The sequence below is a fragment of the Oenanthe melanoleuca genome, chromosome 3 (assembly GCF_029582105.1).
Source record: "Oenanthe melanoleuca isolate GR-GAL-2019-014 chromosome 3, OMel1.0, whole genome shotgun sequence".
NCBI lineage: Eukaryota > Metazoa > Chordata > Aves > Passeriformes > Muscicapidae > Oenanthe > Oenanthe melanoleuca.
Genome location: NC_079336.1, coordinates 105,669,338 through 105,786,679, shown reverse-complemented (window position 1 = coordinate 105,786,679; position 117,342 = coordinate 105,669,338). Strand labels below are relative to the sequence as shown.

General features: G+C 44.6%; 5 protein-coding genes across 19 annotated transcripts; 2 read left to right on the top strand and 3 right to left on the bottom strand.

Annotated features, from left to right (window-relative positions):
- The first annotated feature begins 2,519 nt into the window (after nucleotides 1–2,519).
- GINS1 (GINS complex subunit 1) lies at nucleotides 2,520–4,750 on the top strand. The gene is made up of 7 exons (XM_056487541.1): nucleotides 2,520–2,643; nucleotides 2,721–2,785; nucleotides 2,867–2,962; nucleotides 3,233–3,323; nucleotides 3,506–3,622; nucleotides 4,000–4,074; nucleotides 4,317–4,750. The coding sequence occupies exons 1-7, from the start codon at nucleotides 2,569–2,571 to the stop codon at nucleotides 4,383–4,385; spliced, it is 588 nt and encodes a 195-aa protein (XP_056343516.1). The 5' UTR covers nucleotides 2,520–2,568; the 3' UTR covers nucleotides 4,386–4,750.
- LOC130251130 (ninein-like protein) lies at nucleotides 4,641–22,625 on the bottom strand. 3 transcript variants are annotated; one of them, XM_056487538.1, is made up of 15 exons: nucleotides 22,341–22,615; nucleotides 21,083–21,625; nucleotides 20,325–20,447; nucleotides 19,667–19,822; nucleotides 19,301–19,435; nucleotides 19,080–19,217; nucleotides 18,092–18,230; nucleotides 16,897–17,007; nucleotides 16,261–16,350; nucleotides 14,216–14,306; nucleotides 13,596–13,663; nucleotides 8,212–8,463; nucleotides 6,969–7,181; nucleotides 6,207–6,323; nucleotides 4,641–6,116 (listed from the first exon to the last, which is right to left on the bottom strand). In XM_056487538.1, exons 5-15 carry the CDS (start codon nucleotides 19,366–19,368, stop codon nucleotides 5,928–5,930), a joined length of 1,476 nt encoding a protein of 491 aa, XP_056343513.1. In that variant the 5' UTR covers nucleotides 19,369–19,435; nucleotides 19,667–19,822; nucleotides 20,325–20,447; nucleotides 21,083–21,625; nucleotides 22,341–22,615; the 3' UTR covers nucleotides 4,641–5,927. The 3 variants fall into 3 exon arrangements, with proteins under 3 accessions (XP_056343513.1, XP_056343514.1, XP_056343512.1); XM_056487539.1 differs by lacking the exon at nucleotides 21,083–21,625 and having other exon boundaries at nucleotides 22,341–22,625; XM_056487537.1 differs by lacking the exons at nucleotides 19,667–19,822; nucleotides 21,083–21,625 and having other exon boundaries at nucleotides 22,341–22,625.
- A 20-nt stretch (nucleotides 22,626–22,645) lies between these two features.
- On the top strand, nucleotides 22,646–29,167 carry EIF4A3 (eukaryotic translation initiation factor 4A3). The gene is made up of 12 exons (XM_056487540.1): nucleotides 22,646–22,894; nucleotides 23,062–23,134; nucleotides 23,895–23,961; nucleotides 24,797–24,859; nucleotides 25,294–25,426; nucleotides 26,111–26,191; nucleotides 26,474–26,615; nucleotides 27,350–27,488; nucleotides 27,948–28,063; nucleotides 28,562–28,669; nucleotides 28,756–28,883; nucleotides 28,968–29,167. The coding sequence occupies exons 1-12, from the start codon at nucleotides 22,729–22,731 to the stop codon at nucleotides 28,982–28,984; spliced, it is 1,233 nt and encodes a 410-aa protein (XP_056343515.1). The 5' UTR covers nucleotides 22,646–22,728; the 3' UTR covers nucleotides 28,985–29,167.
- A 3,555-nt stretch (nucleotides 29,168–32,722) lies between these two features.
- ATL2 (atlastin GTPase 2) lies at nucleotides 32,723–76,832 on the bottom strand. 12 transcript variants are annotated; one of them, XM_056487526.1, is made up of 14 exons: nucleotides 76,778–76,832; nucleotides 69,994–70,209; nucleotides 50,826–51,103; nucleotides 46,467–46,601; nucleotides 44,880–44,984; nucleotides 44,097–44,147; nucleotides 41,968–42,024; nucleotides 41,303–41,395; nucleotides 40,902–41,040; nucleotides 39,966–40,093; nucleotides 37,752–37,808; nucleotides 36,910–36,981; nucleotides 34,781–35,212; nucleotides 32,723–32,952 (listed from the first exon to the last, which is right to left on the bottom strand). In XM_056487526.1, exons 2-14 carry the CDS (start codon nucleotides 70,121–70,123, stop codon nucleotides 32,833–32,835), a joined length of 1,797 nt encoding a protein of 598 aa, XP_056343501.1. In that variant the 5' UTR covers nucleotides 70,124–70,209; nucleotides 76,778–76,832; the 3' UTR covers nucleotides 32,723–32,832. The 12 variants fall into 12 exon arrangements, with proteins under 12 accessions (XP_056343501.1, XP_056343506.1, XP_056343505.1 ...); XM_056487531.1 differs by having other exon boundaries at nucleotides 69,994–70,192; nucleotides 76,778–76,830; XM_056487530.1 differs by lacking the exon at nucleotides 76,778–76,832 and adding an exon at nucleotides 71,479–71,519 and having other exon boundaries at nucleotides 69,994–70,192.
- Nucleotides 76,833–87,875: 11,043 nt separating this feature from the next.
- HNRNPLL (heterogeneous nuclear ribonucleoprotein L like) lies at nucleotides 87,876–111,543 on the bottom strand. 2 transcript variants are annotated; one of them, XM_056487959.1, is made up of 13 exons: nucleotides 111,242–111,543; nucleotides 103,109–103,227; nucleotides 102,754–102,991; nucleotides 99,707–99,792; nucleotides 97,780–97,876; nucleotides 97,612–97,684; nucleotides 93,609–93,680; nucleotides 91,944–92,161; nucleotides 91,657–91,778; nucleotides 90,819–91,020; nucleotides 89,910–89,967; nucleotides 89,695–89,793; nucleotides 87,876–88,657 (listed from the first exon to the last, which is right to left on the bottom strand). In XM_056487959.1, exons 1-13 carry the CDS (start codon nucleotides 111,440–111,442, stop codon nucleotides 88,602–88,604), a joined length of 1,641 nt encoding a protein of 546 aa, XP_056343934.1. In that variant the 5' UTR covers nucleotides 111,443–111,543; the 3' UTR covers nucleotides 87,876–88,601. The 2 variants fall into 2 exon arrangements, with proteins under 2 accessions (XP_056343934.1, XP_056343935.1); XM_056487960.1 differs by lacking the exon at nucleotides 111,242–111,543 and adding an exon at nucleotides 103,882–103,952.
- Between the last annotated feature and the right edge of the window lie 5,799 nt (nucleotides 111,544–117,342).

The window sequence follows — 117,342 nt, the reverse complement described above, 5'->3', positions numbered from 1 at the left end:
AGGGGACACGGTGCTTTAGCAAGAGGATCCATCCCTGCAGGCATCCAGCTAAAACAGGGGGAAGTACAGCCTTTTACCATGGAGAAGCTGTCTAGATTAGTCTTTTAGAAATTACTAATTTTACCTTTTTTATCATAGAGGAAAAATCTTCTTTCCCTTTTTCATTTCTCCCTTTTGAAAGAACTTTTCAATACTAGGGAAGGCCTTCATTATCTTTTGTGATCCCCAGGTCTGCTGCGGTGGAAATAAATCCTCAGCAACGTCTGTTAGGCTCCACCACTTCAAAGAGATTTTTGGCTCAGATTTTTTTTCCCTTCTGAGCAGATTCACAGTTTCTTAAATGTCTTGGTCATAAAGGTCTGGAGGAATTAATTGGTGGAAAAAAAAGAAATAAAAGCCCTGTTCCAGTGAATGTGTTTCCACAAGAGATCCAGCTTTTGACTCCCCCAAGGTCAGGCACGTGTGCAAGTGTTTTTTTGGGAAGGCAGGTGGGAAAAGCAGTTTCCAAGCCATAGGGTGTGATGGGTGTGATGAGAGAACTGCTGTCCATGGGGCGTGGGTGGCACACTGCAGCCGTGGGGACCACAAAGGGAATCTTTGTCTGGGCTCTCTGAATCTGGGGCTGCGCCGCTGCTGCATCACAGGGAAACGCAGGCAAGCCAGGCAAGACAATGGTGAGAAGAATTGGGTTTCTGATCACTGTGCATTTTGTTAATTAGTGAATTCAAATAGTTTTATTTTTACCAAAAACAGATAATCTTTATTCCAGTAAAGACAACTGTTGACTTGAGATATATATAAATATATATATATATTATTTGAATGGTTTATATCCTGTTGCTCTAACTACATAAAATGGAAATATGTTGCAAGTTGTGTCATTTCAATATACAAAATAAATGACTTTTCCCTGCATGCTGCCTGGGTATGTTGTGATTTGAATTAAGATTTATATTTGAATTGCCTTATTCAAGAGGTTGTATGTTACCTAACTGGGGAATGACCTGGCACTGTTCATCACATTACATGTGTACTTGATGCTGTGTTATGTCAAATTCAGATGAGTCGTCTGTCATCTATGTATTTTGTGGGAGATCTTTTATCTTGTTAAACTGTGATATGTAAACCTTCATTGCCTGAAATAGTCACAGTTGTATAAATCAGTGTCTTCAGATGTTTTTCCTAATTTTAACACAATTCCTAACACAAAATATAGATGTTTGTAAATTCTTCATTCATTTGGTCTATTTTTATGTATGAGGCTTTTTTAATCTGGCAAAGCAGTAAGATAAGGCAGTTTCCCCGGAATTTTTCAATCAAGGCTCGGCTACATTTCCATCCCTCGGCAAGAGGCAACAACCAATTTGCAGCAGGGACAATTGGCATTCGGGATGTGTGTTGATTGCTGTTATTTCTCCTGGCTCGGATGGGCCATTATCACCGCAGAACGCGATGATGGATGGGGAGCCAGAAGTGACTGCTCCTGCAGCGACAGCGCTCTGGGGACCCCGGGCACTTCACAGCGCCTTCCTCGGGCCCCGCAGCTCTGCCGGGTCCAGGCTGGGGAGAGGGAAGGGTGGGGGTCCCTGCAGACAACCTGGCAGCAGCACTGCGGCCGGGAAACAGCTCGTTTTGGGGAGCAGACCCCCAGAAGCCCATCTCCAGCCGGCAGACGACTGGAGCATTTCTGGACATTTCTGCCCCCATGCCTAAAACCCCAAGTAAAAGAGTGGTTGGGATCATTAAAGCGCTCTTGCCAGAGTGGGACGCGGTCCCTGCTCGGCTGTGCGGGTGTCACACCATCCCGAGCACCAGCAGCAGGGATGTCTCGGCCACACAAAACAGGGATGTCAGCTGTGGGGTGAGAGCCCCACCGAGCTCTCCCCGCCCTTCAATCTGGACCGCAGCTGCACAGGAAACGCTGCTCCCTTTTTATGTCTAGTAGCCATAAGAAACACATGGCCCAGAGAAAAAAAAAATCCTGGAGAAGGACAAGCCTGTGATCCTGGGTTATTGAATCTCTATTCAGGGCTTCGAGTGATAAAAAGATTCCCATCCCATCCACAAATGTACCCATCTTTTAATTTTTTTTTTCTTTTTCTCCCTTTAGTTTCGGCATGCTTCGAGTTTGAAGGCTGTCAAAAGGGAAAAATGCATTGGGAAGGGCTGGGGGAGTGTGGGGAGGAGGCTGCGAGGGGCAGCGCGGTGCGGCACCCCGCACACTACCCAGAGGCCCGGGGGAAACAGGCTTGCTGGAGGCAAGCGTGCGGCAGAAGTTCTGATTCCGCCCCAGCCCCTGGGGGACTCTCAGCGCGGCCCCACGAGTGCCAGGGCGGCGGCCGCAGCCGCAGCGGGGTCACCGCGCCCGGCGCAACGCAGCGCGGCTCATGCCGGGGGCGGGGCCGTGTCTGAGCACCGCCCCCGCCTCCCATTGGCTGCGGCGGGCCGCGCCCCTGCCGCCATTGGCCGTGCGCGGGCCCCGCCCCTGCCGCCATTGGCTGTGCGCGGGCCCCGCCCCTGCCGCCATTGGCTGTGCGCGGGCGCGTTTCCCGCGCGCGGGCGGGCGCGATGGCGGCGGAGCGCGGCTTGGAGCTGGTGCGGGAGCTGCACCGCGCCGCCGGCGGGCACCTCCCGCCCTTCCGGGTGAGCGCCGGGAGCACCGGGAACAGCGGGATGCGCCCCGCCGCCGCCCGCTCCCGCTGACTGTCCCGCTGTTGCAGACGGAGGAGATGCGGCAGGCGCTGGAGGAGATGCGGGCGCTGTACGAGCGGAACCAGGCGGACGTGTGAGTTGGCGCCTGGCGCGGGCGGTGCTGCCCGGCCCGCAGCTCTCCTCCTACGCCTTTCTCCTTCCCCTCATCCCCCAGGTCCGAAGCGAAGTCGGGACGCACGGACCTGATTTTCCTCATCCGGTTCCGGCACTGCTGCCTGCTCCGGAACCAGCGCTGCCTCCTGGCTTACCTGTGAGTGCGGCGGGGGCTGCCGCCTCCCCTCGGCTCATCCCGCACAGCGTCCCCAGGCACAGGGTGCGGGGACTCTGGCCCGGGCGGGTGGCTTTTCCACCAGCTGCGGAGCTGGTTCTCCTTGTGTTCCTTACTGATATCACCACAAAGAGAAGGCTCTGCTTCCTCCTGCTCTTTAAAAGTTTAGATTACTGGCTATCACTGTTGCCTGGGGTGTTGCCAGCACTCACCTCAGCGGAGGTGGTGGGTTTGCCCCATTTCTTCCTCTAGGTATGACCGGTTGCTGCGGATCCGAGCGCTGAGGTGGGAGTATGGCAGCGTTCTGCCCAACACCATCCAGTTCCACATGTCATCTGAGGAAGTGAGTTAGCCTCGTCTCAGATTCTTCCCCTCTTCCCATATATCCTCCTGATGGATTATTTAGTACAGTCAAAATAGGATAGTCCTCCCCCCACTATAAACATGAGATTTAACATGTCTTTCTATAATTACTTACTTGTGTGCACTCATTGTCTGTGGGTACAACCCGCCTAATGCCCACAGGTGGAGTGGTTCAATCGGTACAAAAAGTCTCTGGCTACCTACATGAGGTCAGTAGGAGGAGAGGAGGGGCTGGACCTCACACAGGACATCAAACCTCCTAAAAGCCTGTACATTGAAGTAAGTACAAGATTTCTGGTTTCTATCTGTGAATAAACATTTTCCTGACTGTCTGTTTTTGAGCATTTCATCCCCATCCCAAGTCAGTTCATCATGCAAAACCTTTCAGAGTTCCAAAACTTCCACAGCTTTCTGTGTTTTACTCTGCCTGCCAGCATTTTACTCCTTCTAGTGAGGGCACAAATTATATTGAGAAATGGCATTTCTAGTCTGCAGGGAGTTTGTGGTGGGATGAGTTATCCAGTAAGAGGCTTTTGCACATTTTTGCAGAAACTTAACTAACTAGACACCATGTTCCCATGCTAAGGACTGTTAACTGGAGGGGGTGGTTGTTTTTTTTCTTTGGACTCTTACAGACCTGTGTTTCCACTTTGCAGGTGCGGTGTTTAAAAGACCATGGGGAATTTGAGATCGATGATGGCACTACCATCCTGCTGAAGAAGAACAGCCAGGTACCTGTGCCAGAAGTGTGCCTGTTCTCTTCCTTCCCTTTCACTCCCATGACATCCCCCTGCTGATGCTGGCCCTGCAGAACCTCCCAGTCCCTGCACACACAGCTCCTTGCACGTGCTGTCTGCGTGGTCCAGAGTGCAGCTCTGCCTGATCTGGATGTGCAGCACAACCAACAGAGCTGGTTGTGTTCAGCAACAAATCCAACAAATTCAAGGAGGGTTTTTTCTGTCTTTCTGTGCAGCACTTTTTACCCCGCTGGAAGTGCGAGCAGTTGATCAGACAAGGAGTCCTGGAGCACGTTCTGTCCTAAGTGTGCAGCACAGGAGGGACAGCTCTTGGTTGCTGGCCTGCCCACGATGGGGACTGAGCTCTGGTGTGCACAGGACTTCAGACACTTCAGTATTTCTGCACTCCTAACAGCCTTTGATGCCTTAAAACCACAGCTCTTCATGAGCAAAGGGTGCCTGCTGGTAATACATCAATCCTGGGGAGCCAGGATAGCGAGGGGAAGGGCATTACCCAAGCCCCACAGCTACAACCAGGGTTTCCAAATGCAATTCTGTTTGGAGTAGTTCTTTATTCCCACTGTGCATGTGGGAGTAAGACACCAACTGGCTGGGCTCTAGAAGCCACCAAAACTCCACAGTTTCAAAATAAAGAACTCCTTCAGCCTCAGTCTCTTGGGTTTTTAACAGTTAATGTGGTGCTCATTCAGCAGTCTGATCTGGCTCTCCAGCCAAACCCATCCAGACCCTGCAGTGTGATTTAAGTATCTCAGTGGAACTGCTCCTCCAAGTGTCAGATAAAGCTGCACAAGGTTCTTTCCAGGATTAGACCTGAAGCCTTGTCCCCATCAGAGACCCATAAATGTTGTTTCTTGAGGTGCTTTGTGAATGATCACTGCAGTCTGGGTCATGGCCCTGGGTTTTTCCCAGTGTGCTTGGTCTGTGCCTCTGTTCCTCTGTAGAATCTATTATCACAGAGCACTGGTCTGGCAGGGCCTACAGGGTATTTGGAGTAGAGGTGGGAAAGGGAGCAGAGGGTTTTAAGGATTCTGGTTAGCACAAAACCAGAACAAGGCTGAAGAGCTGCTTTCCCTGTCTGGTCTTCCTAATGGAGCTGCTCAGCTCTTGCACTGTGTCTGGGAAAACACTTGAAAAAACATTAGCCCTAGGTAAGACTAGAGGTTTGCTTAGCCCCCGTCTCAGACAGCAAACAGTTGGGGAAGAATGCAGGAACAGGATAAATCCCTGGGATATTACAGCACTGCTCTGTCCTGCTCACTGCAGAGGCAACAATCTGGTTGGTTTTGGATCCTAGGCTCAGGCTTTAGGAGGAGCTGTTGGGAATAAATGTTCAGGAGCAGCTGGGGAAAGTTACTGAAATACAGAGCAGACTGGGGATGGCAGGAGGTGCTGTAACATTACAAACATTTTAATGCCACAACTCAGATTTCCTGCTCAGAGTGAGCCAGGCATAGAGACCTGCAAGCCCTTCTGTCCTGGCTTTCCAACTGTGGCTCCAGTATCAACCTCTGCAGAGAGGGAGCACCTGCATAACCACCAAACACTGCCAAAGAAAACCCTGTGAGAGGGCTGCCCTGAGACAGACATGACATAACAGCACACTGCCACTGAGAAAGGCACAAGGCTGCTGCTTTCAGTTGGAAAATTCAGCTATCCACAGGACCAGTTTCCTCAAAGGACTCTAGGCTCCCCATTTGCTATTTTTTGCACAGGAAAATCCTGGCAAGACCAGAGAGGACAAAGCTGATTTCCCAACCCAGCCATACTTCCCATTCTGCACCTGACCAGCCCAGCCAGGACCAGGGGCTGCCACTGTAGATGCCCCATCACCCACTCAGAGATGCTGGTGTGATTTTTCCAATAAGCTGCTTCAGAGCTGAGGCTTGTTCCTCCAGCAGCTGGTTCTTCTCCTCCATGCTCTTCTGCCTCAGCTCAGCAGCCTGCAGGGCCATTGCAAACCTCCTGTTCTCTCCACGGAGCTCTTCAATCAATAGTTTGTTCCTGGAGAGTTGGGCCTAAAGCAGGGACAGGAGGCTTCAGGTTCAGCATCCCATGCAGGGGTACCACATGGGCAGGGACACAGCACCAGCCCCTCTGGCACTCACCTGGGCATCTCTGAGCTGAGCTGCCCTCTCTGCCAGCATAGCTTCAGCACTCCTCAGACTCTGTTCCAGCCCCTCTGCCTGCTCCACAGCTGCCTGCAGCAGCTGCTCGTGTTCCTCCTGCAGGGGGCAAGAAAGCTTATCCTGGGGTTGTCCCAGCACTCTCTTGGCCTCTGGCAACCCTGCACTGTACACTTCCCCAGGGCCCTGTTCATGGACCCTCCTTGAGGCAGAGCAGGGGGGGTTCATCAGAGCTGCAGGGTACAAAGAGCAGTGGGACAGATGTCTAGAACAGCACAACCTTCCCTAGGTCTGCACCCAACCAGTTTTAAGACAAGGCACAGATTTTCCAGCAATGTTTTCTATAAAAATAAGCCATTGGCCTCCCCTCTCCCAGCCATGTCCAGGAAAGCTCAGGGAGAGACAAAATCTCCTTGGATGCAGTCCTTGTGCCTGCTCATCATAATTCCTTAGGTTATAATTTGCCCTGTATTTGCCTAGAAGACAAACTCACAAAAACCCAACACCTGGTTGCTCAGTGCCCTAGAGATAAATCCACCTGTTGGAGTGCAGGGTGGTGACTGGAGGATTCATGAAAAATTAAAGTTGCAGCTGAATTTGAAGGTAAGGTTTCCACGTGGGTTCCTTATATCTAGCATCTTCCCCCAAACCTCTGGTGGCTTCAATCACAGCTGCCTTCCAGGCTGCTAGGCCAGCAGTGTTCCCTTCATAGTACCCTTGACTGAGCTGCAATTCCCTGCTCACCTGGGTCCTGAGCAGCTGCCTGCAGGTTTGCTCAGCCTGCCGCTGGAGGCTTTCCTGCAGCTGCCGAGTCTTGCACTGTTCCTCTCTCAAGGTGTTTTGCAGCTGCTCAAACTGCTTCTTTGGCACCATTTTGTTCAGCTGGGCCTTGGCCTGCTGCAGCTGCACAGAGTGCTGGGCCTGGGCCAGGCTCAGGCTTGCTTTGGCTTCCAAAAACTGTAACACAGAAAGGTTGAGAGCTGGTTACAGCTTTGAGCCAACAAGGGGGACAGGCCCAGGCTGTGTTTTGGGGGAGTGGAGAGGTTAGACAGCACCCTCAGCTCTCACCCCAGCATGGGCACAGCAGAGCTGCAGGACTTGGAGTGGTGCTCACTGGGCAGCCTGCAAACCAAGGGATTGAGAGCACTGAGAGCTGCAGGAAGAGAAACAGACCCTTCATTCAGAGATGCTCCCCTTGCTGAGTAGCAAGGAGCAGGAGTTGCTGGAGGGATTCTCTGGGAGGGTACCAAGAACTGCCATGAGGGCAAGAGACAGAGGGAGCTGCTCACCTGGGTTCTTAGATACATCCCAGGCTAGCTGTGAATTACTAAATGTCCTGTACTGATGTCTTCTGCTTCCTGTCACCAGCAAAGGGCAAACCTGGTACTGGGAAGCAGGTCTGGTCCAACTTTGCACTAGGGCTGCCTAGGAATGGCTGGCATGGGTAAGGTGTACTTTGGAAAGCCAGTCCCCAGGGTAGAGTGCAGGAGAGGGATATTAACACATTGGAAGGTTTCTCACATTGGCTTTCCTCTCTCTATCCTGGTGATCCACGTTACTCTTCTCTGACCACCTCATTTCCCATCCCTCAACAAGCCCTGGCTGGCTGCTGTCATCCCTTCCCAACCCTTATCTGATTCTACCACTCCTCCAGCTCCTCTGTCAGCTGAACCATGGGGAACCACAGCTCCAGGCAGCCCTGTGTGAGCCACCTCCACTCAGCCTCCATCCCCTCTGCCCAGCCAGCCTGCACAGGACAAGGACAGGGGGGATATCACATAGAAGCAAGCAAGGACCTCCCCCAGCTGCACCTGAACTGGCTTCAGCCATATCTGAGTAGGAGGGAGAATCCTTTGTCCCCCCCAAAAGAGGAAGAAGACAACTTTTTTCTGACTGGGGAGGGAGTCCAGCACAGCCTCAGGCAGCACTCAGATACCAGCATCACAGAGAGCACTCAGCAGCCTGCCACCCAATGAAGGACACCCACCTTCTCCTGCAAGCCCTGGAGCTGCTGTTGGAGCAGCTCCATCTCCATCCAACATGCTGCATGCCTCTGGTGGTGCTCCAGCCTTGCAGCAATCTCTGCTCCTCGCTGCCACTCAGCCTCCAGAAGCCTCTGGCTCTGCAGTTGAGCAGTGCCAGGGCCATCACTGTGACCAGCCTTGTGCTCAGGGGGTTCACAGCCCAGCTGGTGCATCTTGACATCTGGGTGAGAGAGCTCCTCCTTGCCCTTCTCACTCTGGAAAAGATTGAGAACAAAAAACAACAGATCATGCACAAAAGGCTTGGGGTGGGAACACAGGCAACAAAGACTGACTGAGCCAGGTGGGTTTGAGACTGGGGGTGAGATAAATCTCAGGGAGAAAGAGTGAAAGTGGTGAAAGTCATTAAAGGCTTCCCCCTTCTGTAAGACTTTCAGTGGCTTTTGTCACACAAGTTTTCACTGCTTTACAGGTTAAAAGATAAAGCTGGCTCTTCAAAGCAAGGCTGGGTTCAAATGTTTGTAACAAGCATTTTTGCTCTCTATGAACACAGGCAGTTTTCATCCTTCTAAATCCTTCAGCCAAGTACTTGGCAGTTGGGGTTAATGGCTTCTTACCAATGCTGTAAACTCTGCTATTTCAGACAGCTCCTCCACCTTCTCTCTACCTTACTCACTCCTGTTTTTGCTGCTGAAAGAGGGAAAGGATCAGCTTCAGATCAGAGAGCAGCAAAGCACAGCCCCCCAGAGGAGAGCTCTGTTTTGGGTAGTCCCACCTCTGGTTTTGGCCAGTAAAAAGAGGCAAAGCCAAGCCAAAACAGAAATGGCCTGAATTGATGCAGGAGTGAGTCAAGTGCCTCTGCCCCAGCAGGTAACAGCCCAGCCCAGGGCAGACAGCCTGAGGACATCCAAACTCCTGCAACACTCTCAGAGGCCTAAAAATCAAGGGATGAAGAACAATGAGAGGGACATCTTAGCAGATTGGGATCATCCACACCAGAAACCTGTCTGTCCCCAGATTTATGGCTCAGTGGGTGACCCCAGTACCTATCTAAAGCTTCCTAAGGAAGAAATCCATCCCATGTTAACTCTTCAACAAGCTGTTCTCTAGCAGCCAGCACAAGTCTGTGCAGGGTGACAGCAGAGTGAGAAAACCATGCACAATCTCTGTTTATTCTGGCATTCTGTGCTGCCTCCCTGATCTTTTCCAATTTGGTTTTCAATGATAGCAAGGACTAAAAAAAACTGAGAAGAAACCTTCCCATAACTTAGGCAAAACATGTGGGGACAATCAAGAGACAACAGTAGAGAAGGAGCAGGTCTTCAAGGGAAGGGAAATAAAGGGGAATAAGGACAAAGAGCATCAGACTGAATTTATGTGGCTTCCAGCTGGCTAAAATTATTTTCCTGTCCTGTGGATACAAAGTGACTTGACTCATCAAGACATACCAAGACTTTATTTCAGGGTAACAACCCCTCATCTGCAATAAAGCCACATCTGGAGAAATCAGCTTGTTTGTGAGGCCTCTGTGATTTTACAGTGCTGGACACAACAGCTCTGACCCCAAATCCAAGGTGGCCTCATTGTCCTTTCACTTCTATTGGTACTTCTGGTCTCCCATTCTCTTTCCACTCCAGGTATCCCCATTCTCCCATGAATACTGGCACTTGTGGGAATGAAGCTTAGTCCTGTGTTAGACAATCCTATCCAATGACTGCTACTAAACGCCAGAGCCATACAGGACCCAAATTCCTCAAGGGAAGGAGCAGGATAACAGACCATCCATCCTGGCAGGGAGGGCAGCATTGCAGTTTGTGGCAGTGGCTGTGCACACAGAGGAGCTGTGGGAGGAAGTTCTTCCTCTCTTCTTGAAGCACAAGGACCAGTTCATGTGGTGTTTGCTCACCTCAGTGCAGCTGCTATCCGAGTTTTACATTGGAATTCACATGCTGTGCATCCTGTGGCATCTCCAACATCCATGTACAAGGCAGAGGAGATGAGTGTGCAGCCACCCACAGCAGCACATCTCAGCTCCCTGACCATACTCCCACAGTCAGTAAAGACATAATATACCTTTTGCATTTGTCTGCATGTGCTCAGTAATATATATTAACTGGAAGTATCCACTTCATGTGAGCAGCAGAACAAGGCTACTGTTAGAACATGCAGAGAGAACACAGCTGCTGATACAGGGTTCAGCATCATCATGGTCTTAAGCAGCCTTGTGACTCACAAGGCATCTGCTTTTTCTTTGCAGAAGCATGTTAGTTCTTCAAACTACCTTTGCACTCAAGCCTGACACTCTTTTGAGCTCTGGATTCATTTCCCAACTACTGCATGACGTCTTTGAGCTGCATCAGCTCCAGTTTCAAGCTGTTCCTCCTCCTCTTCAGCTCTGTTTTGACAGCCTGAATGTCAGGTTTCCTCCTATGTTGTTACACCACTGTCTCCCAAAGCTTTTTTCCTTCTCTTCTTGCCCTGCAGGTCAGGTCTATGTCCTGAGATGTTTGCTGTCTGGAGACATTTAACTGTGTCCTCTCTACCTCCTTCCCAAGCACATCCCCTTGTCTATCAAGATTCCATTTCTCCCTGACAAATGCTTTCCACTTTGGCTCCAGCTTCTAGATTGAACAGACCATTTGTTTCAACAAACATCTGCACTGTCTGCACTTGTGTGTCCGTCATACAACTGTTCATTTCTTCTCTGTTCCTTCAGAAGTTGCAACAGAAGATTTTGGTCTGCCTGCTCATCTGACTCTTAGGGGATCAGTTTCTTTTCCCCTAGAGGACAGCTCTCCAGACATCTTGTCCCTTTCAACACCAGAGCCCTCAGCTTCACTGTCTCTGCATTACTCCCATTTCACCCTTTTGCCTTTTTAATCTTTTTATAACCAACAGCCAGCATTTCACATATCTTGGCATGTTCATCATTAACCTTTTCTTACAACTCGAGCTGCCTCTGCTTCCACAGAGACTTGGTCTTTTTTCTTCTGCTTCCACTACTGCCTTTCCTGAGTGCCCTACTCTTGAAGGCCTCATCTTGGAGCCTTTATTGTTGGGAAATCACCTCCTTTCACACCAACGTTGCTGCAATAAAGCCTTGCAGCTGCCCTCATGCTGGCATTCACTCCATGACAGCTCTTGGTTATGCTCAACCTCTGCATCTTTCCTAAAGATAAAAACCATTTTGCTGACCTGGGTTAGATATCACAGCTTGAAAAGCTCAGCCAGCCTCTGAATGTACATCTGCTGGAGATGCAATACAAAGGGTTTTTTATGTTGCAAAGTCAAGGCAATTTGTTAAACTTCACAGAAAGTTCCCACATCTTTTGCACTTCTCAATGGTTCACACCCATCATATCTTTTCCAGAAACTCTGACATTCACCAGAGATAAAGTAGCTTAAATGCCTTGTATTCCTGTTATTTCTGTTTGTTTCCCTGGTCTACCACAGACTTCAGCCAAATCATCTCCTTTCTCCCTCACCTACCCCATACCTCAGCCCTAAAACAGGGATAATGACCTCTGCTTGCACATTGCCAAGGGGAACTCTGTTCCTAAAGGGAGACACAGTCGGGCAGAGGCAGAGGAAGAGAGGACAAACAGTTTTTCAGTGACAACCTCATTCTTTCACAAGTCAGTTTCTTGTACCTATATGGAGAAATTTAAGACATTTTTCACTGATTTTAAGATAGAAAGATTTGCTAAAGGCAGATTTGCTAAAGGACCAAGATAGAGGTAATAAGAAAACACTTATGAAAGCTCTTTTATCTCTCACTATTTTAAGATAGTCTTCACTGGGCACTGCCTCTAATACAACCTTGTAGAACATGCAGGGAAATTAATAAAACACTCATGTAAGGGGAGTTTAGATGTCTCACTTCAAACTACTGCAGCTCTGCAATTCTGCCCAGATTTTCTTCAAATTAAAACAGCTCTCCAGCCCTGGGAAAAATCAGCCCTGAGCAGGAGATGTACCCCTAATCTCCTCCTTAACCCCAGAAAGAGAATAGTGCCAGACCTCAGGCTCAGTTTGTCCCTGTGCTATGTCTTTATTTCTTCTCTGTCCTGGTCCAGCTGCTGCCCTGGATGACAAATGTCTTCCATGTGCTGCTGTCCCACCCTGGCCTGCTCCATCTCAAGCCTCTCCTCCAGCTCCAGGCTCCATTCCCATTTTTGCTTTTTCAGGCTATTAATTACAGCCCAGTACTTTGAAACTGTTTCTTCAAGATCTCTTTTCTGGTCCTCCAACTTGCACATCTCAGCCTTGAAGCTTTCCTCACTGTCCTTCCTCTCCCTTGTAAAGTTTTTCCACATTAACTCTATTTCTTCCTCGTAATAGTTCATCTGTTGGAAGGAGATAGGATAGGGATATTAGCACCATGCTCCTGAGAGCTTTCCTCTCCTCCAATAGCTCAAATTCAGATTAACCTATTGGTCCCACTCAACAGGGGACTCTCTTTAGGCAGTTCTGGTCCCTGCTGAACTCAGGGCAGCAATCAGTCTCATGCAGCAGAAACCAGTGGGTCCCATTTCTTGCCAGCAAGCAGCACAGTCTTCCCCATGCTCCTGTTTGCAAGGAACCCCAGAGAAGAAAAGGGAGAGGCCAGGGCATCATCTGCTACTGCTCTTCATATTCTTCCTCCACTGCAGAGTGATTCCTTGTCAGGATGTGGTGGTGAGAAGCTGCTGCTCCCCACAACTCCCCTGTGAACACTGGAAACTCCAGGATTTGATGTGCACAAAGGCAGGACTATAAAGCAAGCAGAAGATCTGTAGGCAGCTTTTTGCTCCTTGAACTGTTCTGTTCCCTGTGTGGCAGATTAGGATTTTCTCTTGCAGGGCTGCAACACAAGACCCAGAAGGCATCACTGACCTCACAGTTCAGCAGCTGAAGGAGTAAATGTGGAAACTGATGCCTCTCCCATGAGCACTCCCAGCTGTCTGAAGAGGAGGCTGGGCTCACACTGTCTCCTCAGAGCAAGCAGGCTAGAAGTGTGCTGCAAGCCAAGGGTGACAGGGCTTTGATACAGCCCCTACCATCAGGAGAACCTGGCTGCTTCTCCTCTTGGTCCTGTCCCTGGTTTTACTGTGACAGCAACACTCAGTGATCTCTGGTTCCTCACAGGACCCACACAAACATGTCAAAGGTAACAGTGATTTCCAGAGAGCCTTTGCCAGCCAGTGAGGCAAAGGCTCCAAATCCTCCTACCAGCTAAGACAGGCTGGAGAAGCATGTGAAATAACCCCACAAGAGTGATGGGATACCACCCTGCTCCCCAGCCTGAACTTTCTCTCCAGCAACCCCACTGGGAGCAGATGTCTCATCAGTCACCCTGTAGCAGCTGTGCCTGCCAAGCAGTCAGGACATCTCCCCCCACCCCACTCACCTTGGTTTCCAGCTGAACCTTCAGGTCCTGCAGCTTCTCTTGGAGCTGCTCCACTGGGAGTGACATTTCTGTAAACACAGAAGTAGGAACAAGGAGGCTTGGAGACGGGTGTGATGGCAGAGAGAAGCCCTGTGAGAGTAGACCTACAAGACAAGCCTACAAGATCAGGATGGCTGCAGCTTCATCCAGTCTATACAACCCCAAAAGATGGACATTCCCCATCTATCTGGCAATGAATCCCAGGGCAGCATCACCCCCTCTTGGCCAGGAGCTTTTATCTAATGCTCAACTTGAATTTTCCAACCCACAGTTTGGGACTACTTCCTCTTTATTGCATTGTTTCCCCAACATCTTCAACACTGAAAATCTGCCATTTCACCCATAACTGCCTAGTTCACAAGTTCCATCACCAGCTCTCAAGCTGGAAAACCCTCCTCTCCTCCATCTCACTCCTTCCCACCACCCATGTTCTCCTTCTTCCCTCCTATGGCTGCCCAGTACCAGAACTGGCAGCAGTAGTTCAGGCACAAGAAGCCTCCCCACACTCCCATGCAAACTTAGATCCAGAGGGAACTTTGTCCTTGCTGAGAGGAGGGGCACTGAGCCCTCCTGCATGTTACCTGCTGCTGGCAGCCCTCCCTCAGCCCTGCTGTCCTGCAGCTGCAGCCTCTGCAGCTCCCTTCGCAGCGCTGCGTTCTGGTCGTACAGCACCTGAAACAAACACTGCTCAGGACACTGGGCAAAGCTTCTGCAGCACAAAGAGCCTCCCCCAGCCCCAGCACAGCCTTCCCAAACAAAGGCAGACATCAGAGAATTTGGAGGAGCCAAAGAAGAAACATAACCCCAGATTTCCAGGATCACCATCACTACACACTGTAAAGCACAAAGCATCTGCCCCTGAATGCAACAGCACAAAAAACCAGGGGGTGTGCAGACACCTCAGGGGGCTGGCCCTGCTGAGACCCTCCTGACCTAAATAACCACTGGCAGAATCACAACACAGAAGAAATATCACAGACTCAGCATGAGCCCAGAGGTTTGTGTTTACATCCTCAAGACTCTCTTGGGGGAACACGGGCTGGCCAACAACAGTACTCTATGCAGACAAGGCCACCAGCAGGATTCAGAGAGAGGCAAGGCCCAAAGGCCTCTGGGAGGGAACATCCCCAGGTTGCAGAAGGAATAAAACAAGGTAAGAAGGGGCTGATCCCATGGGAAGCACAGCATGAGGCAGGCCCTGCTGGTCTCCTGGTGCCAGAGGCCAGCACAGGAGTTTATCCCATCTCCATCAGCAAGGAGTCCCAGAGCTGAACACCAAGGAATGAGCCACCACACAGTGCAATGAGCCACTTCCATGGAAGTGTCCAGAGATGAGCAGCTGCTTGCTTCACTTCACATTCTCTATCCTGTACTGGAAGCAACAGCATACAAGGCATCCTGCCTTCTTCTGAACTGTCCACTTTAAACAGACATCCAATTACATCCCACATCCTGCCACCCAGAAAACTGATGTACTGAAAGAGACTATAAATTAGGGCACTTCCAATTAACAAATATTACTGAGCAGATGTAGACAAATGCAATTTGACAAATGCAAATCCGTTTGTTTAATCCCCATTCTAAACAGGAAAGGGGGGCTGAGAGCATTACATGAGGGATAAATTCAATTTATCCTTTAGGATAAACCCCAGTGTGTGCCTTCACAAGGGCAGGTAAAGCCTGAAGGTCAAACCTTTTCATCCATCAGTGTTCTCATGGACAACTCTGGGGCTGCTCAACTAGAGGAAAAATTGCAGCACCATGCATATTCAACCCTCTGGTGCCACCTGGAGCAATGCTGATAGTGCTTCAGAATGTTTGCCTTTAACTACAGCTGGGAGAAGGGCTGCCTGATGCATCCACAGAATGGTTTTGCTGAAAGTCTGCAATTCAGCCCTTGCTGAGGGCATGTGACTGTCACTGTCCCTGCTCAGGGGTGCTCCCCAGCCACACACAGCATCTGGGAACAAATGGGCAATGTGACAAGCACAGGAATCAAAGAGCAGAGCACCCAGCACAAGTTAAAAATGGGAGAAGGGAGACAGGTTGTGCTCATGCCCCAGAGAGCCCCAAGCTCTGGCAAGGAGCACAGCACCCTGCAGGAGATACAATACACACAGCACAAATTCTTGGACCACACACACACACACCAGATATCTTCACTGGCTTACCTTGACTCTCTAGCAGAGTTCAGCAGCAACAAGTTTTTTAGGGTTTTTTTAAAGTGAGGGGCAAGGAGAAAGAAGGGAAAAACAAAGAGATAGAAGACTTTAGCTGTTAATATGGTTTCCAAATTAGGATAACAGCTTCCTCCTTCTGCTCAAGAAGAAATCCAACAGAGCCCAGGGTGGTCTGTTCTTAACAACAGAGGTACATAGTTCCCTAACAAAATAGTCCATGGCTACAGGCAGGAAGGAATTTATGATCCACCCCTACCCTCTCCTGCCAAAATCCTAGCAAGGCAAACAACCCATGGAGGGCTTCAGGAGCGAGGAGACTCTGAGCAAGGTAAGAGGGATCCCTCTGCCTGTGATCAGGTCTGCCTCCTTCCACCCCCTCAGGCCAAAGTGACCCCCAGATGTGCTGCAGAGAGCAGCACTGTGACACAGCAGCTGCCCACACATACCTGGCACTGCCGCTCGTACTCCAGCACGATCTCGGCAAAGCGCTCGCTCTGCTTCAGGAACTCTGGGCTGTGGGGCTCCCCCTGCTCCAGCTGCACAAGGAAACACTTCTCATCAGGAAAATCATCTCCAAATGGACAGTCAAAAGCTCTACTGAATCACTGGGGTCATGGTGCTACACCCATATATTCAACAGAAGGCTCCCTAAGGGGCGCATCACCTGGGGATGGGGCAGAAAGAGGAGGAAAAATATTTTTCTCCACATGTGAGACACCAAACTAGAGGCAGGCTTTCCTGGCTAACAAGATCACAGACTCACTTCCTTCCCCAGATTCATTTTAGGAGGGGTAGATACTAAAACAAACCCTTTACTTCAATACTAATGAAAAATAAAACTTCTCTGGAAACCAAACTCTATAAAGTTTTCCCTTGAAGACTGCAGATCTGTAGAATTTTGTACAACTGGAAACTTTCCTCATTTTTTTTCCCCATTTTTTTTCCCCAGCTTCTAGGTTGTCACTAATGTGCAGGAGAGCTCACACAGGGAGAGACCGTAGCGACTGACACAAAATATGCAAGATCAATTTTTTGATGAATTTCTGAAAAGTTCTCATTTGACTGCAACAGAGAAATCTTACCTTATCCTTCACAATGTGGTTCAGTTCTTTTTGCAGCTCTAACACCATTTCCTCAGAGGCTGACAGTTTCTCAGCCATCTCTGTGACCTTGTTTTGTAGCTGTGTGTTCTCCTGCAGATAAAATGGAGATTTCCCTGATGCAGTGGGTCCTGACACGGCAGGATGGGTTTATTAGCCACAAGTCCTCAGCAGGGAGCAGGGAGTAAAACAAGTGGCATAGCAGCATGCCAAACACAGCACAGCTTCCAGGAAACCCTGGACATGGCCTGGTTTTGGCCAGAACAGGGGTGATTTTTGCAGGAACCAGGAGGGGATGTGGCTAAGGCCCAGATGTTATTCTGTACCACCCCAGTCATTGCTGGGGATAGAGGGAAGGCACTCTTTCACAATCCCCGGGAGAAAGACATGCCTTCCAGAGAAAATCCGGCTACTCTGCAATGAGCATTTTGCATGTAAATCACCCTCTCTCTTGTACACTTTTGTTGTTAATATTGCTGCTGTCACTGGTTGTTTCTTATCTCATTGCTGTTTCCAGTAATCTCAACCCATGATCTTTGCCTTTTGTGCCTCCATTCTCCTCTCCAGCCACTTGAAAAGAAGGGAGAGGGAGTGAGCAAACAGAAGTGGTTTGGAGAGTCCTGGCAGGAGAACTAAACTGGGGAGCACCATTCCTAAACCACAACAGGACAGCACATTGCTGATACCACAGGGGCTCATCTTTCCAAAGGACAGGAGTGGGTTTTGCACAATAAGAGCCAGACAGTGCCACAGGATCATCTCTACTTCTGTTCCCCAAAATTGTGGTTTCCCTCACAGCTAACAAAGGCAGCAAGTCCTGAGCTATCCCCATCTGTACTTCCACACTGAACAGAACTGGGGTAATCCCAGGCATGCAGACACCATCATCTCTGCTTTTGACATGGTCCCTGGCACAATTTTAGCTTTGGTCATTGTATTTCCAGGTGTCACCAAGGGCCAAACCACTGCCAACAGACAACACAGCAGTTTAGTAATGGCATGGCAGGGTAACAAGCTCTGTATTTAACACAACTGTGTGGATAGGGCTGATGATTCTTCAGCAAAAAATTTCTGCTCTTCCCAACAAGAGCAAAGTGAACCATCTATATTTGTCACCACCTCTGCTTTGCCACCTCTGAAAGAGTGAAGATGTTCCATCCAAGGCAGTTTTACTTACGTTCATCACATGGCTCAGTCTCCCTTGCAGGTTGGCCTCTTTGCCCTGGAGGAGCCGTGCATCAGCCTCCAGCTTTGCCTGGTGACTCACTGCTTGCTGCAAAAGCAGCTCTTTTGCCTCTATTTCTGCCTGAAAATCCCTAGGGGGAAAAAAGCAACATGGCTGGGGCAGACAGAGCATGTTCCTGGATAGCCACAAGGTACAGACACTCCCTCTCACCATGCACAAAGCAGGAGATAAGAGCTTGGTTGGAAGGATGCTGAGACCATAGGGGATGGAGAGGGGTCTTCCTACCATTGACATATTGGCAAAACAACTGGGATTTTCAAAAGGGACATCAGTGTGGGAAATGCAAGCACAAAGAGCTCTCAGGGCCTTGTGCTTACAGGCTCAGAGATAGAGATGGCTACAATGTTTGACCTAAGACCTTGGAGAATTAGAACAGTAAAAGTGAAACAGACATAAAACAAGAACATAAGTTTGTAGTTTAAGTAGAAATATGTTTTAAGCAAGCAGAGATATGGATTATGTAAGCAAAACAATATGTTAAGTAAGATACTAAAAGATTTTAAAGTTTAGCAATAGGACCTATAGAAATATAAAGTTAGTTAAAAGCTTAAGATATATCAATGTAGGTTTATGAAGTGTTATATGACTGGATGAAAAATGACACATTGCAGCAAAGCCACAAAAAGCAAAGGAATTAATGACTGGTGTAAAAAGATGCTAACAAGTTTCATAGAAGTATGTGATTGGCTAAAAAACTAACATAAGGCATTGTAACCAAGAATTAAGTGGCTTCTGATATTATGGCATTGGATGTAACACCTTTAATGTCTCATCACCCTTCTATGAGGCTGATACCATGAGGCAATAAACCATCTTTTAAAACGTGCCTCAGCTGCCCTGTCTCTCATAATTTTAACCTCCCAACACAGAGGGATATGTAAGCACATTTTCTCCACCCCACCCAAAGAGCCCCTCTTACCTGAGCTTGCTCTGGGTGTGCTCAAGAGCAATGTACTGCTCATCCAGCTCCCTGCCCAGCTGCAGGCAGTGTCTCTCTGCCTTCTCCAAACTGAGCCTTGCCTTGTCCCTCTCCCTGGCAATCTGCCTCACCTGGGTCCTGCAGACACAGCGAGCAGGGCGTGAAGACACCCCTCACTCAGCCCACAGAGGGGCTCTCCTCACAGGGAGCAGTGTCCTTACCAGAGGCACTGCAGTTTGTATCTGTAGGAGGTGCCAGCTGCATGCTGGAGGCCACTCCTGGGGACCATGGGTGTGTTGCCCAAAGCTGCAGGCAGTCCTGCCAGGCTCACCTGCTCCTCCGAGCTGCTGCTGCCTCTGCAAGAACAGCACAGACTGACATCACTTCCTCCCCTCTTCTAACACTTCCAACAGGATTTCTGCTGTTACAACATCACCCTCCAGTCTTTCAGGGATGCTCCCCCATCTCACAGATAAGCCCAGATCACATCCACCCCCTCATTCTGCCAGCCTTGGGGTGGCCAAACCCATTCCTGAAGCTGGCTGCAAGCACTTCTCCCACCCCAGGCAGCTGCTCACTTCACCCACCACCACCAATCCAGGGACCCTGAGGATCTCCTCTAAGTTCTTCCAGGGCTCAGGTGGCAATGACAAGTTGAGGCTTGGCAAAGCCAGTGCCTTTGCTGATGCTGGAGAAGCTTGGCCAGAAGGACAGGCTGCTTCCCTGGGTGTTCCCCTCCAATGCTGAGGAAAAAAACAGCAGGAATAAGTCAGTGGGGCCAAATTGGCAAAAGAAAATTGATGGTTTATGATACCAAAGGGAAACTTTAGAGACCAAATCAATACATTTGGAACATTTTAGAAACAACCCCAGGCTGCCAGGAGAGAGATGTCCTGAGCTGCCCTCATGGCAGCTGCAAGAGCAGGTTTGCAGGCACAGACCATTCAGTTTGGTCTCCCTGCTGACCCATCAACACCCAATATCCACTGAAAGACCAGCACTGAAAGTTATACTGCTTACAGGGTCTTGTGAAAACTCTCACATGGGGACTGCCAGCCAACATTTTGTTTGACCAAAGAGCAGAAACCAGAAAGCTGATACAGAACTCACAACATTTCCAAAAGCACCAATTTTGTACCAAGTTTGGAAGAAGCCTGTCTTGAGAGAGCTGTTACCTCAAAGCCGGAAGCCAAAAGAACCCAAAACAATTCTTTTTTCTTCTTCTTTTTTCTTTTTATTTTTTACCTCAAGATCTTGGATTGAGCTGTCCTGGCTGTCCGGGTAAGCAGAGATTGACTTCCACCTCAGCACATTAATGTGGTCTTACTTCAAAAGCAAATGCTTTGCCTGTTCTTGGAACTGAGAGCACTAAGGAGAAAGAAGTGTTTTACATCAAGCAAAGAAAACGTGTATGAAGCTTGTTCATGCACTAAAAAGAGGAAAATCTGTGTCACACATGAGGTGCAGAGACATCAGCACTTCTGAGGTGAATATTAGAATTGAGGTGATGTTTTTCCTCTGCTAGGATGTGCATCCCTCTCCCTCCCATAAAAAGACAAGGCTCAACAGTCCCCTGTTGTTCTGTATTACAATCCCACACCACCTAGGCAGGGATTGCTCCACTCAGGCAGCTCCCAAGGGAGCCTCTCAGTCTCCATGCAGTGACTACAGTACAGACCACATCTAAAAACTGTCTTGCAAGTGAAGAACACTCCCCAGCTCACCACGTTCAGATGCCTGACTGATGTCTGTGGAATCACTCACTTGTGAAAAGAAGCACCCTGGCCTGAATTGTTCTCAGTAAACCCTGCTCTTCAGCCTCCTTGGGGTTTTTTTTTTGGGGTTGGGTTTCTCTGGGGGGGTGGGGCACAGGGAAATGGAAACCTTTCTAAGTGTGTGATGTCTGAACTCGTGTCTGGACTCCCTACAGTATCGTTTTAAAACATCAAACACAAGCGAACTGTCCTGTGTAGGAGACTGGCAATGACTTAATTGCTCCTTACCCAAGGTTAGTGGAAACAACCACATAATGCAGCTGCAGATCAAGGCCATCAACCAGGATCCTTTTAACAAACCTCATCTCATGGAGCTTCCTGAGCTTTGGCTGCTCAAGAGACCCTGACATACCCTGGAAAACGGGGTTATGCATCCGCGGGGATGGGGACACTGCAGCAGCGGCCTGGCTCGGCTCGGCTCCGTTCGGCCACCTCGCCTCGGCTCGGCACCGCTCGGCACCGTTCGGCTGGGCTCGGCCCCTTTCGGCCCCGCTCGGCCCTGAGGCCCCGCGCATGCGCAAGCGGCGAGCACATCCCCGTCCAGCCCCCTAGATCAATTTCCCGGCGTGAATTGGGAAGAGCAGCGGCAGGAGGCGGAGGGAGCTTATCCTGCCTCTTTACTCTGCTCTTTCTGGAGTGCTCTGTCCAGGTCTGGGCTCCTCCCTCAGGACAAGAAAGACAAGGAGCTCCTGGAGAGGCTCCAGCGGAGGGCGGCAGAGATGATGATGGGACTGGCGCACCTCTCATGAGGAAAGGTTGATGGGGCTTGGCCTGGTTAGAATGGAGAGGAGAAGCCTGAGGGGATCTTATCAATGTGTTATAAATGAGAAACAAAGTCTCGATATTCAGCAAAATACAGACTGCTTCATTTTATATAGATTGCTTTATTTTATATAGACAGAGCAAGCAATGCGCCGGGGAAGACGTGAGGGGTCACCGCCCACTCCACGCTTCCTCCGAACCTGGTTTGCAGCTCCCTTTTTATAGTATAGTTTTCCTTGTAGTAATCAATAATTGTTATTGTTTTGTTGTAGTAATTCTGCAAGGTAAGCAGTGGTGGTCAAAGAAACTTCCAAACTTCCGTGAGACAGCTCTTCGGACAATTGTAACCATCTGGTCTTGGTAGATAAAAAACAGAAGTGGGAAGTCTGATCTTTAGCAGATCGTCTGTGATTGACCACATAAAGGCAGGAAATCTGATTGTGCAAAAAACTTCCAGGTTGCAATTGATTACACAAAGGCAGGAAATCTGATTCTGCAAAAAAACCTTTCAGACTATGGAAAACCCATTTTTTTTTCTGTTTTACAAACCGGTATACACAATATTCATAACAGGGGGATTTAAACAGAGTGGGTTTGATCACGTATTTCCCTTTATCTAGGTCCATATTATTTTCTTATTTTAAGTATTCTAGTTTATACAAACTTCAAAACTTCTCTGATTAACACGAATCATTTGCCAATTATCACAAATGCATACAAATACCTCAACGGCGGGTGTCGAGAGGATGGTGCCGGGCGCTTTCCAGTGGCGCCCAGCGACAGGACGAGGATCAGCGGCCATAAACTAAAACACGAAAGTTCCACCTCAGCGTGAGGAACAACTTGTTCGCGCTGAGCGTGGCAGGGCGCCGGACCCCCGGGCTGCGCAGGGAAGGGAGGTGGCGGATTCTCCCTCTCCGGAGACACCCCAGGCCCGGCCGGGCTGGGAAATCCCCTCACGCCCTTCCCAAGCCGCGGCCATCCCGTGGTGCCGCGCGCGCCCCGCCCCGCCCCGCCCCGCCCGCGCCGCTCCCGCCGCGGCCCCGCGCAGGCGCAGTGGCGGCGCGGTGCGCGCGCGGCGGGCGTTGTGCGGCTGCGGCGGCGGCGCGGCCATGGCGGGTTCCGCGGGGTCCGCGGGCGGCTCGGCGCGGAAGCGCCTCATGAAGGAGGAGGACATGACCAAGGTGGAGTTCGAGACGAGCGAGGAGGTGGACGTGACGCCCACCTTCGACACCATGGGCCTGCGGGAGGACCTGCTGCGCGGCATCTACGCCTACGGTGGGCGGCGGGGACGGAGGGGGACGGGGCGGGGGCAGGGGCGCGGGGCCGGGGGGCGAGCTGAGGGCACGCGGGGCTCGTGGGCCCGGCAGGGCCCGGATGTGGCCCCGCCGCGCCTGCGCCGTGCCGCCCGGGCCTGCCCTAACCGTGTCCCTTGGCCCCCGCAGGGTTCGAGAAGCCGTCGGCCATCCAGCAGCGAGCCATCAAGCAGATCATCAAGGGCAGGGACGTGATCGCCCAGTGAGTGCGGCCGGGGCGGGGGTGCCGGACACGCTCCCTGCCTTGGGGCTGGAAGCTGGGTCTGGCGGGGTGTGGGGGATGACCTGAGGTTGGTGGGACACTGGGACAGGCTGGCCAGAGCAGCTGCGAATGTGCCATCCCTGGCAGTGCTCAAGGCCAGGCTGGATGGGGCTCTGGGCGACCTGGTCTAGTGGAAGGTGTGCCTCCCCTTGGCAGGGGGGATGGAGCTGGATGTTGTTTGAGTTCCCTTTCAATACAGATATTCTGTGGTTTTATGATGTAACAGGCAAAACACTGGAATTGGCTAACTTGTGATCCTAACATTGGTTAACACCAGAGTTTATTAGGTTTAGTTACGGTAAACAATATTTCTTAGAGACAAAGAAGGATATCCATCCTTCCGAAAAAATCCTTTCTTCGTCACTAGTGCAAATTACTAGCCTTGCAAATTGCATTGGCTTACCTGTCATTTACTTGAAAAAAGGTATATATGTGGCAGATGGCAGAAAGTTAAAATGCTGGTCTGATAAAGAGTGAATATGCCACAGCTGGGGACCCTGGAGTGTTCTGTCCCTGATATTATTGCAGTTCTCAAAGCTGCTTGACAGCAGGTCACACTCTGATCATAACAAGCCTTTGTTGACACTGTTGAGTTCTTTGCAATGGAGGGGTGGGAGAGAGCAGAGGGGTGGAATGTGTTGAAATTGCCTGTGCTGTTTGTCCAGACATCCAGAGTATTCACCAAACATCTGTTTCTCAGGTCACAGTCGGGAACAGGGAAGACAGCAACATTCTCCATATCTGTTCTACAATGCCTGGATATCCAGGTAATTTCATAGCAAGCAGCACATGCTAAAAATAATTTTTACTAAATCTCTGGTCTTCATCACAAAAGTGTGTTCTTTAAGAGTGGATAAATGAAATCTTTTAATTATGTGCTGTGAATCTCAGACAGAATTCTGACCAAGAATTTCACCAGACTCTCTAACAGTTTAACTGTTAAAGCCAGTCTGGCAAAATAAGTTCAGATGGTGTATTGTAGTCATAAAGTTGTCTTTAACAGCTGACCTCTTTCACCTCTTAGGGCTAAGTTAATCTCTCAGCAAGCAGAATTGTCTTCAGACAGTCCTAATAAGCATCATCAGCCTGTCTGAACTACTGCCACACATTGCACAGAAACAAACCTAGATTTTGACTGACAGCTGCTTGCTTTTGTTCTGCTCAGGGGCATCGTGTCCATCCAGTAGTTTTGGGGTATAACTTGGATGTGTAGATGCAGTTGAATAAAAGGGTGGTTTTCAGTCGGCTGGGATTGTTACTCATCTGTCACTGGGGACATAAAAACAAAGATTGAATGTTCTAAGTGGAAAGAACAGCTTTTGCTTTATTTCTATAAAGTGCTTATAATACTTTTAGAGGTGACACTTCAAAACTTTGTCTTGGAATCCTTAAGGTGTTTATCTGAACCAAACACACAGAACTGAAGGGCTTGAAATTTGGTTCTGTTTTGAAAGAAATGTGCACATTTTTTTAGCACAAAATTCTGTGATAAATCCTTCAGCTGTGACATTTCACAGCTTCAGTTCTGTAACATCCATCATTTTTGCATGCTTGGCTCTGTGGCCTGTGATTAACTTCCATGTGATTCCGTGTTTTTACCAGGTTCGCGAGACCCAAGCCTTGATCCTGGCACCAACTCGGGAGCTGGCTGTGCAGATTCAGAAGGTAGAAGCATTTCAATGCCTGTCTGGGAAGCACTGGGCCAGTGCTCTGGTGTTCCTCTAGCAGAGCTCAAAGCACAACTTCCAGTTTTCTTTCCATTCTTGAGAGAAATAGTGAAGTATCTGATACAGGGCCGTTTGCTCCTCGGCGTTATTATATCCATTACTTTGGCAGTGTGAGGTTTTGCACAGCCCTTACTGAGTTTTTAAGGCCAGCACTTCTACAGCAGTTGTGATCCCTGAGGAACTGAGTTCCCAGTGTTTTAAGGCCTGCTGTTATGGAGGTTTCGGTAAAAGACATTAAAAAAACCCCTCTAAACTTCTTGTACTAGCATCTCTCTTAAAAAACCCACAGCATAGCTGCACAGACTTGCATTTCTTCACAAATGCAGGCTGAGGAGAGCTGGGGTGATTGATCCATTTCTTGTATCCACACAGGGGCTTCTGGCCCTGGGAGACTACATGAATGTGCAGTGCCACGCCTGCATCGGGGGCACCAACGTGGGTGAGGACATCCGCAAGCTGGATTATGGGCAGCACGTGGTGGCTGGCACTCCAGGCCGGGTGTTTGGTAAGAAATCCTGAAATCTATTGTAACACCGTTAGTATAACGTTAAGGTGAAGTGTAACAAGGTAACAACTTACTGCTGCTGTGCCTGGAAAAGACTGGACAGAAATCAGTGGTGATGGTTTTTTCATTTTCTCTGTTTATGTTTTGCGTTTCATTGTTGAGGTGACTCTTTATGTGGTGATTTGGAAAAAGGAGAAAGTATTACAGTCCCTGAATCTTCAAGGGGTAAGAGCCAGGCCTACATAAATGCCAAAATCAGGCCCACATTTTCTGTGTCCTGCTGGGTGCTGCATCTCTGTTAAATCAGGTGCGCTTGCAGCTGGTACCTTCTGCTTTCACTGCATGGAGAGTTTAACATTTACTGTTAATGGCAGTTACCACAGGGGTCGTGTTGGCCTTCAGGCTCACAACTTCTGGGTCTCTGAGAAACATACAGCCCTTACACAAGCTCCTGTCACTGGGAGAACATGAACTGCTCCCCACAAGTGGGGAAAAAAAACCCCAAAAATCAGCAGCTGCCAAACTGGGCTGACTCTCAAACAGGTTTTGTGGATTCTGTTGACATAAAGTTCATCTGGCATTTTTTATTTTTCACATCTGTCCCTGCTCCACCAAAATGCCCTGACAGTGGTGGGGCTCACTTGCCTTCAGAGCATTCTCATCTCACAGAGTGAAATCTTACAGATATGATTCGTCGCAGAAGTCTAAGAACTCGTGCCATCAAAATGCTGGTTTTGGATGAAGCAGATGAAATGCTTAATAAAGGTAAAAACATTTGTCTCCTTTTTACTTGCTCTTTCCTCGCTTCTTTGAGATTCCAAGGTGTCCCAGCTGGCAGGCTCACTTCTAGAAGTTAGTTTTTGAAAAGACAGTTATAGTTAGTTACAGGCTGTAATGGGTTAAGCTGCACAACATGCCTTGTCTGATGCTACTGATTCACACAATAATGTTCATCCCAGTACTGAATTCCAGATCAGACTGTGAAAGGGGAGGATATTTGGGAGAAGAATGTGCTAACTGTTCTGTGTGGCTTGATTTGCACTGCAGGCTTCAAGGAGCAGATTTATGATGTGTACAGGTACCTGCCTCCAGCCACACAGGTGGTTCTGATCAGCGCCACTTTGCCACATGAAATCTTGGAAATGACCAACAAATTCATGACAGACCCCATCCGCATCCTGGTGAAACGGTGAGTGAGTCTCCTTGGAGAGAACAGGGACTCTGAGTTGGTCCAGCCTTGGGCAGTTCACAGTACTAATGGGTTTAAATGTACAGAGAGCCTCTCATGTTCCTTCTCTCATGCCCGAGTGTCTGCAGATGTGCTCATGTCCCATTTTCCAGCAGGTGCTGACTTACCTCCCTGACTTTATCCTTGTCCAGTTCTGTGTGCTGCTGCTCAGCCTGGCTGTCCCCTCATTCTCCTCATGGAAATCTATCCTTCAGACTTACCCAATTCCTGGGCTCCCCCTGAGGATTTTTTTAGTCTTCCTGTTGCAATTTCCTATTACATAGCGGGCAAAAAAACCCTTTATGATTCTGGGTGTTCTTGGAGTCTGGTGCAATCACAGGTCCTTGTGCACTGGAATGTGGGAGGAGTCTCCCTCTTGCCTGAGCTCTTACACTGCCACATTTAGTACATTTGAGCTTCTTGAGACTTTTTTCAGTCTCTTGTCAAGAATCTGGAAGGTAAAAAAAATGATGAGAACAGAAATACTCTCCTTCGGAGCTGTCTGGCTGGAGCAGAGCAGTTCCAGTCCCTGCTGAACAGGTCACATACAGGGCCCTTCTTAAAGCTGAGTTTTCCCAGGACTTTCTAGAACAACTTGGACTCCATCTGGACCCAGGAACCCACAGCACATGGGGCAGAGGGGTGAAGCCCAGCCCTTCTAACTGCTGTTCATGTGCTTGTGGTGTTCTCTGCAGTGATGAGTTAACCCTCGAAGGAATCAAGCAGTTTTTTGTGGCTGTGGAGAGGGAAGAGTGGAAGTTTGACACCTTGTGTGATCTCTACGACACGCTGACCATCACCCAGGCTGTCATCTTTTGTAACACCAAGAGAAAGGTACAGGGGCCATCAGAGGGGTGTGGTGCTTCCTGAGGGTGGCTCAGACAGTGCTGGGTTAGTTAAGAGGTCTGGTTGCTCCCCCATTTGGAAATAGTTAGTAGGACCACAGGTTAAACCTTTGGGGTGTGCCTGGCTTAAAACAACAGGCAGACCTGATAGAGCTGACAGGAATTGCCTTTTTAGAGAAGTGTAAGAATGTGCTCAATCTAGTTGCTTATCATTCCTGGAGCAAAACCACACTTCCTAAATAAATGCTCTTAATTCCACTCCTTTCAGGGTTTGTGGAGCCCTCTATCATACAGCTGATGCTTTGTAAGGATTATTAACTTCCCTTAGTCTCAGAATGCATGTGGAAGTGTCTCTCAGTCCATACCAGCTCATCTCAGCAGACATTCTGCAGCTCAGCTGCTGTGTTTGGCTGTCTGAGCAAAGAGCTAACCCAGGCTGTGTTCACAGGTCGACTGGCTCACAGAGAAGATGAGGGAAGCCAACTTCACGGTTTCATCCATGCATGGGGACATGCCCCAAAAGGAGAGAGAGTCCATCATGAAAGAGTTCAGATCTGGCGCCAGGTAAATGCCCCAAATAGCATTGCTTACATCACTGCTGCCTCAGGGCAGGGGAACCCTTAACACCTCTCTCAGGGCTTTGCTCAGCTCAGATTATGGAAACTCCAATTTCCATCTGTCTCCTGTGGTGTTGAAGGGTTGAGAGATTGCCACTTTCCAAGGAGGGGTGCTCTGTAGCTCTGGGTGTAGAATTATAGTCTGTTCTGTTTTGCTGCAGACATGAGGAATTGCTGCATTTAAAATACATCAAGGAAAAAATGTTTGTGCTCCATCCTCAGTATTTTTAACACTTGGGAGCATTATTCCTTCTGAAAGATCCAACAAGCTGTGTTGGTCCTGTCTTGACTGAAGTTTGGTGATAGTGCAAGAGGGAGCTTTCTGTGCAGCAGCAGTGTGGATGCTGCTGGTGTGCTGTGGGATGGGGGGAGCATGGAATAGCAGGGGATGCTCTGGAGACTGGGAGTTCGCAGAAGAATCCTAACAGTGCCCTTCTCTTTGCAGCCGAGTTCTTATTTCCACAGACGTGTGGGCTCGAGGCCTGGATGTGCCTCAGGTGTCGCTTATCATTAACTACGACCTGCCCAACAACAGAGAACTGTACATCCACAGGTAGGCTTCCCCCAGGGCACAGGGCACAGGGCTGGGGGAGCTCTTCCCACAGCAGCTCCATCCCCTCTTCCCCCGTGCCTCCGCAGGATCGGCCGCTCGGGCAGGTACGGCCGGAAAGGTGTCGCCATCAACTTCGTGAAGAACGACGACATCCGCATCCTGCGGGACATCGAGCAGTACTACTCCACCCAGATCGACGAGATGCCCATGAACGGTGAGTGCTGCCACCAGCACTGCTGGCTGGGCTCTCCACACACTCACTTCATGCTTCTAATTCCTGCATTTTCTCTCCTTTCAGTTGCTGATCTTATCTGAAGGTCCGTGGTTAGCAGGAAGTTGTACCGTTTGGTACCCTCCATCATTCTGTTTTGGACCCACATTCTTTTTTCGTATTTTTGGTCATATGTTCTTGAGTTGATCTGCACTTGGGAACTTATGTAAATATTGTCTGTACTCCCACCCATGTTTTTCAATAAAAAAAGAGGAGGTTTTACCATACCATGTGCTTAATTGCTATATCCAGCATAATAACAGGCAGGGAGTTCTGAGATACTGCTGTACTTGGCTAGCATAATGATACAAAACATTGGACACTCCCCCATATCTGGGTTCATAAAATACAGGGTTTCCTGTTCTCTACCCTTTCCTTGTTGTTGTGCCACGCCACCTGATGTACTTTTAGTTTCCTTAACTTAACCTTTAAGGATCAGACATATACAGGAAAAATCTGTGGCCTGGCCCTAGCCTGCTGTAGGCAAATTGAGTCACGAGATAGCCAGAAATATCCTGCTGGTTATGTCTTCCACTGCTCCAGATGAGGATTTCCCATCCCAAGGAATCTGGACACACACTTCCCAAACAAGAAGGAGCAACTCTCCTGTCTTGTCACCTTCTCCACCTCTTTCTGCTGCTGTACCTCGTTAATCTTCCCAGTCACCTCTGCTCCTGTGTCTCTTTCTGTACTTTGCCAGCTGTAGGATCTTCCACGTAGCTTTCCTGCCCTTTGTGAGGCAGGACTTGGCCAGAGGTCAGTTACCATCTTCTGCTCTGTGCTTTTCCTGCTCCATTCGACTTTTTGCATGTTCAGGGGAAGCAAAGCCTGAATACACCACAGTTAGCACAGAATTGGATCAGCTCTCAGAACTCTTTTCCTGAGTAGCAGCAGAGCAGCCCAGGGTTGAGAAAGCAGCTGCACCTCCTTTAAAGCCCTGTGAAACTGCTCAGTTCCCTGAGGAACCCACTCTGTGCACCAACCTGATGTTCTTCACAATACACAGAAGTTGAGAAATACTAATCTTATTCTAGGAATACTAATTGAAGGGGCTGCCCATGGAGGTGAGGCCACTAGAGCTTCATGTCTCCACGTGCCACCAGCAGCAAGGCTGAGCCAGCATTCCCACTGGGCATGCACAGGGAGAGGGCTCACACCATCCACCCAGGTCCCAGCACCCTCACCCTGCCGGGCTCTTGGGGGCAGTGCACACACAGGCTGTGCCTCCCTCGGAACTGGGCAAGGAGGCTCAGCTCATCCAGTATCCAGCCTCGGCACCACCAGTCTGCTCCAGTAACCAGCAGAGGGACACAGCCCACCCCTGCACATCCCCACTGTGCCTGCCCTCAGCAGCTGGCCCTGAGACACCAGTCTGTCCTTGACTGGGCCCTGCAGAGCCTCTCTTGCCTCCACAGAGGGAGTCACATAAAAATGGATCCCCACACCCTCCAGGTCAGCTCAGACCTTGTCCCTCCAGTTGCCTCATGCAAAAACAGCTGTGTCCAGCCCAGACCCAGAACTGCTCCAACAGTGACTCCCAGGCCCCTTACCCTACTTGGTGGCTAAATCCAGCTTGCTGTTCAAGTGACACAACCTCACTCCAGGCTGCTGCTACTCCAGCCATGCAGCCCCTGTGCTCCCAGGTCCCATTCCAGTCCCTGGCACTTTGACCTCTGCCCACAGAATAGAGTCCCCCCTCTTCCAGAAAAGGGTGAGATAGGGTTAAGTCAACACGGCCAAACAAGGACACAAACCAGCAACCTACTGCCACGGGACCACCCCTTTTTAGCCCCTAAAACATCCCTTTCCCACACTTAATCAAGTCATCTTGACCCCTCCCACAAGTTCGAGGGGATTTTGCATTCATGCTGCAGCACAGCTTTCAGGAACTCTCCCTGCACCAAGCCTGAAGCAGAGTCCAGACAAAGCCTTGCAACTGCTTGTCCACATGCTTTAGTTCTGCTTTAGCCATCTCCACAAGGCACAGCCTCAGATCTGCTCGCACCTTCCTGGAGACCACGAGCAGCAAGGGCAGGCCCCACAAACCCCCGTGTGACTCATTTGATTAGTAAGAGATTAATCACCAAAGCATTGGCTTGTTTGAATAACAGTATTTAATCTGTACAGGTTGAGATATCATAAAATGCGACATTCTTACCTCCTCTTTAGCATCATTCCCCTGGAGCCGAGCCCTCACCTGCAGAGGGCAGGTAACCACCACTCCCCAGCACTTCTCTGCGGTGCAAAAGTCACAGTGCAATTGCTTTAGTCCTAGACAGATGATTTCCCTCACTCGAGAGAGGGGAGATGTTAAAGCTCAAATGTTGATGAAAATTGTTACCATTTAGGAATGCAAAAAAACCAGCTATTGCACACAGCTGTTAATTAACTACAGCAGTTAATTCTTTAGCTGCCTTTACACTCCACACAGTTGATACTGATTTAGCCAAGAATGAAAGTAAAGCCAGTAACAAGATTTCAGAGTGATACAATTGTCGGAGGGCAGAATCTGACAAGCAACTCCACAAGTTAAAAGCGTGCTTTAAGAACAGCAGGAGGTTTTCCTATACAGGGAAGGGGTATGAGCTGGACAGAGGTCACCTTCCAGAGACAAGCATGAGAGGAACATCGGCTTCAATAGAAAGCTATGAAGTACAATAGAACAAATCTGTTCATATAATTGTCAGGATAAGTATTTGACATAGTTTATGTAGTAGAATACAATACTTGAACATCTTTTAAAAATAAGCACAGATTTCATTTCATATATATACAACTGATTTTAATAATGTACTGAAAATAAATTACAGGAAATAACTTTAAAATGCAACAGAAGACAAGAGTTTCACAACAAACATTCCCATTGATTTTCCCAAGGGGGTGAGAGATTGCAGTGCTCAAGGCAAGTAAATATCACAAATATATCAAAAAACTTCAAATTGTTGATGCATTCACACATTTACATGAGCCACAAACATTCCTTTACAGGAACTGCACTTAGCTACCACAGAACCAGGTTTTGCCATAAACTACAAAACTTTGATACAAAATCGTATTTATATATTTATATTTCATATACATGCCCTATCTGTGATTTCTTAAAAAATAAAAACTAAACACACTGTACAGACAATCCTAACTCATTGCTTGGTAGCTGTAGGCAACATTTTTGGATGGAATTTCTTCCCCAGTAGAATTAATGGCAATATTATATACATGAAGGCTAAACTGCAGAAAAAGACAGCTCAGTTCCAATATGCACCTCCCTTGGGACCAGGTCTGCGAGTTCAAGGCAAGACACCCTCTGTGCTGAGCCACTGCCTCCCTGACACCCCAGTTCTGCGTGAGGAACCAGCACATGCATCTGTGTAACACTGGTAAAAGGCAAGAAAGCAAGAGACACGTTGTAATGGAGGGGCTGCTCTGACGGCTCCACCGGCTGAGCACAGAAACGCTCGCTGCAGCCGAGGGCGGTGCCGAGCTGGGGACAGCGGGGAGAGCACTCCTGGTGCGGGGCTGATCATGACACTTCCCTGAAGTCAGCTCCTGCAGGGGACGGGCTCCCCCTGCAAGCCGGAGCCTGCACGGACTCACAAGGCTGGGGAAGCTCCCCCTCCCTCCCCCGAACACGGGGCACCGGGACTGTGTAAAACTGAGCCCCTCCCTCCCACCCAGCGGGCTCCATGGCACCGGTTTGTCTGAAGCTGAGCACTGACAAACTTAACTCTTCCCCGGTGATGGCAGCAATCTGTGAAGCCAATCACACTAAACTACTTCTACAGTTGATTGTAAACTTTGGTTTATTTTTATTTATCTTTTATTATTATTGAGTTCTCATGGTACAGCAAGCATGTCTAGGATGAGAGGGCAGAGTTGAAGAGGAGACGAACTGTCAGTCTGTCTTTAGTCTGGCATGGTGAGCCACCTGCTCGGTCAGGCCTGCTTTGATAGAGTTTTTTACAGACTGCCTCATGTGATCCTCCATCAAATTATCACTCATGGGCTTCAACACCTGTGGAATGAGAAATGTGCAAAAGAAACAAGAAAATGAGGTAACCAAGGAAAATAAGATTTAAAATCATATAAAGAGATGAGACTTGAAATCATGAAAAAACTTAGAATGATGAAGTCTGACACAAAGTGGCATGAACTGAAAGAGAAATGAATTTTGCTGCTAGAATAATGAGGTTGAAGCAGTCACATGCTATGGACACAAGTGATACCCCTCCTACACAGCAGTATTTCACTGAATTCAAACCACTTTACAGTTCCTAGAAGATGGATGTGCAATTCCATACCCCATATGCAGCATCAGTCTGGTATGGTTACAGCATTTATGCAGACCGGCCCAGACGGTCCAGCTTATTGTCCTATATGTGTAAGTGTGAACACTTCAGATACAGAAAGAAAGTTAAAAATACTGGCTAGTTTTTCTTCTTGTTATTGTTGGATGAGAGTCGCTGTCGCGGCACTGATGTAAGAGCACGACGAACCGTTCGGCGTCTAAGGACTTCAAAGAGTTTGGAAAACACCTAAAACACGAATTCAGCTGTTAGGAAAAACGGCTCTCACAACACAGCAGAAACTCTATCAAGTTCAGAAAAAAAAAAAAAAAAAAACAAAACCTGATTGCCAGTAACTTCTCACCTTCCTGGGATTCCTCTGAAGCAAGGAGGGAAAAGAAAGGCAGAGATTCAGAAAAATCAACAGCAAGAATGAGCATTTAATCAGAGTGACTCAGACAGGACCTGCAGTGCTTTGCAAATTACTGGTGATGTGCAGCTCTAACAGCAACACTGCTGAGGTCTTTTGGAGACCAGTTTCCTCCAGCCCACAAATGGCAAGCTCCTGCCAGCATAAGTCAAGTTTTCCCCCTTCCAGGGAAGGCAGCAGCTCCAGCAATACTGGAGAGCCTCAATTTTAATCACTAATGAGTGGTGCTAATTCAAGATTTAGTTACCAATTTATTTACTGATGCTCATTTCCCTATTTTTAAAAATCCACTTTTTCTGCTCCACTGTAACTCAAAACCTGACTGGGACCCTCAGCAGGTTGCTCAGATAGGCCTAGTGTACCAGTGCTTAGGATGAGTCTTGAATACAGGAATTTTCCAGCTGTGGAAGCAAGCATCTGTGCAGAAAGCTCCAGTTAGTTATCTGCTCATGCCTCACAGGACACACTTTAATCCCAGATAAGGTCACTGCACCTTTTATTTCCAGTAACAACAGCAGGAAAGTGTTTCCCTTCTGCTGGCACTGGACAGAGCCAGCAAAAATGCTCCAAAACTACTGGTCAGGAATTCTCTACATTGGCCTTGCTGGCACAGCTGTGTCAAATGAGTTCAGGCAGAAAAATCTCTATGCAGAAAGTTTTCTCTTCCAGCTCTCTTGTCCTTACATCTTTTCTTTCAGGAATTTGTTGAGTATTCCTTGCAAACAGCAGTTGCACCCACTGAAGCTGTCACAGAGAGCACAAGTCTCCCTGATGAAGGAAACCTGATGTGCACCCTCTGGTAGCAGCTGCTGAAAGCCATCACCAGCCAGTTCTCTCCAAGGACTAATCAATTCCTTGCTCTGAATAAGGAAGGAGAGTTCTGAAGAGTCCCTCCACTCTTGACCATCAAAGCACTTACTAATTACCTTCTGCACCTTAAGTAGCACTTCTTTGGTAACATCCTAAGCTTATTTAACATTCCTTATGCGCAGCATCTGTTCCTGAAGAAAGCAGCCATACTACTGAGCAGATTTTCCCTTTGGCAGCACTAACATTCTCTATTAGCTCTAGACCAGCTTTTCGTGTGCTCAAGACAGCAAGATTTTGCAATAAAAACAGATACCAACCTGTTCCCATATAGCTTCAGCGATCTGATCAATGGCTGTTCCAACTTCTCTGAATTCCCCAGAGTACTTAACGTATGCCCAAGTACAAAACGATATAAGAGCCATCCCCAGCACGAGATTACACAGGGCAGCTATGGAGTTCATGCCAAGGAACCCAGTCAGTCCTGAGATTATGTACATGGCAAACATGACTGCAAATAGAGTGGCAGGGGTACGAGCAGCATAAAAGATGTTTTTGCCATCGTTGTGCTTCACAAAGTTTGCATAGATCTCGTCGATTTCCACTTCCAGTTGCTCCTGGTAGCGCCGGCAGAACTCCTCCCCTCCCATCTTCTTCACGGAGCGGAACTGCCGGATGGCGCTCTCTCGGAAATCCTGGTGCTTCTGCTCCAGGTCCGACGGGGCAATGTAAGGCTTATCTCCCCCACACACCTGTGGGAGCAAGCACACACCATGGAATCACATCCTGAGCCTCTGCTGCTGCTGCTGCCCTCCTCCCCCTGAGCTCCCTCAGCTCCTGAGCCCCAGGCCCACCCAGGGAAGCGGCCAAAGGTATTCTGGATCACGGCAGGGCAGGAGCCTCACCTGTCCAACCACACACACACCCACAGCACAGGACTGAACTCATACTTCCACTGTTCCCTTCAGCAAGGCCAGGAGGGCAGAACAGCCACATGCACATCCCTGCTTCTACCCAGACTGAAATCCTCCACATCCACCACAACTCCCTGGAAAATGCCTACCAGTCTCATCTTCAGAACAGTTTTTCCACACTGCCCAGAGCATGTTAAACACCAGGAGCTACTGTGGGATCAAGAGGCCCTCACACGAATAACTGTCACTGTTTTCTCATACTCTGACACTGGACCTGTTGTTCCTTACATTTCAGGTCATTAGGGGGACAGTATTTTGGTTATACACACTCAGCAAAACGAGGGCTTTGGTTCATGAGGACAACTCAGAAGCTGCAGCAAGAACTACCTTTACATAACTGAGTTTTAAATCCAAAGAGTTCCCACTCCTGTTCTTAAAAATAGAAGTTTCTGAGCTGTGTCAGATGAACATCATATGAGACATCTGGATAAAAAACTATTCCATAATTTGTGCATATCTCTACAGTGATAAAAAAAAATATACAGTACTGGAGAACATTACTATGGAAACAAAGTCTGTTTAAAAGAACATCTGTTTCTGTTTATTCCCTACTCCAAGTTAGAAACCTTACAGCTACAGTATCTCAACAACCACTGAAGATTCAAGTTTGGAAGGCAGAATTGGCACTTGTTATAAACAACACATTTACTATTTCAAGACATTTTCCAAAATGGAAATAGAGGAGTTCCCTTAAACCAGCAGAACATTCTCCAAACAGCCTGCTAACAAATGGAACTGGCCTGTCTGCCGCTAGCACTAGGTCTTTAATTTCAAAACAGAAAGCTACTTCAGCAATTAAGACCGCAATTAGCCTAATTAATGTAAAATGTTCTCACACCTACTGGTCTTTCTGGTTGTACAGTTTCACAATAAGCACAGTCCTGTTAAGCTTTATGAGACATGTAATGGTTTTCAGAATTTCCTATGATAAAACTTTGCATACTACTACATTAAAGTATGAAATCCACCCAGCATGCAGCTTAGAATCATAGAAGATCACTATCTTCCAGAGAAGAAGCAAGTGGGAAATTACATACACAGGTTTTTCAAAGTAATTCTTATATTCAAACTTCAAAAATTTTAATTACTCCAATCCCTGCATTTTACAGCTAATTAATGGCCACAATTCAGAAGTATGAGACTACAAAACTAGAATTCCATCACTGTGCAACCCTGACACAACAGATGTCTGCTCACCTGCTTGTGCATTTCATGTCACAGGATTCTGAGATGCCTGTCAAGAGCCATAGAGGGAACTAACAGGTGGGAATCCTGCAGACACACCCATTTTCATACATCCCCAGTATCTGACACCCAAGCTCAGAGCAGAGTGCAGAAAACACAAGTCCTGGCCCTGAGAGTACAGAAAACACACAAGTCCTGGCCCCACTGAAGTGCTCACACACAGAGGACAACATGGAAGCTGAAGGCCTGTATTTGCATGCAGGCGTTTAGGAAAGGTTGTGCCATCATACCTGCTCCATGCCTTTGCTGTACAAGTCTTTTGCTCCTGCCACAGCAGCAAGATTGTTCGCCTCAGCTGTCGCCTAGAAAACATGGAGCATCCTGTGTCATTCACAGCATTCCTGTGTTTTACACCATTAAAACATACCCTCAAAACCTCCAGAGCTCCTGTTGGCCAGGAAAAGGCCACACAAAAATAACTGAAGTTCAGCAAGATACATTAAAACATACTGCTGCCTTTCTCCAGCTTTCTAGCACAGCTGCAAACAAACCTCAGCTTGCTTGTACAGGCTTTTCATCATAAGCAATCTCTTCTGAATGCTCTGCTGTTAATAAGCACATGAGGGTCACTAAATTATCTTTTTGATCCTGGTACTAAATTACTTTACTACCTGAGAGGGAAGAAGGAAGCTGGTACTATTTCTGCATTATAGATGTACAGTTTTGGTGTCAATCATAATTGTCAAGTTTGTTAAGAGTTTAAGACTTATTTTCTACCTGTGTCCAGTCAGGAACAATTATTGTAGTTAAAGCTGCAAGGTGCCATTTTCTGATCTCAGAAGTTACAAACAGTAAGCTACACGAAACTCATGCTTAGAGGGCAAAGCAGCTAAAAAATCCAACCAACCAGACAGACCCCAGCTCCAGTTGGTTGATTTCTTTTCACTTGGTGGATGAAACTAAGGAAGAGTACCCAACCATCGCGGTTCCAGTGGCTTTCAAGGTACACAGATCCTTCAAGAACTACAGCTGTGTGGGGGAGCTTGAGGCCCATGGCAGTCATAATTCTTCAGTTACGAAGAATTTATAAAGTACATAATCTAATCAGATTATTTCAAAGAAAATAAAATACCTGCAGCATAGATTTCGGATGAGGTAGCTCCTCTCCTTGATAGATTTTAATGTAAGCCTAAATAGGAGGGAAAAAAAAGGTTTATTTTTCTAAGCATTTATGTTTAACGAGAATAAGAAATGAGGGATGATACAAAAATAGATCTCAGATTATTTCTTTGCAATAATGCTAAATATGAAATTATGTCATTTTCTTCAAAAAGGTTGGGCATTTTTTCCCCTTCACTTTGTTGTGCCTGAGACTGGGGCCCAGAAGGGCAGCAGAGAACCTTGAGGAGACATTACTGTCTCTAGAAGTGACAGGTTTGACAGCAAGTTTCTACTCCCTCAAATGCATAAGGTCTTTGCTAAACAGGGAATCTTCACCCATAACAAGAGTGGAGATGACTATCCCAGCCTTTCTGGCAATAGGTCTGCCCAAATTTACCCCAGTGCTGGGAGAACCAATACTTACATTTCCCCACATGCCTTGATCTACTGAAGTGTAGGAGGAAAAAAAACAGATCAAGGCCCTTAATGCAGACAGAGTTGGGCACACTAAACACTTCCAGAAGCTACACAGGCAGCCTATCCCACTGTGCCCCACCCGATTTATCCCCAGGTGTCCTTACTTTTCCCAGGGTTTCAGGGGGCTGGAAGAGAACACACACTTCATTTCTTGTCCAGCCCACAAGCTGGCCCATGGCACAGCTCCTAGGCACAGGCAGGTGGGGCACAGCAGGCAGCAGCAGCCATTCCAGTGCTTTGGACAAGCTGTGCAAGTTACACCAGCAAAGCCACTCTCAGCCCCTTGAGGAGGGTTTATCTTGACTCTCTTCACACCACTGCTGCCTTCCTCCCTGCCCTGTCTGCAAGCCTCAGGCCTGAGGGCTTTTTGCTCCCAGGGAGGAGAGAAAAAGGTTATCAGGGTCCCCACATACTCAATGCTCTAGGTTGTAGAACAACCTACAAAATCATATAGTTATACAGGACTCTGTTCCCTTGACACCCTCCTTGCTTCTGCAGCTATTTCCTCCAAGTAAAAGCCCTACAGTAATTCAGGGCTCACAATCTCAGCTTCAGATGCACAGTCCCAAGGGAGCAGCCCTCTTTAGTTACATAAGCTTGGCATTTCTGCAGCACCCCACAGCACTGCTCCCCGACTGGATACAAGATGTCAATCAGCCTTCCAGCAGAGGTTTTACACTTGGGTTTTTAGGACGCAGTCCTTTCTAAACTGCTGCTCTACCTGAGTGGGTCCTAATAGAGGAAAACTGGAGCAAAAAGCAGCGTGCAACCACAAAAACAGAGAGACTGAAGCTCTGAGCTCCTGTGCTGATTCTAGGCTTGTCAGAACAGCCATCACTTCTGCATCCCCTACCATGCCTTTCCTTTAAAAAGGTTATTTTGTTTTACAAGTGAAGTTAAATGAGCTCTGGTCTCAAATCACATCGTTTCTTAATTTCAGTCCAACTTTTCTAGCCCAAAAGTAGCAACGCAAAATTCCTGTCTTTAGGAGACAGTGGCACCATTCTTACCACGCCAACTGTCTAAGTCATTCCAATTGGAAAAAAAAAAAAAAACTACACACACCAGACCAATCCCTAGTGATGTAGAGATTATGTTATCACATTTCTGCTGGTGTCACCATGATACCAAAAAAGCTCAAGACTAACAGCTGTGAGTATCATACATAAATATTTCAGAGCATAGTGGTGCTACACATGCAAGTGTTTAGAAACCACCTTTCTTGCATGATAAAAATCCAGAGGGAAGTATCTGAAATTTTCATGGCATACCTAGCAGTTTAAGAGCTGGTTTTTTTTCTATCTGTAAAAGCTACATGAGACCTACTTTAATTAAAAATAACCAAAACAAAACAAACAAAAAAACAAACAAAACAAAAACCAAACAAAAACAAACAAACCCAACCCAACTGGGATTTCAAAGTAGGAAAAAAATTATCTAATAAAGCTTGAGCTATTTCAGCATATTCACAGAAAGGAAAATAAAAGCCACCAACCCACAAATTTTGCTAACAGTAGCTTGCAAAGAGCTGTACTGTTAGGAGCAGTGTGCCAATTCTGGAAAGTCAGAGTAATGAAATGAAAATAAAAGTGAGCTGATCAGTGAGTGTCAGCCTAGATATCATATCTTCTCTGGGAACAACATGGCCTAAAATTAGAATATTGTCTTTTAAGCTATTAACAGAAATAATTAGTATGAATTTGCTTACCTTGAAGTATTCTACAAGATCTCTACAGGTCACTTTGGATCCACTAATCTCTTTTTCTACCAAGTTTTCAGGGGCAAGCAGTAACGGTATCAAATTCCGCAGTTCATTCTTAAAATCCTCATCTATATCTAGTAAAATTCAATCAATTTCAGGAAATAAGTGGTTAGTTTCCAATCTTGTATCTCCTAAAGGAACACTGATAGCCCATGATCCCTCTAAATCCACAGTGTCACACCTCTGAATTGCCTTTTTAAGGTATTTAAAAGCTTACATACATAATAAGTAAGTTATGTAATAAGTCATAGTAAGTTCTACCTACTCTTACTCTACCAATATTAACTCCAGACTGGGAGAACAAGGTTCCACTGTGCTTTCAATATTTTAAGTGCATTTCCCCAGTTGTAGCAATGCACAATGACTCCAGAGGTGTGTGCTCCAGGCACAGCAGGGGCTGGCATCCCACCACTATAACTCATTTTTATAGCCTTTGCCATTCTGATGCATTCCCTCTGTTGGGGACACACATCCTATGACATTTATTTCAGATATTTCAGAGCTGACCTGTGGTTCAGCAAGTTCTTAGAGAAGAGCCTTTCCAGAAAGTAGTCTTTAATCTTGGGAATTCTGCCCTCTGGAGCCCTTAGTTATCTCTGGAATCTCTATTTAATGACCTTTAAGCATGTCTCAAGTTATCAGATTACAATGAACAGCTAGACACAAAGATATCCATTCCCTCTGCCTGCTTAATTCCTCTACTTTAAAACCACTAAAAAGAGCACACAATACACATTTCTAAATTCTGCAGCTTCACCTTTTAGCCTCATATTTTCCAGTCAGGCATTTCAATATCTAACCATTACAGTGCTTAACTTCCACCATATAAGAAAACAAACTCAGGGATTTGAATCAAGAAACACAAAATGAAAAGCTTCCTACCATTCAATCTCCCATCAAAATTTGGATTTGTTGCAACTTTAAGACCAGGGTGGGGCAACAGGAAACACCCAAGATTACTGAAACAGGAGTGAATATGCTTCCTTACATTCTGTAGCTCCTCATGTTGGTTTTGCTTTACCTGAAAGAAAAAAAATAATTTAAAAAAAGGCAGTAAGAAAACTGCTACCAGTTTTATAGCACTGCAGTCAAGATTAACCATCATCTTAAAAGTAGTAAGAGCACAAAAGTGTAACCTTTAACCTAATAATGTCAACTTTGCCTTTGAGTGGAAACACTACAAATGTATTTTATTAGCACAAGGAGCCAGCTCATGATGCATCATTGCCTTGACAGCAAAGTGTCACTTAGAAGACAGAATAGGACTACTGGAGATAACTTACCTGCAACCTTTTCTCTAGGAACTTTTTTCCTCCTTCCAAGCCATATGCATGTTCATAAGGATAACTCCAATCTCTAATTAAGAACATTAATGTCTGCAACAGGAAGAACAGCAATGAATGGTTTGCATTATTTCCAAGGTCAAACATTCTATCACATGTGTGATTATTTTAAGTATTTGGCTGCTCTAAAACAAAATATATTATAGATTACAAGCAAGAATAGTAAGTTTTTTTGTATATTTGGCTGCTTTAAATGAAGCAGCCTTGTAGTTCTGTGGTGCAAGTGCTTGTTTGTTTAAAAAACAACTAAACAAAAACCCTTCCTCCAAACAGGACCTTTTCTCAGAGTGATCTACCACCAGCAAAGACCAATCATATATCAGAGTAATAAATAAGAAGGCAGCACAAAATTTTTCTCCTTAACATCTGCACATCACTTGATTCCTTTTATGCCTTATAGATCAAGCCCAAAGCTATACTTGCCCCAAAATATGATCCTCTTCAGCATTTTTCCATTGGATTTTTGCCAAGCCATGCGACAGTAGTGAAGGAAAATTAGTCTTGCAAAGAACTAGTTACCTTCAGCCCAACTAATTAATCTTCAGAAATTATCCTGAGCTCATTTTCTACATATTCAACTGCTTAAATCTATTTAACACAGTTACCTGAAACGGCTTTTGGTAAATTTCTTCCATAGCTAGTCTTCCATATTCTGTAAACAACTAGAGAAAGAGCAGTGTAAGGGTGTGCCACATAGAAAACACATTTTTCTGCTGTGAAATATTCCATTATGTCACTAAAAAATAAAAGCATTCAATCTTGTATCTTACTATAGGTTGAAAATGGCAAACAAACCTCAAAAATGAGTATACCAACCCCCAGTAAGATTCAGGTAGGAGACATGATTCCTACAGGCTTCACAGTGCCATTCCTGAACTGTCAACACACAGCAGTTTTAAGTGGGTGGCTTATGGGCTATTCTCAGAGAAAAGCTGGCTGCATTTCTCACCAAGCTTCCAACACTTGCTTCCTAGGCTAAGGAGGTAAGCCTCTCTAACATTTGCCCCTTACTTCCCACAAAAGGTTTATTCCTGGAAATCCCAGGGAACTTGGTTCTAGCCAATATATCAGACATTTAAATACAAGCCAAGTTCAGCAGATCTCTGCTTCAGCCTGTGACCTTTACTAATAATTGTTCCTTCTCTCTGGTATAAAATAAAGGCAAGTATCAGCTGTCTTCCTCTCATTGCCTTCACCATCTTTAATACCAGCAGCAGCATTCCTTGTTGGCTGAGCAGGTCAAAGCACCCACAAGAACAGGAATTAGTGATTGTGCTGGCTGGTTCAGCAGAGGTCAATCTATGTCAGCCTCCTCACAGATATTGGAGGCACACCACATTGGAAGCATACCACAATTCTCCAGTACCAGGCAATCATTATTCTGCATTAAACTAATTCCTGGAGCATCTCAGGTAAATTACAGCTCAAAGGGCAGTTCTGGAGTGGATCACAAGAGCACCTGGGAACTGACAAGACTAATTTAATACAGCTTAGCTTCCAAGCCCTTGTCACCATGAGCAAAAGCAGCTGTGAAGTGGCCAAGCACCCACAAGTGGCACCAAGACCCACAAGAGTCTCGTTTCTTTGACCCCAACTCTTTACCTCATTCACTTCCCTGCTAAATGCAAAAGGCAGTCAGAGACTAACAATATTTCACAATTAGATAAATTCCTGTTAAAACAAAAAATTGGAATTTCCTTCCTTCAGACCATGATTCCCTGCTGCAGCTTTAAATGCATGGGTGTCCCTACCCAATGCTTGTAATTATCATCCTTCTCTTCCCTTCCTTCCCTCAAATCTCACCCTCCACTAGAACAGAAATACTGTTTTATTCAGATTACACCAAGGCTGCTTAAAGGACCAAAGTTTCAATGGAAGCCTGGTTTTCAAGTAATTACCTACAGATTTTTTGTTTTCAGTGCTTGGCTAGGTTTTTTAGAGGGTGGGGGGTGTTGGCTCAGTGATATGACCCTGTTAATTGAGAACAGGTTCATAAGACTACTTTAACTCAGTGCTCTTCCACTTCCAGCACTGGCAGCAAGTTGTAACACTGAAGACACACAGAACAGTTTTAAGCTGTGACAAGGTCAGAGCCTTGGCATTTGGTAATACAGAAGCTATTCTCTAAAGCTACAGGTTTTAAGTTAAGGAGATAAGGTTCTTGCACATGAAGACTCAGTGGCCTTTGACCATGATGTTCCATTAGAGGATAAAAACCCAGTGAAGACAACATTCTCCTGCTTTTATTTCTAAGCAGAAATAAAACTCTGCAGAAGTTTCTCAGCTGAAAAACCAGAGACGGCTTCTGGGCAGAAGACTCTTTCTGGCCTGACCCAAACTCCAACACTTCCTTACAAACTGGTTATGAAATAAAATCCATTTCCCTATTTTAAGAAAAAAGTAAAACATCGGAATTTCATCATTAAGTATTTCCATTTTCCTTTCTCATTTTTTCAGGAATTTCAGAACTTGCAATACAGAGAACAGACTTTAAAAGAATCAGCTAGATTAAAAGTCCATACTATTTTACCTCTACACTGACACAGTAGAAGCATCATGGAGTTGATGCAAACACAGTTCTTACAGACTGTACCAGTTTTAGTATCAGGTCAAATTCAGTGCTTTACATGAAGCAGCAAACAGCTTCCAAGTCAATTACATGAATAGTAACTTCTAAAACATTGTTAAGACTATCAGTTCAGAAGCAGTTTACCATAATTCATCATATTCCTACCTGCAAATGTTGAAGGTCATCTTCCTGAATATTCTGAGACAAGTTGTATACCTGCAAGAGACAGAGAACTACAGTGTTACATGAAACCATTGTCTTACATTCATACAGTCTCTTTCACACATTGAGCATTTTTGCTCCCTCCAAAAAGTCAGCAAGTAGAAAAGTGTCACAGAACACATCTCAAACAAAAGTCACCTCCTTATTCAAAAACGATCTGCCAGAGCCAACTCCACAGGTCAAGAATAGTGTTCTACATACTCCTGCTCCTTTTAGGTTGTAGCACGTCTGAAGAAAGTCACTTGTCACCCCTCAAAAACCTGCTTGCTTTTGGCACTTCTAAGGGACAAGCTTAGAAGTAGTTTTGAGTATAGCACAATTATGAGGAGTTTAATACTTTAATAGAAGCAGCAATTTTAAGTTCAGCTGATCACAGCATAATGTCACCCCAAACTGCATCTACAGCCTTAAAAAAGATTCTGTAACACATCTGTAAAGAAGCAGTTGCTACTTTGACATCTTGAGGGGGGAGGGGATTTCCCAGTTCTGTCAGCAATTAACTCAGCCTGGCCTTGCATAACCTTGATTCCACTGAGCAGTATGTGCTTCGTATGTGATTCCACTTGGGCAGTATGTACCACAACAAAAATAAGACAAAGTATGGAATTTGAAATCAGAGTTGGAGGAAGATATGCAGGTGAACTTTCCAAGTGTGGCTCAAGAGATGATCTCTGCATGTTCAGGATAGAGGGTTCTGCCATTATTTGCCAGCATGGATATTCTCACCTGGACAGAGCTCGTCATGGTGCTCAGGGCAAAAACTGTTGCACAGTCTTTGATAGTGGATTGGCTATCAAAGGCACCTTGGGTATCCATGAGTAGTACAGCAACCTGCAAAGTTGGAAAGAACAGCAGCAGTTAACCAGACCATGGACACTTTCTCACTCCAGACCACTGCAGTAAGTTCTGCTCCAAGCAGAGCAAGTCTCTGTCCCTCAGCCAGCTCCCTGCACAGGTGACTACACACACCCACAGCTGAGTAAGCAGCAGAGGGCCCCAGCACCAGCCTCAAGTCCCTGGCCTTGCCTGGCTACCTTCTCCCTCAGAAACCCTTGGCCCAGCAGGGGTGCCATGCAGAGTATCTAACAGCTCCCTTTCACTGCAAGAACGTCAGCCTTAGCTGTAGATCTAAGCATAATTCATTAGAGCTAAGAGTAAGATGGTTACTAATAAATAAACAAATAAAAATAATTATTTGCAACAGAAAACAAGATAACTGATACTGTCTGCTGGAATGACAAAGAAGTTCTATTAATGAAAAAAGTTTAATCAGTCCAAGTCCCATCTTTGGGATCTACTACACTTCCCTTCTCTTTCCTGCTGATAAGCAAGAACAAGTGAGTGATTTGTTCCCAAAGCATAAGCAGATTAGAACAAAATAACTGGGTTTTAGCCAGAGAAACGTTTGGTTAGCTGTGAAATTTGTTAAACACCATGAAGCCACTATTTTTAAAATCCATGTCACACAGATTGAGCATCAGGTGTTTCCTTTGCAAACGCAAAGGGTATGAAATTTAAATAACCTAAAATGATGGTTCAAAGCACATCATTGAAGATCACCACCACTATTGTGGAGTAAATATTTATTAATAACATTAACATTTTGTTTCAGCATAAACACCTCCAAGTAAACTTTGCAGTTAAACTGACTTAAGAGTTAAAAAAGAATCAAATCAGTGCTTTTTTTTCCCCCACTGTTAGACTTGGTACTTTTTCATAGACTGCCTGTTAAAATTATATGGATGACCAGCTTCCAGACACTGAAATACTTATAGCCATTTCTACTACATTTCACTAGAATACAGCTAGAAGCTAGAACATATTCTCACCCTTCAAAGAACAGTGTGTGTTACAGAGCTTTTCACCACAGCCTTTGTCTGTAGATGGTATTTATAGCCATTGGAGTTTTGTAGCATTCCCAGGATAACCCATCAGCCTGGATGGGGTAGACTTTGCCAAAACAAAGTACTCTCAGAATGAGACTACTGTTGAATTTTTCTGCTGGGTTGTAAGAATCCATCTCCATCCTTACACTGATATAGTTTCCAGATATGTTACACAGCGACTCAGTGCAAAGGAAAGCAACCAATGTTCAAACAGCCACCATGAACACCTTCCAGGATGGGGCATCCACAGCTGTTATATTTACAAAACAAACAAAAAAGCAAACCAACAAACAAAAAAAAAAAAAACAACAAAAAAAACAAAAAAACAAAACAAAAAAAAAAACCACCACACCATACAACCAAACCAAAAAGCCTACAACTCCTCCAAGGCAGATCTTGAGTAAATAAAGCTAAGTAAAGCACTCACCTTTGTTCCATTAGGTTTATCAATTACAAACACTTCACTCCAAATCTGAATGCCAGTGGTCTCCCGTTCACATCCACCTCTCCATGTAAATCCAGTCAATGGCTCATTGTTTCCACCTATCCAGCAAGGAGAAGTCTACAAAAGGAAAAACTTTTGTAAAACCAAGGAGGAGATTCCTATTCTTTTTTTAACATGCTATGTTTTAGCAGACTTCCATACTGTTATTACATTTTCCTCAGAGCCAGCTGACAACGCTACACAAAATATTAAAACACAATGCTATTCTGCTGTGTTTCAAGATATCCACAAAGCAACACCATGGCATTTCAGTGGCTGCATAACTTTTCAGTCACTGAAGAGATAATGTGCACAGTTTTTGAGTCTCAAGCACTCAGAGGTATTGAGAACAGCATAGTTTTGTCCACCAGTTCCACTGTCATAGCTGAGAAAATTCTTTGCCAGTTACAGAGAAAATATCAGGTAAAGAGTTTGATATATGTCAATCAGCCCACACATATTAAAGTTGAGAAGCTGTCAGAGGTGAGTACAGTTGGCAGCTAACATTCCTGGCTGGTGGAATTGTAATGAGGACTTCAAGGACAGGCAATGCAGAGCAGCAGCTCACCCACAAGAGTCCAGCCATTATATGAGCACATCCAACCCAGAAATGTAGTTCATGTACTGGCAAGTAAGGAGAATGAGCAGGCACCCCAAGTTTCACTTTGATGGGTTTTTCTATAGCCTCCTCATCAGTTAAAGCATTATCTGCCTGCCACTTCTTTTGTGTAGGATTTCAGTGTACATAAATTTTTCTTGCACTAGGCTAGAACTCAGCAAGGTGGCATAAGAGACATTTAATGAATTTGCCTTGAACTGCCCAGAGTAGATTACCAGCCAGGAAAAAGTCCTCTGAGAAGGTCAAAGTGGAGATTTCTCAATTCACTTCTGGGATCTACCTTGCTGACTCCACACTGGCAGTTTCCAGATAACAGCTCAAGACATTTCTTCACATTTCAGAACACAGCATGAGTACCCAGGGACTGTACAGAGTAAAATTGCTTGAAACAACTAAGTGAAACTGCTTATTCTAAAGGGAGATGGGAAAAAAACCTGCACACTTTCCTCATGCCTAGCAGTAAGCAGGCAATCCAGCAGTTCTGCACCAGCATTCTCTCAAATGCTAACAGTACACCACTCAACTCTGCTACTTGGATCAGACTAAGGTGAGATAAGCAGATAAAAATTAAGAAAATGAACACAGGTATGTAAGTAAAGACTTCTACAGGTCTTTACAGGTAAGTTGTTTGGGTTTTTTTTCCCCTTTCATTTGTTTATTTTCATAGGCACATATATCTCTACCAGAAACACTAGGCAAAACCTGAACAGCTTTTCCCTGTAGTTTTTTTATGCCAGAAAATGTTTATGCTTCCACAGACCACTCTAGAAATGAAAGCTCCAAGCTTGCTTTGTGCTGCAGCACACTCCAGGATACAGTTTGGCAATGCATACTGTACCATATTTCATACGTACATATCAATGGATCGCAGCTTTTTACTTTTCAAAAATCTGTTATTCAGTATGTTCCACTTCTCTTTTTACAAGAATACTTTATCCCATTTTGGTCCAGACATTACTCCTATTTGTAACAAATCAGACCAAAACTACACAAACAGTTTGACAAGTCCCTCAATGAGCAGCAGATATGACCTCATTTGATTTCACACATTTGATTCACATCACAGGAGACTTTGGTGTTTTAACAGGCAAAACCTTCAAGTGAAGTTGCATCATCTTATGGATGATGTACTTAAGCCTGCCTCTGGCTCATCTCTGCATCACTTTGAAACACTCCTACCTTGTTACCTACACCTTTCCTTAATTAAAGCTCAGTATTTTAAGTCTCCATCAAGTTGGCTTGAAAGATATTCAGGAGATGGAAGGAAGAAAAAAAGGCTCCTACCTGAAATCAAGCTAGAAGTTGCTCTACAATTTTATCTCAGTCACCTAAAAGGTAATTTTTCTAAATTTACTCCACACTAAGGAAAAGCCCAATGCAGCTTTATTTACCTAGTGCATTAATATACAGAACACCTTGAAGATTAATTCAAAATGAAGAGGAGACACTCCTGTAAAAAATAGACTTTCACATCTAAACAAACAGGCGCTGCTGCACTCAATTCTTATTAAAGCTTAAGACCACAGGATCCTTGCAGCAGCTTGCTGATCACACAACTGCTGCTGTTCATTTCCAAAGAGCAATCATAACACTAAGGAATCAGAGCTTGACATCAGATGTCCACCTCCCTGAAGGCAGTGATCAACCTCTGCCAAGCCAAAATCCTACCTGTGACTTCAGCTGGCACCTGTGTGATTTTTATAATGGCAACTTTCCACATGAACTCTGGCCCTCAGTATAAGACAAGAAAACTAGATTCTGAAGGTTTTTTTGGCAGGTTTTTCATTATGCATGTTAATGTCTACATAAAAGGACATCCCAAAATTACTTGACTGACATAAGAACTGAATGCAGTCACTTTATTAGTCTGTACAATATTTAGTTCACAAAAAATACAGACTTGCAATTGAACCTGACTAAAGATGGAAGGCTCAGACTAAGTACTATAAAACTATACCAAGATCTCTCCTCCTGTACTAAATTTGGATAAGCAGAGGGTATCATTTGACTTCATACAACTCAAGAGTGCTCCAAAAAGGAGGCGTAGCATTTATCCTTCATCACCCCCATTTCCCATCAATCAGTTTGCAGCAGTTCTGATGCTTGTCAAACTCCTTCCCTAAGCCAATTTACGTCACTGAGCTGGCAGAAAAACAACCCAGCAAAGTGCAGTGTCTTCTGATGCATCAGTGAGTTGGATCAGCTCAACGAAGGGTCTGCAAGTATTACATCTTCAGAATGGAAATACTTGGCCAGAAGCAGCACATGGAGAGCAAGACCTCTGCTCTGGTAAGAAACAGTTGTTAGAGTAGATGGCCAAGCTTGCTTTCCTCTTCAGCTTAAGAGAAACAAATGCTATTTTGAAGGATATTTGTAGAAAATTGAGAAAAGTGACTGCACAATGAGAAAACAGAGGCCTGATACACAAGGCTGAAACAGCATTTCAATTTGTTTTGCTATATGAACATTTGTTTTATTTCACAATCTGAAAACTAAGATTATTTGTCTAAAGCCCATCCCTTCTGTTTTCAAAAGGAACTTGCACTACTTCTACCCAGCCCAGCATCTTGCCTGTTGTACATAGGAGTTTGTGTTTTTCTTTGTTTGAAGGGATTGGTGGGGGTTTTACTGTTTGGTTAATTTTGAACACCATCCATATCAAATGAAACTTTTCCCCTCCCTAAATTAAAAGGGTCTCAAGAAATTAGGAGTACCAGCTTGCTACTCTGTATTCTTCCTATCCCATCCTCAGGGTCTTTCTTCCAGAGCTCTTGGTAAACGAGGGAGAGGAACTCAATAACAGGCACTACTGGGATAGAGAGAAGGAAGTCTTCATTTGCCATATTTCCTGTAACTCCAGGGTACATATTGAGTTTCCCTCAAGCCAATTTGCACAAATTAGCTACAAAGAACAGTGACCAAAAAAGGAATCAGTTCTGGGTTTCCAAGAACTTCAAAAAGCAACAAAACACTGACCTGTCAATATTCACAATGCAGACTAAAAGAAACACCCCACAGCCTGTGACAGGCATGTGTATGGCTCACAGAAGATCCTACTCCACCTTCTCCATATAAGACAAGAGTTCAAAGCATAGTAGTCACAAGACAATGCTAGCCAAAAGCTATAAACTAAAAGAAGAAATTAAATTTTGGATCAGGCATTAATCAATCAATAACTTAAAAGGATTTTAAGACTTCCTGGACTGCATTCAGAAATGCATTCCAAGCAGCACACAGGAAACTTTCTCCTTTTTGCCCTACATCATATTTAAGCAGATTTAGCCCTCCAACAGCTATCTGGTAAGACTTATTTTTGCAACAATGGGCAAGTGAGTGTTATAATATGATTTCATGAGATGAAGTCAAGGTTCCTCCAAGTCACCACCTGGAAAAGCCCTTTCCCAAAGCTCAACTAGAAGGCCATCACAGTACAAGGTCTTTTTGTGTCCACTTACACTCGAACACCAATAAATTCCCTTAATAACTGAAAGATAGGGTACATTGAAAAACTGTCACTTAAATACCCATCTTCACTGTGTAGAAGCAAAGTAGCTGACTTCCCCTCTCCCAATACATCAGAAAATTCTGACCTGCTATATTTAAGGTCAAGTTAACAAACACAAAGAGAAATTACTAAAATACCAAAGTACTTTTCTCCTGCAGGAAAAATCCAAATTACTCACCCTGTTATACATGTATCTAAGCATGAAGTCCAGCAGAAAAGATTTTCCTTTACGGAAAGCTCCTGCTACAGATACAACTACTATGTTAAGATCTTTAATATGTTCCTGAAGCAAGATTTTTTCCAATGCTGATTCATCTAATTCAAAGTTATGGTCATCTTCATGAGCAAGGACAATCTGTATGGGGCGTGGCTTATCCAGTTCCACCTCATCATCTGAGTCCGGCAGGGCGTCTGAGTCTGGCAGGGCATCATCCTCTTCCTCTTCATAAAGCTTACCTGCAAATTCACAGGTGAGAACACATCAGTAAGTCACAACTTAGGGCAAGAAACATTTATTTTTTATTGTGAAGCCTTGAGTTGGGCTTACATTTCCAGCAGCAAGGGTGATGTTCCTGGGAATGCAAAGACATCAACAGTAGCTCCCTGTCCATTTTCATCACCTTTGTGTCCAGCCTATATTTCAAATCTTTCCTTTTTTAGATATTCTTTACGTATTAAGGAATCACAAAAAATCCCTAACCCTGATTTTCAGCTTCAAAACCCCTTTTAAAGGTATATTAAGTAAAAAGGCCCTTATAAAAAAAAAAATAATAATAATAATAATTCCAAACAAGCTCCAGAGACAACCAAAAAAAGGGCATTTTTATATCACCACCTCGTCCTGTTGCAAGAGTGTCGGGGGAAATTAACGTTTTCTGTCAACAGGTGTGCCTGCCAACAAGTACAAGCAAGAACACAGATCTAGCATTGCAGCCCAGGATAACAAACACCAGATGAATAAACTCCCCTCTAATTTCAACACTGTTTCAAGTCTCAATACAGCAAGACTTCAGAACACCTATTCCTTGTTTGCAAGACAAATTACTGAACATGTAATTTGTAAACTTCTGGGATAAAAAAACAAAACCACTGGAGTAGTTTCTGGCTTCATATTCTTCGTACAATGCACTATTTAAGCAAGATTTGGTAACAGTAAGTATCAACTTTTTAAAAACATTTAAGAGACTATTTTATACATAATTTAAGAATTAATACCATTTCAGGATAACACAGTAGCTGAAAAAACTGTAACTCAGATTAAAGCTACTAATGAATGACAAGGTAACACACCCTTCAGACATACACTATACCACTACCAATATCCTCCTTTCCCAACTTCTAGAATTCAGGGGTTAATTGGATTAGAGGCCTAAAACAAAACCAAACTAACATATCAAAGGTGAAGTCTCCTCTCATTTTCAGGCACCACAACACTGAAGTTTGTCCCACAGCAGAAATCAACTCTACCATTCCCAATTCCACTTTTCCTGGCAAGCATCTGGAAAGCTTCTTTGTGCTTACAGAATTGCCTCCCAGTCCCAATTTACATTTTGCCATGCTCTGTTGGAAGCCCATGTGCACAAACCTGATCAAGGCACCTTCCTACCAGTTACTTATCTGGGATTATCACATATGATTTTCAGTACACTGTCCTTCTAGTCATGTTTCCATTTCCAAGACAAGGCAGCAGCCACCCCCACAGAGACATTTCCTGTGGAAGCATCCCACAACAAGTGCTCTCCTGCAGGATCTATCCATGAGGCACCATGGAACACAGTTTTATTCATTCGTGGCAGAGAACCTGCCAAGTCATTCCTGACAGACTTCACATGTGAGATATCATTCTCAGTTTCAAAAGACTTATGAACAGGGCTCCAGTTTTGTGGATGTAATGAGACACTGCAGTTAATACCACGAATTTGAAAAACTGTAACATGGTGACTCCAACATTTCTCCAGCAATCGTCTCCTTACCCAGCTCTGACAACACTTCATTTAATTGCAAAATGAGAGAGTGTATTTCCACTTCCAAGCATCAAATCTTGTGCTGTCCAAAAAGCCCAGTGGCATTAAATCCTGAAAAAAATTGGTTTGAATATATTAAGCTTGCACAGTATTTGGTTTGAACAGGAAATATACTTGAGTGCTTAAATCCTAAGCAGCTAGAACTAAACTCCAACATTATCCAAGTGGGTATGCAAAACAGTCCCCAGCATCACCCTAACTCAAAGCAATTAAGACAGCACACCAAAAAAATGAATATACTAGCAGGCCTGACAACTAGAAGGAGTAACTTTTAAAAGAAAATCTGTCAACAGGACACCAAACTATACAAACTACATTGACACTGACTGGTCACCACTTAAGAGGAAAGTCTCTCACCTTTGGCCTAAAGCTTTTGTCTTCCCAGATATGAAACAAGCCCTCTCCTCTTTTCTGAAAGTTTCTAAACATGCTTTGCCCAATATAGGCAGAATCCTTTGGAGGCCAGAAAACTTGGGAGGATAGCCAGCCTCTCCAGGTATGGAGAGACAAAGATTTTGACAGTCATAAAGAAAGCTTCCAGCATCACAGCCTAAAAACATAAAGGGAATATGCTATTGATAAAAGTATTGAAGTCAGACAGTTCCAAGAAGAGGTGCCTGTGTTTTAGCAAACACATCCACACAATGTTTCAACGCCTCTGCTTCAAGGCTGATAGCAAGTGTGACTTGGTTACTTGGAACAGCCTCCTATTGTTTTATTTAAACACACACTTTAGCCACAGTAAGGGATTGGGTCTATAAACTAGGGCAGTCTGAAAAACAGTTTGAAGCCAAACCTGCAGCTTCTCTTCATTCACTTGGAGTCTGACATTTACAATCCTGTCCTACCTGGAAGTCATCAAAACTTGTCAGACCTCAAAGACCTCAAGCTGTAGCAGCATCCTTGTAACAGAGCAGAGCACAGCCACACAAAACCTCCCCAGGCCAAGGAGATTTCCCAACAAACAAGTGGAATGGTCCTTTATCATTAGTTATTTATAAACAAGCAGATTCTCCCTATCACAAGGAGATAGTGCTACCAGGAGCTTACACACAATATACCCATTAAAAGCACACATCTTGTTAATAGCATTCTGCACCGCTGAAGCTCATTAGCTCAGGAGGAACAGGAGACAAGATTCATCCTAGACCCTACTCAACTCCCATCAGGTTTCACTTAACAGCAGAAATTGGAAGTCAAGTCCAGAACACCAAGTTGGGCTTGTTCCGTTGGTCTGTCGACTTTTTTTTTTCCTTTGACTAACCAGCCTAATAGATCAGAAAGTTCCCAGCCTGCCTAAAGAAAAGACCATCATGGCCATCAGTCAAGCACTTTAGAGGGTGGAGAGCTACAGTGCTGACAGCTGTGAAAGCAACTTGATCCATCCAGAAGAGCTGGTTTGATAACTCCACCCCTCCTTTCAAGATTCTGAACTAGTTAGCTATTACCAGGACAGATACTGCACAGGTCAAGCATGTTAACTATAGAACAAGTGCTACTGCTCGTCCCATCAACATAATCAGCATACGCCACTCTCTCAGGTGTCCTAGGCAGATGTCACACCCTTTTTGAACCTTTTCCTGCCTTCTGGCTGCTCACCCTGCCACTCTGGATAGTCACTGTTAGGCAGCACTCAGGAAGCCTTTCTAGAAGGCTTCAGTATCACAGGCAGAAAGGTCATATTACACTTCCAAGAATTATTTTCAGTGCAGCCTCTGGAAACTAAGGTCAGAACAAGAAGCACCCCCCTTCACAGTCCAGTTTTCTGCAAAAGCATTGCAGAAGTTCTTAAAGTAGCTCATAAAATAAACATGCTGACAACACTGTCAGGTCATCTCAGGCCAGAAGTTTATGCAATTCAGAACTCAAAGCCCTGTCCCTTGGCTGTCCCCCATTCCTCACCTGCCCCAGCACAGTCACAGTGTACTACTTAAAACTCAGAATTTAAGCTGATTTGTTCTAAATCCCCCAGACTGCTCTAGGTTATTGCAATAGTCCAGTCCCAGTAAATCAAGTATAAAAGAGATGAGTACTAACTGTAGAAGAGGTGGCATTCACAGAACAGCCACTTCTATACTGACGTTTTCCTAGCCAGCTGGACAGTACTTTGGACTTGCAAAGTTCATGGCAGCATCCCCTTTCAGGTCTCCATGACAATACATTTCAGTACTGCTACCAAGGCAAACAACAGACTTTTGTGGTTTGGGGGTTTTGTTTGTTGTTTTTTTATAGCATATTTTAACACTTTGCTAAGCCCAGTTCCATCCCAGTAATGGAGTTACCACCCCAATACAGTCACTCAAGGAATGTTGTTTCAGAGGAATGTTCCATGTTCTCCACACACAACAGAGAGGCAACACTCCCTCCTGCCACAGGATTAAAGGCTGGTGGATCCACCCAACTCGCTCAAGGGGTTGATCACTACACTGTTGGAAATTCCCATGTGCACAAAAGATCTGAACCTCAGGCTTTTAGTGCATACATAAGAGTTCTCATCTGTCAGACCATATGGCACTAGAGCTTGTAGCACAGCGCTGCAGGCCCAGAAAGTCACAGCTATATTTCTCTTTTTTCAAGATGCTCACCTGACCTTTAAGTTTCTGCAGTACTGAACTAACAGACTCCAGACAAAGGTCATATCTGCTGCTCTGTCTGGAGGTGATGGATGCAAAAAGATCATCAGCTGGACTTGCCCCTGAAGTCTGCCATCCATTCACACCTAACGCTGTAGCTGTGCACCAATCAGTCCCTACTGAATTTTGGCTTCCTCCAACCTGAATTATTCCATTAGAACCTGTGGGCTAATGCATGGTTCTGACTGACACAATCACTTCCTAACCCAGGTCAAACAGGCTGGGAAATACAAGAGAAGCACCACTGTGCAGCAAGACACAGAAGCAGACAGATTTGAATGGGAGCAAATATAGCCAAGGGAAGATACTACCACTCAGTTTCCCTATAAACTCCTCACTCCACTCAGTAACAACTACAGCAGGACTGCTATTTATTCTCACCAGCTAAGTACCCAGAACAAGCACCATTTGTTGAAATACTAAGCCAGATTTTGAGAACAGTAGCTTCTTGTGTATGCAGACAGTATTTCAACTGAACAAACCCCACTAAATAACCCATTTCTTAAAACATGACGTAAAATGAAAAGCTAATTCCTGCTTCCCATAAGTACACAGCCAGCAGCTGATGACCCACTTGTCCTGCAGTGTAAGAACACAGGAGTGAAAACAGACACCTGCATGCTATGAAAATAAGAGACAGCCTGCTTTAAATGCAAATTCTTCTCTTAAAGCACATTAATTAAGGTAACTGTATTTGTTCTTTCTGTTAAGTTTCAACCCAAATACAGCTTGAACTCTTTGAACACATAATCCACATCCTTTCATTAAAGGAAAAAAAAAAAAAAAAGCACATACTAATTGCTAAAGCCAGTTGATTTTAGATACAGTGCAGGTTTTTGATCAACAAGCAATTGAATCACAATTAGTAACTGCTTCTATGGACAGTGAGTTGAACACAATTGCCCACAAATGCAGCAGAACATTAAAATAAACTTAAATCCCAATTCCTTTTTAGTTTTAAGTCATTTTCATTAGTGAAGCTGTCCCTCATCAGTACTTCCATTTGCTCTATCACAAGGAGTTTAAAGAGTATAAAGCCGTAAATCTTCTAGCTGCTAGTCTTAATATTCTGTTTGCACAGAAACCTGCACTTTGCTAGAAGTCAAATTCAAAACTTCCAGCACTCTTAGACACTTCAGCTTTCAGCATCCATGAACTCTTTCCTGGTGCCCTACAGCACCACACATCTAGGTCCATACCAACAGCAGTTCAAGTCCCCTGTTCACATTTCAATACAGATGCTTGACAGGCTCCCCCACCATCACCTGAACAGTGAAAAGCAAACTGAAGTGAGCTACACCAAGCTCAAGCCATCCTGCTTGAAATTTTGTTCAACCTCCACACCCTGAGCGAGTTCACAGCTTGGATCAAAAGCTCAAAATAATTTATCATGAGGAAATTGCTGCACTGCATTTCAATGTAAGGCATTCTCTCAGTGCTTCAGGTAGGAATTTTCCTTGGAGAGAAAGAAGACAAACTGCTTAAACATTTTTTGTTTTGGTGTAGTGAACAAAGGAAAGCGTAGGCACGTGTGAAGTGAGTCCTAGAACACATCCTCTAGGAAAAAAAAAAAAAAAAAAAAAAAAAAATCGCTAGATTTAAGCTACAAAATTGTCCTTCCCTTTTTCCAGTAGTCCTACGCCATGCAATAAACTCAGACAAAACTATGGGGCTGCCAAAGACCTGAATGCATCACTGCTTTCTTATTGCTGACTAGTAAATAGTGCCAAGTAGCTCATTTTTAGGCCAGAAATAATTAAATGTTTCAAATATTTCAGCTATAAATAGGACTGATGAGCTAAGTTCCAAAGACTTGTTTGGACATCCAATAAGACCGATGGAAGAGTAGGGGCAGAGTACAGGGGGAAAGACACATTTAACTCTCTGTGTTCCTTCAGGGCAATGGGATGTTAAAGGGACACATCTAGAACTGTTACATAAACCAGAGATGAAGCAAGAAGCACTCAAGCTACAATTCTGTCAGGGAAGGGGAAAAAGAAGATATTCTGATGACCTAGATACCTCTGAAGCACCACAACTAATCAAACAATAGGCTTGACTACTCCTAAGTGCCTTAAATTGCTTCTGTGCTGAATGGTGTCAGCATGCATGCAGGAGCAGACAGCTCTCCCCTACACCAAATACTGATAAGCTGGCATTTTGTGTTCTCCATTTTCAGGAGGGAGAGGGAAACTTCATATAATGAAAATGTGTAGCAAAAAAAGTCAACCTTCAAATTCAGCTCTTCTCAACCAATACAAGTAAGAGAATGCCAATAAGTAGAGACTAAGACAGAAGCAGTACAAACCCAGTAAGTAAAAATATTATATAAAAGGACTGCTTTTCAAAAAGCACATCATGAACCCAGTAAAAAAGATGTTTCTCCATAGCTACAAGAAAAATCGTGCAGGGTAAGGATAGTGGCAAAGCATGCTTCTCATCCTTCTTCCCCTCTGCCCAAAAATCAGCTATTAATAGCACACTCACTGAAGGACCTAACAGGATCTCTACCCACAGTAAGATCCACCAGTACTTTTCCAGCCCCCTCAAAGAAAGCTGTATGAAAGCACAAAGGGCAGATTAAAGCACTAAAAGGCCTCTTGCTCACCTTTTCTTACCCATCATGCAAGCTCTTGAGGATGGGAATGGGAGTACTCCAGATCTGACAATGCCCTAGTTCACCATGAAGTCTGGAAATGGCAAGTGACAGCTCCTCAAGAACTGAAAGCTAACTGGATCCTTGCAGGCCATGCACATTTAAACCAGGCAGCCTTCTGCTTGTATTTCAGAGTGATTTTATTTTAAGGTTGTTGCTCACTCAAGAAGTCAGTATTTTCTAATTGGTTTAGGCCATAACTGTGTTTTATGTACCTTGTATGTATCCTCATGTAAACAGTCAGTAATTTAAATAATGAGCAGCTAACCTAAATTGGTATTTTGAGCAAGAATAGGGAGAAAATAATGAAGTGAGAGATGCCAACTGCAATTACCTCATGTTTGGTCTTTAGATTGCCAGTCAGAGGTGATTTAGTTACTGAGATGCATCTGCACCACGGCCACAGAGGAGCTCAGCAGAAAGCAAAGCAAGTGCTTCCTTTGGCTGCACAGGAAGGTGTGCCAAAGGCTCAGGTTCCCTACTCATTTCCAGGCTAAACAAGTCAGTCACGAACAGCAATGTAAGCAAACACAGTAAGGCAAAGAGGCTCAAACTTTTCTTTTTTGCTTTTAGCAAGCTTAAGGGCAGCAACTGTGTGGCCAGCAGGATAAGGGTGGTGACCAACCTCCTGTACTCAGCCCTGCTGAGGCCACACCTCAAGTACTGGGTTCAGCTTTCAGCCCCTCACTTTGAGGCAAGAAGGACCCTGAAGAGCTGGTGAAGGGTCTGCAGCACAACTCTTATCAGGAGCAGCTGAGGGAGCTGGGGAGTTTAACCTGGAGAAGAGGAGGCTCAGGGTGACCTTAGCACTCTACAACTACCTGAAAGGAGGCTGTAGTGAGGTGGGGGGTGGGTCTCTTCTCCCAGGTAACAAGTGACAAGATGAGAAGAAATGGCCTCAAATGGTGCCAGGGAAGGTTTAGGTTGGATGTTGGGAAACATTTCTTCATGGGAAGGGTGGTCAGGCACTGGAACAGGCTGGCCCAGGAAGTGGTGAAATCACCATATCTGGAAGTGTTCAAAAAACTAGTGGATGTGGCACTTGAGGACATGCTGTTAGTGGTGAACACGGCAGCACCAGGATAACAGCTGGACTCTGATCTTAGAGGTATTTTCCAACCTTAACAATTCAATGCAGCTTCCAACCAAAAGTGATATTTCAGCCCAACCTCAGTTCACACTCAGCTTCCCATCTCTTTCAGCTCCTACAGCTAACAGAGCCTTCCAGACAGCTTTTCCAGCACTGAACTCCAAAATTCTACATTTCATTTCAAAGAATAAAGGGCAGTACAGAGTGAATGTAGGTTTCTTTGAAAAACTGTCTCCTCTAGATCACAGTTTGCAAAACTGAGAGTAACTACCTGCAGACAAATCCATGGAGTATTTCAGTTTCTTTTCCTTCTCCTTTCTTAACTGTTCCTAACGTGGCAGGGTCACTGACACTCGCCAGATGAAAGGGAAGCATAACAGGGGAAACACAACATGCACCAACAATGTGAGTCAAAACAGGAAAAAAGTTCCACACAAGTCACAGTTAAAGAGAATTGAAACAACCCAAAAAAAAAAAAAAAAAATCACATTTTGCATATCTTCACTTTATTTCCACTGGAGGAAGAGATTTTTCTCCCACAGCTACAACACAAATAGTTTTTATCAGGGTCCCTGCTGCTAAGGAAACAGGCCTGGGCTGCCATATCCCTTTCCTGCAATTAACCCATAATAACTGATACAGTACCTAAGTCCATACACTTCAAAGCCCCACCCCTACTGCCACAACTCCTGAGTCTCTGCCAGGCATTATTGCTGCTGCTACACACAAATCCCTTGTTAAGGCAACAGCTCAAAGTACATTAATTCTGCCAACAGGACAGTGCCAGTGCCTGCCTCCTCCTCTCTCCCCGTTGTCTCTTCAAGCCTATTTCAATAGCACAGCTGAGTCTTAACCACCCACTCACTCACAGGAGCTCTCCCACTCTTCCCCATTTCCAGCACCATGCAGCACCCCACTGCCTTTCCTGGTAATTCTGCCATATATCCAACACTACTTAGAGTCAAGTCAGCTACAGGAGCCAAACCAGCAGAGAAAGCAATCCAACACAAGCAGTTTCCTACAAACAGTATCACCTCAAACAGGAATCCAAAGAGCTCTAGAACTGAAGACAGACAAACAGCAGTCTCCTGTGCAGGGCACAGTTCAGCTGAACAGTCCAGGGCTGCCGCCCTCTGTGCTGGCACTGCAGTCCCAGGTCCAGCACCAACTTATCTTGGACAAGAAGTGATGTGCTCTGCACTCTACAGCCCCTGAAACAGCCACACCAGCAGCGCTGAGGGGGAGGCACAAACTGCTTCACTGGGCACTGCTGCCAAAAGAAAAGTTCAGCTCTGTAACTACAACCCAGTTCAGCTGGAAATTTTCTCCAGATTCCCAAAACTCACAAGCACAGTTAAGAAGCATATTCCTGTAGGAACTGACTTGGTGATATGTGATAACACTGCAAAGATGGGTAGACAACTGGGCTGTAACTAGATCTGACTGTGTGTTGCCAAAGATTTTTCTCTATCTGAAAGTCCAGATTTAGGCTGGGGTAGCCAACACATTTGTTAACCTTCACTTAAGAACAAGGGTTCCTTCCCTTACAAATGGGGGTTCCCACAGGTTTCAGTCTGTCAGTATTACAGGCCAGAACGTGTGACTGGTGGGAAACCCTGAACTTGGCAGTCCTTCCTGCACTGGGAGAGTATTCCTTGAACACACCTACTGAACACACTGCACCTGCTAAGAGCTGGGCCTACTACAGAGCAGTAAATGTTGAATTCAGAATCACTAGTTAAGTTGTCCCAAGGACATTATAACTCACATTCCAGGAACTCAGTTCCATACAAGGACCTTCCTACGCTCAAAGGGCTCAAGGCTCACCCACTTACCTAAGGATTTTTAACATCATTCATGACTCTTGTTACCACAGAAAAATTAGCCACTGCTACAAAACAAGTCTCAACAACTGGAGCATTTTTGATTTTTAAATACATTTTCCTGGGACAGGAAATGCCATTGTCATGTGTACATTGATGGCTGCTGGCCAGTCAAGCCTAGAGGTATAAAACTGAAAGCAGTCAGCAATCTCAGGTGTAAGGCAAGCCACACTTACCATCCCAACAAGAACAAACACAGAGGGGCTGCTTACTACTTCTCTTTACATCTAATCTCAAACTTGTCTAAATACATCTGGACAGTCAAACTGCTTTTCTGCAGGATTACCATATGTTGAGACCACAATGGTTCAATATACATCTATCACTTGGGTGAAGAAGAAAGAAGGAAATACAACTCTACAAAGTCTGCACGTTTTAGCACTCCTGTCCAACCAGCAGTGTAGTCTCTGTAGATCATACTTAATGTCCTCATTTGGTGGATCCATGAAATCTTTCCTTACAGTATAGAGAGTAAACTCTGGGGAGAAAAGGCTAAGATTATAAGATGAACTAAAACAGAGAAAGATGGCAGTGTGCTCACAAAAGCCTCACCTACTCCTACTGCACCACAGAAATAAAGTCAACAAGAGATTAGACTTAAGAACAGCTCAGTTTGATATTTGATTAATGACACAGTGATATGTCTGCAACTCTAAGAATAATATTCAGTCTTTCACAAGCCAAATTCCAACCTCTTCAAAAGCAACAAATTGCATCTCAATAGTCTTCTCAAACAGGCAGGATTTCTCACAGCATCTGAAGGTTCTACAGGCATTTAAACACATTTGCTATCTAAATGCTTACAATAAATAGTGTGTTCATTTTTCTATCGAAAAAAAAAAAGTTTAAAAGCAGAAGTTGCATTTCTTAATGTTTGTACCAGAAGTATTTTATTTTGAAAGGTATTTTGTCTTTTAAATCTCAGCACATAACATGTAGGTCTTCAGCAGCTATTTCTATACTACTATTAGCATTGGAAAATACTCCAGTTCTATGTCCTAACCCACAAAATCATTACTTACTGCACTTTTCCAAACAATTTATTAGCAACAAGCCTGACATACCAGCAGTTAAGAAAGATTTCCTTTTAAGAATTTTGAACTGCATTCCCTTCTATCCTAATGACAAGCTTAAGACTTTACTCCCTGAAAGATACGTGTTAACTGCTGTGAGGGCAGCTTCAAGGCAACGTTTAAAATCTTAACAAACACTGTTCCTTAGTTCAGGATTACAAAGTATTTAAGAAACTTAACTCTCTTAAAAGCAAGATGACTTCTTGCTTTAAGAAAGTGATTTGATTATATCAAGAGCCTTAACTTCATTTTCTATAGCGGTCATTTTCACCATTATTTTATGTCTAAGCAATACATTAAAAGAGGCCATGCTTCTGTCTCCATGCCTGGGAGTTCACATACTTCAAGTGACTGTTCCTCCCCTGAAATCAGGGCTGCGATGATTCCCTTATTAGGCAAAGGATTGATGGATTGAACCTTTTATTTCCCAGAAGTTTACAGTTCCCAAAGTAGATCACACCACATGGACCAAGGCAAATAAACACTTACAAGTAAAAACCAGAAGATCCTTTCTTTCCTGCAGAAGCAGTTGAAGAGAAGGGAACAAGACAGCAAGTTTGCAGGTAATAGTATCACAGGATTTGGTTTAAAGAAACAGCTAAAATAACTGCACTTATTCTTCCACTCAGCAGTACCACCCTGCTGGAGGAGATAAGAGGTGACAACAACTTTTCCAAGTATGCACAACATAGAGAAAGCATCCCTAACATGTCAGTACAAGTAGATGACACATTCTCCAACAAGTTTCTGCAATTTTCAATCCAAGTTTAAAAAAAAAAAAAAAAACACCGTCTTATCATGGAGGAATTATCCAATACATTGCTCTAAAAGACATTCCAAATATTTTACTTAGACCAGTAAGAACTCGTAAATTCAACAAGCTTATCTCTGAGGTGACAGTGGGAAAATAAATTCATTATAATTTTACACTAACTACAGACTGGCACCTGATTCTGATGTCACTGAAAGAACGACTACGTAAGAGCAAATTAAGTTCTACTCTCAAATACTGATTCACTGGAAATTGCATTCTACACTCCATGTCTACAATCTACACATCATCTTATCAGCTCAAGTCTTCAACATTTTGGCTTCTATTCCAGTCCTTTAAGAGAAACCTGCCATGACCTGCAGTAGCAAACCCCATCTTGCCAAGTAAAAAATCACCAATATATAAGGCTGAAAATGCAATCATCATTTGCTCATCAACTGCATTGAAATAAAATCCTTCCCCAAAAGACACTTTATGCAATCTTAGATTTTTGCCAGTCCTCTCACCTATTCCTCCGTGACAGACAAGAGCAGGGCCACTCTTCAAACAAGCTGTTTTCTCATAAATCATTTCTGCAAAGGTCCAAATGGACTCCTCTTTCACCTTATACCTGATTTCCTATTAGTCCTGCTATAAGTTCATCAAGTGGGGATCAAACAGGAATTCCAGTATCCAGCTTACCTGCATTTACTCACGTAACTTCTTCTGGACTGACTTGAATGCTCAGTAGTGCCAAATCTTTGGTGGTAAACATTCTACTTAAAGTTTTTCCAACCATAAAGAGAAGCCAGCTACTAACCATAATAAAATTAGCATAGCTTTTTTTCTTTTTTTCCTCTTTAGTTAATTGAAAGAGATACTTATATAGCTTCAAAGATCTACTACAAAATGAGATATAAACCAGTCTTGTTACTTCAAGCACTAACATCCCTGCTGAGCAGCCAAAATCCTTGGTGACAGATTCCAGACAAACTGAATAGCTAACTTTAGGTGGATGCTTACACATCCTGTAGATAATTATGGCACGAGAACAGGGATGTGGGCTCCCTCCCAAATGCAAAGGGGGACAGTAAGTTCCCTGCTTTGCTGCAGAGCAAGAACTCCACTTAAACACCAGCTTGGGGAGTTGAGGGAAGGAACTTCAAAAGTTCTTCCAACTTTTATATTCAAAGTGTTTCAAAAAGCTTGGCAAGCACATGAAATCTTGTTTTCCTGGAAATGAACACTACACAGACTATATTATTTCAGAAATAAAAAGAAGCTAAAGGTCAGGCAAGTTAGTTACCAATGGTCTCAGAACACAAGTTCCTATTATGTATTCATTTGCTCCTAGAAATACCTTGATTATAATCCTTACCCTAAAAGACATCACTTATTTCTTATCAGTAATTTCTTTGCAGCTAACTGGAACAGCAGACATCAATGAGAGCCATGTTTCCACATGTATCTAAAATTTGCTCATTTGCTTGCTCTGGTCTTTCAGACACAAATCCCAATTCCAAAAATGTATTCACGTAAATCAACTCCCTCCACAGCACCATGACCTTAAAAATCAGCTACAGGATGAGATAATAATTCTTTGTATCAAGAACAACCTCCCAAAACCAAGGAAAGCCACTTCTCTCTTTCCTCCAGGACATCTCAGGAAGTTCAGGTTGCTGAAAATGTATAAAAAAAAAACAAACAAGAAACCTGGTCATATATCAGCAAGAGTAAAGTCTAAAGAACCCCCAAATATAAGTATTTCCGAAATTTTTCAGTTGTTGACCAATGGCAAATACATCACATCTGCCTATGCAGAAACTTAGAAAATATTTTTTATGCCTTGTTCACCTTAGATAGTTGAGGTTAAAGACAAAACCTAAAATATTAACAATTAGTGTAGTAAGTTTAAGAAGTAAATGCAGCCTTTAGGAAAAAAAGTTGAAAAAATGCACCCAGGCAGCTTGCAAATCACATTGTAGGCACAGTATGCAGCAACAGTAGAAAAAGAAATTAAGTAAATTAAACTTAGTCTAATTTTAAAGTTTAAAACTTCCATTCAAAGACTGCCATGAATATCAAAAAACATCCCAGGGATGGAGTCTGTTCATAATCACAAAACAAGAACAAAAGCAAATTCAAACCTAACTTATGTGACATTTGGGTGAAATTTGGCAGTTTTCCTTATGAACGCCCTTGAAACTCCCATGAACTGTGATAAGATGTACAACAGTCTATTAACAACAGGCACAAAGTTAAAAGTACTTTTATTACAGTGCTGAAGTGAAGCCTGCATTCATGCTGGCACTGGAGACCAAGACCTTGTTGGTTTGCTAGTGAACCACAGTGGACACAGAACTTACACCTGCATTTCCATCTGCCTATTTCATCTGTTTTGGAAGCTGGGACACCCAAAGCTGGGGACAATGTGATGCAGCCAGCAGGAGATAAGTGCTCTTCTATTACACTGCAGGAAAATCCCCAGCCCTTCTCCCCCCAACAGACCTGCTCCTGTCCAGGCTGGCCAGCATAAGGCAGTGTCCCTTTTATTATTAGGGCAGGAAGAGAAAATAATTCCTCAACTATCACAGCACCTCACTCCAGTCAGTTCTACTTTATTACTACCATCAGTAAGCAAATATTGATCACTGATATTTAACCAAACCACAGGGACTGCAGTTCACACAAGGTACCTAAGAAGTATTGGGACTCTTGTAAGACGTGGCTCAAGCATTCCTGTGCATCCAACACAAACAAGAGCTGCCCAGCCTCCTAACCAGGACAGACTGTCATGTTTAAAACAATGCTTTCACAACAATTCAAGTAAAACTGTTCTGTGCTAGAACGGTTTCTCTGCTAGGTTTTAAGCTGCAGGCAAGTGAATGTGAAAAGGAAAGAACACAGCCTTCCTCAACTTCACCCCCTGCTTTCAAAATAATTCCAGCTGAAAAAACAAAAAACTAGTGTTATTATTTGAGGAGGTGCTGTAACACGATTATTGATTTTAGGGTAAGCTAGGACCAGCTGTTAAGCAACACTCAGTAATAGTACAGGACGAGTTAAAGGCCGCTTGTGTTACACTGCTGCTCTTGTAACTATTCCAACCTACCCCTCTGCTTTATTTCACTGTACAGAAAGCCCTGCTGCAGGCACAGACAATCCACAGCTGAACACACAGACCCTATCACCATTTAGTTCCATGGCTAAAGTTCAGAAGCAACTAAGAGCGACTTGTGCATGTTTCCACTGCTAATGATAATTAAAGGCCATTTATTACAGGTGCTAGAACTTTTATGACCTTGAGAAAACTACGCAATAATTGAATGCTTTGAGATTATTAAGCAACACAGTGGTAAAAACACAGAAAACTGAAATCAAAGGAAACTGAGCAGTAATTGGAGAAAGAGAGACCAGTCCTTGAGCAGAAAAGCAGCATCATATAATCAATTCCAATCTCTAGGCTCTTCTAAATTATTCAAATTGCAATGCTGCCAAACACAAACTTTTCCTGATGCTCAGAAGCACTGCCTTTTCCTCCCTATAAATCAAGCCAGGTGAGTTGTCACTACATATCTCCCAGTTTATAGCACAGCTAGATTGCCCTATCTCTAGTTGGCTTGCAAATCAAGCAATTGAAACCAATCGTGGCACACGGCATCTGCTAGGTTTTGTTTAATTGTGCCCAGTCTAACCATTCCGCTTCCAAATTAAGTGAGAGTTACACAACAAAGATGTTAAAATTGTTCAGTGTTCCAGTGCAGTGCTAAAAACCTCACATGATCCAACTCAGCGCTCGAGTCAGTACAACCCTCACAAGCCCCAGGTGCCCCCTCGCCAAGCGCACGGCAGAGAGACTGCTACGAGCTCCCAGCTTTTAAGCCGTTCCCGAGGAATAACCGTACTTTAAGAAACATACTGCGCAGGCTCCAGCACACCCGAGGCTAAGCACCCAGCCAAAGCCATGTCCCATCCCCACCGGGGGATAGATTACAGCAGGAGCAGCGCTGACAGCGGAGCGCGCCCGCTCCATGTGAGGGACGGGCCGACCGCGACCTCCTTCCCCGGGCTGCTCCCTCCGCATGCGGACGCGGCCCCGGCAAACTCGGCGCCCTCCGGGCTACCTGGCTCCGCTCCCGGCGCGGTGCAACGCCGGCGCCCTGCGGCCCCCGGGCCCCTCCGGGCCGCAGCCCCCGCTCCTCACGGGGCTGAGCACACACGGCGAGGCCCGGCCGCACCGCACCGGGGAATAAGGTCACCGACAGCGGCCCCCGGGCCGCCCCCGCTCCAGGCACGAGCCGCCGACCGCGGCGGGGGAGGCCCCGGTCGCCGCGCGGGCGAAGCGGGGCGACCGCGCCGGGCAGCGCCCGCGGGCCGGGAGCGGGGGCCATTGCCGCGGCTTCCCCCGCCGCCCCTCGGGGGCGGGCGGCCGCCCACGCCATTTTGAGGAGGGGGGAGACACGGGGGCCTTTCCCGCGGCGCCTCCGCGCCGCCCAGCCCCGCGCTGCGGGCCGACCCCGCGGGCGCAGCCCCGCCGCCGCTCCCGGTGCCCCGCCGGGCCGCGTTACCTGCCGGGGCGGGCCGGTGGCGGGCCGGGCCCGCGCGCCGCGCCGCGTCCCTCGCCGCCATCTTGTCCGGGTTTAAAATTAACTCCCCGTGACGTCAGAGCTCCGCCGCGAGACCTTTATCTCCCGCCGGCGGCGCGCGGGGCGGGGCCTGGCGCGGGGAGGGGCGGGGCCGGAGACCCCGGGGAGCGCTGAGGGACGGACAGACAGAGAGACACACATAAACACACGCAGACAGGCACACGGGCCCCGCTGTCCGGCCCCGCACCCGGACTGAGGTGTGCGGCGAGTGCCTCCCTCACGGCACCCGCATCCCGCTGCACGGAGCGGCGGGGCACGGAGAGCAGCGGGGCGCAGGGTGAGGAGCCCTCAGGGCACACAGAACAGCTCCTCGTCCCTCGGGGGTCCCTCCCTCCCTCCCTCGGGCACAGCTCGCTGGTGTGGAGCACACAGCCGGACCGACAGCCCGGTGCTGGTGTCCGCCCTCACCCTCACCCTGGCTGGGCCCTGGGGACAGCGACCGGACCGCTCTGCATTCCAGCCCTAACTCCAGCTCCACACTCCTCGCTGCTGCTGCACTGGAGCTGGAAACACGCAGGAGGACAGCTCTCAGTCACAACAAGACACACGAGTTTGCAAGGAGCCAAACATTCCTGCTGTCTCTGGAGTTTGCAAGAGTCTTGTTCGTCTCAATCCGAACTGACCTTGCTTCATCCTTTTAAAAGGCCAGCTGTGAAAGTGAGCTGCCCTTACTGCGCAAAGTTTTTAAGTCTGAGGTTTCCTATTGCTAAAGGCTGTATAAACCTTCACAGGCAAATTGGTCAGTATGACCTTGTTACTTGTTAGAAGAACACAATGTCCAATAAATCATCATGAAGTGAGCAACAGGTTTGCAAAACCCCATTTGACCGTGGCAATGCCCTCTGTAGAAACTATTTTTCTCAGATTTTAGCTATGCTAACTTACTTAGTCCTGGAGAGGTAGCTTGTGAGCGACAGCAATCTTAGCAAACAGAGTTTGGTTCTGCCAAAACGAAGGTGGAGGGAAAGCTCAGAAAAGATTTTCAAAGTAAAAACCAACTATCACAGAAGCACCTAAAACTGCTTTCCAAACCTTGCTTTCCTTTGCTACCAAAGCAGCACATGAGGGGTTTCCTCGCACAGGGGTTCATGACACCTCCTACTGTGCTTACACTGGCAGCCCTTGTGTCAGAAAGTTTAATATCTACAACACATGAAAAACAAAATGTCTAAAAGATGCTGGAATCACAGCAAGTGAGAACTGCAGAAGGATACAATGATCAAACTATTATCATACATTCAATTCTAGTTATGACACTTGGATTAATGAAACATGCAGTTCTGTGAAAGAACTTTATTATTGTAGATTTACAGCAGCATAAATGGAAGCAGGATTCAACCCCTTTGTACAAAAGTGTTCATATGAATGATAGGAAAAAACCCAAAAATGTTGCCATTGGCCTTCTGCAGTTTAATATCCTCTATTTATTTGGTGGAAATGAGTGTGCCATTGCTTTTCCTTCTAACCTCATACCAAGTGAAGGAAAACCTTTCTTTCCATTGAAAGGAAGGCAGAGCACAGCTCTGTTCTCTGCAGAGGTATTTCAGAGATATTCTGGCAATCCAGCAGAGAGAAATAACTTGAAGTAAAACACATTGAAAGCTAGAAACACTGTTAGCTGGCAAATTTAAGCTTCAGTAGCTCAATAAGCAAACTAAAACAAAACAAAACACAAACAAAATGCAGCAATACTAAAAAAGTTTTCTAATTCTGCTGTTAGTAAACAGCCTTGTTCCTGGTCAAGTCTGGAACAGTTTACGCAGAGTTTGAAATAGTGCGTGTTCAGACAGATAGATTTCTGCTTCATGCAATAGGATTTGCTGCTGCTGTAATGTGAGAGCAGAAGTCTAGAACTTGGAGGTCAGAAAGCCCAGCCTTAATTCTGTCCCCTTATGTTTGCAGGAAGGAAGGAGACATTTTCTGAGCGGAGGATTTTGCTATGAACATGTCTTCTCTGGGTTGCAAAGGTCCCCATCTCCACTGCACTCCCAGCTACATTCCTCTGAGCCAGGCTCGGAAAGGAGTCAGGACTGAAACTGCTTAAGTTGGCTGTGGATTTGGCCTGGAAGGAGCTTGGGAACAACTGTGCCAACCAAAGGCAGGCTGTGGTGGGAAGGGATTGCTGGAACAGAAGAACCTGGCCCACGAGTGCCAGCTTGGCCAGGAGTCCCTTCAGCCACCAAAGTCACAGTTTTGTACTACAGGGATCATCTTCTCCTGGATTTGGCCATGCTGCTCCGAAAACTCTGCTGTCCCAAGCTTGTCCCACACCCACTTTGGGCCAGTCAACACCACCATTGTCACCCATGCAGTGGGACAAAGGCTGCTCAGCCACGCTGCCTGGAGAGTTGTCCCTTTCTGCAGCTGGAAGGGAAGCAGAGCCACCACACTGTCCCCTGGCCTTCAGGAATCACAGCATGGCAGGGGACTGGCCAGCTCCTGACCCATGCAGGCAGAGGCACCCATTGGACATTAGGAAAGGCTGAATCAGACTTTATGCCTTTCCGTATAAAGTGTTTCTCAATGCTCATCAGCTAACCTGTGCAATGCAGTTGGATGTGTTTCATCTGTGTGATAGCCAAACACCTACCTGAAGCACGCTGAGCACCACTCCTGGGCTGGGGAACAGAGCCACGTCCCACCTTGGAGGGCTGAGGGTCCTGGGATGAGCTGGAGACGTCTCCATTGGTGCTCCTGCTCTTGACAACCTCTCTCCTCATCTGCTTCAGGCTGTCGAGTCCAAACTAGTGACCAGGTGATTCCCGCTCCTCCTTCCAGACTGTGCAGTGCTGCGGGCAGTCAGGAGCTGTGAGATAAAGGTGGCTCTTCTGAAACCCACCCTGCCCACAGCAATAAGGCACCTCCAACCCTCTGGGACCGCCCAGGGCTTCCCCAGGAACAAAACTGGGGAGGCAAGGAGAGGTCAGCTCTGGAGTGGTGAACCGGCGCTAGCACAAGGAACAAACAGCCAGGGCAGGCAGTGGTCAGCTGCCCTCCCATCAAACGCCACCAAAGGAGCTGTGTCACTAAGGCAAATCTCAGATGTCCTAACAGACTCCCACTGGGAAATCCCTCTGGATCTCGGGCTCGTTCCCAGAGGTAAACGCGTACCCTCCCAGAGTCTGGAAATGCCCTACAACGCGTCCTGCTTTTCTCTGAAAAACACCCAAGCTGCCGCACCACAGCCCTACTACTCATGGATTAATCTGCTCAGAGCTTCCCACCTCTTCCAGCTGGAGCGCTCCTCCCTCTGCTCAGTGCCAGCAGGCGCTGGAGGATGTGCTGCTCCCTGAGCCCCTGCCCACTCTGCAGCTGGATCCTCCCGTTGACTCCCTCTTCCCAGCACCCACCCTGTGCCCTGCCCACATGCAGGAGCACGCTGCTCGCTCCTGCCCAGGCTGCCTGATGTTTGCCTCACCAAGATCTCAGCCCCATAAACAGGCAATTTTGGTTTCTTATGCTTTTTTTTTCCTGGTGCTAGCCAGATGTCCGAAGGCATCTCTCTCAGATTCATTTGTCACACAGGTGATCTAAAAGTTGCTGTGCGTCATTGGAGAATGCTCGACACAGCCCCGAGCCTGTAGCTACCTGTGCGTGTTTGCTTAACCTGGGGCTCACACAAAGCAAAACCAAGGTGAGACAGGCATGAATCCAAGCCTGGTTCTTCTGCAGAAAACTCCAAGAAAGCAGAGGCATTTGGGAGCAGAAAGCAAATTGGGAAGGAGGGGGAAAAAAACCATTTTACTTAATCTCCTAACCTGAAGCTGTCCCATATGCTCAGAGGAGATGCCTTCTTAGCTGTCTGCAGGACACGTGCTCGAGAAAGAGAGAAAGCAGCCCCTCCCATACCACTGATTTATAGCAAGCTGAGTGAGAAACATCTCATTATTCCTTATGTTTGACCCGGGAGCTGCTTCTCTGGGGAGGAAGGTGGAAATAGCATTGAATTTTAGCTGTGAGAGCAGCTCGGAACAAGTTGCTAGGCACCAGCTGCAAGAATTGCCTGCAGGTGCTCTTGCAGGAGAGGTTGGGCTGGTTGATTGTGCTCTCCCGGTGCAGCCAGACTGCCAAATACCTTTGAAACGGGCATAATCCGTTCTCAGCCTGAAGGAGCTGTTGCACAATCTTCCCAGGATTAAGGGTTTAAATCGAGGGACTGTGTCACAGCCGGGGAAAGGGCAGTGGGCAGGCTCGGGAGCCACGCTGGCCTGCGTGGCTCTCTGGGGTGGTGGGACGCAGCCTGCCCAGGGAGGTGACAGTCTTGCAGGGGCACATGAAAGCCATCACCCTTGTCCTGTCATCTACATCTGATCAGGGTAACTGAAGTCTTCAAAGGATTTAATGCTTAAGTGGTTTTCTTGTGCTCCTAGAAGCGAAGCTCCATAGCCAGTTGAAACTTTCATTGCAAGCGTTTGCTCAAGTGGAGTCCTATCATTTCAGCCTGTATAAACACAGTGAGATTTCCATCACACTTTTATGCAACAGCACAAGACAAGGCTGTTGTTGAAGTCTGGCTTAGATACTGGCTCCTGAGAGGGCTGCATGTATGTGCCAGTATGCCTGTAAACCCCAGGGCTGCCCCACTGCAGAGATGTCCCTCTACAGCCAGCACATTGCTTCCAGCCTCACCTGGAGGCCAGCTCTGCTTACCCACCTGCTGCCTGCTCTGCATCTCTAAAAATGAGAAGCACCTCTCAGGTTTGGATCTCCTTGGTGTCATTTCCCAATGACCTTTTAGGCCATCAAGGCCACCTCAGAGAAAGAGCTTTCCCACACCCCCACACCCCCCCCGACTCTATCTTCTAAACCTCTTGTCCTAGAAAAAGAATTGCTCCAGCTGTTACCATTGTGACAGCCATCAAATGTCTTGCAGAGGCAACCACACCAGCCCCTGAAGTCACACAGCCTCCTTCCAAGAGCTGTGTCTGTTTTTCTGGTACAAACAACAAGGCTCAAGGGAGAAGAAGTCCCCATATGGTCAGTGACTGTGCTTCAGACTGTATTACCAGTGCTTTGTCTGCATGGTGCAGAATACAAAAATCAGGCTACCAGGGACAATTTGAGATGGAAAGTACTCCACCATCACAGAGGCCTTAGTGGCAGTTCAGAGTCTCACCAGGAAAAATGCTGCATAGACATTTAATTCCTAATGTAATAAAACCAGACTGATTTAGCTTAGCATGCTGCAGGTATTTACCAGCAAACACTCCTATCAGCACTGGCTGTGGGTTTTAGAAGAGGATATTTGCCCTTGCAGCTTAACTGATCTCTCATATCACAAGCCAGCTCCTCCCACATGGGGCAAAGAATCACCATACGATCCTGATCTGAGGGAAGCAGTACAGCTTTACACCTGGGGAAGGTGTTTGGAATTGAGTCCTGTGCAGGCAAACCTGGCTCCTGGTTGCATGTGGGGTTAGTAATTATTGTCCTTGCATACCAAGGGTGCTATTTCCACAGCAGGGTTTATTTGCATCCTTTGCAGCTACATGACTGGCTTGCTGGGTGAGACTTACAGGTCCTCACGAGGAAGTAGGTGTTTTATTCCCAGGGTTTCACATGCTTGTTTTCCATGCAAGTCCAGACTGGCTGCATAGAGATGAGCTGTGCTTAAGAGAGTTCTGCTGAATTCCCACAGCAGAATCTGACCTGCAGCTCTCATGTTTTCGAGAAGGCAAATCCCTCTAGCACAGGGTCATGCACACATACCCTTGGATGAGGCTCTGTCAGGACAGGAGGGGTTTGGATGTAATTAAGCCACATAGGCACAGCTCACTGTACCCAGCTCAGGAGAAGTTTTGGACTAGCACAGGCTGCCTTGCCAAGAACCTGAGTACCTCCAAGACAGGGTAGCTGCAGCAGGAGCTGGCATAAGATCCAGTGATGGCAGCACCCAGGAAAGCCAGGTGAGGCGTGGACCTGAGCTTCCCACACCAGCACCAGGGGTTTACAAGAGGGTACCTGGGACAGCAGCAGCCTTCAGGGCTGGGATTACTCCTGTGCTCCCAATCAGGCCTGGGTGTAGGTTGTGATCCTTAAAACACCGATGAAACTGTCTGGATCTAGTCTCAGGTATTGAAGCAAAGTCTGGGTCTGAGTCAAGACATGAAGGGCACGACCAGTTCTGCGGTATGTGTTTGTAGGTTCAGTCTGGTCCCTGGGCCAGGCTAAGGACACAAAGTAGAATGTGCCATTTAATCTGCTGGATTAACTTGTGAATTTAATTAGATCTCATCTCTTCTCAATAAAATCTAGAACATGCTGTTGAAAAATTGTATTTAATCTTCCTCCAAGACATTTTGCATACATTTGAGCAAGGAACTTGTAGCGCAGGGCAATTGCAATGAAATGAGAAACAAAGTTTTAGCAAAACCCAGAGGGTGGGGCTGAGATCAGCATCCTGTCATCTTTGGATTTGTGAATGTGATTCAGAAGCTGGTTCTCCAGGAAGACTGTAAAATGGATTTAGGTGCTGTCCTGCATGATCACTCTGTGGCAGCTGTCTCTGCACCCAGTCAGCCACAAAAAGCACAGTATTGCACTGGCTGTGATCACATTTCGGTAGCTTGAAAAAAAAGGTTCCAGGGACTCATCGCAAGGAAAAACATAAAATTGTTTGGAAATATTAATCAGGAGGGTACCACCAGTTTTATTCTTCTCAAGTAATGCTAACTTGCAAGAAATAGAGAAATAATGAGAGAAGGAAAAGGGGACAGAAGCTTGGCTGTAGCAGAGGGCTGGAAACCAAAAGGCAAATTCATTTGAGATCCAGGGATTAAGATCCAATCATTTGACCTCAGATTAAAAAGTGGATGAACACAACAAAGAATAGCTTAAAACATTTGGGAAAGTGTAAAGGAAAATCAAGCAGGATTAAATAACAAAACAGCTGCATTAAGCCAGAATGCCTCCCTGATCACTGGCAGCAAATCCAAGTAAGGGATACCTCAAGCTTCCTCAGAGCCATCCAGTCATCCCCCAGCATTTCTATTTCACAGCCATCCTCTGAGTAAATGAAAAGGAACTCGCCCTGTCCCCCACCAGTTTGTTGCTTGTACTGAGCTGCTCTCCCTCACCCTCAGGGGAGCACAGCCACCTGCCAAAACCCCTTATTAGGAAGAAATTACCCAGCAGAAGTAGGCTAGCTAGCTGTAAATGCATGCTCGAGGACAGGAATCCCAGGACAGTGATGCTCAGGCTCTGAGTGCAGTGTGGCTGCTTCCCAGCTTTGCTTTGTGAGCTTCCCCCACCAGTGTGGTTCCTTTTCCTGGACTTGGCCTATATTTCCCAGGGAAAATCATCCAGCTCCCTTGAGTGACTGCTTGCTTGCACAGGTCATCAGTACCCATTCCCACATGTTCCCTGATGTCCTCCAAGTGTCCAGTTCAGCTATTTTCTTCTGCATCACCTTTGAAATTGTTAACACAGCGCTGTTAAATGGGTATCAGTCCCAGATGGGCAGCACAACCTGGCACTGTGGCACTGGCCCAACCCCTGTGTGCTTGGCTCATGGCAGGCCACAGCTCTGCCCCAGCCTGGGCTCCACTGCAGGTTTAGGAAATGCAGAGAGCATGGACTGGGGGCACAGAGCTGTGCTGGATGGGTGCTGGGTGTCCACCTTGCCCAGATTCAGTGGAGAACCAGTGTCCCTGTGGCAGGCACAGATCCCTTCTCACACACTTCAAGCCACAGCATCACACAGACAAACACCAGCCTTCCATCACTGTGGCCAAAGCCACCTCCCCACTGACAGCCTCCTACAAACAGGCTGTGTCCTTGTGAGTGCCTCTGTCACTGGAAAGCACCTTGCCATGAGGAACCCCAGCACTGGGAAGGGTCTGAGCATGGGACTGCCCAGAAGTGTGTTACTGCTTTTCCTTCTCCTTCTTGTCTGGTGGACAGTGATCCTGTTTTTCCAGCAGCCCCACTGCCAGCTGCAGTGGCCTGGCAGGCGCAGTGACCCCGAGTGATTATTTAACAGCGGATTGTATAACAGAGCAGGGCAGACATTACATTTCTGTCTCTGACCTCAGCCCTGGGATATCTCCCACCCATAAAACTCCCAGTCTAATCTTTCAGACCTCAGAGGAGCAGCCTTAGGCATGTGACACCATCCTTCAGAGAGGAGTGATCAGCGGGGACCAGGTAGCTCTGGGCAGGAATGGGCTGCCCAGCACACCTCAGTCCCACAGAAGGAAAAAGAGGAAAGAGCCCAATGCTCCACAAAGGCTCAGGTTGGTAGCCCACATCCTGCTGAAGTGCCCAAGATGACCCTGCAAAGTCCCTCTGCTCCCTGCTATCCGTCTAAATGAAGCATTGCACTCTCCTCCCCATTCAGAGTGAGCTGTTTGAGCAAGTTGAAGATGGATGAGCTGGCCATGAGCAAGGCAAGCCATCTCCATCAGGTTCCATGAGTCCCAGTCACACTGCCTCTGGAATCTAGGAGCAGCTGAACCCCTTGGACCTACTCCAGAAGGGGTGGACAGTGCCCAGGAGCCAGTGCTACTGGTGAATTGTCCAGAACTCAGGACATGCCAACCTTGTGCTGGCAATGTCCCTAAACTGTGTTGCTCTTCCATGACGCTAAGGAGACAGTTCAAAGCAGTGCCCTGAGCTGTCAGTGGTCAGGAGGATGCTGCAGTGTTGCAAGGAGATGGGCACAGACAGGCCTTGTTTATCAGTGCTGGGCACGTGCCAGGTGGCTCAGACCCATCTCATTCAGAAATCTATCAATATCAGCTTCTCCTGAAGCCTTATTCGAGCAGACTCAACAAGGAGCTTGTTTCTGATCTTGACTTCAGCATGTCCTGGCTCTAAGCATTCCATTTCAGCAGGACTTGGTGGGTGTGAACAGACCCTCCAGGATGAGCACGGATCTGCTGGAAGCTAGAGAGGACTAGCAGGGCCACCAGGCTGGTTGAGGTCAGGGAACATTGTCTACAGGGAGAGGTAGAGACAGCTGGCTTGGTTAGTGGGGAAGGAGAGGAAATGATTTAGCAGAAGTCTAAAGTGACTTGGCAGCTAGAAGGGAGGATGAAGCTGAAGTTTTTTCCAGGAGGTAAGTGAGCCTGGCTGGTTCAGGGTGTTAGGAAAAGCTCCTTCCCCAGAAGGGTGGTGCAGCCCTGGGACATGGAGCCAGAGTGGAGGGGTTTCCATCCTTTCAAATTTTCCAGCCTTAGCTGCTCTGGCCCAGATTTGGCAACAATCCTGCTGCAAAGGCTAGCTGAATCTGAGACTGTCACAGGCCCCTTCTTACCAGCTCTTCCTTTGAGAGGTAATTCTACACCAAACTCAGCCAAAATCAGTCTCTTGCCTTGAGCCATTTGTGCCAACTTCCATCAGACACTGCTCCTGTACAACTTAGCAAAATGTACCTGCTCAGGGGTGCAGCAGTCCAGAGAGGATTTCACAGCAGCCAGAACTTAGGAGCACACAGTTTACCAACAGCCACAGCAAAAATAAGTCCAAAGGGCAAGATCAGAAAATCCAATATTTAAAATCTGTGACTTATTCCATAGCTGGGTGGGGAGGCAGCTGCTGCAATGTGGGTCTAACCATTAACCAGGGGCTAGAGAGGTATGATGCTCTCCGAAAAACAGGGTGCTGTGCCTGAGGTCTGTGTGCCAACACTGGGAGAGGGTGTGCAGCAAGGCACAGGGATGCTCCTGCAGAGGCCACACTGAGTCTGGCCCCTCTGCACCCCTCAGCAGCAACCAACTGCAGAGCTCACATGAAACCATGTCTGACCAACTCCTTGGCAGGGAAGGAAAGAATAACAAGGCACATTAATGCATTTTTAATAGGTTACATAAACAGTTAAGTTCAAAGCTGCCTTACAAACAGGTGACACAAGATGCCAGTGCTTCTACTGAGAGGTAAGCCAGGTCTTTCATGCAGAAAACATTTTGGCTGTCTCAAAGGCAAATTGTCCTCCCCTTGGAGGAGACAAATCTCAGCTGGAAGTCAGCAGCTTCCATTTGCTGGGAGTATTTTGATTTTTCAAAGCTAGTCTATTTCATTTACAGGCAATGGGGAACTGGATGTGAGCAGGTTTGTGGATCTTTAGTCTCCTGTGCATGCCTGGTGCCTGCAGTGCTGCTGCTGGCAGGGGCAGCCCTGCCTGGCCCTCATCCCCCTGCAGTGATGCAAGAGGTGCCTTTGCACTTTGCCTTAGTAGGAAAGCAGAGCTGGCAGCAAACGCGCCCGGGAGGCAGCGCAGGAGGCTGGGGGTGAAGGACCACAGTTTGCTCACCATAAGGTAGTAGGGGTAACACCTCTGGGCAAAGGGTTTGCCCAAGGAGTGTGTCCGGGCCAAGTGCTCCCTTATCACACACTCACGGGGCTGTGTATGCCTGTCAGCTGGAGTTTCTACCCTGCTCAAAGGGCAGGGGCTCACAGTGGCTTTTGCCATCTGATCACACGAATCCAGCAGCGTTTTCATGCCCAGCCACGCTGTGTGCTCCCCATGTGTCCTGGCATAGAACAGGCTGAGATCCTGGGCCCCAGGTCTCTCCCAGGCTAGCAGGACAAGTACCATGGAGTTCACTGCCTGACACAGCTGTAGGAGTGGGAATGCCAGCAGCTGCCCAGCATTTTCAGTCTACTTCTGTCCTCAGCAAGGCACAGAGAGAAGCTTGGAACCTGGAGACAGAGGGCTGCCAAAAATGCCAGACCAAGGCTGGCTCTTCTTCTCCCCACAAACCCATGGCTGAGTTTAAACACCAAAGAGACTCTGACCTCTGGCTCCAGGCTAACCATGTGCCTCAGCCTGAAAGAAAGGAGCATAAATAAAAGGAAAACCCAAAAGTAGCAAATCCAGAAGGATCATGGCTTGTTCCATGGCACGAACAAACCCAGCTGAAGCCAAGAGGGGAGGGCAAAGGAACAGCTTTCCAACAGGCAATACTACGTAGCTGCTCTACGACTGTTGCAACATTCCTGTTCTGAAATTGCATCTAAAGCCAATTTTTTTTACATGTAATGAGGACAGAAAACAAAAAGAAGGTGGAAAATTCCCAAAATAACCTGCATGGTTAATGTGGTGTCAAAACAACTGTTTTGCTCTGGGTAGAAATGGACTGTCTCCAAGTTTGAAGCTGCCCCCACCCTTTCCAAGGAGTGAAGATAACACTAGAGAGTCCAGAGAACAGCCAGAGCTTGACAGCACATGGTTGGCAGGATCAAGACTTTGCCCAGCTCCTGCTTTGGCCCAAGGGAGCCTCCACCAGTGTTAAGGCTTCTCCTTCACCTGTATCTTCCTTCTGCAGCTCATCATTATGGAAATACGTGCCCACAGCCTCTGCCTCCCACCCCAGTCTCCGTTTTGAATCTCCCACTTGTTTTGCCAATGTGTCAGTGGCAGTAAAGTACCTGAAAGTCCCCCACACAGCCCTGCTATGGTCTCAGCATCCTTCCAACCCAGCTCTCATCTCCTGCTTTGTGCATGGTGAGATGGGTGTCTGTACCTCATGACCATCTGAAAACAGGCTCCTCCTTGAAAAAAGCCACCAGAGAGCTCATCAGGCAGGCAGGCAGGCTTGCTGCTCCTTGCGTGGGGGGGAGCTCCAGACAGAGCCACAGGGCATGGCTCAGGAGTGGCACCATCCAGCAGCCAGGCAGGAGCCAGGGAGACAGGCACAGCCCCGCCTCTGCCATTATTGCCCTGATGCCCCCACCGTGAGAAGTGGGACAAGCAGAGCCCAGAGGAGAATCAGGAGGAATTTTACCTCTCCCAGGTAAACGTACAGGCTCCCTGCATCTCTTTTGTGAGCTCTTGGAGGCAGATGGCTCACCCCACAGGGGAACCCTCCAAGCTCTATGCTGCTGTGGCAGTCACTTTTTCATGCCTTTCACTGCCTTATTGCATTTATTTTAATTACTACTCCTTAGGAGTAGCATTGCTCACATCTTTGGCTGTTGGATCCTTTTCCATTCTGTCCCCAGTGGAAGCAATCACACTTGTCTTGCAAGATCTGTTCTTCCTAAGCCATGCTGCCACTTATCCATTATTATTGAAGTATCAAAGGCATTTGCACATGTTCTGAAGCACACCAGCTCCCTCAAGGAGGAGGGATGAAATATCACCTCTTGCCTTATAAATTGCTTACACAAGTGGAATCAAACCCAGGTTTCTGGATTATCCAGTGGGACTCTTTTGCAACGCTGCTCTTTGGAAAATGCTTGCAGAGATGTCTTAGCTCACACCCCAGAGCTGGTAAGACTGCAGGAGAGATTCAGACATTGAGTTTTCCAGCTTGGATGCCTCTTGGTCACCCAGAGGAAATTCCAAGGTCAAGGATGGGTTTCTGCAGAAGCAATCTTATACACTGCCCTCTCCAAAGCACAGCTGTGTTCAGCCACACATGTGCTTGCTGCCCTTGGCTGTACCCTACACAGCCTCTCTCCTCACGCACAGATAGCTCAGCAAATTCTGGAGTGGTCATTCTGGTGAATGAGAGTCCAAACCCGAGCACCTGGGAGTCCTTCTGCATGTCTTGGCAGGTCTTTGAGGGTGATCCAGTGCAGATGCTGCAGGATAGCATCCCATGACCTCAAACAGCCCTCATGATGCCTTGGGTTTCAGCTTCTATATTTTTCAGAATCTTTGCTGCTTAGTGTGTAACTCTGAAACATTGTATTAGGTGTTAGTAAGTTTTCTTTACAGGGTAGTTAGACAAAACAATCCCTTCCCAGCTACAGAATCAAGGACAACTGGTGCCCAAAGAGCAGAAACAATTGGGAAGGAAAGGGGGCAAGCAAGGGGGCTGCGACTTCATAGCCTGGAGCTGTGGTTGGACAATTGACCCCAATATGTAGATGAGCCAAAACTTACAAAAGTGTAAAAACCAGTGACTGGGTTCCATCTTGGATTTGATTGGGTGTAGCTCCAGCCAGGCTCTTGCACTGCCCCAGGTGTATCCTTTCAATAAATACCTATTTTATTCCTTTTACTCTGTCTAGTCTCTGTTCCAGGTCAGCCTTTCTAGGCATCAGTTCTGGCACCCCAAGAAAGGACCTCAAACAGCCGTCGAGCACGAACCAAAAGCCATGTCAGGTCTACTTCAGAGAGTCTGTCTAAGATTTCACTGTCCCCAGTTCAGCAGAAGCCAACGCACGCAGGCCCCGGTGCTGAACCCAGAGCCAAGGGACCTGGATTTCTTGCTGCCACCTGCTGTCCCCTGTCAGCAGGACAGGCCCTGTCCTGCTCCCTGCCAGCTCTGCCCCAGAGCCCCTGCCTGGATAAGGGAGGAAACAGCAGGGCCCACAGACCCTGGTCCCCAGCCCTGTTCCCTGTGAAGCACTAGATAGACCCAAAGCCTGGATATGAACAGAAACAGAAAAGCAGTGGCCTCTGTGTCCTGATTCTCCTGCTTACAAGCTCCAAAACTACAGTTGTGCCTGATTTTCTCTCTGGAGGAGATAGCCCTGGGGAACAGTGGCCCACCTTTGCTGTCAGCCAGGACAGGCCCACAGGAGAGCTTCTTCCCTGCCAACTCAGCCCAGCACAGGGAGGGAGGAAAGGCGATAGCTGCAGACACGGGAGAAATAATAAAAACAATAACAACAACAACATCTATGCCTGCTACTTTGAGATAGTAAGTTTCCTGCTTCAACTGACAGAAAAGTATAGTTGAGTGGATGCCAGGAAGCATTTCAGATGATCAGGTGTCTGATCCAGAGATGCAAATCAGGCAAAATGCTGCAGAAACCTGACAACAGCAAAGCTGCAGGTGCTTGGTCCTGAAAGACCCTGCCTGTTTCTTCATGGCAGCCTTCTGTAAACAAATAGATAAAAACAGGATTTTATCACCTGGACTGTGCCTGGCATAAAGGGAATTTTGGACCACACATCATCTAAGGCCATGTTTTAATTCTTTTTTAAAATAATGTATCATTTATTTCTAGGCAGAACTATAGGCTCTGAAAGGAACCAGGGAGAGGGAGGAGAGGCAAAAGTCTGTTGTGAAAGGTCTGCAGAGAAGCAGTTGATAAATGTCTTTGTGGTTATAGCTGCCTTATACTTCTGTGCTTATCTCACTCTCACCAGATTCCTGGCAGAAACTGGCACCCCCTGGCCTTACAAAGCCCTGCAGGCAAAACCCAGGCACAGGTAGGTTATTCAGTGTCACCTTCACACAGTGCACAACCAGTCCAGTGACATTCCCCAGCGAAGTCTGGACTTGTTGAAGGACAAGAACAGGCACTTGGCTGTACCTGTGAGGACCAATGCAATCTCCAAGGTCAAGCAAGCTGCATGGGCATGCTGCAGGGACAAGCTGCTCCATTTACTCCTAGGAAACCAGGGGGAATTGGCAAGAAAACAGAGAACTCAAAGATCCTGGGTCTTACGTATTCATCATGTGCAAGCCCCAGGTGCCACAGAGCTACCTTGTACCAAGCCCAAAGCTATCTACACTGCATAAATAAAATCCATTTTGCCACAATCAATCTGCTAGACACCTATGTGTGAACTCAACCTGGCTCTGAAAGTTTCTCTGCTTTACAGGGCAGCAGCACAGACATTGGTGTCTGTTCTGTGCTGCTGCCACAATCAAAGCCAAAGGTGTGCTCATGCTCCCCCTGCTCCTTTGCTCAGCTCCCTGTTCACAGAGCAGATAAAAACAGTATCTCCCAGGTGAACACAGCTCAGCCTCTCCACCCACCCTTCCCCCTGATCTCAGCAGGGTAACTTGGTCTGGGCTTGGAAAGGACACAAAGCAAAATGCAGTTGTTATCAGCTTGGCCTTTGTGTTGCACAGCCCCAGGTACAAGGCTGATTCAGGGTTATTGGCAGAGTGTTTGGCTAAAGGTAAACAGACTCCTCAGCAAGCTGCAGGACAAGTGTGGACAAGTGTCTGAGCTCCAAGTGAAACCTGGAACACTGGGCAATTTGTTTTTAGGGCTCTTTTCACCTAAAAAGTTAGAGCAGACTCCCACCCTCCTTGGCTCAGGAGCCAATCTCACAGGCCTAAGCTCAAACCACATACACAACTCAAAGCAGGCACTCAAGTGAGTGACTCTTTGGAATTCTGATCTACAGAGTCTTTAACAGGAGGCAGGCTAATGCAAGGTACAGGCAGGCACACAGTGACTGGGGAAATGGGGAATATCAGCATCCCAAGTGGACTAAAAGATAGAAGCAGCTTAAGTGCTTGCAAAATGGCTTAAGAGCAGCTTCACATGGAAAGTGACTGCTGCTTAAGCAGTTTATAGATGAGCCCCTCTCAAACATTGGTCAGCTATGAGCAGCTTAGTGCAGGAAGGGCTCCTGCCAAGGCTGCTGGGATGGCAGCATGCCATGGGAGAGAAACAAGAGTCCCCTTGGAGCTGGGAGCCTCACCCCACACAAATTCCACCCACGAGCCTGTGCCATCCCGGCCCAGAGCCGCTCTGTGCTCTGTGAAAGGAGGCTTGTCCTTGGCCGGATGCTCTCCGGAAAGGTCCACAAAGCAGAGTTCCTGGAAAGCTGAGTCTGCTTTCAGCAGTAAAACAAAATGGAGGCTGTGCTGGCAGTCTCAGGCCAGGAGCTACGACTCTTTTCTTCCTGCCAGTTTCAAAGAGAAAGATTAGCTTCAGTTGTCCTTGCATCCTTGAATATATATCCCTGCCCTATTTCTTGGGAATTTTCAAATTGTGCAGAAGACAGAAGAACAAGCTTTGTTTGGAAGCTTTAGGAGATAAAAAGGAAAACCTCATTTTTGTTTGTTTTTGGGTTTTTTCCAATGCCAGGGTCATCAAGGGTGGGAGCACTGGAGGTAATGGCAGGGGCAGATTGAAGCAGCACTCAAACATGAGGGATGTGTTATTTGCCCTATGGTGAAGAAAGCAAAAAGAGCAGGATTGCACTCAGCTGTGAACATGGGGCCCATATGCTTGAAGACCTGGTGAAGTGTTATCACCTTATTTATCTTCATGAGAGAAACCTGTCCTTCAGACTACCTCAGGTAGGGTTATTATTATTATTACCATTATTTGAAAGTTGTAGCTGAAAAAAGCAAGACCAGAGATCATGTTACTTTGAAATAAATTGATAGCTCAGTCCTAATCTGGAATCCTCTGGTTAGCTCTCATTCCTTCATGTTAAAAGGACACAAAAAGGAGGAGTTAGGGCTATAGAAAGGATCCTTATGAAAGTACAGACAGGTCTTTGCCCATAAAGAGATGGAAAAACACCAGAGAAATCTTGAGCAAGGGGAACATATTTAAGTGTAACTAAAATACTCCAGTTTGAGCTCTATCCTCAGAACTCAGGAGTTTGTTTTGGATTTTAAGTGCAGCCCAAGAAGATGAGAGAACTAAAAGTTCAGTAAGTGGGATTCCCACCTTCAGCTACTGGAGTTTTAGATTACTGTGGTTCAATCAGAAGCCAAACATCAACTTCAAAAAAAGATTACCAGGTCACTGTCTGACCAGGCTATTTCTTAGACACTTCTGAAGCCTTTTGACAGGATGCTTATCTAAAGCTCTGATTTAATCTGATTTAGCAGTTACAGTGCTGTGGTTAACAGAAAATAGAAGCATAATCTATATTACATGTAAATCCCTGTATCCATGCCATTCAATTTAAAATGGCCAGAAGTTTGCACTTTACTGATAGAGGAAGCATCACCTAAATACAAACTATCCAAAGTCTAGTGTATTAACAGCCCAAGAGACAGAAAATTTAGGATTTTCCATAAGAAGCACTCTAATAACTTCTGGAGGTTTATTTGACTACTATCCACTTGAATTTTGAATGGAGCACAATCAATTTAATTTTTTAATTGCTTGAAGAAAGATGAACCCACAAATGGAAAGAAAAAATGGCAAGAGAAAATAAAGAAGAGATAACGGCTTATATGAAATTGAGTAATTACATCCTGCATTGTGCTCCAACTTCCATCCCCCATCCTACAATCCCACTCCAGTACTTAATTCTGAATACTGCTTTACTGCCCCTGCCAGGATTAATTTGTTTTCCTGGATCCCAGATGCTTTGGAAAAGAGGGTTAATTATCTTGCCATAGCTGCTGGCTTCCTGGCACATTCCTGCAGGATTCACTCCCTTGCATGAAGACCCACTCAGGCTGCAGCTGCTCCATGAACACCAGAGAAGGAAAAGTTAAATAAATCGTGCCAGAAATTAAGACCACACTTCAGCAGCTGCAACAGTGAGAAGGAAGAGCAGGGAACCCATCTGAATTCGTGTATGGCTCCAGCCCAGGGAGCTGGCTGGGAAAGGCCAGGACAGAAAGGCTTGGCACAGGGCAGATAAAACTTGCTGAATACAAGAAAAGGGACTGAGGCTACCTCCTTCAGAGAGCCATGGTCAAAGGACAACAAAAGTAATCTGGCTGCATTAGGTTCCTCCACATCCTGTGAGAATTACAGTCCTTGGAGGAAGAAATCCTCTATTTTTAACAGGGAAAGCATGATTTAACAGAACACAAATATTTTGTTCTTTTAACGTGATAATGCAGCTGTCTAGAAATTGATTGATCCTTTCTCAATTTAGATGCTTTAGCAGTAGAACTTGAGGGCCTCATCATCTGAAAAACCCTGAACACCTATTTGGTTCAGGTTATTTTTAACTGACTCTAGTTCCAAGGAACCCAAATGGTACCCTAGAAACATCACATTATCTCAGGAGTGAGCACATCTGATCACCCCTTCCCACAAGTGTCAATATTAATGGTGCAATTGAGAAGATACTTGAATTTCACAAATCAGTCATGCAGCACACTTCTCTCTGACTGGTTAGACATAAAAATAGACAAAAAGTAGACATGAAACCCTGGAATGGCTCAAAAACCCACTGGTAGCTACAGATGTGGGAATGCAAGGTATTTTCAAAAAGAGGAACACACAAAAGAATCCCTAATATATTTAAACACATCCCTGACATGAAAAAATAATTGTGCAAAAAGTATTCATGTTCCCAGACCTCGATGCATTATTTAACAGAAGAGCCTCAATGTCTCCTGGTAAGCCACCAGCACATTCAAACAAGTTCAAGAGCTGTTCACAAGAAAACACACAGCAGGAAAAGGAGAAAGTTGAATTTAATTACAACAAAAGGGTTTCAGCCAGTAACAAGCCAGCTTGCCCCAAACATTATCCCTTTCTAAAAGGTAGACTTAGTGACCCCACATCCAGCTGTATCATTCTTTTCACAAAGCAGGACGCCCAAACACATCCCCCATGGTTTCTTTTAAATCTTCTCTTTCATCACCCTAGCAATACACTCTATCTTGCTGTGGTGGTATAGAAAGTCAAAAAGCAACTCTTCACACTTCTTGCATATAAGGAAAAAGAAATATAAACAAGAATTGGAGTATCATGAGAAGAGGAATGTATCTCCACCTCAATACATCTTTACCCCCAATGAAAGGTGATCAACTGGAAAAACAAAACATCACTAACAAACAAAACAGTGGGACAGACATGAAGATAATACAGTGTGAATGACAAGCAGTGAATGTGCGTGGCAAGGTTCAATGTTTTGCTTGTATGATTTATGCAAAAGACACAGGAAAACCCCCCCTGCATTAAGAGACCTTGAAGGTTTAATTTTAATCTAACAACTACGGTAAAACCACTGCCAAATTAGAGTCAGAGTTCACTCCCTCTGGAGCAACTAATTCCCCACCTGCCCCACTGCTTGGCTCTGGTCTAAAGAGCAAGATTAAAGGTGAACACAGACCTTATGTGTGGAAGAAGGCCAGCCTCATTCTTTACTGAGGACAAGCATCCACTCTTGTAGGTCCAAGAGAAAACATTGTTTTCTTTTAACAGCAAAACACCAACAAGGAATCCTTCCTGTTCTCATGAATAAAATGATTATTTTGTGGAGAAAGAAGCTTGCACAATTCTTCAGTCTCCTTTTTTTTCTTCCCCACTTGGCATAGGCTACTCATTTTGCATATGGGCCTTCCAGCTGCTATCAAGTCAGTCCTCTATGAAATACTCAGAACCATGCTCCATTTGATCTGGGAAGACACAGGAAAGATACTTTTCACCTGAACATTCTTAGGCACTGAATGCTGTGATCCACTGAGGACACCAAAACATTAAAGTGCATTTATTTTTCTTTTTTTTTTTTTTTTTTTTTTTTTAGCTGAAACCTGAAAGTTTTAAGGGTCACTCATCCCACATTGCAATTTGAAAACAGACTATTTTTAATGCTCAACTAGAAATGACTTCTGGAACTACATTAATACAACCAGCAATGGAAATTATGACAGAAGAAACAGGCTTCCACAGAATATTCAAGTTGGTAAAAGAGAAATAACAGACAGGGAGAGATCTTTTACAGTTAAAACACTAAGCAGCACATAGCATTTCACTAGCAGCAAGATATGGCACGTGGACTTTTGCACTGGAGCTGCCTGAAAACAATTTCTGGGGAAAGAGCACTGAGGCTGAAAGAGTCTCAGCAGTGCCCCTAAAATGCAAGTCTCTTTGCCACCTCACAGACAGGAGGCTAGGATTATTCCAAACCCTGTGCTCAAAGAGCTGCCAAAGAACAGCTGGTTTTCAGCTCCCAGTTCAGACCTATTAAAAGCCTGATGTGAATACCTAAAACACTCATTACCTGAAGCATGAACAAAATGGAGATAGACAGGGCAAAAATGAATAACTGTTGATGAGAAAACCCGAAGGACAACTGACACATTTTCCCTTGTATGATAAGGAATATTTGCCTTGAAATTAAGAATGGGGAAAATCCAATCTCTATTGAAAGATGTGCAATGCCCACAGCCTGTAAACATCCTACAACACAACCTCTCAAGGACAAGCACTCTGCACAAATCATCTTGCATAAAGGATGGATATAGATAAAATCCATAGACAGAACAAAGAACTTGCAGGATAAAGCATAAAATAGCTGATAAAATAACTTCTCTGCAATGATTAAGAACAGAACTGAAAGCCCTCAACAATCCACTGCAAATTTAGAAAGGAGAACACACAGAGCCTTGGACAACAGCTCCCAGACTCCATTGCCTGGATTCCTGTTTCTGGGGGCTTAGCCCAAAAAAGACAACTCCTGCTCCAGAAGACAGGTTTCAAAATAGTGGGATAGAACAAATCATCTTCTCCAAAGTGAAAGATTTCTCACCTCATTAATTCCACATCACATAATAAGTTATTTTACCTGAATCCCACTGAGATTGCCTCATCTTAAACTACAGACAAGCCAAGACTACTCACCCAATAAATTCTTTCAGGGTCAAAACAGATGTTTAAGACAAATCAGACAAAAGAAAACCTTGAATTACCTGCTAAGGTATGAAAGGATATGATGGGGACGTTCTTTTTGTTTTAACAATTTTTACCACCTTGGTTTCTATTGTGATCCATGTTGTCATCCCCCCACAACTTTTACCATTTAGTATGTCATAACCACTGCTTTAAAAAAAGAGTCAAAAGGATATGTTAAACACCAAATATTTAAGTTTAAATCATGGAAAATGAGGATGAACATATTGATACAGGCTTGCAATTTTAATTTTTAAAAGGCCCCTACGGTGGGACTAGCTGTAGATGGCATCATGCTAATGCAAATGGAAAATAGGTTTTTTTAAAAAAAGAAAAAACCAAAACCACTTTAAATAAGTATGAATTCATACCATACACGTGTACGTACTTAATAATTTTCTATGTTAGCTCAGTTTGAACTATAAATCAAGTCTATACTACTAAAAGTTCAGTATGTGCAACATTAACCCGATCAAAGCATTTTATAAATACAAGCTTCTTTTTAGTATTGCAACATACTTCACTACTTAACATACTGAAAAACAAGTTCTACATTTAAAATTCTGCTGTAATAGTTCTATCTGCCAGTTAAGACTACAAATGGAAAAATACTTGCTAATCTTTAACATTTTGAAAATGCAAATATATTTCATTTTTTGAAAAGAAACAATCTTGTTTATCCTACTGGTGCTTTTTTAGACATTTGAAGATACTACACTAACAAAATACAAACTTTGTAGTAAGCTTACAACATGTACTTCTCAGAGGCAAAAATAAAAAAAATCTGGTTTGTATTTATGAAGGAACATCCATTTATTATAAAACAAGATAAAAGATATTAGAATTAAGTTGAAACAAGGCAACATTAGAACAACCACTTTAGAGCTTTGTGAACGAAGTGTAGTTTTTAACTTGCAAATCCAGGTGAACGTAGCTTTTAACATGCTGTCCTCTTTTCTATAAATGGGATGAAGTAGAGAAGCAAAGCTTCAAGGTGTAAGGGTTGGAGCCATCTGTGAGGAGACAACACAGAACACACAGTGGGCACAGCTCTCCTGCTGATCCACCTTCCATAACCTGGCAAGTTCACCAGTTCCGTGTGTTTCACACTCACACCTGCACTGGGGTTTGCCTTTTTCACATTGAAAGAGAAAGCTTTTCTACTGTTACCCCCTCTCCAAATTTAGACAAAACTGAAATAGTGAACAGTGTTATCCATATCAGTTCTCAGTTATCCATACTGTCTTCATAAATGTTCTGCCCCTAAGGTCCACTATTAAGAAGGTGGACCAAGGGTGTGGGGGGATTTAAACTGTTAACACTTCACAAGGAGACAAATCCATAACAGTTAGGAGGAGGTAGTTTAAAATAATATTAGACACTGGCCTAGATTCTGGGAAAATGTCTGGGAAAACCTGGAAAATTCCATTTAATCCAGTAAACTGATATTAATTGTTCAGCTCAGATCTGGCCTGTTGTGTACTTGTTTAGCAGGTGAACTCATCCCACTCTATTCTTGCTAGTTTGGAGCTAAGCTTGGCTTCAGGATTTCTGGTGGTTTCAAAGGCAACGTGCAAGAAGCAGTAAATAGAGAGCAATGAGCTGAGTAACTTAAAGAATCCTCTGTTCAAGACATTGTAGAGTTCTCTATATTTATTGTGAAAGAATCATAGAAGGGTTTGGTTGGAAGGGATGGGGCATCCACAGCTTCTCTGGGCAACCTGTGCCAGTGCCTCACCAGCCTCAGAGTCAAGAACAGCTTCCTAAAATCTAAAACCTAAATCTCTCTTAGTTTAAAACCCTTACTCTTTGGCCTACCACTATTTGCCCACGCCAAAAGTCACTTTCCCTCTTTTGTATAGGCCCACTTTAAAGTATTGGAAGGGCACCATAAGGTCATCTTGGAGCCTGCTCTTCTCCAGGCTAAGCAACCCCAGCCTTTCCTAACAAGAGAAGAGCCCTCTGATCATTTTTATGGCTACCAGAACCCTAAAGTCCTTCTCCACAGAAAAAAAAAATTCCAGCAGTAAGATTAGGAAAGTTTACTTACTTGGGACTCTTATCTGGTAGTGATTAAGTACAGTAAGAGCTTCCACTGCATCTGTCTTACATTCCCATTCCAACAGACCAGACAGTGTTTTGGCAGAAGCTGTCAAAATGAGAAACAAAAATGGGAAGGTGGGGATCAGTAGCGTCTCCTGACAGTGCATACTCAGATCAAAACTGGAATTAAGCAACTTCCCAAACTGGCAAAATTTTACTTACGTTTTGGGTCAAACACTTTGTATTTAATAAAGCTGAGAACTTCATGATCCTCACATAACTGTCACAAAAATAAAATTAAGAGGTAAAACTCTAGCAAAAGCGCACATAAACAAATTAGCAAAAATTCCAAGTTCCTGGAAGAGACACATAAAAGGGAAGATTCTGACTTTTTAAGAGACTTTGCAAGAATTTACGGCAAATAATTTTAAAAATATATTTAGACTGGTAACTCTTTAGAATATTATTCTGTAGTATGTAAAACAAGGCTCCAAAATCATATTTAAATAATAACAAGTTCTACTTTTTGACATTCCTACCCCAACACAGCAGCTCTAGTTGTGCATACAAAGACACCACTTGGGAACCAGAGTTCACTTTCAGACAAAGTTGGAAAAATATATTTTATTGAACTGAAAAAGAACTCACTGAACTGTCAGTAATCTTACCACTGCCTCCACTTAAAGAGGCCCAGCATTGCATGTTTTAAGCATCCAGAGTTCATTTAGGATACAACTGTGCCAAAGGTCCCAGGTGCATGCTTGTCTCCATTCCAAAACATCCTAGCAGTCATTACAGGGAGTCAGTAAATCCTTTGTGAGTTATAATCCCAACTTTCATGTATTTGGCTTTGTGTCTTTTCCCTCTCCTCCAAAAACCCCTCACATTAAGCTCAACTTTATTTTCAAGATTTTGTTTCTCACATTAAAAAAATATATAAGATAATAAAATTAAGACAGTAACTCCAGAATTGTGAACATATCCAGAGGGGCTACAAATGTATTTTAAGGAACAGCTCTCTTCCAGTGGCTCTGCTATAACCCTCCCAGTTACTGATTTTTAAAAGCAGCACCATGAAAAGCCAGGACAGAGCCCAGAGAGTGCTGGATGTCAGCCACTCCAAGTGCTTACCTTTACAAACGTTTCCTCAGTCACACACAGGGGAACATTGTAATAATGCAGCACACAGGAGGGTGGTTGGATGATGTTCTTGGATGCTTGGCCAGCACTGGTGAAGCGATTGTTCTTACTCATGGCAAAATCCTTGTAACTACTCGTGCCATCCTCCAGTTCAAATATCTGGCTTGGAACTACTGAGTGCTGCTTGGAAACACTGGAATTTAAGGATAAAATTTCTTAAATAATTAAGGCTATCATACTTTGCAGATTATTATCTAACTAGAAAAGAGCTGATATTTCTTTATAATAATTTGAAATAAATACAGTAAGAACAAGATGGGTTGGATTTGACACCTTCCTTAAAAAAATGCAGAAAGAATGGATAACACACATTAGGGAATATAGCTTATTAGTGGCCAATCCATGTAATGACAATACATGCTTTATGAATGTAAATAAATAAAATTATAAATAGTAATAAACCTTAGAGTGGCTGGGGTTGAAAGGGACCTTAAAGGTGATCTCCTTCCAATCCCCCAGCAATGGGCAGGAACAGCTTCTACTAGAGCAGGATACTCAAATCCCCATCCAACCTGGCCTTGAACACTTCCAGGGATGGGGCATCCTCAGCTTCTCTGGGCAGCCTGTGCCAATGCCTCACCACCCACACAGTAAAGAATTTCTTAATATCTAACCTAAATTCACCTTCCTTCAGCTGAAAGCCAAAATAAACAGTCGAAATTGGTAATCATAACTCCAACAAAGATAACAGAGTAACGTGATATTATCCCTTTGAAACCTCATTCCATCTGCCCACTGGTGGGCTATTAATCTGATGAAACATATTTACCAGACATTGAGTCTCTTTCCAAATAACTTGACATTATTGAGATGTGTGACCGCTCTTTCCACAGCGTATTCATCACCCATTTCAACCAGTGCTGTGCCCGGAATAGTCTTCATAAATTTCACCTAATACAGATAAGGTAAAAAAAAAAAATTACATTGCAACAAAGAGCTCAACCAATAGTTTAATAAAACATTGGGGTATATTTTTAGACTATCTCACAAAGGCTTTTTCCAAAGCCTTTGAGAGAACTATAGTAGTTTCCAAGTTTCTAATAAAGTGTACCTTACCTTCTCAATGTTTCCATATAAGCAGAACAGGTTGAATACCCTTGAACAGTTCATCTTGAGCTGATGCAACCCACTAACCATGACAACTGACCCAGAAGGATTTCCACCATGCATGTAGGAAGAAGATGCCTGTGGCAATGGATAAGCAACAAGTTCTGGAGTGTCCCGAGATCCCATTCGGTACCGGCTTGGCAAGGGCAACAAAGGACCATGGGAGCCTAAAGAGATGAGAGACCATGTTTTTATGTTGCTTGAAATAATCTTCACTACTTAATCATGCATCAAAGCCCACATCCATAATGCATATTTAAAGGAGGGGTAGAAGGCTACAGTAATTGCTGAAAATAGATGTTCCAGTGATTATGAAAATCATTATCTTCCCTGCAGTGTGCAAAATATTTGAACATAAAGTTATCAGAGGAAATTATTAAAATCAACATTCAGAAATATTCCCATCTAGTTACAGAGCTACATGACACCGAGAAAGAATATTACAAAGTCAGAAAAACAAACCAAAAGGAGTGAGACAAAGGCCAGGAGATGACACAGCTCTTTTTCCCAGAGACATAAGCTTCAGTCAGAAGCCTGCCTTTCTACAAAAAGGTCATTTGGAAGAAGCAGGAATACTTAAACCCCCACACTAATACAAAATGAAGATAAAGTGACAAGTTTCACTGAAATAGCTTCTTTTTTATTTTTCTTTTATTGAAGAGACACTACTAGTAAGCAACACCTCTGATCATAGAAAATGTTAGTGTTACAGATCAAGGGGAGGATCCCTATTTTTCTGAGACAAAAATAATGTGAAATTCACATAAGCCAAGTATAAAATAAAACTTTTGTCTTTTTTTTCCCAGCAAAAAGCAGTAATGACAGGGAAACAGTGGTACAGGAGGAGAGGGACATATTGCTTAAGGTAGAAGGATGTATCAGAAGAAGGAAAGAACATCATCACTGAATCAAGGTGGGACTTGGAAATTCTGGACTTTTGAAGAACCTTTGGACGGAGTAGGTAGGATGTCAACCTACACAGTAAAATATCATAAATACCTTTGCAAAGGAAGAGGCAAGACAAATCACATTGCACCTGGCAGCTGAGAAAGTCACATGTGAGTGGGGACATTTGTTTCTCCACCCTAAGGTCTTCGCTCAGCACAGCAAGTCTTGCCTTACATAGAGCACTAGTAACAATGCAGTACTTCATAGCACTGATTCCAAAACATCATTGCTCTACAGTCACAGAGCTATACCTTTTCTGAATCATTTAAATTAGAAGTGCCAATGCCAAAAATTCATAGCTTTGCATGCAAAAACCAAAGCTCTCTATTGTATCAAACCATTGATCACGCTTGTTGCCATTTTCTAGAAGAAAACTGCTTTCCCAATCCTGATATCTTTTTCTACCCAGTGCCAGGATGATGGCAACTGAAAGGAAACTTTCTTCCAAGGAATAAACCTGTAGAGCTGAATGCTTTGGGTGACAGGAAGAGGTGAGGCAATGAGTGCACATGGATTTTACTGAACCAAGCAGTGTTTCAGAAGGCAGACTGCACTGCAGGTGAACTGCTCATGCTGAAGGGAACCATGGCCAAGCATTGATTAAATATTTAGAATTCCACAGAGCATGTAAGAAATCATAACCAGCTGTCATCCCACGTTACTTACCATAGCCATCATGTCTAAAGGATGATGGATGCTCTCCCAAAATAGCTTGTCTCTGCCGGCCCTTCCCTCTGTCTAACGTGGGAAGGGAAAGAAACCAGTTTAGTATGTACAACCAGGTACTTGATTTCTCCAGTTAAGACACAAAGCTTCTAATTAAGAAGTGAAAAATTAATTTGAGTCCTTGTTAATTTTATGAACAACTTCTCATTCACTCTATGTCTAAAAACACAAGCTGTAGCCCTGGGACACCAAAATTAAAAGACTGCCATCTGTATAACAAATTGCACTTAAGTTGATTGGGGGCAGTGGCCAATGAGGAGATGCAGACATTTAAAAGTTTATGGAGATACCCAATAGTTCTCCTAAAAGACACCACACATTAGTATAGAAAACACCATACAGCAGGATTTACCCATGTGTCTCTTAAAACAAATTTGAAATGCAGTACTTTTGAAAGACAGTACCTGAATCATAATATTAGCTTCAACAGCAACACATTTTCAAAGTGGGCTTCTTTCAAGAAGTTTCAGCATAAGCCAACAACAACCTGTATTACATGGTTTCATAATCAGTAAACAGAGAGCATTACACATGTGTACATATATATTTACAGAACACCTACTGATTTATGGGCGTGCTGAAAGGATTGTACATTGTGGCATTATCAGCAGCACATAACAGTTCAACTGAGGGAAAGCATCACTGAGTAATGCACTTAAACAACAGTCAATCCTTTAAGAAAACCCAGTTCTCTAGGATATAAAGTTAAGCAAGGGGTCTACACTAATGGAGGGAAGCAGCACCTCACAGCTAAAGCTCTTTTTTCCAATCAAGATCCATGCTGCACAACAAAAAAATCTAAACTTCCAGATTTCTTTGTGGTAAGCAACATTTTTTTCTTACAATTAAAAAAAAAAAAGCCACATTAAAAAGATGGGGCAAGGTATTTATCAGTTTACAACAATTCTTAGGAAATTTATGTATGACTGCTGAAAATAGTAACTCCAGCCCAATGCAGCTGGAGCTTTTTCCCCAAAAAACAGGAATTATTTGATTACAGAACAGTGGTAGATGAAAACACATGTGACCCTTTCTGCTCAGGATTTTGAGGCCAGGTTCCAAGTCAGATATTTACTTTGGCAGTAAAATCTGAAGTGAGAGCAGTCCTGAACACTTTCAAATATATAGAAGCAAGATTACTGTTGTCAAGTTTACTTTTCCACTCCCTTTTCAGGGTAGCAGCTCCGGTTCTTGGCTCTAGAAAGCAAATGAGCAGTCAGGTCAAGTATTTTGGGCATTTAAACTGTATGCAGTAATCATCTTTGAGAAAAATCAGTTTTGTAATTCCCATCTTTGGAATTAAATGCTTTTAAACTGCCCACAGTAAAATACGGTCAAGAATCACAGTCTTCAAATAAAGAATTCTGTGAGAAAAGTTTGACAAATATTTCCTCCTTGTGGTGGTGCAAGTCTCTCCTTGCTCCATGTTTGTTCCTTCTTTGAACAAAGCCCCTGGGTTGTGCCAGTACAAATACTTGTGTAAACGAGCATTGAAACACGAGAACTGACCTGTGTTAAAAATAATTTTCTGAAAGGGAAGGTTCTTTATAATCTTGTTTCAGCTTGGGTTCCTTGATTTTTAGTTTTGTTTTTACATCAGGTCCTTGAGTCACTGAGCAAGCAGGTATTACCACCAAAAGAAATGCTCCAAACTACCATTTGAAATTTCTGGCTAAAGGCAAGTAGAATACTAAGTCAGGTGGGTCTATTTCACTCAATCTAATGCAATATGAATACATAGCAGCAGGCACTTGTTAGGAAGTCTACTTTAGTGGAGAAAGACTGTGGGCAATTTATTACCATAAAGAACTACAAATGGTTCTTGAAAAAAAAATAGTAAAATGCATTTCCTTCCTAACACTTGAAAGGCAGGTGTGAAATTCTGAAAGGATTTATTGGCATGTCTATCCTTGGCATGAAATTCCTTTGGGGTAAGATCCTTGCTGCAGTGAGAGCCCTACAGCTCAGGTCACACTATGTTCAAAACCCAACTAATGGTGTTGGAAGAGTAAGTTGAATGACAAACGCATAAACTCTTTCAAAGAAAACCCCAACTCCTGGATTACTTTATGGGCAAAACTGCTCTAGATGCCTGTTTTCATGAGTGCATTTCACATTCAACAATTTTTATTCCCATTGTCCACATAAATGGATGTGAATCATAGTAAATGAAAAATCATGCTATATTCAATATGTAATGATTGAGATAAATATATCTATATATATATAGATATATATAAGTCCATTTTTTTTCCTTTTATGTGTAGTAGGGTGCTTATGTATAGATAATAGAGACAGTAATAAAAGAAAAACAAAAGAGCAGAGATTTTGAAAAGAGCAAGCCACCACACCTATCCTGAGTTTTTCATTTTCCACTGTTTGCTCAAGTTTGGGGAAGTTTTAGTTCATACAGTTCATACAGTCATACCTATCTGCAATTACATAATGCATTTAGATGCACAGTGTTACAAATCAGCCTCCAAACACTGCAATGATCAAAAGATTCATGGGTCAAATCAATCCATTCAATTTTTCAAAACCAAACTTTTAGATTTTTTTCCTTGTTCTTTAAGTTTCTTCAGAATCTCTTTTCTTTGACTAAAGAATTTGAGAAAAATTTTGAATCCTAATACAAATAGTCATAATCTACAAGCTGCAACCAATACTGTAGTTCCCTTGTTAACTTTTTACAAGAACTTCATTTTGAAAAGCCAAGCCCTAAGTTTTTAGTTGTACAACAGTTTCACAAGCTCAGTGCCTCTGCAGAATTACTGTGAAAGTGTAAATCCCTGGAGACAGCCAAAGCCCTGGTTCTCATGTAGCCTTTGATAAGTAGATACTCTATCTTGGTCACATTGTCTTCACTTTTCTAACTTTACATTGAACACATTATTATACATAGGTTACTGAACACTGCACTCAAGAGTTACAGATTTTTGGTTATTTTTAAATAAACACTTTACAGGAGTTAGGCTAGACAGCAGTTTGACTGTACATATATAATCATAGTTTCCACTGACATGAGTTAAGCTCTGAGAATTTTTACAGCTGAGTACTTAAGAGACAGTATGCCTATACCCATTATGAATCTCCCTATTTTATTACTTAAGTATAGCTGAGGGGGCTTATTGGTATTGCACTGCTCAGTTCCAACTATCTGCATATAAAGACTGAATTTCCTACTACTAAACAATATTTACACTGTTAAGTCTGAATGCAACTCTCATATACAGCAAGTAATAACATTACAATGTCAATGATATCAACAAGAAGTTCTTAGTTTTGGAAGTTCTCAATTTTTCAGTGGTAATTTTAAGGGAAATAAGACCAGCATACATACAAACTTGAACAGAATGGGTACAGTCTATCATGTTATTCATCCCACAAAAATCTGAAGTACTGAAAATGTCCTCCTTTAAAAACTTGTGGTGGTGGTGCATGCAGTATGCAGACAAGGTGAACTGCAAGTCTGAGGTTTTTCAGAGGGTTTTTTGTTTGTTTGGGTTTGGTTTTTTTTGCTGATGCCGATGTGGTGCATGATGAAGTGTAGAGTCAGCCTGCTGAAGTCCTCTATCCTTCTTAATGCCTTGTCCAACATAGGGGAAAAGAGTCCTTTCGAAGGAGAAGCAGTGTGCAAGTTTGTAGTTTATAAGGAATAGTCTGTGCCAGGTTTCCTCTCCTCCAAAGAGAGAGAGCTGCTTGGAGAAATGCAAGTCCTTGAGAACTGCGAAGGTGCTTGGAGGTGTGGGCTCCTTGTTGCACTAAGTGGCTCAAGCACACGGCAGTAGGGGGCACTAGGGCTCAGGGTTAATCCCCTGCAGTGGCACAGCCTCCAGCAGCACTGGCCTGCTTTGGAAGGACTATGGCCACACAGCCTGACCACGTGTGAAGGGTTGGCATTAGTACAGTCAAACAGCTACAGTGAGAATGGATCAGAACCTACCTCGGCGGCCCAGATATGGCTTAGTGTAGTCCCAACTATCGTTGTCATTCCTAATGACATTAAGTCGAGTTGGCTGTTCAAATAAAGTAAAAGTGAAAGAGGTTAAGCTTTGACTATACGTATTTTTTTTTTTTTTAGTAAAATTAAAAGAGAAGGTCCAAGCATTACCCTTGCATATTCAATTTTTAGGGTGCAGCATCCTGCATAGATATCTGCTCCATTGAGTGCAGCCTTCGCCTTCTGGGCACAAAACACTGATTCAAACATACACATCATGTTAAGGATCTTTTTCCCCAGGTGTCTCATTCATGTTCCTTTTATTTGATAGGTCTTTACTTTTGTAGCCTGCAGGTAATTTCACTATTATATACACTAGAAGAACTCCACACAGACTTATCACAGTAGTTTCTTTACAGAAAAAAGAACTAAGTGTACATCCTTTTTAGCTCATTAGCCAAAAAAACTCACATAACTAAAAGAGAGACTTTGAGTGAACAAATAATCATCTTGCCTCAAAAAAACACAACAGGCAGATGCATGTAGCAGGCTCCAACACCTAAGTTATTTCATATGCTCCCCATACTCCAAGATTAGTTCCATGATTAGCAGGAAAATGTGCCTGAGCCTTGGCATATCACAACTCATGATCCCACCCAGACTCAAAAATAAATGGTGTAAGAAAGCCTGAACTCTGCAGCAGAACAGACCTTTTGCACCATGTCTTGATATAATTTGGTGACATTTTAGAATTAGTCCATAACAACTTAATGTGCCTTGGTTTTACCAAATTCCTGCAGCACAACTTCTTCCAAAGTGACACAGGTTCACTGTGGAACTTAAAAATTAGGAAAGTTTAGCTTCCCAGACCTGTAAGAAACTGACACTGGCCAAAATTGCAGATGTAATGGGTACTTCAAGTTTAAATTTGAGTACATTTTTGAACTTTTCAGATAAGGCTTGTCTTGAAGCTCACTTTCCTTTCCGCCCCAAACTTTACCTTGCTGCTGCATTACTTCACTCACATTTGTGAGTTTTCTTTCAATTGCTGGCTGGTTTAATTTTCAACAAAAGTCATGTTACAGAATTTAATTCAAAGGACATAAGGGTGGAAGTTTCTGAGTGTGTGCAGGACCCTTCCCACAACTTCCCTAATCTCTCACAAGATAAAGAATAACCCCCAACCGTGCAAGTCATTTGATCCTGACAATTACATTTATGACAAACTTAACACAGTAAGTCAAATTCCTGTCTGTTAGGACATACAGTTTAAGTTTTCTACATAGATAAATAACAATTAGTTTGATTTAAAAGAAATTAGGTTGTTCCCTTTGCCTGGAAAATCATCAATGCAGCCATCACATTAGTAGCACCTGAAATCACAAAATAATGCCAAATAATTTGGCAAATTTTGTCCAGATAACAGTTAGAAATGGATGTTTATATAGCTTTAGGAAGAGGGCTGTCAGAGTTTCATAAATTAAGGCCTAATCATATCAGACTTTGGACTTCAAAAACCACAGCAACACACAACAATCCTGAACATTCAACCCAAGAACAACTTAAGGCTGCAAAGAGAGTAAACTGTGGGAAAACAGAGCAGGGAATTTCTTCAACACACAATGCCCAAGAATCAAGGTCAAGGATGCCTAAGCTGGGCTTTGCTTTATAAAGTCAAAATAGTAAGACAAGCAGTACGTACTGGGACTATTTTAGAAGTCTGAAGAAGACAAACGGCACCTCTGCAATCCCTTACCCCTTTCTTGAGTATCAACACAGACAGAAGCCAGGAAACTTTTGTGTATGAGGGGCTGTCAAATCTATGATACAATTCATGTCTGCAATTATTAGGCTTGAGGGACTATAAATGTGGTTATCAATCACTGTTGACAATGCCATTTTCCTACAAAGATGAAATGTGTAAATACTACTTTGTCTTACAGACATACAAAAAATAAAAGTTACCATATCTTAGACAGAAATTAAAAAATAATTTGGCCTCAAAATCACATAGTATTTTTCTGACATTTGCTTGTTAAACCCATTTGGAGTCAAGAACCTACGGAAAAAAAAAAAAAATCACACTGAAAAAGGATATTCAACCATGGCTTGTATTCCATTCCTCTTGAATATAACAATGCGCTGAACTTTTCCAACAGGATTGCATACAGTGTACAAAACATCCTAAGGAAAAAGAAAAAAAATTTAGTCAGATATGAAATTTAAATTGCTTTTGGTCACAGAACATTTTCGTGCAATGGCATTTAAATGCAAAAGAGCAAAGAAAAGGTTTGTTAACCTTCCATTTCTTATTTTCTCCTCTACAATTAATACATTCATGATTGGCATTTTTATGGATCAATATACTAGAGGCAATAAAATCTGAAAAACAGGAGAAGACTTCTATAAGAAGCACTCATGCAAATACTGGTTTAACAAGTATCTTCAACTATGTTAAAACCCAGTAACTGCATCCATGTCTCAAGCTCTGCTACCTTTGAAGCATTGCCCTGCAGTAGTTCTACCACAGCAGAGAGAAAAAGTGACGCTTGTAACACATTTCATAAGATTCCAGCAGCTGAGTTCATGTTCTTTTTCAGAGAGTAACTGGGAACATTTCAAAATGTAAACTTAGTCAGCTCATCAAAATGAGAATTTCAGCAGTTTTCATTCACCTGAAGCAAGCGGGTGCTATGCACCTTCCTTCCTTTTTATCTAAACCAAATACCTGCAGAATGATCATTCAAAGATCTTGGTGTGCAGCCTCAGGTTTATTTGGGGGTCAACAGGGAGAAGTGCCAAAGGAAGTAGGTATAATATTTATTATTATGTTTTGCAGAGCAGAGGAGCAATTGGGAGGCAAAGGAGTAGGGGACATGTGGATTTCTTAAAACTAAAACAAACACAGCCTGAACCCATAAAAAATAAGACCTGTGAAACCACTTACAACACGCTTGGCAGCACAAAATGCTGCCCTCCATCTCTCCTGTTTGGGAGAAAAGATTCCTAGAAACTTTCCAGCTCCAGGTAGCATTAATTTTTCATCTGATTTTCCCTCACAATTAGCCCCTCAAAAAATTTCTTCACAGCCACTTAATTAAAATCAAAAAAGTTGTCTTGCAAAAACATAAGCTCTACTTAAAACCCCATCAGTGTCATTAGCCAGCAATCACACACAGAATGGGATTTTTAAATTACATTTCATAATTCAGCTACTTTATATTACCAAATCAGTCAAGTGGTTGACAAGACACAGTAATGAGGGCTATTTATTAAACAATTAAGCACTAGTACTATATATATACTAGAATATCATAATTCAATTGTCAAGGTACACCACACCTTCCTCATGCATATACAGAAGGTTTAGAAGTGAAAACTAAGAGGAACAGCAGAGGTATGGATGAACAGACAGCAATGACTGCAGCAGCAAAAGTCACTTTGGGAACATCTCTTTGAACAGACAAATCCCTGACAAAGTTCTGCCCACAGGTAAGGAAATGAGGAAACTGATCTTCAAAGACCTATACATGACATCTTGGGCAAAACTTTTCAAAACACCAACACCCCCTCTCACATAGGGATGAAAAGCAGCTAGGAATTAAATAAGATTAATATGCCCTTCTTGCCCTCTGCTGTTACACCCCTCAAAAAAACAAACTGTGAGAGAGAGAAGCTGGTCACAATTGCAATGTTGCAATGGAGGAAATAGGCTGCAGCAGAATTATAGAGCATTTTGCTTCTGCCAAGGGATGCCTTTAAACAGACCAAAATCTCTCCAAAAACATTGTCTTGTTTATAAAGTAAAGCTCTTAAAAATTATAAAACAGTTTACTGAAGTTATTCAGACTTGCCACTTTAAACTGCATGCAATTTTTCATCTATTTTTTAACTGTAGTTCAAATTTAAGAAGAGTGCTGAAGAAGAAGTAGTATTGGGCTTCATGTCTTCATGTCTTTTTTTTTTTTTTTTTTTTTTGAGGGGAAGCAATGTTTGGTTGATTTTTGTTTTCTTTTGTTGGAGGTGTTTTTTTTAATAATGAAGACTTTGCTCGAGGCATTCTTAAATTAATTAGTTTTTAACCCACTGGACAAGTGCAAAATTTTTATTTTTCTCACCATATTTTTAGCTGTTATGGGCACAGCTGCTCTCCCCAGTTGCTGTGACTACGCTGCCTTCAATGAGCTCTGCTGCTTCCCAGTAATTCTGGAAATCTGCCTGCTTCTAGCACTCATTTGTATATGCTAAAGAAACAGCTGGGGGCAGTGGGAAGGAAGAGGTTGGGGAGAGTTGTTTGTTTTTAAAAGGGAGCTACTGTGCCAGAGGCTTCATCCTCAGAATTCCCATGGAACTCTTCTAACCCAGAACCAGGCTTCTGCTTCCAGTTTCTTCAAGCATCCACCTTTAACTCAGCAGCTCATGCAAGGCAAATTTAAAATGGTTGAATGAAACAGAGTTTCCAAAATTTGTATTTAAATATTCTTTGCATGTGACAGTAACTGAGTCAGTGGATTTGTTCACACAGCTCAGAGCAGGTTTGTTTTTAAACACTAAAAAGCAACTTATATTTTGGCATGCTTTTCTATTAAAAAAAAATTGACAGGAGAAACAAAATTCATCACTCACTGATAAACATAAATTCCTAAATAACAACAAAAGACATGCATCTAAAACAACTACGTACAGAAGCCATTAATAAATGGCAATAAATTAGGATGCAACTGTATAAATGGTACAACTTGAAATACTAAAAAGGAAAATATGTTGGCCCAAATAGAAGTGAGGAAGATTCCGTCAAACAGGAGTTGATCACCAGAAGAGAAAGGTTTCACCTTTCCACAAAGGAAATACTTAAGAAGTACTGCAATAAAATAACCCTTCCCTACTGTAAAAATTACATGCTTTTTAAACATACACCACTCAGAGCCTAAAGGCTTGGTAACAATCTTAATGTTGTGGCAACACATTTGGAAATATTACAGAAGCATGCAGCAATTTAAAGATTTCAAAATCCTCACGTCCAAAGTCTTCAAAAGTATTGCAAAACATCTGTACAAAACTGAATCATCTTGAAAAACCTTTATTTAAGAACATGTATGTTACCTATGTGAAGATACAGAATGATGAATAAAAGATTAGACATACCACTGTAATCGGGTAGAGAGGATTCTGAATTGACAACAGGAGAACTTTATTCCCTCCGGATGGGTCATCAGTGTTCCCTGGCCGGGTGATCCTCTTGCTTGTGGAGTAGTTGAAGAAGGCCTGCTGCCCAGCAATGTACACAGGTTCATCTGCTGCAAATGTCACACACTTCTTTGCACTTTCCACGTTTTCAAACTCCACCAGAGCCTGGCGCTTGAACGGCATCATCATGACATAGCTGGTGAGGGAAACATCACACTAAGGTTTCCTGCTCCCTCAGAACAACAACTCCCAGGTCCCATCATGGTCATTTATGACATGTTTGTTTTCCAAACCATTCCTAACTAGGACATACCATATGGTTCCAAACTTCTCAAGAGCTTCCACGAGATCTGCTTCCACCACGGATTCACACAACCCTCGGACATGGACGACAGGAGAAACAGAGACTTTGTGATGACTTCCTCCAGCATCCTAGCAACAAAATGACATTTTAAAACTCAACACAGAACTTTCTCTTTATCATTAACTAAAGTTAAATACTTGGTAGACACTACACTGAGTCCAGAAGCAGCCATTCAAATGCACAATCTAAGCATGTGTTAAATAATTTAATTTTTCTTTCCAAACGGATTGCCAAGTTCAGTTGCTGAAGTCTACTTAAAATAAAAAGCTTTTCAGATTTTATTAATCTGTTTGCACACACAGGATTTTTCTTGTATTTAAAAAAAAGCAGCCATGTAACACTGATTGAATTGCAGGAGGTCTTACACACACCCTATTCATTAGGAGCATTAAAAAAAAAAATTAGGACATGTCCAATAGCTAAAATATTTCTGACACTCTGCTTGCTGATGCCAGTAGTTTTTTGAGACAGGCTGAGAGAATAAAAAAGCAAGAATGAATGAGGGCTATCCATAAACTCAAATTGATTATTTTTCCAATGTCCCACAATGCAAGAAAATGCCAGCTCTGGATTGTGGTTGAAATAAACCCAACCTCCCTTCTAATTCTGAACACGAATGTTTTTAAAACTCACAATTTCTGTACATATGGGGCTCTTTTCACCCCAAAGCTGACTACTATTAATGGATCCAGACATCAAACATTAACACACAGAATTCTCACCATAAATATTTTTCAGAGCTACTTTCAGACAGGATCAGTTCTGTGCAACTGAAGAATTTGGGTTGAAATCAGCTCATCGTTCCATGAAAACCCTGAAGGCTGAAATTTACCTTAAATATTCTAGGACACAAGGGTAAAAAAAAACCAAAAAAAAACAAAAAAACAAAAAAACAAAAAAAAAAAAAAAAAAAAAAAACAAAAAACAAAAAACAAAAAAAAAACCCAAAAAAAAAAAAAAAAACAGGTAACCCAATAATGGGAGATGATAAAAAAAATATTTGAGATAACAAAGGGCACACTAAAATATACTGCAAACACCCAGCACCCAAATTTCATATTTATTACAGCAGCGTGAAGTTGATGTATTCATATTTAACAAATCAAGTATTGTTGATTTTTCACTTTTTCTTAAACAGCAGCATATCTTCTGGAACTTCGGAGAGATTCCCATTTGTAGCACAAAGGAGCATTGAGCTACAATAATTAAGTACCCACAATGATTGCTCCTACTGTTAGACATTCCTCTCTTCTCTGTCCATTTGAACTACAGATGCCAGGAAAAAACACATTCCAGATAACTACAAACTGAGTCTTGTGTGTTTAACTCCTGTGTTCCATGTACAGCTCTCACTAAACAATTACATATTTTTTTCTTTAAATTGAGGATTTGACCATTCTGTTTGTATCAAAAGCAAGCACTTCAGGCTTCCTCAGATGTCAGAACAATCTGTTGTGTACTATTTTAAGCTTACCTTACGTTTTATTTGTTTGCAGTACAAAAGCACTTTAAGTGGCAACACATTTCTTTGAATAAGAACTGTGGCAATGCTGAGAAAACACCACAGATGATATTTGCATAAGTTACCTTGTATCCTGAATCAATCAGCCTGGGTGTACGGCAGGAGAAGTGATCAAAGTAGTCACAAAAGGTTAATACTTTGAACTGCAAATGCTTAGGCAATTGCAGAAGGAACAGAACTACAGAGAGATTTTATTTTCAGCTTATATGTTCTTAACCCACATACACACTTTGCAAAGCTGAAAAAAGCACCTGAGGAAATCTTCAAGAGAGAACTAACGATAAGTACCACTTTTTCCTACAAACCCTATTATCTTAAGATGTTGAGATAACATTTATTTACAATCTACAGAACAATCAAAAACTATTACATCAATTATTCATTGCCCTGCATACTTGCTACTATATTAAGATCCCAGTTAGTGCCTGGGGATGCATTTCCTTTTAGGTTTCTTTAATACACTCGAGAAATCCCATCTAATAATATTTCTATCAAATCACATGGTGAATACTAGCAGTGATTTGCTCATTGAAGCAGACTCACCACAAGGAATAGTTACTAGCAACTTACTACTTGCTACTCACTACCTTTTTGAAGTAACATCTCCATAAATGACATCAAGCTTTTCAGAGAATGGATACTTACAAGAGTGTTTCGCTCTCCCTCCCCTTCCGTGCTCAAACTTCTGGTTTAGTTTCAGTTCACATTTCTTTGTTATGCACATCACTTTGTATTTTTATCTACTAGCAGGCATTAGTAGATACAAATCTTTCTAATAGTGCAAATTCTCTCAAAAATTAAGAGTTTTACACTTGCATCTTCAAATCCATTATCTATGAGTAACATGAACATGGTACAGGTGTCTGCACATCAGCAGAATATTAAAAAAAATACAAATTTTGCTTTCCGTTTGCATTAAAATAACCTTTGGCTTTCCAATCCCAATTTCCTTCTCCCAAAACATCATACAGAAGGTGTTATTTTAGCAATGTTTAGCAAGAGATTCAGAAAGAACCAAAAGCTGCCATTATAGTAACCTGTGCAGAATCTTGAGAAGCATGGAATAAAGAAAAAACAAAAAAACTCCCCCAAAACAAACAGCAGAAAAACAACCCACCCACCCCCCAAAAAATCCAAACACAGTATCAAGCAATCTAGAATGACCCTGGATTTCCTCTATAAGGAGAAATAAAACCACCAGACCACATGAAAAAAAATCAAACGTGTCTGTAGAGTGTAAAGTGTACAGCTAAGGTCAGAACATTCACAGCTCATCCAACTGCTGCTGGAATTTCTCTGCAGAGATGAACAATGTAGGATTTTGACCAAGATCTCACGACCACTGTATCTTGAAAGCTACATGTGCTACAGTTGGCACACAGACAAAGGTTACATCAAAGCATCTGCTCACACACTAACAACCACCAGTATTTCCCTGCCTACAAAGGAGTCTTTCAGTAACTCAGCTCCCACGAGAGCACAAAAGCCCCATGCAAAACTCCAACACCACACACTTACTCTCCACTAAAGCCAGGAGAACAGAGCAGCCAATGTTATGGCTATACCATTTTTATATATATATATATATAATATTTATATATATAATATTTCTATATAATATTCATATATATATATATATATCTTAAGGGGGTTTGAAAGCTCAATAATGATTTCTTGAAGAATCATTAGGCTGGACAGAAAACGCAGTTAATTTAAACAGATAATGGAACAGACTTCCTGCTCAAGACCAGTAAGAAGGATAGAAAATGTTTCCCTTGAGAAAGAAACCAGGAGCATAAAAATGCTTGCCCTAAAACAAAGGTGAGGCACAAAGGGAGGCACTGACATATCCAAACAGATGAAGTACAAACAAGTGACTTCACATACCTAAGACTGCAACAGAAGCAGCTTCAAATAACAGCTGTGGCATTTTAACATCCATTTTTTGGTGGCCTACATATCTCTAGATAACATTTGAAACATATCAATGGTTTCTTGCCAACTAATTACAGTTTGCATTCCAAAAAGGAAGAAAATCATCATGGGCTGTAGGACGATGCCTCTCTTGCTCATCAGATCCAGATTAGACTTTTCTCATTAAAAATGTGTCCTTTATCTTTTCTCCAGTCAGACATATTCCAGTCAGTATACTCATATTAGTCCTATTAATATGTATTACCTTTTTTTGAGCATTTGCTTCTTTGTCTTTTCACTATTTACCACCTCCATCTCTCTTTTTTCCTCACTGCAAAAGGATGGCATTTCTCCTTCATATTCCCTCTGCCAAATATACTCTTATTTAGTTTCTGACCGTTCGAATTATCTTATTCATTCTCAATTTTCTCCTCCCTCTGCATCCCTCTTAACTGGTCTGAAATTTGCTTTACAGATACAACAGAACGGGTGGTGGGTGGGGGGGAAGTGTCTCAGAAGAACCAAACAAAGACAAAGTTAAGGTTCCACAGCAGTGGAATAGTGTGTCATTTTTGTATACCCTAGATTTCTGCTTTTTTTATTGTTGTTGGTTGGTTTAGGGGCCTGGGGGGCAGGGCTACGCAGAAGAAGGCAGCTAAGATTAATCACATCCATACTCTGAAAGGTTACTTGGCCATTTGGTTTTGCTTTTTTTTTTTTTTTTTTTTAATGAGGAATTTAAGTATCATTTCTCTTTGTTTAATGTATCTCTACCACTGTGTTCTTTTAATGATTTTAACTGCTACAGAAAGAATACCTGCACTATGACCCCTTCTGCTAACTCTGAATTGGACCTGAAATGGTCAGGTATTTGGACCACATGATTGACCTAAGTCCCTTCCAACTGAAATAGTCTATCCTGTTTTCCTCTCTGCTCATGACAACCAGAATATGCTTAAATATATATATCTATCTATCCAAGTAAATAAATTTTAAAAAACACCAAACACCATTCCAAAGCAAAATCCTACACAATACACAACACAACATCATCAGGAGATTTGGCCTGAGATACTGGAAGAAGAACCAACCTCAAGGTAATGTTTTGGGGTTCTTTTTGGTTTTGGTTTGTTTTTTTAAGGAGGATAAAGGAGGGAAGATTATTTACATTTACTCAAAACCAGCTTCTAGGATGGGCTTCATTTAAAAAATGGACAAGTCACTGCAAAATAGGTCAAGGTCTGAACTCATTGCATTTAGCTGCTGTTACCACACTGCCTATGCCAGACATGAAGCAACTGAGTTGCAAGAAGAGCTGCTTTCCATTTAGCACCCAGGAAGTTTCAACGGAGGGGCTGAGAAGTTGCGAGATCACATCCCCGTTTCACCTTGCAGCCGCTCATAGCTCTTTTTGTGTATTGAGACACCACATCTCACTTCCCCAACAGTAAGAACAGGGCTAATAGATCTTCCTGGCTTCACAAGAACGCTTAGCAATAGGTTATGTCAGAGATAGGGAGGGAAGTGAATGCTACAGGTTGCATAAATATGACATTAATCCATAAAACTTACATTTAAGGGAGGGAGAGGGGATAGAGCTGAAAGGCCCTCAAAATTCCCTTAAACACAGCTTTCAGCTCACATTATCCCAGTGTCCTGACCCTCTGCTACACTGCAATTCTGATTCCTCTGACAGGGCTTCACCACCACTCAACACTGCTTCTGTAAAGGTCATTCTTCCAAATCACATGCTCTCCCACTGAGTGCTTCTGCAGGAGCACATCCTGCTCCTTCCCTGGTCAACATCCTGGTCTGTTCCTGGCTCTCCAGGCTCCTCAGCCTGGAGATGAGCCATGAAGGAGAGGGTGCACCTCTGGTTTATGAGAAGTGTCCACACAAATGGGAAACAGAGGAAAACCAAGAGCAAAATAAATGTTGGATTCCCTCTGGATCTCACACAGAGATTTCTAGGAACCCATTTTAAAAAAATCAAACCAAAAGAAACCCCACAACAACAAAATACACCAACAAAAACAAAACAACAACAAAATAGAGGCATGAAGGGCTTCTTCAACTAAATGCAACAATCCCAGAACAGGCAACTGCCACAATAATAAATACAGCCAAAGAGGGTGAACCCACAAACCTGCCAGAAGAGTCCTAGCACAAAAGAGCTTTTCTACAAGGGTATATAATCCATGAGTGTACAGTTCACCAATATTCCAGGGCATATGTGAGGGAAAAATATTTTTAAAAAATTAAAAAAAAAAAAGACAAACCAACAGACTCCTATCACTCTTTACCCTGATCATCATTTCACCATCATTTACCCTCTTAATTTCACACTCACTATAGTTCCTCCTACTTATTTTTCTGCTCTCTTCTGAGCAATCCAGGACACTTGCACTTCTTCCCTCCTCTCAGCCTACCCTCATCTTGTATGTCCGAACCACACACAACTTTTATAAGCTGAGAACATTTCCCTGCAGAGGAACAAGTAAGATACATCACAGAATAAGTTTCCTGCACATTTTTGTATCTGTTAGAGAAAAAAAACAGTGAAAATCCACATTAGCTAACTCTACCTAATAGAAATTGGCATATTGCTAATAAAAGCTTCACATAAAATTACTAACAAAAGCACTCAGTCATTCACTTTTCTTATCTCCACTTGATGTTACAGTTTATGCTTAAGAAACCAGTTTGATCTCCAGATCAAGACAATTTCTGCCTCTCCAACAGTGAATCTGTGAATACAGTTATGCCAATAAATTGTCAATGACACTGCCACTGACAGAACCAGCTGCTGAAAACCCCTCATGTTCTCAACTTGCTACACATTTGTTTCAGATTCTTTACTCACAACCCTCAGCACATACCATTCTTGAGATCCAAAAGGTGAAGTTATGTACCCCATGCTCTCATTAGCATGAAGGGTAAACTTGGATAAACTGAGATACTGAGACATCATGAAGACACTCTGAGCTGGAGCTCAGAAAGAAGGAAAAAGGGAAATATAAGAACTAGTTGATTTCATAAAAGTACTGCAGAAAAGAGGAAAGGCAAAAGCAGAATCTCCTTTCTAATTGAAACACTTCCCTGCATGGCGTTCAGCTCTCCTACACGACAAACTTGCCAGATAACTTAAGCAAGTATAAGGATTTCTTCCAGCAGTGGCCTTTAAGACAGAGCACATTGCTAATTCTCGACTGCAGCAGAGATGATGCTCGGTCAAGAGAAACTTGAGAGTTTAAACAGTTCTCTCCGGAAATGTATTTTGTTACAGTTTATCAGGAAACATTTGTAATAATGTGCTGGTTTGGGCAGGGGTGAAGTTAATTTTCTCCATAGAAGTATGGGCTATATTTTGGATACGTGCTCGAAACAGTGTTGATAATACAAAGGTTTTCCTTCCTGCTGAGCAAGAATCAAGGCTTTCTCTGCTTCTTCTGCGGTTCCACATGTGAGCTCAGCCGAGACAGTGACCTCAAGCGACCTAAGGAATATCCCAGACCCTATGAAATCCTGCTCAGCATATAAAGTGGAGGAAGAAGGGAGAACAGGATTTTCCTCACTTGTACCCTTTTGATTCTGTCCCCCATCAGACCGGACAGGAGTCAGCTGTGCAGTTCTTGGTTGTAGGAGAGGGTTAAACCACAGCAATAAATTTAGCAGGCACCTTCTCTTTCTATAGATTTAACTGATGGAGAAATGGTAACAGCAAACTCACTAACTCATCCCAGTGATAAGCAAGTTCATTTTAACAAATCACAAAATGTGTATTCCAAATTTCAAGCCCTGACATTAAATCAATGTTTTCTTGATTTGGCTTATTCAAGTAAGAAACAGAAAGAGCCATCAAGGAGAAAAATGGCTGTAATCAGACGCACAATTAGTTAGATAAGGAATCAAACAGTAGACAGAAAAGTCTCGTTAGCTCAAGTTTATGGGTCAAGGACTACCTTGATACTTAGGAAAATACATGAGGAAAAGGTACGTAGCAAAAAAAAGAGAAGGGAAAAAAAAAAAAAAAAGTCAACCATTGTGCTCACAGCAGTGTGAGGGAGAGAGGGAGGGAGAAAGCAGAATTAGAAATTTCTTTTAAAAGCAGGCAATGGTTGAAGACCAGCCTTATCGCGGAATGGTGCCAGACACAAAGGTAGAACGAAGGATGAAAGGAACCCTCGGCCGCGGTTCCAGCCCCCGCCACCCTCCCCCCGCTCGGTGTTTCTATAGTTACGCTCAGCAACAGGGCCGGCACGAAACTTGCAATGGCGATGCCCCGAAAGGCACCCAGTTGCCCGTGAGCTCCCAAACCCGCATCCCTCCGCCCGTGCATCCATCCCGCGGGCTGCAGGCTCAGCCCGTGCCCGAGGGCGGGCAGGAACACTCCGGGAGCGCGGACCCGGCCCAGAGCCCCCGCCATTCCCACCCTGCCGGAAGCGCCTCCATGCCCGGGAAGCGGGCGGAGGGCCCCGACCCCGGGAAGGCCTCGTGGCCGCGAGAAGCCCCCCGCCCCTCCCGGGCAGCAGCGGCGGGGGCGGCCACGGCCTCGCCCGAGATAGGGGCGGGGCGGGACGAGCCCCCTCCCCCCGCCGGCAGCCTGAGGGGAGCCGCCCCCCGCCCGCCGGCCCCGCGGCCCTCACCCCGCCCGAGAAGCCGCCGCCGCCGCCGCGCGACGCGGGGGGCTTGTCCCGCCGGCCCTCGCTCTCCTCCGCGCCGCTGTACTCGATCTCGCCTTCCTCGGCAGCGGCGCTGGGCTTCAGCCGCTTAGCCTGGCTCTCGTAGGCGCCGTCTTCCTCCTCCTCTTCCTCCTCGTACCGCTCTCCGGACGACGGCGACGACATGTCCGCGGGAGGGAAGGGGCGGCCGGCAGGGGAGGCGGCGCGGGAGCGTGGACAGAGCCGGCGGCGGCCCCGAGCCCGAGCGATGCTCTGTGCCCCGGCCCCCTCACACGGCCCGCCCCGCGCCGGCACATGGCCCCGCCTCCCCGCCCTCTCCGGCCTCACGATTGGCTCCGAGCAGAGGGGGAAGGAGTGCGCCGCGACGATTGGTCGGGTTACGTGTCCGTCAGGCAACAGCGCGGTTCGATTGGACGGGGAGCACGCCCGTCACCGCGCTGTGGGGCCGCCTCGGCCCCGCCCCCCGCCGCGGTGCCTGAGGGCTCGGTCGGGGGGAGGCGGCGGGAGATGCGCTGAGGGTCCGTCAGCGCCCGTCCTGCGCTCCCGGCCCCGGGCATTTTCCTTGCCGATCACCGCCCCCGGCCGTCCCGGCAGCCTCTGTCTCCTTCCTAGAGCCACCGGCTGATGTTGCAGCGGGAGGTGCGCACCCCGACGCTGAGATCCGCCAGGAGCGGCGCGGCCGCTGTGTCTGGGCTGCGAGGGCCACGGCGGCCATAAGGTCACAGAGGCCTCGGTGAGCCGTGAGACCGCTCCTCACCAACCACAGCTGGCCCTCGGCCCCGAGCAAGGAGTTGGTGCTGGTTCACGTGGTCCGATGGGCTCCGCTGTCCAGCGGGTGAGAGCCAGCAGCGCCCTCAGTGTGTGCCTGCGGGCTCGGAGGGCTGAGACCTGTCTGGGCAGCTGGCACTGTGGTGCATGCAGCTCTGCTTGCTGGCAAATGGTGGGGCTGGTCTGGTTCCTTCTTCAGGGCGATGCTGGTGAAAATGGCCGCAGGAGCCCGTGCCTGTATGCACAGCATCATAGAGCCATGCAACAGCCCGGGCTGGAAGGGAGCTGGAAAGATCATTGGTCTAGGTTTTGTGGGAAGGAGCCTAGATGAGATTATCGAGCACCCTGTCCAGTGGCAGCTTGGAAACCTCCTGCGACAGGGACTCTACCATTACATCCCTGTGTTTCGGCAGTTGGTTGTTCTCACCATAAGAAAAATTACGTTGTGCCTTGTCTTCTCCATGCAGTCCTTTGTGAGGACACGCTCCACCCTCTTTGTAGCAGCCTGGTATATTGAGATTAGCCCCCCTGCCTAGCAGCCTTCTCTCCTCCAGGGGGAAAAGATATAATCGATCTTTCCTCACAGGACAGGTTGTCCTCACCACACACTTTAGTGATATCAGCAACGTGGGTGAAGTTGCTTTCAAATCTGTCACCTAAATCCCTGTGAAGATGGACAGTGTGGAACCCAGTGGCAATCTCGGGGAGACCCCACTTGCAGCTCGCTGCTACCCTGAGTTAAAAACATTGATCATGACCCTCTGATTGCAGCCTGTTGGTCAATTTTCTACCCATCTTGCAAACCACCTAACCAGTCTGTGTCTTGCCGCTTAGTTTAAGTGGAAGGAGAGTGAGAAGACCTCCCTGTGTTCTAAGTGGCTTACAGGACTTTCTAGCTGAATTTGTTTCTGTGGCTGCCAAACCCAGAGGGATGTGGTGTGGAACCCTGCTGGAAGTAGATCAATGGAGAATGGGTATAGGATTGCTTTTTCAGTTGAGCAGCCAAGTAAGAGGGAGGAAAATAATTCAGAAGACAGCCAAAATAAATATTATTTTCTTCTTCCTTTGCTGTGTGTGTGGGGAATAACTTGACCCCTCACACATGTATCAGATAAAACGTTGTTCAGTCTGAAATGGTGCTTGTAAGCTTTCTAAGCTAGAAAGGAAAGCAAGTGGTGTGCTGTTTACTCATTTTCAGTTATCCTGAAACACAGTAATAAAGGCACTCCTCCAAGAAGCTGGAGGAGGTTCATTTTCCCATTCTGCCTGGCATGATCTGAATTTGCATCTCTCAGCTCATCTCATCATCTCCTCTGTGAGCTCATACATCTGATTTAACTCAACTTGCTGTGTTTCTCACCTTCTCGTTTTCTCTTTGGTCTTTGTTTTTTAGTTTGTGTTTTCCTTTCAGCATTTCTTATACTTGTACCTATTTTTATTTTTAACAAAGAAACCCTTGCAACTCTGAGAGCACACAGCCCACAAGGCTGGAGCTGTGCACACATCTCTTGTGGTTGAAACAGTCAATGAGGAACATGCCATCTGTGAACATGAAGCTTTCTTTTCTTGGCACTTCTTTTCAAACACACCACTGAAATTTCTGCTATGGACAAAAATGCTTATGTGCCAGATAACATCTCTAGTAAATTAGTTTTGTGTGACAGGGCTCTGCAATTTTAGCAAACAGTTCCACCATAGCACTGCAAAAAATAACAGCCTGAGAAATCACAGAATGTACCAGAGTCAGAAAATGGCATTGGAACATTGCAATAATCAGATTTTCTTTAATAATTAAATTTTCTTTCCTGCATGTTTTTGGAACTGCTTTTCTGAAAATGAGGAAATGACATACTGTTGGACCAAATTCTTATTTACTCAGTGTTCCCTGAAACAGAAGTTTCATCATGCTTCTGTGCAGCATATGGACTCCAGTGTCACTGGGCAGCAGACCCTGCTTTGCTGACTTAGTACAGTATTTAATTATCCTGCTGGGGAGATGTTGAGATATTTTAAATATTTATGTTGCAACATTGAGGCTTCCACACTCAGCTGCTGTGAGCAGCTTTGGAGCAGACATTCCCTCTGTCTGTGCCTCATGCACAGGAAAGGAGGGAAGGAATATGGAAATACACCCCAATTATGTAAGTTTGAAACCTAGTATCTGACTCAGCAGAAGGATTTCACTGTCATGTTGCTTGTCAGACCTGCTTCTTTTGTATGAAAAGAGGGAGAAGAAAGATCCTAAAACTGCCTGAAATAGATCTTTTCATACAATTTTTATTACCTGGAGCTGATAAACAGAATTCATTGTTTCAATCCACTACCCTGCAATAAAAGTAACAATTAGTGTTATTTGCTTACCACCATGCAGTGAAGTACAACCACATAATGCAGAAGGAGAAGAACAATGACACAAAAAAAATTCCCCAAATCTGTTAGAAATTAAAATCACATGATTATGCTCATAGTTTGGAAAAACATGTTTGTTATTAGGGCATTTTTGTGTCCTCTTCCTTTTGTGCCTTGTCGTTCTTACATCCTTTACTGTAATTTGAATTACATTATTAGCCCACTGTGGCAGGGAATGTGTCTCACAATGCTGAAGCATTGCACTCACAGGGGTTTTGTACCTTCTTTAGAATTTAATCTCAGCAGTTTAAGACAGTAGTGCACTCATCACCCTCCTGTTGGGAGGTAACACTACCTCAGCTGCAGAGGGATGGTGAAAACACCAGCATACCTGGACAAACTGAACTAGAAATTTTTTGCCAGTTTTTATTTTTTATTATTTTATTTTCAATTTGTCCATGCTCTCCTCTAGGCTGGACAGCACTTACCACTCCTTGCCACTCGCTACTCTGCATCAGACTCCAAATAACTCTGAGTTTAATTCTCTAAGTAAACTTGGTCTAGTGAGTACTTCTGAAAAAAAAATTAATTCATTTTCCTTTGATTGCAACATGATTTTTAAATGCTCCCATGCCAGGGGAAACCCAGCTGCAGTCAGTCCAAGTACACAATCCATAAATTCCCAAAACCAGAACTGAGTGCCAAATAAAATTGCATTATCTGTGAAATCAGGTCGCAAGCATTCTAAATGGTCCCTAAAAAAGTACATGGCTGGAACATATCTGGCCAAAAGCTGCCTACACATCACTCTTCTGCCCCTGCAGCACAGTACGGCAGCTGCTCACCTCACATGACAGCGCTGCACTTTCCCTGAGGCAATGAAAAATACTCAGAAGAAAACAAGGCAGTTTTACCAGCGGAAGGAAGAGCTGAGGAGCTGAGCACGGCCTGGGCTCTCTGGCTGAGTGGGAGGAAAGCAAAGCCTGAGCACCTCTTTGCTACCTGGGCACAGCCTGCTCAGTACACCACGGGAGGCTGAGCCCCACGAGAAAATTAATCAATGGCTGTAAAATAAAAGTCCTTATCACAACAAGTGAGGCACGAGGGGACAAAATCAGTCTGTTTTGGCAACTTTCGTCTTGGCATTTTCCATTATGTGTATTTTTGACTTTGCATGCTTTGTCCTTTTCCTTTGTTATATACAGAGTGTGTGATTACCCTCTGTTGAAAGGATAAAAAGGCAACCTGACAGGTTATTCTGTGGGATTTTTCAGATGTGAATGCAGCAGAGATTCAGCAGCAGATAAGGGCCACCACACTTGTTTGCACTAGTGCAGCCACAGCAAAGATAAAAATCTCAGTGTCACGGCTTTTACCCAGGTATGGGGCCCCTCAGTGGGTGGTGGTTGTTTTTTTATCTTTATGGTTTCTTTGGTTACCAGCATTCCTGCTTGGATGGACTGTGTAACCAGACAGTCTAGTCAGTACTTCCTCTCTCTGGTTCATACCACTTTTCTCTGCATAAACACTAGACACCATTTGTTGCTCAAGACACTGGAGTAGTACTTCCACATCTCTATCCAGGGGGTGTAGAATAAAAGAGCTGTAGAATAAAATCACTGCAGTTCTGAAATGTTTTCCTTGCTGGCAGGTTGCTGAATTGTCGATATGTTTGGAAGAGGTGGATGCCTCCAGTGATCTATGGATGTGCTGCACACATTGCCTGTGCCCTGTGCAAGGTCAAGTGCTCAGAAAGAAGCTCAGACAGCTTCATTGTTCTGCCTGACTCAGGAAGTGTGGACACAGAGCCATGAGGAGTGAGCAGGACACTGGAGTGATGGAGAGAAAAGAGGACTGACCCTGTGGCATGCAGGGGTAACAGACCCTGGCTGCCTGTCAGTGTAATGCTCTCAGGACTGCTCACACAGAATAACCCTGGGGCAGCTTGTCTTGCTGAAGAAACCAAAAGCCTTCCTGTCCCGTGGACACAAACCATGCCCTTAGCCAGCTCTGACCTTTGCTTACACCCTGAACTGCCATCTGTGGGGACAGTTGTATCCAGACACAGACTGTCTCCCTATCTTAAAACAGCTGCTGCTTTTTAAAGAGATTCTGGACACATATTTTTTTGTTCCTGAGTGTTGCACCCCAGAGGAGGAAGGGGCTACAATTCTGTACTTACATTAGGCAACAGTTCCTAAAAATTATGAGCACTCAATTAGTGAAGCAGGGGCTGCTTCTCAGAATCACCATTTGGTAAGTACCTGTGAAAAAGAGTTACCAGATCTACCAGAAATGATGTGATTGACTAAAATAGTAGCTTAATTGATGTCTGGTGGTTTGTATTTTGCTCTTTAATTGTGAAAGTTTAGCTGAAGCATAAAGCTCAATGTCAAAGCAAGAAAATTTCTGGGAGCCAGGTGCTTTCCTATGAGTTTTCACTGTTTCTAATCTTGACCACCTTTGTCTCTTTCCATTCAGGATGGAGCAGCAGCACTGGACTACTTTGCTTGCTGTGGTAGGAATGCAAACTGAAGATGGATTTTGATCTGACTGGTACACAAGGATGTCTGCAGGGTGATGCTGGGTACAGTACAAGGATGTCTACAGGGTGATGCTGGGTACAGTACAGAAGTTTCCCCACTTTTGTGCTGGCTGGAGATGCACCACCCCAGAGCACAAACTTGACTTTGCTTGGGCTCCCAGAGTGGTTTAGTGCACTTTACACAGCATGAATACTTTGTAAGACCAAAGAAGCTCTGCTTGCTGATGTCCTTGTGCTTGATGTTGTACATGAGGGTTGGTCCTATTGATTAGCACTAAAATGTTGTCTCTGCCTCTTTTTGCCTATTCCAAAGAAAGTTCTGCTGGCTAAAGCCAAACAAAACATTTTGTACCATTCCACCCAGTTAGCTGCAATAGCCTTGGCATAAGTCCCTTGTGATTTC

What these genes read in the sequence shown, in the direction of transcription:
- GINS1 (XM_056487541.1), top strand. Translation starts at nt 2,569, where the DNA reads ATGGCGGCGGAGCGCGGCTTGGAGCTGGTGCGGGAGCTGCACCGCGCC. An exon ending in TCCACATGTCATCTGAGGAA is followed by an intron (nt 3,324 to 3,505) that starts GTGAGTTAGCCT and finishes TAATGCCCACAG; the next exon opens with GTGGAGTGGTTCAATCGGTA. An exon ending in TGCTGAAGAAGAACAGCCAG is followed by an intron (nt 4,075 to 4,316) that starts GTACCTGTGCCA and finishes CTTTCTGTGCAG; the next exon opens with CACTTTTTACCCCGCTGGAA.
- LOC130251130 (XM_056487539.1), bottom strand. Translation starts at nt 19,368, where the DNA reads ATGGTCCCCAGGAGTGGCCTCCAGCATGCAGCTGGCACCTCCTACAGA. An exon ending in ACCACATTGTGAAGGATAAG is followed by an intron (nt 16,351 to 16,896) that starts GTAAGATTTCTC and finishes TTCCTTGTGCAG; the next exon opens with CTGGAGCAGGGGGAGCCCCA. An exon ending in CTCAGCTCAGAGATGCCCAG is followed by an intron (nt 6,117 to 6,206) that starts GTGAGTGCCAGA and finishes TCCCTGCTTTAG; the next exon opens with GCCCAACTCTCCAGGAACAA.
- EIF4A3 (XM_056487540.1), top strand. Translation starts at nt 22,729, where the DNA reads ATGGCGGGTTCCGCGGGGTCCGCGGGCGGCTCGGCGCGGAAGCGCCTC. An exon ending in TGGCTGTGCAGATTCAGAAG is followed by an intron (nt 24,860 to 25,293) that starts GTAGAAGCATTT and finishes GTATCCACACAG; the next exon opens with GGGCTTCTGGCCCTGGGAGA. An exon ending in TTTGTAACACCAAGAGAAAG is followed by an intron (nt 27,489 to 27,947) that starts GTACAGGGGCCA and finishes CTGTGTTCACAG; the next exon opens with GTCGACTGGCTCACAGAGAA.
- ATL2 (XM_056487526.1), bottom strand. Translation starts at nt 70,123, where the DNA reads ATGAGGAGAGAGGTTGTCAAGAGCAGGAGCACCAATGGAGACGTCTCC. An exon ending in TTTACCAAAAGCCGTTTCAG is followed by an intron (nt 41,396 to 41,967) that starts GTAACTGTGTTA and finishes TTCCTGTTGCAG; the next exon opens with ACATTAATGTTCTTAATTAG. An exon ending in ATCTTGTAGAATACTTCAAG is followed by an intron (nt 37,809 to 39,965) that starts GTAAGCAAATTC and finishes CCTCCTATTTAG; the next exon opens with GCTTACATTAAAATCTATCA.
- HNRNPLL (XM_056487959.1), bottom strand. Translation starts at nt 111,442, where the DNA reads ATGTCGTCGCCGTCGTCCGGAGAGCGGTACGAGGAGGAAGAGGAGGAG. An exon ending in GCGGCGGCTTCTCGGGCGGG is followed by an intron (nt 103,228 to 111,241) that starts GTGAGGGCCGCG and finishes TTTTGTTGCTAG; the next exon opens with GATGCTGGAGGAAGTCATCA. An exon ending in GCCATATCTGGGCCGCCGAG is followed by an intron (nt 93,681 to 97,611) that starts GTAGGTTCTGAT and finishes TTCCCACGTTAG; the next exon opens with ACAGAGGGAAGGGCCGGCAG.